This window comes from Molossus molossus, unplaced genomic scaffold, assembly GCF_014108415.1.
Source record: "Molossus molossus isolate mMolMol1 unplaced genomic scaffold, mMolMol1.p scaffold_m16_p_11, whole genome shotgun sequence".
Classification (NCBI taxonomy): Eukaryota; Metazoa; Chordata; class Mammalia; order Chiroptera; family Molossidae; genus Molossus; species Molossus molossus.
In genome coordinates, this window is record NW_023425346.1 from 23,392,454 (window position 1) to 23,536,632 (window position 144,179).

At 37.9% G+C, this 144,179-nt stretch overlaps 1 pseudogene; it reads left to right on the forward strand.

Moving 5' to 3' along the window:
- Positions 1–20,357: 20,357 nt before the first annotated feature.
- On the forward strand, positions 20,358–105,046 carry LOC118625593 (annotated as a pseudogene).
- The last annotated feature ends 39,133 nt before the right edge of the window (positions 105,047–144,179 follow it).

The window sequence follows — 144,179 nt, forward strand, 5'->3', positions numbered from 1 at the left end:
CGAAGACTGTAATAACCAAAGTGTCTCTCACAGAGGATCATAACCCATTCAATGCATGAATGTGTAAGACCAAATTTTATGTTTTTTAAATACTTCACAGCTCAACTCCAATGCCTTTTACCTTGGTCATAGGATCTGCCTTTTGCATAAGAGAAAAACCCTAATATTGAGATCCTACTGCGTGACTGACAGCTTACAAGTCTGACTACACTTAATTCTCAAAAGAACCCTAAAAATAAGGAGTTACTACTTCTGTTTGAAAGATAATAATCGTCCACTAATTCAGAAGAGGCTCACTCAAGATACCCAAATAAGAAGCAGAACTAAGATTCAAAATCAAAGGTTGTAATCTTTTTCACTGTGCCACTAAAACGTGTGCCTTCGGCTACCCACAGAGTGATGGAAGTAGCCACGCAGAGTTAGAATAAACCAACCACTCATATTAAATTGAGAAAGAGTGACGATATTGAGCAGGAGTTAAACATGACTCTTATTTTTTCTTATTCCCTTTAGATCGGCTTGCTAAAAGACCAGACTTTGTGTATTATAGACCTCTGTGTTGTTATGGAACCCGTTTCGTACAGGCTTCAATCTGCTATTTACACACAATTTAATTTGTATGTTCAAGATCTGCTCCCCAGAGACTCTCTCCCTCTCCTTTCCTTTTCCCACAGGACTCGTCATTGCTCCGGCACCTCCACACGGTGCTTCTCCAGCCAGGACTCAGAGACTTTAAATGACTGTATTTACTTGAAGAGTAACTTGAGTGCCTATAAAAACAGCATGTGTTCCCAAGGCACATCTGTTCTCTCTCAGAGTTTTATATCATCACTTTGCCAGAGGTTTCACCTGCTACTTCAAGGGGGCTTAGTGGGCTCTGATTCACAGGCTTCTCATCTGCACCGAGTATAATGAGCTTAATATGTCAGACTTACTGATATATTTATGATTGTATGATCTTTGGCAATTTCTAGACTCCTCTGATCCTGAAGGTCTTTATCTGTGAAAAGGAAACAGTAATCTCTTTTTCCTTCTTTTTTTTTTTGCAACATTTTTTTAATTTCTTTACTTTGCAAAATTTTTTCCTTCCCTTTGGTTTCTAATAGTGTCCTTCCCTGGTATTCTTAGTTACACATCCGATTAGGGACACATTTATTTCTATTTACATTTGTACCCAAATCCGTGTACTATATTGTTTTCTCATGTTCTGTCTGTTTCCTCTGTTTGGGACTCTTAATGACTTGAAGTATTAAAAATGAAAAAAAATAAATAATTTTGGTAGAATATGTATATTTGCATCAGATTTTGAGAAACTACTCCACCTCGCCTTAACTTGTGCTTTTCTAGTGAATATCTTGGCAGAGCTTTGGTTAAATTTAACAACTGCGTTACCACCTTAACATGTACAGCTTGGAATAAGGAATAGCTGAGATCAAACGAGTTCTAAAACCTGTGTGTACTGGGGTCAGGTTTGGTCTGCTAGACTCCTAAAGTCTAGAACAGTCTGCTAGGCTTTTCCAGCTGTTAGTGCTGCCACCTGAAGCATGTCACCTCCAAGCCTATGGCAGCAGGGGGATCTTAACTCTACCTGCCAAGAAGTGACACATCAAATCTGTTCACAGTTCATTGGCCAGAAGTAATAACATGGCTCTAATCTAATTGTAAGGAAATTCAGTGAGTACCAAATCTCTATTTCTCCTCAATAACGGAGTAGCAATTCCTCTATTTGCCATCTGGATCCTACTGCTTCGAGGAGGCAAAAATCCCAGACTGGCAATTCTGTATCTTACGGAGTTGTAGAGCTAACAATAAAATCCCAACAAAGAAATTTATAACTAGAACACAATATTGGCAGAAGTTAATCTATTTCAGAACAAGAAGAGTACACACATATAAATGAACTTATGTTGAACGACAACAAACATATTTACTTCTTTCTTGGTGAGTATGCAGAGAAGTATCCATGGTTTTTATAATTGTGTATATGGGATTTGTTTTCTTTTAGTAAATAATAACTCTCAGTAATTCATTAACCTCCATGGACTCTCAGCTGTAACTGAGTAACAGTATTCCTAAGGATGAGCAGTTTTGGTTACTGGAGAAATATCTTGCTTGCATGCTTTCTACAGACACTAAACATTTGTTAAGGTAGAATTTTAAAGTCACAGGAACATATTTCTAAAATTTAAGACTGTGGGGCTTCAACTTGGAACAACATCTAGACACCAAACTGGGCTTTTCTTTGCTGCTTCTGCAACTTTAAAATAAAAGCCACTGATAAATGGTCTCTAAACACTGGAATCTTCTAAAATACACAGATTTGATGATTGCTGCAAAATAACTGAACAGCATTTGAAAGGGAAAGGAAAAAAAAAGAAAATTGGCATATGTTTGTTTGATCTCTTTGATGATAGCCACTGATTTGAATTTTTAATGCAGAGGGTTTTTGTTGTTGTTGTTGTTGTTGTTGTTGTTTTGCCATTGTCATGTTGCACCCAAGGAAATCACAATGAAAGTGAGAAATGAAGCAAATTCTGCATAATTACAGAAAACAGCCCAGATAATATGCATGTTGATGATAATATCTTTATATAGTATGAATAAGGAATCATTGTGCATCTATCTTTTAAGGCCAAAAAAATTATGAGTAAGATTATTTTGCATGTTTTTACTAATGATGTAATTTTTCCCCTTTTTTTATTTTCAATTTTTATTAATTTATTTTTGTTACAAATGTTTCTCCTTTTTCCCCCCAGACCCCCTCCTCCCCATCCCACCCCCATCCCCCAGCATTGTTGTCTATGTCCGTTGGTTATGCGGACATGCATGCAAGTTCTTTGGTTTATCTCATATTATTTTTAAGTTGCAGTTGAATTTTTCTTCTAGTTATAAAAAAGAGTATGCCCTAGCTGGTGTGCACAGTGGTTAGAGCTTTGGCCCTCGCACTGACGGGTTGCGGGCTTGATTCCCAGTTAAGGGTATGTACCTGAGTCACAGGTTCCATCCCCAGCCCTGTTTGGGGCACATGCAGGAGGCAAACAATCGATGTGTCTCTCTCACATTGATGTTTCTCTCTTTCTCTCTCACTCTCTTCCACTCTCTCTTAAAAGAAAAAAATCTTTGGAAAAAATATCCTCAGGTGAGGATTAACAATAACAAATAAAGTGTATGTATACTCCAGAATATTTTTAAAATAAAGGAAAGCAGTAACAAATAAATCCTACAGTTAAATATTTCAAAAACAAACCATGATTTGGTTTGTTTATTTCTGTCTTATTCCTGAGACTATATGAATTATGTCAAAATTTATATCATAACATATATGTCTGATATATGATACATGGTTCTAAAAGCATAAGTGTTAATGGCTATCTGGTACACACAAACACACACATATATATATACACGATGGTTTTAACAGTCCTTATTTTGGATGTTTGAGCTTTATCTAAAAATTTTGCTGTTATAACAATTTACTGAACATCTAAATGCATGCCTTTATTCATTTACCCTGTTTGCTTCTTGAGCTAGATTGCTGTCCTGAGATATTTTTGCCTTCTTCACAAGTGTTGCCAAGTGGCCATGGCATTCTATAAAACAGTCAAAATTATGTTTTTGTTATTTTTATTAATGAAATATATACATTGTCCACAGAATTGTACTGGCATTGAGAAGTGAAGGTTTTCATTCACAACGAAGAGTATGTGGAGAAAAACGTCTCACTGAATGGAGAAATGTAGGCTATTTCACCGTCTGAAGGCAGAGGCAGCCTGGAGCAGGAGGAGCAGAGAGCAGAGAACATGCACACTGGAGAGTGGCAGGTGCTTCTAGGATGATTACATATTCCTTCGAGAAGAAAACTGTGAATTAATTTGACAAAAGAGTGAGAAGAAAACTTGTATATAGGATGGGGGACCAATTCACATTTTTAGAAAGAAAATAACAAAGATTGTTTTGAAGAATAAAAGTGGATATTGCAGAAGTGTTTAGATTTATAATATGTTTGAAGTATAGAGCTTAAGAAGTCTTTTAAAAGAAATCTGATTTTTTGGGGGGGTCTTAGGATTGATTAATGAAACCACCCAACCAATACTGGTTGAGGAAAGAGCAGAAAATTGGGGAACACAAAATATTACACCAGAACTGTAAATGTGTTTAATCATTCATTCCAATTTTATGCTGTAGCAATTTTTTAGTGAGGCACTGGGCTAAGCAACCCAGATACAGAGATTAACAAGAGGTAGTTCCCATGTTGTGAGGACTAAGAAATATGGGGGAAGACAAGTAATCATTTACAAAGTTTGCATTATAATGAGACATTACAAATACATAATATGGTATAATAATAGAGGTCTCAGATGAAGCATATCAGAGAAGGTGACATACTTTGTGAGCAAACATCAGAGTTGATGCAGGTGACCTTACAGAGGTCACTTGAAAAGTGTAGAGGGGTCTGTCAAGAGGGAAGTTTTCCAGCGGGCAGTCCACCCAGCGGGAAAGAAAGTCATGCCAGATTCAATTTGGAAAATCTTACAAGAAGTTTGTGTTTGATCAAGTTGTGTCTGAAATTCAGTGAAAAGTTTGAGCAGGGAATGAATGAGACACTGTGGTCTTGTCTCATGTTTCCCAAAGGTACTACTTCACACATGATCATAGGCAAGTAGCTTATCTAAGCTCTTACACTGGAATTAGTTTGTAAAGACAGTATCCCTTGGTTTTGTGCCTTAATGTATTTATTTCCTCAATTTAGAGAGGAATATTTTAACTGATAAAATGGATGTACAGCCCTCCAAATAGCTTGGCTTAGATGATAATGGCACATGTGTAATGAAAACCTATGCAGCTATAAAAAACTTAATGTGCGTGTGTGTGTGTGTAACACATTGTGCATCTTCCTTTTTCATTTTAGACATAACATACCTTGAAATATCAACATATGTATATAAGAGGACTGTGTGTATGTAGATAGATATAGATATACTAGATCTTAAGTTAAAAAACAAGGTTGAATAGTCATTTGTATATAATCCATTTGTGTGAAAAAAGGAAAGTCAAAAAATATATATAGTTTGTTATATTATTTCTTAATATATACAAAATTTTCATTTCTAAAAAAATACATGGGAAACTACCAATATTAGTTACCCTTGAGATACAGCAACAAAGAATCAGAATTTGGGAACTGAGAGCCACTTACTGTTAACATTTCATACTTTTGTACTGTATTTCATACTTTGAACATATAAAGATATTTACACTTAGAAAGTGTTTTACTTCATCATCATTATTATGTCGTATTTAGATTGGAGGCATGTACATATGATACTTTAAATTCACTTGTTAATATTCTGGATGTGCTTGAGAATAACGTGCATGTCAGTGTTTTAGCAATAGGGTTTATATATGTCTATTCGACTAAACTTACCACGTTATCCAAATTTTCTATACTTCTACTCATTTTTTAAAATTCTTCAATCTATTAGTTTATGAGGGGTATGTTAAAATATCACCGTATGCTAGCTAATTCATCAGCTCTATTAATTCTCTCCATTTTTACTTCATATGACTAAGACATATTTTTGAATATTGCACATACAATATAAATCATCTTGACGATTTTCTTTTTTATCATTATTAAGTGAGACTATTTTCTTGCCATTTTTAGCTTAAAGTTTATAGTTGGCTCAATAAGGCCAAGTTTTACCATGGACATGCAGCAGTAAGAATTCTCATAAATTGCTGGTGGGAATGTAAATATTACAACCACCTTGGTAAATTATATTTTTAAATATACCAACTGAAATGGAATATATGCATTCTCTGTGGTCCCGCAATTCTTCTCCTAGATGTGTCTTCAACATTCGCATGTCTACTAGACAATGTATATAAAAATATTCCTGGTGACATTTTAAAAAATATCTTCAAGTGGAAACATTCCGAATATCCATCAACAGTAAATAAGGTATACAAACTATAGTAAATTTATATAACAAAGATTATAGAGCAATAAAAATGAATGCAACCACACAGATAAAAATTACAAACTTAATATTGAGTAAAATAAATAAAGCTTAAAAATGTCTTACAAGCAGTACTGAGCCATACAGGTAGAGCGAGAACAGTGTTTAACATTCCGAACAAAGGAAGGGTAGGTGAGAAGGTCATGAGCGGGCCTCTTTGAAAAGTTGGCAGTTAGTTTTCCTTTGAGCTTGCTCATAGTTATACAGCTTTTGTTTAATAGTAATTACTATACAGGTATGTATATCTATGTTTTGTGTACTTTTTTATATATTTGTAATACTCACTAATGAAAAAGTAAAGGTAATTTTCAAGAAATAGAAATATGTAAATTCTTCTAAAAGTATAAAATATATTTTTCTCACTAGCCTAGCCAGCTTGATAATGAGAAAATAATAGAACATTTCCTTAGTCAGAAAAAAAGAAAAGTAAGCCCCAGCACTAGGATCAAGATAAGACCTTTACTGAGGTATTAAATTGGCAAGACATCAATAGCTTTCTACATATCATGCAGAAGATAAAATGAAAGAAAAGTCACCATTTACTCTAACAACAGCATTAAAAATCAAGCTCCTAGAAATACAGTAAATGAGAAAAATGAGTTACATATATGTAATATTTAATGCACTATTCAAGGTCACAAAATAATTCCTGAACAAATGGAAATAAATACAATATTCTTAGATAAGAAGATTCACCATCATAAAGGTGTCAGTTTTCCTTAAGTCATTTTATGTTTAATGAGATGTCAGTAAGATGTTCTTTTGGTTTTTTCAACTACATAGTTTATATGGAAAAATAAACTAATTAAAAAACAATAACAACAAAACCTTAGGAAACTCTGAAGTAGAAGAGATATAAGAAAAAGTCTGCACCTTGCAGATATTGGGCATATGCATTAAAGCTTCAAAATTAAAATATTGTGTATATTTTTATTAAACAGCAAAATCAGTGTAAAAAATAGCAATTCCAAAAAGAACAATATTTGTATGGCTATTTGCTACAATATAAAAGTGCCATCTCTGTCCGGCCAGTGTGGCTCAGTGGTTGAGTGTCAACCCATGTACCAAGAGGTCTCTGGTTCGATTCCCAGTCAGGGCACATGCCCAGGTTGTGGGCCCAATCCCCAGTGGGGGCATGCAGGAGGCAGTCAATCAATGTTCTTTTTCATCAATGTTTCTGTCTCTCTCACTCTCCCTCCCTCTCTCTCTCTCTAAAATCAATAAAGAATAAAAAAAATTAAAATAAATAAAAGTGCCCTCTCAAGTCAGGTAGAAAATTGTGGCTTTTATTTATAGATAGCATCCAGACAACTGGAATAGCCATTTGAAAACTAATTTTGGTCTATGCCTCATATTATTCAGAAGGATAAGCTCCAAATAGGTGAAAATTTTAAATGTAAAAATAATAAATCTTATCAAATACTGAAAGAAAATGTGGAAAATTCCTAGATGATGATGATGATGATACAGAGGGGGAGGAGTTCTAACTATGCCTCATAATCCAGAAAGCTTAACAGAAAAATCAATAAATTTACCGAGACCATGGTTCTCTTCAACAATGAAAAAAATGAATGTTATCATAATTGTATTTTAAACCCATCAGAAAACATATCTAGAAAAATGGATAGCTAAATACATTGAAATTGAACTTGTTAATAGAGATGACAATGGCCAGCCACTTTCTTGGCTGGGGGTATTTGTCAGTTCTAGGCATGTGCTGAGGACTAGACATGACCTAAGTAGAGGAACTCTGCTAGGAAAAAGAAGCAGGGGGATGTGTGACGACTGTGAAAGCTGGCATGACAGACAACCAAGAGGAGCCCCAAATGCACACCTGGCTTTCTCCATGAGAAATTTGCCGGGATCTGTGGGAGGGCGGAAAGTTGCAGGGCTAGGCCTGCAACATCTAAAATGTCAGAGTAGAATCTCTTGTGCTCTTGTGGTGTTTGGGAATCAAAGCTCACTAAAAGAGAATAACTGTTTCAAATACACGAAGTCCCTCTCTAACACATGTGCCAGATTCCGTGCTGTTCCAGATGACAACCAAGAAGCTAAGCTCTAAACGTCCAAGGGCAGAACTGAATCTTTTGGAAACATTCATGGCCAATGAGTCAGAGACCATTGCACTCAACAAAAACCCAGGATGATAGTGGCAGACAAAAAGGGGAAAACCTGAGCAGACAGAATCTTGTTAGAAGTGCAACCCAACCCATGCTCAATTTCTGTGTATCACCTTATTTGTCTGACAGAAAATAGAGAATTCCTTTCTTGTGAAAAATAACAGTACTGCAGGATCTCCAATTCTTTTGACACACATATCTGGCATAGAATAAAAAGAAAAAAGAAAACGTGGAGGCAAGAAATTATTAATTGTCAAGAGAAAAAGTAAACCATACAAATAATCAGTGACAACTATATTCCTAGGCACTCCCAGCTAAAGACTGAGCCCACCAGAGTTACTGAACTGGCCCATTGCTGTCTAGGGAAGGATTCTTCCAATGGATAAATCTTAGTTGATGATTTACCATCACCATACCCAGTGCTTTTTCTGGACTGTGTTGCAATCTGGGGCTTTTCCTACCTGATTGTATTGATCTGCTCAAGTTGTTATAACAGAATATCATCTACTGGGTGGGTTAAACAACAGGAATTTATTTCTCACAGTTCTGGAGGCTAGAAAGTTGAAGATAAAGGAACCAACCAATTTGGTGCCCTAGTGAGGGCTCCCTTCCTGGCTTGCACATGAACACCTTCTTATTGTATCCTCACGTAATAGAGAGAGGAAACTCTGGCCTCTCTTCCACTTACATAAGAACATTCATTTCATTATTGGGGACTAGACCTAATTACCTAGTGTCCCTCCTAATAAACTTGCACATTGCATTTCATCATGGTATTTATTGCTCAGAGGCTCAAAATATTACTGATAGTATAATAAATGTTAAAACTATCACTATGCTTATTCAGAGCCCAGTGTAAATGGGCCAAGAATGTCAAGCTCATTTTAAAACTACTTAAGAAAATGTAAAATAATGAGCAAATATGCTATCAAAAAAACAAACAAACAAACATTTTAAGCTGGTCTTCTTCTTATTTATAACATATTTGGTATTTCTGATTCTCAAGATTATTATTTTCCTCTATGGCTTATAAATCTGAAACTTTTTGCAATAGACTTGAGGACCAGACCTTCAGAAATGAGCTGTTGAGGGCAAGCAATGCAGTGAGCAGTCTACTCAGATCATATTTGGCAGAATCCAATTCCCACTACAATATAATTGAATAGCTCTAACCTGCCTGACTAAAATTCCCTTGGAGCTTAACTCTACAATGTTCATTTTCTTCCACCATCTGTTGAGAGCAACACATCATCGGTCTCTTATGCTACCAGCATGCAATCTAGTGATTACTGCCTTACAGAACTGCATAGAAACACTTCCAGAGACCTAGCCTTGATCTCAGGAGATGACACAGAAAAGGGGATGCAGACACACCAGTCATTCATTATTATAGTATCTGAACAACTGCACTAGACTTCCTAACCCCTTAGTTCTTCACAGTCACACTTTGTGAATTGTGGATGTATGTAACCAATAGTCAGTGTTGTAGGCAAGGTAACACACAGGCTCATATTGTCAACTCAGACACAAATCAGAAATATATAGTAAATTTTATTTTTAAAAAATGCAAAATATTGGCTACACAGAGGCTCATGCAAGGCAGAAAAGAAGGCTGGAATTTCAAAGGTAGTTTCCCCCAGGACCTCCCGACTTGTGTCAAACATGTGCTTCAGACCCAGGAAAGATGTCTCTATGCGACAGCCATGGAATTCCTGAGAGCGAGCAGCATTTAAAGACAGTAGAGGTTCCATAACATCCTCCTTGGAGCCATGCCTGTGTTCTAGTTATCAAAGACAATCTGTAACCAGAGAGGTCCCGTTAAAGGTATTTCCCACATAAATCTCTTCCTCCTAACACATATCATTAGACTTAGTCAATTGCCTTTCATTTTTGTCCCCTGGGATGGGGGAAGGGAGTGTTCTCACGTGACACATCTCTAAAGGGAATGAATGGACCAAGGTTAACTGTCTTGACTCCATCCTCCTAGTAAGTAAAAGATGTAAGAATGGGGGAAAAGGAATAAATAAATGCAAAGGAAATGTCTGATAGAAAATGAGGACTAGATCTCTGAGGACTATAAAGGAAAGAAAGCAGTGAATTCACTGGCAATCAGAGGCAAGGTGGTTTATTCAAAAGACTTGGAATTCACAGTTAGCATCTGGTATCCACTCCATTTTTTTAAAATTTTTTTTCATGCTATTTAAACTTTCTGGGCTCAAGTTTCCTCAACAGTAATGTGTGATGATATTTTCCACAGAAATGCTATTAGGGTCTGGACGTGGCAAATTATATGAGGGAGACTGATGCCTGTTAGGAGTGAATTAAGTGTTATGTTTTCTTATTTTACTTTTAAAAATAAAAGATAATATTTTGCAATTTTTCCTTTTTGTGATACATAGCATAAACATCCCAAATATCTACCACTTATTTTTGTATGCTTTACCCATTCTCAAAATAGATTTTATATTCCTTTGGGGGAAATGCAGGTGGTCTTACTGACTACAGAAGTTTGAAGAATGACGAGGTCAGATGTCAACTCTATTGCAGACTATTTCTGTAAAACTAAGTCAGGTTAATATCATGCCTTTAACTAATGTTACCACTCTGAAAACTAGGACATCATTCAGCAATCACAATTTATAAATTAGGGTTCAGGGGGAAGGCCAAATAATAAATAAGCTTTATTCCAGCTCCTGACCCTTCTGTACAGATAATAGCGATATTTGTGTCACTTGACAATACATGCTAGAGCTATATCTAAGAAGGCTCTTCTCTCAGGATATGCAACTTCCCTGGCTAAATAACAGTCTGATTCTTCTTGAATGATATGAAAAGGAATCTCACTCGCTATCACTGATTGACAGGAGTCAGAAGCGAATGCCACTCAGGGCATTGTGGCAAGGTCTCCAACCTGACAATTGTTCTCATGCCTCAGGGAACAATAAAGGGTGGTGCATAAGGCTTATATCAAATTGTTACTATTTTCCAGAGACATGCTTACTAGGCTGGGTCATTTTGAAAAGCAAATAGTCTCTCTAGGTATGTGCATTTTTATGGGCATACACATTTATTTTGAATCTTGTAACAATGCTCATTGAATTAAATTTTGTATCAGCCTGATAGGGGTATCCTCAGGAAAATACGGAAACTCACAATATGCACTGCACCCTCTCTCTAAGGTCTCCACGGTTTCCAGCTCAGAGGTGCACGACACTGCGGTTCACTTTCCGTCTACAACAGAGTTTGTCTTTGAGCCAGTCCTGCCACCGGTAATTTCACCCTAATTTCCAGCTACCGTGGATTTGAAATCATTTCTTTGCCTTAATAGATTTTAAATATATATATATATATTTTAATGAAAATTCTCTTATGGCAGGAACCACACAAAAAATTAAAAGCTTATAATTTATTTTTTTTGTGTTAGAATCCTTGCATACTCTACTGACCTCAAATTATTGGTTTCCCATTAAGTTATGCTCTTCTGATGAGTGTAACATCAGACTATTTATTGATTAACTGGTAAATGAATATCATGATGAGGAAGTCATGTCTTCAAAAAAAAACAAGGGTAGGATATGTTAACAACTAGAGCCCTGGCAGGTTTAGCTCAGCAGTTCGAGTGTCGGCCCACAGACCGTGAAGATTCGCAGGTTCGATTCCAGATCAAAGCCCCATACCTGGGTTGTAGGTTCAATCCTGTAGGATCCATGTGTGTGTGTCTCTCTCTCCCCCTCCCTTCCACTCTATATAAAAAAATCAATGGAAAATAGCCTCAGGTGAGGATTAATAACAACAAAACTTGAGCCCCATGATTTTGTTTTTTTTTTTTCATTTTTGTTATTTTTTTAATTAATAGCTATTATTTTTAGAGAAGTTTTATCTTCATAAAAAATTGACCAAATAGGTAGTTCCCATATTTCCTCTCCCCTCACATGGTTTCTTTTTGCTACAATTGATAAACCAATATTAATACATTATTATTGATTAAAGTCCATAAAGTTTATTAGCATTCACTCTGTCTTATACAATGCCACGGGCTTTGACCAATGCATAGTGTCACATCTATCCTACAGTGTCACGCAGAGTAGTTTCTCTACCCTACAAATCCTCTTTACCTATTCTTCCCCACAGCCCTTCCCCAAACCCTTGAAAAACACTGATCTCTACTGTCTCTATAGTTTTGCCTTTTCCAAAATATTATAAAAGTGGAATCATATAGTATGTAGTATTTTTACTGGCTTCTTTCACTGACTTAGCAAAATACGTTCAAGTTTTCTCCATGTCTTTTCATAGATGGCCTAACAGATCATTTATTTTTATTGCTGAATAATATGCCATTATATGAATGTACCGCAGTTTATTTGCCCTTTGGGAAAAAACATCTTGGTTGCTTACAACTTTTAGAATCTATAAATAAAGCTGCTATAAACATCCACGTACAGGCATTTGTGTGCCAAAACTCTGACTCATTTGGTAAATATCAAGGAATATGTTGCTGGATCATATTGTTTAATTCTATAAGAAACTGACAAACTCATCGGAAGTGGCTGCTCCAATTGTATTCCCCACAACAAAGAATATAGTTTCCATTAACCCACATCTTCGTCAACATTTTTATTGTCAGATATTTTACTTACTTATTTATCAGTTTTCAAAGGTGCGTAGTGGTATCTCAATGCTGTTTAAGTTGCAGTTCCCAAATGACAAATGCTGTTGAGCATCTTTGAACATAGTTATTTGTTATCTGTATATATTCTTTGGTTACATATCATATGCTCAATTTAATTCAGGTATTTGTTTCTTTTAATTTTAAGCTTTATATGTGTATTTTAATATTTTTCAATTTTAAGATTTATATGTGTATTTTTAAGATTTATATGTGTATTTTGGGTATAAGTTCTTTATTAAAAATATGTTTTGCAAATATTTCCCCCCAGTCTTTGGCTTATCTTTTCCTTGTCTGAACCATGACTTTTGCTGAACAGAAGTTTTAATTTTAATAAAAAGCAATTTATCTATTACTTCATTTATGGATCATGCTTTATTTTATTTGTTGTATCTAAAAAGTCATGGTCAAACCTAATTTTACCTAGAATTTTCCCTGTTATCTTGTAAAATTTCTATAGTTTGTGTTTTACATTTAGGTCTACAATCTATTTTTAGTTTTTGTTTTTTGAAGAAAATTAAGTTCTACGTCTAGATTCATTTTTCTGTGTGTGAAGATGACCAATTTTTCCAGCAGTATTTGAAAAAAAAAGGAGAATATCCTTTTTCTATTAAATTGTCTTTGCTTCTTTGACAAAGATCAGTTGACTTTTTTGTGTGTGGGTCTATATCTGAGCTCTCTATTCTGTTCCACTTATTTATTTGTTTATTCTTTTGCCAATACCACATTATCTTGATTACTTCAAGATTGGCTTGATTAGCTTCACAGTAAACCTTAACTTCAAGTTATTCAGCTTACATTGGCAATTTTGGATCTTTTGCCTTCTTCACATGAACTTTAGAATTAATCAATATCAACAATATAATTTGGTGGGATTTGGAATAAAATTGCATTGAACCTATAAATCAAGCTGGGAAGAGTTGATGTATTGACAATATCAAGACTTCCTATTCATGAACATGAAATATCTCTCCATTTATCTAGTTATTTGATTTCTTTTATTAGAGTGTTGTAGTTTTTATCATATAGATCTTAAACATGTTTTGTTAGACTTATAACTAAATATTTTATTTTGGGGGTGCTAATGTAAATGGTAACATGTTTTTTATTTCAGTTTCTACTTATTTATTGATGATATATAAGAAATGATTGAGCCCTTGCCGGTTAGAGCGCCTGCCTGTGGTCAAGAGAGATTGGGTTCAGTTCCCGCTAAGGGCACGTACCTCAGTTGCAGTTTGTCCCCAGCCCTGGTTGGTCATGCGGGTGGCAACCACTCGATGTGTCCCTTTCACGTCAATGTTTCTCTCTCTCTCTCCCTCTTCCTCTCTATCCCGCCCACTCTGTCTGAACAAAAAATGGAAAAATGTCCTCGGTTGAAGATTAAAAAAAAAAGAAAGAAAGTGATTGACTTTTGTATAACTTTGGATCTTATAACATTGCTATACTCACCTACTAGTATCTGGAGTTTTTTGTTAATTCTTTAGAATTTTCTACATAGATAATCATGTTGACTGTGAAAAAAGACAGGTTTATTTCCTTCTCAATCTGTATGTCTTTTATTTCTTTTTCTTGCTTATTGCATTTGCTATAATATTCAATGTTGAATAAGAGTATAAGAAGGTACATCTTTGTCTTGTTTCTAAACTCGGGGGGAAAGCATCTAGTATCTCACTACTCAGTAAAATATTAGCTATAGATTTTTTAGAGCTATTCTTTATGAAGTTGAGAAAGTTTTCCTCAATGTCTAGTTTGTCGAGAGTTCTTACTAGATATGGGTGTTGGATTTTGTCAAGTGCTTTTTCTACCTCTAATGATATAATTTTCTTTAGTCTGTTCATATGATGATTTATGCTAGTTGATTTTCAAATGTTGAACCGACCTTGTATACATGAGATAATCCCACTTGTTCATGGTCTATAATTCCTTTTATACATTGTTGAATATGCTGTCCATTATGTTGGTAAAGAATTTTGTACCTATGTTCATGAGAAATATTAGATTTCCTGTCTTTAGATTTCCTTTATGGTATGTCTTTATCTTCTTGTGATAATAAGATAATGTTGGTTTCATAAAATGAGTTAGAAAGTATTCCCTCTAGTTGATTATTTAGTTTCCCTAATAAACATGGTCCTATTCAGATTGTCTGTTTCTTTTTGCTTGAGTTTTGGTAGATCGCGTCTTTCATGAAATAGAACTATTTTATTCAAGTTGTCAAATTTAGGGTATAAATTTTCATAATATTCCTTTATTGTTTTTTTAATATCTATAAGATCAGCAGTGATGGCTCCTCTTTTATTTCTGCTATTAGAAATTTGTGTCTTTTCTTTCTTTCTTTGTTAGATACTCATTTTATCTCCTGATTTTCTTTTTTAATTCTCACTTGAGGAGATATATATATATATTAGAGGGAAAATGAGAGAGGGAAACATTGATGTGAGAGAGAAATGTCAATCAGTTGCCTCCCCTCCACACCCCAACTAGGGCATTCAACCTACAACCAAGGCATGTGCCCTAACTCGGAATCGAATCTGCCACCTTGTGATGTACAAGAGGATGCTCCAAACAACTGGGCCACCTGGCCAGCTTTCTTCTGGCTTTTTTTCTTTTTCTTTTTAAGTACAGTTATATATATTTTTTCCACTTTTGAGAGAAAGAAATGCATGTTGTGAAAGAGTATAATTACTTTTTTCTTTGTTGGTAAACAATGTGAATAATAGATGGGACAAAATTAATCACTGCTACCAAGCCCAGACGTGCACTCTGTGGAAATTAGGAGAATGATATTAGCTATCAGATTTTTAATGGCCTACTTACTCTGTACCCAAAACAATAAACAGCATGTCATTTTCTTTCTTATAAATTCCAACAAGTACCCAAGGTGGGGGTGAACTTACTTTACAGAGAAAATGCATACTCAGATAAGTTAGATAATATCTCCTAGATTAAAAAAGAACAAGAGTGGTGAGGCAGCATTTTGAATCCATGGGTTTCAAATTCCAAAATCTCTCGTCTGTCAACACTTTTCTGTTTCTTGGGATGATTCAATCTCTATTTTCTAAGCTTTGAGAAAAAACAACAACAACAACAACAACAACAACAAACACATAAAAGCAGCATAACTCTTGTCCTTGAAAATAATATAAAATAGATGCACTATTATAGACACTGGAAAATAGCTACTTGTCTATTCCTGTTATTGCAATATTTCCTCTTACTTCTACAGCTAGTTTTGGTGAAAGAGAAAAAATATATGTGTCAGTAAATTCTGAATACATTTACAAAGCTTATTTGAAATGATAAATTATTATCACTAAAACATGGCATATGTCATAAAGAAATCAATAGATACATTTTATTGATAAAATATATTGATAATATGTCTAGAATTCTGTTCTACTTGTTGCATTTGATGTTACTAATGAAGCCAGTGGTTGTAAAATGGTCACAGAGAGGGGACCAGGTATCAGAAGATCATTCTTTTTACTGATGTTTCTTTTATTGTTACTATTATTGCTACTACTATTATTTTGGCTTGTGACAACTACAATATTAGTAACTATTAGATGCATCCATTTAAATCACTTGTAGAAATAAAACATTTTCAGTAGACATGGTTTGGTTTGGGTGTGCTTTTTTTTTTTTTAGCAAAAGCCTCTTAGATAAATTTGAAGAAGAGATACAAATTTAGCACAAAGGTTATGGGATCAAAAAGATACCTGATAATAACAAAATGTTTATGGTTAAATTTTATATGTTTAAATATTTGCATAAAATAGAAGTGACTTACTTAAGCTGTTTATATCCAATTCTATTCATTTCCCTCCTGTAGAATGATGACAACAGTGATCTTGAGGGCATCAGGTTCATAGTCTGAGATACAGAATGAATGTTTTATTCAAAGCTATTTTCCATCACCATGCTTGTCAAGAATGCTTCCCAAAGAAGGCTAACAGAAATTGGCACTGGGAGATAGGTAGAGAGAACCAGAAAAGAGAGAGAGAGGAAATAGGAAGAAAAAATGATCAAACTGAACAGCTTTGAAAACTGTGCTTGCTGAGAGAGTGGCATCAAATATCTTATCTGATTCTTACTAAGCTTCCCTTGAACACAGTGAGAGTGGCTGGTGGGTGGATGAGAGAGCCTGAGCAGACTTTGACTAACAGGTTGGGAGAGGAAAACGTTTCTTGAAGGAGGTATTGTAATCTCTACATCATTTACCACTCCGACTATGTCTTTATTTGACTTTTCAACTCTGATAAAAAGTTTGTAACTTCTGTATTGTCACTAGAAAAAACCCATGGCATCTTGTAATTCCCAATTTACATAGCTGATTTCATGTTTTCAACAGTGGGTCAGGCTCTGACAATTGTGACTTTTCTGCTTCAGAAAACTGGAAAGACATCGTGGTGGTAAACTGATGGGCAGTGTTAGGACCTCGAGGGTCATGGGATCACATTGTTCTGCACCCACACACATGGAGCTCATGTCAAGGGTGGGACTCCCACGTTTAGGATCTCTGGAAACGAATGCTTCTCAGCATTAGACTGATCTAATCATTTTTAAGTAAAAAGAGCTTAACATTTTCAATGCCTAAGGGTTCAGCCAGAATAGTAAACTCAAAATCTCTAAGCTGGGGCCTAGGCATTGGCACCAACACACACACAAGTATATATACTTATATACATATATATATATATATACATATATATATATATATATAAACTTGTTTCCTTTTATTTATTTATTTACTTTTAATCCTCACCCGAGGATGTTTTTTTTTTTCCAGTTTTTGTTCAGATAGAGTGGGAGGGAGAGAGAGGATGAGAGAGAGAGAGAGAGAGAGAGACATCGATGTGAAAGGGACACACCGAGTGGCTGCCACCTGCACAACCCAACCAGGGATGAGGACAAACTGCAACTGAGGCACGTGCCCCCAACGGGAACCGAACCCGGGTCTCTCTGGACCACAGGCCGACATTCTAACCGCTGAGCCAAACCGGCCAGGGAGAAACTTGTTTGCTTTTAATATGTAAGAAAGGTCTCAAAGACTTGTTTCAAGTCATTAGCAAGGAAATGATACGAGTTTGGTGTGAGCTGATAGAAACTAGCAGCTGGTCTCAGGGTTTATCATACTGGCTGAGATCTTCCTACTCTCAGGTGCTATCAGGAGTCCATATGCTGTTGCTTGGGATGATTCAACCAGAAATTGAATTTAGACCTACTTCTGGATTTAGACCTACAGGTTATCTCCAAAGAGGAAAGGAACCAGACATTCAAATCAGCTTTCAGAGCAGGTATAATCTGCATTTCTAATGTGATCACATCTACATAGTCAGTATTCTTCTACACTCTAGAACAGGGGTCCACAAATTATAGCCCTAGGCCTAATCTGGCCTGCTGTCTCTTTTTACATGGCCTATGAGCCAAGAACAGTGTTTACATTTTTAGTTTTACATTATATGTATACATTATATACATAAATATGTTTTCTTTTTTAATTTTTTTAATCCCCACCCCCGAGGACATTTTTCCATTTATCTTCAGATAGAGTGGGAGGGAGGGAGAGAGAGAGAGAAACATTGATGTGAGAGAGACACAGCAACTGGTTGCCTCCAGCAGGACCCCAACCAGGTCTGGGGATGAACCAAAACCTAGGTACGTGCGTGCCTTTGACCAGAATCGAACCTGCGACTCTTTGGTCCACGGGCCAATGCTCTAACAGCTGAGCCAAACTGACCAGGGCTTTAGTGTTTATATTTTTTAAAAAGGATCACAAGACCCTGGCCAGTATGGCTCAGCTGTTAGAATGTCAGTCCATGAACCAAAAAGTCACGGGTTCAATTCCAGCCAAGGACATATACCTCGGTGGCAGTTCGTCCTCAGTCATGTAGGAGGTAACCAGTCTATCATATTAATATTTCTTTCTTGCTCTCTCTACCCCTCCCACTTTATCTAATGATAAATAGAAAAATATCCTTGGGTGAGGAATAAAAAAAAAGGATAAAAAGAAGAATGTTTAATAACATAGAAAAATTCAACTTCCACAAAGTTGGAGCCCAGCCATGCTTATTTGTTTGTATACTGCCTAGGGCTGTTTTCACACTTCAAGGTAGAGTTGAGTAGTTGCTATAGAGACTGTATAGCTCATAAAATCTAAAATATTTACCACTTAGCCCTTCTATTAGTGTCCTAGTGCTGTATAACAAATTATCACAAACCTGAAACAACAGAAATCTATTCTCTCGCTGTACTAGAGGCTAAAAGTTCAAAATCAAGGTCAGGTCAGAGCTAGGTTGCCTCCAGCGGCTGTAAGATTCCGTTCTCCACCTCCTCCAGCTGCTGGTGGCTCCAGGTGTCTTTGGCTGTTACTGCACCACTCCAGCGTCCGCTTCGGTCTTCCCATGGGCTGTCCTCTGGGTGCTTTCCCCCTCTGAGTCAGACACTCGTCACCGGATTTAGGGCTTACTCTGATCGTTCAAGATGATCTCCGCTGGGAACTCTTATTTACATCTGAAACACCAGTTTTCCAAATAAAATCAGGTTCGGTCTTCAGTTCTACTTAGCTTTTCCGGGATAGTTTTTAACCCACTTAAGTTATTACAGGAAGTTTGTGCTGGTCTAGAATTTTAACTCAAGTTATGGGAAAATGAGAATGTAGGAAAGAGGGAAAGTAGGTTCTGAGAACTCATATTTTGCCAGACTGGACTTCTATTTTATCTGAAAGGGATAGAGACGCCTGTTGGTAGCTGGGAAATCTCTGCATACCATTAAGAGGATGCTATTACAAAAATAGGGTTTAATTCCACTCATGATGAATTCCGTATTTTCAACAACTATTTCTTGGAAGTATGCCATATGTCAGTGAATTGACAGTTCATCTAGAAACTTGCCTATAAAAGTAAACTTGGTTTTAAAAACACTAGAAAATGCAGTCAATACTACAGTAAGTAGAAACTGTATCTAAGTAACCAATTTGGCTCAATTTAGACAACCCACTAACAGCCACATCCTCTTTTTTATTGCTCTTTCTATGACTTATTAAAATTGATTTTTTGCCAAAAAAAAAAAAAAAAAGTAGAGAAAAGTTGAAGAAAATATGATTAAGTCTCTAAGAACACTCAGAGAGTGTCCCATTGACTTTCTAGGAACGTGAAGTTGGGGTAATATCAGAATCTGGTGATATGCCTTCCTCTTGTATACTGAGTGTATCACTTTTTTCTTTTTTTGGGGGGGCGGTAAAAGTAAATGTTATTATTTATTATATGTTTTCATATTTTCTCTTAATATGTAGAGTCTGTTATGCCCCCGCCATCAATAAGATAGTAACTGAGCAGCTCTTTTTGTCCCTTATTTCCTGCCCAGACACACTGACTGTTGGGTTACAATTATAACACTTCAAAGGGAGCAAGAGCTCAGCCTGGATCCGTGGTCACACTTGGGCATTTGTCTAGACATAAGCCAGGAACCCTGCAGGGGAAGAAATGCAAAAGAAAGCATTGGGCTAAAATCTTCTGGCTGGACAGACCTGGCTCTGAGGTTTCTGCACCCAGGATGACTTCAATGACCAGATCAGAGGCTATAGAAGTGCTAGAAGAAAGACCAGTAATATCTAAGACTCCTGATCATCAACTGAAATCAGATTCCAACCCTGTGGAAGGATGTAATAAATTGTCTGCCTCCCTGGAGATCACTCAAGGCATTTCAAAGGAAAAAAATCATGTTGGCTCTCTTCTAGCCCTAAAAAAAGAGGGTATGTTGTCATCTCAACCATGAGAAATGACTTCAGTCCAGGTCCCTTCATTTGTCCCTCCAAGAATAGTCTTCCCATATTCAAGACAGAGGAAATCCTGGCAGTAAGCATGTATGAAAGAAATAAACTGTTGGAAGCCACCGCCTGCCTTCTTCAGGACATCACAGCGCTCAGATTCATCAGCGTCAACCCAGCAGAAGCAAATGCTTGGCTCTCTCCTGCTTCCCAGTGTCCAGCTCTCTGTTCAGAAACTTGGACCTTTCCTAAAAGGACAGTGAGGGCTTCCATCTCGAAAGTTTTCAAACCAAAGCAACTTCTCTTTCTGAAGAATTAAAACATTTTGCAGACAGACTGGAAAGTAATGGGACTCTACAGAAATGTTTTGAAGATTCAAAAGGGGAAGCATCAGATTCATCTCTGGAAACACCCGTGGCTGAGATGAAGGACTACATAACAAAGTATCCTTAGAATGTCAGACATTGGCATCAGCTCCTGCTGTGCTACCAGGAGGCTGAAGAGATCATGTTCAGAGGATCGACTGAAACAAGAATTGCTGAAGTTGAAGTGGAATCTACAGCATATCGTGGGTCTTCCCAGAGTGAAGACCTTGATACAAAGCCTGTCTACCAGAAAATATTACAGAGCCAGCACAAAGTCTTTGAATGCAAGGATCAGTGAAGCAGTTGCATGAACTTTATGGACAAAAGTACCCAGTGCCTCCAGAAGGTGTCAGCACAGCTCGCAAAGAGAAGTGTGCAACACTTAGATCTCACCAGCTCCTAACCTGTGCAAGCTTCAGTTAGGAAACTTGCCTACTGAGCATCGCTTAACTCTTGTCAGTGACCTGATGTGTCTGTTCTGCCACAAGGTGCTCCAGCACATGGCGATTGCATGGCAATCTGAGCTGCTGATATCTACTCGGTTGCCTATGAGGGTAACTTGCTGACAACACTTATGTATCTAAAATAATGTTGTATAGACCTTTTTTACCAAGAATGTGCAAAATACTTTAAGTTTCTCTTTTGGAATGATCTTCAGAACTAGTACTTAGTCTTTTAAATATCCTTTGTGATCACAAAGCTTCATCTGGTGTAGATGTTTTGAAATTTTGAAATATCCAAAGTCATACAGGATCAAATCCAGTGAAACATTTTAGGGGTCAAGTTGGGTTCTGATTGTAAAGGAATGAGACTAATAACTAAAGTTTTCGGCACTGTGTGAATACATATATCACTTCACAAGATATCCAAATTGAAGGAAATACCACTCATTCCCTACGTCCTGGTGCCCATAGCATGCTTCAGCTTTTAATATTGAGTCAACATCCTAAATCCTGGATTCAAGGCAAAAGGGGCTAAGTATTCCTTTTCATTGTTCTCTGCATTTGTTAATAATCTGTATTACAAAACTGTACATAATTAAAAGCTTAAAAAACAAACAAACAAACAAAAAACAGCCTTGGGTTAAAAGGAGGGTCTGAAGCAGCATCCAGGATTCAAGACAAAGTAATCAAGGAGTTTGGATGTCTGTTTCCTCCATGGATCTGTGATTAAGACATCCAGACCCTAGATTTCAGAAACAGCATCAGGAAATGCCCATTGTAAAGGAAACTAGTAATAATGAATATGAAACAGAGCTGATTTTCCTCTATAGAAATATTTTATCACACAGGGAAAAAAACAACAATTTAATCCAAGAGATAGATTTTTTGTACCTGGTAAGATCTGAGTAATACTTGAAGCGTAATCAGTGGCTTTATAATTTGTTATTGAAAGGATGGTAATTTAATGTAATTATGTAATAGTAAATATAAAAATGTGTATATAGGTATGTAAATAAGTATATACATATGAAAATTATATGTAAATATATGCATACTTATATATACAACATATATAAATAACTTTATAGATATAACTATTTAATATATAAGTATATATGCAGATACAGTCAATACATATAACTATAAAATTGACTGGATGAAAGAAAATTATAGCCTTACTGTTTAGAGTTTGTTTGGGTGAGGGGGTCAATAAAGTACTAATGTCCAATGAAATCTATGGAATCACGTAGGCATCCAAAGCACAGAGGGTCCTAACCAACTGGCATGACAAGTCTCAAATGTTCTATTGTTGTTCTGGAGCTATCACTTTAACAGGACCTTTGGTTGTGAAAATAAAAGCAACTATATACTGTTTACTTGGCTAAGAACTAAGTGCAATGAAGAAATCTACAATAAGATGTTATAACTGTGATATGGTATTCTACATAGAACTATAAAGTGGCCTAATTTTAGTGAAATTATACTCATTTAAGTTCAATAATTATTTCTTCTAGATCTAAATTTATTCCTTTATCTGTCCAAACTTTTTTTTTTTCCCCCACAAGGTAGATACCCTAGATTTTTATTTTTATTTAAGCATTTGTTGCAAGGCATTCAGAAGCTGGAATCATGGTTTTAGGGACATGCAGGCCTGGTCTTTAGACCTCCTGATGAAGAAAAGAATGTGAAAAGCAAATGGAGCAGCCAGGTTGCGTTGCTACCGGGACTGTAGTGCAAGTATCTCTGTCCTGGTTTCACTTAAAGGAAAATTACCTAGATTTCCAAAATGTACCTTGTTTCCCATGTGGGGGCCAAGCCACACCCTAATGGTGAAGGTGTGACTTCATTTAAATGAGGATTATTTCTGTCATTCTTTTTTTTTTTTTAAATCTTTATTGTTGAATATATTACAGACGTTCCTCATTTTTCCCCCATTAACCCCCTCCTCCCACTCCCGCCCCCCTCCCGCCTTTTCCCACACTACTGTCTGTGTCCATTGGTTATGCATATAAGTTCTTTTGTTTATTTCTTCCCACCCCACTACCCCCTTCCTTTTGAGGTTTCTCAGTCAATTTGTACTTATTAATCCCTTCACCTTTTTCACCCATTCCCCCAACTCCCCTCCCATCTGGCAACCAACAAAGTGTTCTCTGTGTCTATGTGAATGTTTCTGTTCTGCCTGTTCATTTTGTTTGTAGATTCCATTGTCGATAGATATGTATTCATTGCCATTTTGTTTGTTCATATATTTTATCTTTTTCTTCAAAAAGACCCTTCATCATTTCATATAATAATAGTTTGGTGGTGATGCACTCCTTTAACTTTTTCTTGTCTGGGGAAGTCTTTATATGGCCGTTGATTCTAAATGACACCTTTGCAGGATAGAGTAATCTTGGTTGTAGGTTCTTGCTTTTTATCACTCTGAATATTTCTTGCCACTCCCTTCTGGCCTGCAAAGTTTCTTTTGAGAAATCAGCTGACAGCCTTATGGGAACTCCCTTGTAGGTAACTAACTGCTTGTCTCTTGCTGCTTTTAAGATTCTCTCTTTGTCTTGAACCTTTTGTATTTTGATGATGATGTGTCTTGGTGTGGGCCTCTTGGGGTTCACCTTGTTCGGGACTCTCTGTGCTTCCTAGACTTGTATGTCTGTCTCCTTCACTAAGTTAGGAAAGTTTTCTGCCATTATTATTTCAAACAGGTTTTCAATTTCTTGTTCTTGCTCTTCTCCTTCTGGGACCACCAAGATGTGAATGTTGGCACACTTGAAGTTGTCTCAGAGGCTCCTTACACTATCCTCATTTTTTTTGGATTCTTTTTTCTTTTTGCTGTTCTAATTGGGCATTTTTTGCTCCCTTATATTCCAAATCGATGGTTTGCTTCTTGGATTTATGTACTCTACTATTGAATGTGTGTAAATTATTCTTTATTTCAGTTAATGCCTTCTTCATTTCTGACTGTGCATCCATCATTTCTGACTGGTCCTTTTTTATGCTCTTGAGGCCCTCACTAAGTTCACTGAGCTTCTCACTAAGTTCATTGAGCATCCTTATAAGCAGTATTTTAAACTCAGCATCTGTTAGGTTGCTTATCTCCATTTCGCTTAGTTCTTTTCTTGGGGTTTTGTTCTGTTCTTTCATTTGGCACCCCTCGAGCTGCCTCCCCTCCAAGCTTAGAGGGAGAGAGTCCGATAAGTCCGTGCAGGGCCCTTTAAGGAGCTGCCTGGGGCTTCAGCCACATCAGCTTCCCTGAGTCTCAGTTCCTGCTGGTTTTTCCAGCCAGAAGTGATGGGGATTCTCTTCCTGGCACTGGAACCCTGAGCAGGGCATCTGGTGTGGGATGGGGACCCCTCAGTCCTCAGAGAGAACCTTCCCAGCGGAGGTGTCCTCCGGATTTTTATCCACCACACATGGGTGTGGGACCAGCCCGTCGTGCCCCCGCCCCTCTTACCACTCTCGATGCAGCTTCTTCTTTAATTCCGTAGTTGTAGGATTTCCATTCAGCTTGATTTCAGGCAGTTTTGAATGATGGTTTTCCGTAGTTTAGTTGTAACTTTGATGTGGTTGTGGGAGGACGCGATACCGTGTTTACCTACCCACCAATGACAGAAGTTCCTATTTCTGTCATTCTTGACTAGGAAAGTAGGTGCAAGCCAGACTGAGATTAAAAAAAAAAAAAAAAAAAAGAGGTTGTTTTTCCACCTAGCATCTGGGAAAAGTTGAGCCTCATTCTGAGGCATGGAGGTTCTGGGAGAATTTTCAGAGGTTAGAGTGACTGGCCCCGCCACATTGAGACAGATTGAGAAGGCAACGATATAATTGAGAGTCAAATCAAGGAAGGAAGACTTTTCAGTTACTAGAAGAATTGAGGGAGACAAAGAATAGGCCAAGCTAAACATGGAATGAAATGTTTGTTGAACAGGTAGCGTGAAGCAAGGGGATAAGGGCTACTGGAAACCGTGACATCTGAGAGCTCGTGGTAAGAGACAGATGATAAAAAAGCACAGCCTTGGTTTATATGGGATCTCTTTGGTATTCTTTAAGAAATGCCTGTAAAAATATAAATGATGATTAAAAAGTTTCAGTTGTTGGTTGGGTTATCAATGTGTAACTATAGAGGGACATATGATCTATGTTTATGTTCAAATAACTCAGGACCAATAATGGTTTGAATACCTGTAGCATTTAATTGGTTAACTTGCTTGCTAGTTAGTAGCAGCCTTAACTGGAGACAGCACAGCTTTCTCTTTATCTGGGTAGAGAATTATTTGACTTTACTATATTATAGGAAGGCAAGATGAAGGAAGGAATATAATGGGTGGAACTTTCTAGGGGGCTGTGTAAAGTTGATGAGATTCATTTGGGGAGTGATGTCTTTTGATACTGGTAGAAAGAGTGGCTTGGGGCCCTCACACATGGTATGGGATGAGAGATGATGGACAGACAAAGGCATTGCAATGTGATGCGCCTGCCAAATAAATGTCATCATATAAAGCTAAAGTGGACTTTTTCTGGAAGCCAGAAAAAGACAATTTTGTTACAGGTTGACATCAGGGAAAAGGGATGGGTCTGGGTTAAACTGAAATATTCTTCTTGGGTTTAGGAGCATACACAAAGGGACTAATAAAGAATTAAGTTTAAGAATTTATGATTACTTGTTGGACATAAAATTAGTCTGGGTTATAAAATCAAGGGATCAATTCAAGATTATCTAAACTACTGAAAGGTTAAATAACTTAGGGACACATAAAGAACAATTTAGTTCCCACAGGAGGAACTAAGCATAGGACATCATTAGTCCAAGGAACAGGAAAGCATCGGCTTTCTCTTGAAGACTGAATGAATACTAGAGCAACTAAACGAACTGGCTAAGTGTTCGAAGGAATAAATCAGTACTCTAACTGTTAATGACTGCATATATGGGCAGTGAGTAATTATTGTCTAAGAAAGAAAGAAATAGAAAATGCAAAAGTGAATAGATTAGGGGGTATACGGTACAAAGTAGTTTTGTTTTTAAAATAATAGACTGACCCATTGAGATCTGGACACTTCTTGTCAATATCAGAAAGAAGCTTCTGAATCAATAAAAATGTTTCCTTCTCTTGAACATGAGCCAAAAAGTTGCAACAGTTGGCAGGGGAACTGTTTATTTAAAAAAAGGAGTCTGGGGAATCGGGGACATGTGTTTGTTTGTTTTTTTTTTTTTGTAGAAAATGCTATTGCCCGTGTACAGTGCTTTCCCCAGAGGGATCCAGAGACCTCAGCAAATCAACCACACAAGTTCCCTCCCCCATAATTTTTATAAAGCTGAACTTGGATTGACTCAAACAACTTTTTCACTTAAAAGAAAAATATATAATAAAGCTTCAAACTAGAAGCTCATAACTTGAGGATAGGTAGCCGTGAGTTGGAGAAGAATTTATGGACTGATCATAATAAAACATATCTAACATTTACTAATTATATATGACAGACAATTTGTTAAGCACTCTATATGTATTTTGTTACTTAACTTTCATTTAAAACTTGTAAATAAGTAATAGCAGTATTCGTACTTTATAGGAAAAGAAACATATACAGAGCAGTAAAATTCCTTTGGCCAAGTACAAGTTACTATTATTTGTAGTACTAATTTTATCACACAGTTATTAAACACGTATTATATGCCAATAACCATCCTAAGGATTCCTCATACAATAGTTCATTTAATTATCATTTGTCCCTATCTCTGTAATAATATTATTCTCCTGTTAAAGATGATAGTGCAAATGGCTGACTTGTGCTCTAAATCCAATTAGCAGGCCCTAGAGCCATATACAGAAATTTTGGATCAGGCTGCTCATGTATCTTTATCCCATAAGCCTACCAGAGAAAGACACTCTCAAAGCTCTGTTTTCCAGTCAATTTACCTGATCATAAAGTTGAGGCTTCTTCTATGTTAGTGCCCATTGAAGAGGTTTTGATACAGAAAGGAATGATGGAACCAAACCTTTGAGTTAGTTATTATTCTTAACATCTGATTAACTTTCATAGATATTATGAAAAGAATGACAATGTAGGTGAAAATAATTGATTTATATCTTAAAAGATACCCTGTTAATATAAAATATGATCACTGACCTTTTCCAAGGTTATCATACACAATGTAAAATTTTTAAAAATATAGTTTATAAAATACGATAAATTTATTTTCCTTAATAGGTAAGAATTTGTGGTATTCAGATTTCAGTTTGCATTTCTTCATAAAATTTTCACCAATCCCCAAGCATATAAGAGAAATAAGAAAAATGTGATGAATTTTACATGAAGTTCAAAGTATCAAAATTAAACTAAATTTTGTTAGACCCTTTCTTATTTTATGGTGTTAAAATGCTTTTCTTTCAAAAAGTGCATACACACATACACAGATAGAATTTTTAGATTATAGTCTCTAGATTTTTCTTAGTTTTCTTGATGAAATCCAAAGACTTGATTAGAATTCACTAAGGTAGCCTATCTCTCTATCTTTAGATAACCGTGGAATAAATTGTTCACTGTACTTAAATAATGACATATTCTAAATTATGTTTGGAAAGTAACTATAACAATCAAAATTAATTTAAAATATATTGATATGCAAAAATATATATTTTTATATAAAATGGTAAAATCTACGGTTAGTCATTCATCAGTTGACATGCATTAACCTTCATGAAGACCCATGTTATCCACAGCAGTATCCTAGAACTCATTCCTACCTCCAAGCTTCCCGTTAAAAATCATTTTGAGAACTACTAAGTTCCAGCATTATGACGGTGGGATTGAGAAAGAATTCACAGCTATTTGGAGTCCAAAGTCTACTGGATGGGTGAATCTTACAGATAATTACAATTTGGTTTGGCTCAGCATTTAGAACACTGGCCTGCAACCAAAGAGTCGCAGGTTCAATTCCAGTCAAGGGCATGTGCCTTGGTTGTGGTTCATTCCCGGTCCTGGTCAGGGTCATGCAGGAGGCAACCAGTCAATGCGTCGCTCTCACGTTGATGTTTCTTTTTCTCTCCCTCCCATTCCATCTGAAGATACATGGGAGAATATCTTCAGGTGAGGATTAAAAATAAATAAATAATAATAATTACAGTACAGGTCATCCTAAAAGTATAAACAAAGAACTGATGCTGAAATAATTTATAATTATATAATTAAATTGATGAAAAGGAAAAGGATCCTATTAGAAAATAGAAAGTATATGCTATGTCCAACATGAGGCACAAAATAAAGTCTAATGTTGGGCATAAAATTCCCTATAGTGCAGTAGTTCTCAACCTATGGGTCACAACCCCTTTAGGGGTAGAAGGACCCTTTCACAGAGGTCACCTAAGACATAACAGTAGCAAACTTACAGTTTTAAAGTAGCAACAAAAATAATTCTATGGTTGGGGGTCACCACAACATGAGGAACTGTATTAAAGGGTCACAGCATTAAGAAGGTTGAGAACCACATATAACGGTGACTTCCTTCCTTCCTTCCTTCCTTCCTTCCTTCCTTCCTTCCTTCCTTCCTTCCTTCCTTTCTTTCTTTCTTTCTTTCTTTCTTGTTTATTAATCTTTATATTATGGATGTCCCTCTTTTTTCCCCATTTACACCCTCCTCCCTGCCTTCACCTCCCACTGCCTTAACCATCCTTCCTTCCTTCCTTCCTTCCTTCCTTCCTTCCTTCCTTCCTTCCTTCCTTCCTTCCTTTCTTTCTTTCTTTCTTTCTTTCTTTCTTTCTTTCTTTCTTTCTTTCTTTCTTTCTTTCTTTCTTTCTTTCTTGTTTATTTATCTTTATATTATGGATGTCCCTCTTTTTTCCCCATTTACACCCTCCTCCCTGCCTTCACCTCCCACTGCCTTAACCATACTGTTGTCTAAGTCCATTGGTTGTGCATATATGCATATCAGTTCTTTCATTTATCTCTTTCCTCCCTCCCACCCCACTTCCCTCTGAGGTTTCTCAGTCTGTTCCCTACTTCCATGTCTCTGGATCTATTTTACTCATCACCTTATTTTGTTCATTATATTCCACAAATAAGTGAGATCATGTGATACTTGTCTTTCTCTGACTGGCTTATTTCGCTTAACATAATACTCTCCAGGACCTTCCATGTTATCTCAAAGGGTAAAATATCTTTCTTTCTTACAGTTGCATAGTACTCCATTGTATAAATGTGCCACTGCTTTTTTATCCACTCATCTACTGATGGCCACTTGAGCTGTTTCCAGATCTCAGCTACTGTAAATAGTGCTGCTGTGAACATAGGGATACGTAGATTCTTTCTGATTGATGTTTCAGGTTTCTTAGGATATACTCCTAGAAGTGGGATCACTGGGTCAAATGGCAGTTCCATAGTGTTGCATTTATTGGTTCTAGGAAAAAGAAATGCTATGAGCCGAAAGGACTGTAGTAGATGCAGGCACAGATATGTACACTCAGGCATCACAGTGCCTTTAAGGTGTTTTGAAGTTAAACTTCAGGAACAATAGATTTTAGTTAGTTAATAAGTTAGTTAGCATAAATCTTTTAAAATGAACAACTACCCACTTAGTTTTTCAACAGATTAATCAGTATCTGAACTTTAATAGATTCGCTTCTCTGAGACTTCCATTCTTATTGAGAGGGTCAAATGTTGGTGCAGATTCAAAAAAATCATTAATTATTATTCCTAACTTTTGATCAACACTCGTAAAATTCTATCCATAAGTGAAATTTTCCTAGGCTTTACCAGGATTCTGAAGATTTCTGCAGAAGGCACTCTATAGAATTTGTTCTCCTTATTTAAATCAAAATCTTAACTTTTTCTAACACCAGAGAAGCAGTCTAATGAAAATTCAGACACAAGGCAAAAGATGCTTTACTCAAAATGTTCTCTCCTCTTTTTTGGGGCAACTGGTCAATATGTTTATAGTCCTTGATAAAAATCTATTTTTCTACCATCTCCTCCCAGATGTGAGTGACACTGATCTCATATCATTGGGTCAGATTTATCAACACACTAACAAGTTCCCCTGTTTATTGTTTATCTAAGAATGAGTTACTATAGGAACAGTGGTAGGTCTGTGAATAGCCCAGTGAAAACATTTCACTTTAACCAGGAATCTTAGCATTTCATTCCTGAGAACACGTTTGCTTAAAAATCTGACATTTCCAAAAGCAAACATTTAAAAATTCATTTAAAAGCTGTGTTGTTATAAATATTTCTCACCCTAGCTGTTTTTTCTCAGTGGTTAGAACACATCAGCCTACAAATGGAAGAGTGTCAGGCTCGATTCCTGGTCAAGGGCACGTACCTGGGTTGCAGATTCAATCCCAGCCCCAGTCAGGGTCATTCAGGAGGCAACCAATCAATGTGTCTCCTTCACATCGCTCGCGCTCTCTCTCTCTCTCTCTCTCTCTCCCTCCCCACTTTGCACTCTCTCTAAAATAATCAATGGGAAAATATCCTTGGGTGAAGATCAACTCTCTCTATATATACACATATTTCTCAACATAAAAAAAAACTGATTAGGAAGTCTACAAAATACTGATTGACATATAGCTTACTCATTTAGATATTCTACTACACATTTAATTTGACAGGAAAGGAAAATGAATTTATCTATGGACAATCTATAAAGGTGGACTCAATTACAGACAATAATAATTTTTTTTTTCAGAACCAATGACTAATATAAAAAAGAATAAGCAATGTAGCCAGTAGTTTTGTTTGCACATGCTAACTGGCTTGATCACAAGGCATACTCACCTCAAATACTTGAGGCCTCTATCTACTATCTACATCTGGATAAGTGTCATCTAGGGCCTCTTTCATTTATAACATTCTACTTTCTAGTAAGTCTTTTACCACCCCCTCCCCAAGAATATCTATACCTAGAATAATTAATCTACAGAGCTATTCAATAGCAGCAATACACTACACAATGTATTGTTTCCAAATGATCACATTATTCAAAAGGTTAGCAATAAAGTAAAAAGCTGATTCAGGCCATTAAATATTTTATTTAAATTACATCAAACAAATGTTTTTTGCTAATATACATCTCAACAATAATTTTTGCATTTTGTGTCAGCATTGACAATGTTACAAGTACAAGAGTGTATCAGAGTCCATTAAGTTTCAACACCTTCTGATCCTTCTTTTCCCTGCATGGATGTCTGTTTGGCTAGCAAACGTGATAGACATTTCATTTTGCTCTCTGTTGAAACCCAACTACCTTACAGAGTATTTGACCCATAGGTGTTATCAATTAACGTTAGCTAAATGGATGAATAAATAAATGTTCCCCTTAGGTAGGAGGAACTAAAGAAATAAATGGAATAGAAATAAATTTCAGTGCCCACTTCTGTGGTGCCAGGTGTTATGTTGCACCCTGTCTCTCTCACCTGTTCTGCACAACGCTTCAAGAACTAGGATGAGGGAAGAGTAAAATAAAATGCTTAATTGTTAGCAATCAGAATTCAACATTTCATTTTTAATAGAGTAAAAACAGAGAACATTTTATTCTCATTTCTAATTTTTTTACCTTTAATTTAGAAAGTCGTCTTTACCGTGAATAAAAATTCTTTCAATGACTATTAAAACCTTATTTATAACTACCGTCACCATTTTACTAATTTGCGTACCATGTGAATGCCAAAAGTAATGATCAATACTTTGTCAGGAAAAAAAAATGTTTCATGAATTTGCAGAGGTTGTAATCTTTAAAGGTAATGATGACATAGAAAGCCGTAGAGGAGTTGATAAAAAGAAAATTGAATTATAATTATTGATTATCTTCTTTTGCTTCTTTGTTTAAGAATGAAAAAGGAAAGGAAAATGACAAAAGGGTCTTTCTTGCCCCTAATCTCAACTAAACATACACCTTCAAGTGTTTTCCTTGAGTGTTGCAAAATGAACTAAGGTGTTTTGATTCTTGAGCCCAGAAGGCTCCATTCTGATGTAAATTGATTTCTATTGTTTCTCCTAAGGAGAATGTAACTCCAGAGCAGTTACATGATTTAATTAATGAGTATGAATCAAATGTATTCAGAGTTTACTGGAGAACTGAGAATTCTAACAACAGGCTATTTGAAATGATTCTTTACATTGCTTGTGGCTCTGAAGGCAAGATCTGCCACCCTGCTGGAGACCTGTGCAAAAAATAACATGCAAACTAGTTTTCCCAGATTTACAGAGTGAGATCAACAGTGCTAGAGAAATCAATTTTTTAATGACCCAAGATTAAGCTTGATTTTCTCTGAGCCTGTATTACAGGTCCCTCCAAATGTACATGAAACTGGTTCGATATTCTTACCTCTGGCTCTGAATTAATAAAAATCATATTGGATTCTACAAAATCCTGTGAAGGCCAACTAGTTAAGTATGCATTAATCTATCCTTAAAATTTTTCATATCTATTATGGTAAGAAGAATACTACATCTATCTTTCACCATGGTGGTTTCAGTTCATTTCAGTTCAGCAAACATCCTGTAGTACCTTTGCTAAGCAGGCAGGATTCAAAGACAAGGCACAGTCCTATTTCTTCCAAGAGCTTGTATTACCTATAATGCTACTTATTTCAACAGCTCCTTAAAACATACTCATCAGGGAAAGCTACTGATCGGTAGTTTAATTCATGTTTGTACTGCATTATTTTTCACTGGGATCAACCTCATTGCATTTTCATTTTAGTTAAAGTGTAAACTCCATCAGGACTGCTTACTCACAGTTTCCTGCTCAGTACTTAGTGAGGTTCTGACAAATACTCAGTTTCAACGCACATGCGTTCAACAAATGTCTTTTGTGGAATGAGAGAGGATTCCTTCTCCAGGTGTTACCCTTCCCGAGGAGGAAAAACCAAATCATTCTTAAAATACAGATGATTATGCCTTCGTTTAAAATTTTAGTGTGTTTTAAAGCAACAATATAACTCTTTTAAAAATTCACGTATATTTTTATTTGTGTAAGATTCTTCTATTCCATTGTGTAAAATATGTTTGTTTGGTTTCTTTCCCCTCCACTTGTTTGATGTGAACTGATATGTATAGATTATCCACCCTGACAGTACTTTCCAGTGCTTATGTGTGTAATAGATAGAAGAAATTTTATATTGTTATGTTGGAATAGCTTTTAAAATGTCATTGAAAGCTCAGAAGCAGCCTGGGCCTGTGTGGCTTAGTTGATTGGGCCTTGTCCAGTGCACTGAGGGGTTGCTAGTCCAATTCTTGCTCAGGGCACACACCAGGAACTTCAGGTAGGGGGTGTGCCAGACGCAGCCAATCCCTATTCTGCTCTCACAGTGATGTTCTCCCTCTCTCTCCCCCTCTCCCTTCCTCTTTCTCTTTCTTTCAAAAATTAACCTTAAAAAACGTTCAGAAACAGAAACACTCAATGAGTCTGCTTGGCCAACATGATAAGTGATGACTTTGTACTACTTAGCATGAATTAAAGCATTAATTCCAACAGCTTTGTTGTAACCATAGTTTATCACAAATCCCCAGTGTTCAATTTTTTAGCATTTGCCAAATGTGCTGTCTATACACATGGTAATGATTCACTTTGCATATTCAAATGTTTCGGCTTTCTATTGCATTTTATAATTAAAACAGTAACAAAATGATTGTGGTTTCTGTTGGAAGTGTCACTATATGTGTCATGTTTCTTTAAGGACCTTTGTACTTCTGATGGGGGTTGGCCTTCTCTGTGAATACACATCTACTGATTATTACAGGGATACAAAAGATGAACCAGCATGGCTTTGGTACCTATGGATTTTTTTTTAATCTATTGGATGAATACACATTTTTTAAATTTTATTCAGGATAAAACATAGCTTTTTATGTTGTTCAAGATAGTCTTCAAATGGGTTATACAACTTCCACTTAAAATTTACCCAAAGCAATAAATTTGATCAGAATAAAAAATTTGCTTAAAAGTAGTCAAAATCATTTAAATGAAACCTCATAATCTCAGGGAAGTAGACTTAAGCTACTATTCTAATGTTCTAAGTGAATTTATAACTACCTGTCTTTCAGGGGCAACTTCCTTCACCTTTGCTATTTCTCACCATCGTTTAACTAATGCACTTGGAATTCGAATAAATGATGCTTAGGATATCTGCAGCAAGCAGATTTACCCCAAATCTTCTCTAATCAGATTATTTAATTTATTAGCCAGGCTGATAAATTACTACATGTTATAATGAGAAAATGAAAAATGCAAAGCCTAACCAGAGAGTCACCATTATCAACAGATGGAACCTATATATGTTTTTCAAGAAAACATACTAAGCTACACTTTGTTTTATTAAACAATCCAAATATTATTTTTCTTACACTATGCTATTCAAACTATTTTATTGCAAAACTTCCACCTTTTTGAAATAGTTTGCGTATACTTAGAAAGCAAAAATAAATGAGCAAAATGACTATATTTTCTTCTCTCTAAAAACATTTTACAATAAAACTAAAAAATATTTCTTACTCTGTAAATATATCAGTTCTTTTGCAGGTTTATTGGTTTGTATAAATTTGCCTCAATGTAGCACACTTTCCATCAGCCGTGTAAAGAGAATCTCTCTCATCCCATGCAGTAAACATACACATGAAGGCATATGTGTAAGGGTGGATATAAGGAATGTGCCTGGAGCCAGCCATGCTATTCACATTAGTGAAGTGCCTGGAAAAGTCACCAAAGTAAAGTTGCTGAGAGAAAAATAGAACTCAGAGCCTATGACTCTTTTTTTTTTTTTTTTTTTTTATCCTCACCCGATGAGTGGGAGGGAGAGAGGAACAGAGAGAGAGAGAAAAACATCATGTGAAAGGAACACATCAAGTGGCTGCCACCCGTACGACTGACCAGGGCCGGGGACAAACTGCAACCGAGGCACGTGCCCTTAGCGGGAACCGAACCCGGGTCTCTCTGAACCGCAGGCCGACGCTCTAACTGCTGAGCCAAACCGGCCAGGGCACCTATGACTCTTTAAATCAATGTGCTAATGAGTTTTATACCGACTCAGAGCAATGAGCTTTGTTCTCTTTCAGAAAATATCTTGGAGCACAGCCCACCTCAAGCCAACTCTTGCTAAAATGTAACAAAGAGAAAAGATAAACAGGCTAGGTTCATCCACTGGAAATTATTCCTACAGAAAAAAAAAAAAAGTCAAATAACTTATTTAAGATAAACATTTGTAACTTTTATGAAGAACATTTATGAAAGAGAAATTGCCCAAATTTTCTTTCTTTTTTATCTTCACCCGCGGACATTTTTTCCATTTTTTGTTCAGATAAAGTGGGAGGGAGAGAAATATAGATGTGAAAGGGACATGTGAGTGGTTGCCACCCACACGACACCAACCAGGGCCAGGGACAAGATACGTGCCCTTAGCGGGAACCAAACTCAGGTCTCTCTGGACCGCAGGCTGACACTCTAACCACTGAGCCAAACCTGCCAGGGCCCAAATTTTCTACTTTGATAAGATATTTTGTTGGTAAAATAATGAATCAGAAATAAAGGTGAAAAGTACCTAGTATGATTAAATGAAACACAATGGCTTTGATACAAGGAATGGAAAAGTTGACACAGAAAGATTTCAAATTCTCCATTTTTAACAATGAAAGGAGTAAATTAGGTGGTCATAAAGCTTTCTTGTAATTTTAAGGTTCCATAAATTATGTAAGTTATTAAAGAAGCATAATTACAAAGGTCACAGAAACTACAAAGTTATCAGTAATTTATAGGAGCATCTGACTTTTTTTCTGCATTATATTCTGGTATATAATGTAGATGGTAGTAGATCAAGAGGGATTTTGGGGAAGCTGAAAGAAAAAAAATGGCTTCAAAGCTGATAAATCAATGAATTAAGTGATAGAAAACATATCAGTCCCCAAGGTCCATGTTAATTAAATCCTTGTATTTAAAAATCCCATGATATAATTACAGGTTGCAATAAAAAAAAAATATTGGGCCCCCCAATTTTTAAAAAAAAAATGCAAATGCCACCTGCCCTCACCAACCAATTATGCAGACAGGCAGAGACATTTTCCCCCCACAGTAGCTTTGTGAACGGGTGCCATGAACAATCACATATAATCTCATTCTCATGCTCACATTCTAATCCGTGTTACTACTCACAGAAACAGCTTCCTAGAGGAGGAAGAGGAATATAGAATCTTTAGGGAAAATGAAAGTATGTAGATTTTCTTTTGAAAAGAGTCCATTGCTACCTTTCTCTATCTCTCACTGCGCCATATTATTTAGTGAATGTCAACTCCACGCCAGGATGTGAGCTCTTCAGATGACCCACTTAAAGTCAGCTTGCACTTCGTCAGTTCAAAATCAAAGACTCATGAGGCTGAGCGAGGACTCCGGAGGTCGTTTATCTTAGACCCCTGTGTGGAGGAGTCACTGTTCCAACCCATCCTAGACTGAGGTTGGGACAAGGAGTCCTTTCCAAAGGACCCCAGGGTGCTATAGAAACTTGCTGCTGACTCAGTTTTCTGCATTCTCCTTCGCAGCCAGGGCCCAATCAAAGTTCCTGAGAGGTGGAAAAAGGCCACCGCACGTTTAGATGTTCTGCCTTTCAAATGTACTCGAAATGAGTTCCTGACAATGAGCAGCCATCTAAAACTTCCTAGGCTAGCTGAAAACTACAGGCTTAACTGTTCGTTTAAAGAACTAAATTCCCCTTAACATTCAGAGTCTTCTTTCTTCTCCTTATATCCTGTCAGTCTCTTACCAGTCTTCCATCACATGTTGGGCATTTAGTGAAGCCTAAACATCATTTAGTCGTTTATTTCTCCTAGAGGTCGGGTTGGTTGTGCATTGAGTGAGTTGTTTGTGGGTTTGACATAAATAAAAGTCACAGGGGCACTAAAGTGTACTTTATTTAAATATTTTAAAGAATTAAAATTATACAATATATATACCTTTTCTCTGATTCATGTATAAGAGAAAGTGGGTCAAATATTGGCAAGTGACATCTTTTTTTGATTATCATGTAGATTCATGCTTGGAACCTTGAATTTAGAAAACTTATGATGACAAGGTCATGGGTAGACTTTAAATTTAGATTGTGCCTAAATTAACTTGGTCCCAATCCCCTATGTTAACCATAAATTTCTTAGATATACTCCAGTCTCCTAGTAACTAGGAGTGTGATATCACTTTTTGGTCACTGATATGTGCACTTTAAATAATTACTTTTCTGGATTATACACTTATATATTCATATATATGCATATACATCACAGACTGACTCTATCTCCAAATTCAGATACTCAAGTCACAGTCATCAACAGATATCATGGATCTCAAGAGGAGCAAGAAAAAGATTCATTAATAATTATTTGTCAATCCAATCAGACCAGGGACAAAATAATTAAAAGTGTTTTCTTAGAGGACAACAGCTTCTTCTTTATTTTTGCACTTGAAAATAAATATATTTCTCTAATTTAAAGATAATGGCAATGATAATATGTGTTAAACCAGATAGATAGACCAAATATGAGGGGATTCTTCCAGCTGTGTCTGTGTGGCACAGACAGGCAACACTCCCCTACTAATAAATTGTGAGAAGAAGGAATATATGACTGTATGAAAAACATTTGGGATTTGCCTAATATAGGAATAGATTCAATAAAATGTAAATTTTATCACATTCTCTTGGAAGTCAAGTCAGAATACCTCCCTAGAAGCAAAGACTCAGGAATCATACACTCAAGAGAATGCAAGGGGTCTATTTAACCTGACTTTCTGAAGTGTTGGTGCTTATGTATAGCTTACTGGTTTTCAATTTCTAAAGATCTTTAAAGATTTAGTACATTATAAAGGTGACTTTCAAATAAGTAGATAAAAGGTGAAATAAATGGTCTTTAATTCCCTAAGATAGATAGATAGATAGATAGATGATAATGATAGATAGATAGATAGATAGATAGATGATAGATAGATAGATGATGATGATGATAGATAGATAGATAGATAGATAGATAGATGATAGATAGATAGATAGATAGATAGATAGATAGATAGATTATTTTGTATTACACACCTTAAGAGTCAGTAAACAATTTTTTTCTTTAAAGAGACAAATAGCAAATACTTTTGGCTATGCAGGTTTCCGTCACTCTACTCAAGTCTGCTGACGCGGTGTGAAAGCAGCCATAGACAGTTCATAAACTAACAGGCATTGCTGAATTTGGCTTACTGTGAACCACATTTGGTTCACGGGTTGAAGTTTCCCAACCCCTTCATTAGACTACAACAATGTCAAAAACTATCAAAGATGTAAACATAAAATAATAAAACTACTAGAAAAAATGAGAGAAAATCTTATAATATTAATATCAAGTATATTTAAGAATCATTCCAAACCCAGAAATCAAAAAGAAAAGAATAATAAACTTGATCACATATAATTAAAGAAAACAATAAACACGACAAAGCACACACAAAACAGGAGAACAGATACACTAGAAAAATATATTTATTTGCAAAGTATATGACAGATTATAAACTGATAGCTTTTCTGTATAAAAAGTCCTCCTGGATAAAGATAAGAGCCAGAAGAAGAGGAAACAGTGCACAGAAAATAGATATATACGAATTTTAAACGAATGACCCATATGCTTAGCCTCATTACTGGAGGAAAAGGTCAAAGTAAAATGACCACGAATTATCATTTTTCATTTCCAAGATTGACAAAGAGCATAAAGTTTGATAATACATTATATTCAGAAGGGTGTGTTCAAACTGGATCTCTTAAACATTGTTGGTGTTGATATAAAGCAATATATTTTCTATAGAGGGCAATAAATCTTATATTTAACCTTTTATGAAAAGGTTTCAAAATGATGGACAGTTGATGTATATACTTCCTCACTACCATTTTAGAACTTGTTTTGATTGACGTTTAAAATGTATTTGATAAAATCTAAGAAAGCAATTAAAATCTTACGTGAATTCATGCACAAAGCAAATGCAGGCATTCGATTTATCTTCACTTACGTCCCCATAATTCATTACAATTTCACGAAGAAAAACGTTTTTAAAGTATGGCCCACCTGTCACTTGGACTTGAAAGGCAGTCTTAGGTGAACTCTCTGACCTCACTTACAGGCAGGGGCATGTTGCCTCCACTGCACTAGGATCAGTTAATTCATGAAGAACTTCTCATTTTCATAGCATTCTGACTACGAATGCTCCAAAGGCATGTTTCTATATTTGAATTTCTTCTGCTTTTCCAATTTTTTTCAACAATCCTATAAGTTTGGATCATCCTTCTTGTGACTCACCACCTATGAAAAGCCCCACCTAACCTCTGTAACTCACGGCCTTCCAAGTTTGTGCACTTCCCTCAGCCTTGCTCTCCTCACACTGTTGGGTGAATCGCGACGTGAAAAAAATACCTTCAGAATCTGTAGACACTGAAAACTCGAGAGGGTTGGAGCTAAATGTAAAGCCTTTTGAAATTCGTATTTAAAATGTGGGATCCACCCAGCCAGTGTGGCTCAGTGGTTGAGCGTCGACCCATGCACCAAGAGGTCGCTGGTTGGATTCCAGGTCAGGGCACATGCCCAGGTTGTGGGCCTGATCCCCAGTGGGGGTCATGCAGGAGGTGGACAATTAATGTTCTCTCTCATCAATGTTTCTGTCTCTCTCTCCCTCTCTCTAAAATCAATAGAGAAAAAATACTTTTAAAAAACATAATAACTTAAAAAATATATATATGTGGGATCCTGTCGGGCAATCAAGCCTCCATTGACACTTTTAGCACTACCTGATCGGGTAAGATACAGGATTCAGAAACAACTCAGACAGATGTGTGGCAGCTGGATTTCACAACAAAGATTGCAGGCAGAGAGTTTAACTAGAGTTCTATGACAATAGCCCTCATGAAAGGAAAGAAGAACATGAAAACAGGAGTTAAAAAAAAGAAACTATTAAAATTGTTCCTAAGGCCACGAGAGTGTTTGGGGAGGAATGTCTATGTGAGGGTTATTTTGCCTACTCATTCTAATATCCGCCATAAAACAACTGACTTATTGCTGATAGGTGACAATATTCACTTTCTGGAGGACTTTGAGCAAAGACATGTTTCCTAGCCAGTTTGAATAGTGGCTTTCATTTGCTAAGCAGCAACACCCTTTTCTGTGATAAAAAATTGTAAGTGTTAATGCCACATGCTTTTCTACAGAGTACAATATTCCTGCAAATTCATAGATCACCACATATTTCAGGTAGGTTTTAAAATCTTATCATTTGAAATTAGAGTTTTTATTAAATCTTTTAAGGAAGGTATAACAAACTGCATAAATGCTGCTAGAAGCATGTGAGACCTTTGTAGTCTTAGAGAGTAAACTGTTTTCAGCAAATAATAAAATAAAACCTTTCATCTGTATGAGATGTGTTCCATGAACACAGACATTTGGTTGGATAGCACATTGCTGGCATTTTTCACTTTATTAAGAACAGACTCCAGCAAGCAGCCCACTTCTCTTCCTTGATTTGCCTAAGACAAAAACACAGTCTGAACATAGGCACAATTCATTTTTTTTCCAACTTTGTAAAATGTCCAGATGCAAGAGAATAGTGCGTTTCTTATCCCTAAAGATGCTGCATGCTTGGCAGGATTCATGCAGAAATAGTTCAAGCACTAATTAGCAGATTGGTCTTGACAATCTATAAATTTCTGTAATTCTTTGTTCTAAATATAATAGTCAGTCTGACCAATCAGAGCCATCATGACAGAGAAGTGATAGGTCAGGACTCTGGGCTGACTCCTACGTTTGAATCTAAGTCCATCACTTAAGATTTAGCTGACTGTGGACAAGTTATTTAATCTCTTAATGCCTCAATTTTCTCATTGTAAATTGCAGATGGCAATATTCCTTACTTCACTTGGTGCTTTGTGAGTATTCAGTGAGTAAATAAATATAAAGTTCTTAAATATGTCATAGCACATAGTAAACACTTCACGTAGCGATTATTATTTTCAGTTCTTCCACATGGGGACAGAATTGGCTCAGGTCATTGGGCAAGATTGCTGACTTTTGAGGTGAATTTCTAATTCGGATCACCTAAAAAGTTCATCTTATTAGGACATCTTTGTTAAAACTCGCTTCTAGGAATAAATAAAGGCAGGTTTATAAGGCAAGCGTCACCTTGAGGAGAAAAAGTATCTGCTTCGGGAACAATGATGTCCATATCTTCTAAGATGTTTTTCAGCCTACTACACAAGAGCTTTTGCTCTTGTTTTGTTACATGAGCCCCAAAGAAAACATTTTCCTTGTGTTGCATGCCACCAGTTCAAACCATAGGAGGATTGTGACTGCTGAGGAAAGTGCATTAGACATGTTGCAAAGACTCAAACTAATAGGATTACGTAGAGAGAGCAGAAAACAAATTATATTTTGGCCCTTTTCTTCACATAATTCACCATTATAAGTTCATTCCTTTCTTGAAAAATGTCTATAAATTTTGGCCTTCTCATTTGGTCAGAAGGAAAAAGAAACTTCTACTACAATATCCTTTTTTAGGTCAAATGGCACTATAAAGAATTGAGAGAAGTTTAGGAAATAATTTAATAATCAACAGAAAAGGAAAGTTCTGCAAAGAGCATCTGTAGGACTCCCTGAAGATCACTCAAGGGACCGCACTTGCCTGACATATAGTTTTTCTTTAGAAGAGTTCTCATTTTCCAATAAGATTGGTATTCATTATCCCATGAACTTTGCTACTGTTCTGTCTCTGTAACTTTAAGTACACTTCTTTTTTAGGGCATGAGTTTTCCAGTTAACTTTGAATAGCCATGCTAGTTGAGAAAGAAGAGGAGACTATGGAAAATGAATTATCTTCAAATCTCCTTTCAAATAATAAGGTATCCTTCCACCTGGGCAGTGCTGTGGCTAGCCCATGCAATAACTTTAAGGGAATTAAATATGGAAACTTTTCAGGCAGGTGCACCCCAGCAGCAAGGCAAATGGCAGAGAAAGCAAAACTACCACTTGCCTCTTGGGCAATACTGGGCAGTGCACAGTCTATACAACCACATGTGGCATCTTGAACTTGGAAGAAAATAAAATTTTACTTGAAAATTCTACTTTGTAAATTAACTGTAGGGACAAAAAAAAAATGTGCGGCTGGGAAACAAATTATTTTAATTTAATCAACAAAATTAAAAATATATAAAATGATTGAATGATATAGCAGCCATAATCCTACCATCTTCTCATAATTGTATCTGTTTTGTATATTATATTTATCGTACTTATTATGTACACATTCCACCACAGTACATATATTTAATTTATTTTCCTCAATGTTATCCAGAAATACTACGTTTCATAAATATTTCTAATTATTCTTTTGATTAATTAGTACGTTCTATGTTAAGGAAATAATTTGAGGTATTTCATGATTTGATTCTTTGTTAGTGTTTATAACCTCATTTCTCAGCAATCACCTTTTACACTGTGATCTCAAAATTATTGGTAATTTAGTATAATTATCAAGTTTTGGCTCTTTGAAATATTACATTCATTATTCTCCTTATCTGGGAAATTTTTTATCACTTTGTACCTCTGATCTCCATATTTTTCTAGCTAATTCTACTCATTCACCACATCCTCGCTTATAGGTTTCCTATGGCAGATTCTGAAAATTACTCAATAGCCAAACCCTACTTGGTCTTACTTAAATTAAGAGTTGAAGCCCCTTGATTTCAGAAAGAATATGGTCTCTCCATCAATGCCAGGGTATGAATCATTATGAGATTAAGTTAATCATGGAAACCACAGGCCCTCATGTCAGAGCTTCATATTATCATATTCTCACTGGTCATCATTCTGGCAAATACTTAGTGTCATCCCTGATAAAAATGTATAACTACTTGAGCAGAAAACCTATGGTCCAATTCCACCTTTTTTTGTTTTTGTTTTTGTTTTTTCCTTGAATCTGATGGCACAGACTTGCAGCAATCATCCTTACTCAGGACTGAAACCCAGAATGCTGAAGATGGCAGAACAGAAACCAGAATGACAATGACATATTTGATGGTATCACTGGGTCCTTGATATTACTGAATTTTTCTTCCAAACCTGCTATTGTCTACCTCTTGTCTTATTTTGTAATTGATTAAGTATATTTATTTTTTTAATGTTTTTTTTTTTTTTTAAATTGATTTTTAGAGAGAAAGGAAGGGAGAGGGAAAGAGATAGAAACATTGATGAGAGAGAACATCGATTGGCTGCCTCCTGCATGCCCCCTACTGGGGATCGGGCGCACAACCTGGGCATGTGCCCTGACTGGGAATCAAACCAGCAACCTCTTGGTGTATGGTTCGATGTTCAGTTACTGAGCCACAATGGCCGGGCTTAAGTATATTTATTTTAAATCATTGTTTATCTAATAATTAAATATATTTATTTGTAAATCACTGCAAATCAGACACTTTTTTTTACTTATAACTCCATTCTAATCTGTTTGCTTAATTTGAATAACATTCTCTGGACTCCTAGGGATGATGACATTCCTACGTGATTCAATGGCAAAGGTTCATTCTTTACCAAGAAGTTACTAGAGAATATTAAAATCTTCTATTCACTTAAATAAATAAAATACTATTCCCTATAAGAAGTATGTCTACCATTTCCAATATTTTACCCTTGGCACCTAACCTAGTACCCAGGCCATGATAAATACTAAATAAAATATTGATGAGAGAGAAGGTTGAATAATTTTGTTATTTCCTCTAATTTGTATTATTATAAATCATTTTTATAATAACAATTATATACTTATCACCCTAGGACAAAATTTTAACATTAGAATTGTTATATAAAAGATTATATACATTTTGAACATCCTTTTTTTTTTTTCTTATAATCCTCATCAATATGTTTTTATTGATTTTAGAGAGAGAGGAAGGGTGAGAAAAGGAAACATTAATGTGAGAGAGAAACATTGATTGGTTACCTCCCCTACTCGCCTCGACTGGGATAGAACCCACAATCTTTTGGTGTACAGGATGATGCTCCAACCCACTGAGCAACCTGGCCATTTTTGTACATATGTATTGTAAGAATCTTATTTTGACATCACTCACTACTCACAGATGTGCCAAATTCAAAACAAAGGGCACAGTCCTCCATGTTACCAAGTCCACCCAAGACTTAACATCATTCACAAGTTTGGGAGTCATCGGGGCTGCCCACAATTCAAACTGACTGGCTACAAATTTGTTTTTTTTCTGCCCACTGCACATGAAATAATTTTCCTCACAGTACTCTGTCCAGCTCTATACTTACCATTAGTTTTGTTATGGGAGAAGGATACGAAGCAGAAACACACACAGGGCATATATGGGACTGGGAGAAGGTTCCAAATGCAGAGCTTCCATGTCCTAATGCGTATGTTCCCCTCCTAGCATAGAAGTGCAGCAATATGTGCATTAAATATTGCCAAGGTACTCACACTAGCTTTGGTGTCCAGGGATTTTCCTGAGGCTTCGTTTGGTAGGCACGATTGATTGTTGTCCACATAGTTGAACTCAATCTCTAGCCCCAGCCCCCCAAGGCTGATTTGACGTGGCCTAATCTCTCAACTCTCTAATTACATGGTTGGTATTTCTGAAGTGGCCAGTCCCTACAGTGGGTCATTTATTTAGGATAAACTATTAGTTTGGATCTAAGGAGCTTAACACAGCCATCTTATTAGTCCAAGCTACCAGTCATGGTCCAAGAGGCCCACCACTGGTAAAAAAGTCATTCCAAGGGTTTAGAAATTACTTCCCAGGAGCCAGGACTAAGGCCAGACCTCTCTGGGTAAAGTCAATTCTTCACTACACATCTGTGTACGGGTCTTTTTCATTATTATTTAACAGATGCTGTGCTCTTGTAAGTTACAATTTTCACTCTGCTAGTAATAGAAAAACATTAAACAACTTATCAAAAGAGTATTCCGAATAGAGCAATAGAAGACATGGTAAATCTGGATAACCTACAAGTTGGATCATGAGCCTGTAACCATTTCTCTTTGTCTAATGGCATGTCAATTAATAGACCTCCCGTCTATGATCAAAAACATTGCATATACCTATGGGTGAGAGAACAGCTTCACTGTGCTGAAAGAGGGAATGTGTCCAGTTTGAGGCCAGGAAGTCACAATGCACAAAGAGCTTCTTGGCTTATCCTCACAGCTTGACCTCAGAGCACAGAGTTGGGGTCCAGAACTGTGAGTGTCTCTTTCCAGCTGGCTGAAAGTTTAAAAGTGCATCATCCTGGAATGGGCTAGTCCAACCATGCTAAAGCCTTGCTATTGGGACAGTCAACAAGGACATTAGAATTTGGATACCCTGACATGGTATAAAGAGAGAAAGCACAGCCATCTGGCTCTACAGCAGGTCTTAGTGGCTTTAATTGACCCTTCCCTCGTCTTATCTGTTTTTCTATTAATAAGCCCACAACTGACATTTCAACTGGTATAATGTAGACTGAATGTCTGAGAACTCACTGCCCCAGATACTAGAATGAGGATTTACAAGTGTTTAGCTCTTCATAGAAGTATATTTTGTTTCTAATTAGACACATATATTTTATAGTCAGTATTCCTCACATCAGAATAATAGAGAAAAAATATTAATAGATTTCTTAATCTAAAAGATTGATAAGGATAGCTTGAAAAAGTGATAAAGACCAAGAACTTGTCAGAAAAACTAGTTTCTAGATATTACTCTGAACATCTTTAATCCCCAGATTTATCAGTTGTAAAGTAGAAACAAGAATGGGCCATACCTCAAAAGATAGTTATAAGAATTTTTAGGTTATACAGATAAATTTTTTAGGTTCATATCTGATTCATAGTAAATGTACAATAAATAATGGCTGTGCCCTGGCCAGTTTGGCTCAGCAGTTGAAGCGTCGGCCTGTGGACCAGAGAGTCCCGGGTTTGGTTCCTGCTGGGCACATGTACCAAAAAATAATAATAATAGCTGTTATTATGAGATGCATAACATTTTTAATGGCTAACTTTCAGATATGGAAAGATAATGATAACCTTTACTGCAGTTTTTTTGACTCTATGAAATTTCTACCAATTAGCAATCAAAATAAAGTTCATAGATCTTCAATCAACTTCTAAAATATAAATCTAGCCACCTTGGTGAAAGTAGAAAGATTATCATATTAAACAAATATAGAAAAAGAATGTTTTCAAGCTTGTCAACATCCCTTTAGTTTTATCATCATTAGATCAAAAAATTAATATAAAGACTGAGATAGACTACCAGTATCACAGACATTATGAAAGCACTTGCCTCCTTTATACTATATAGTAATTAGCTCTGTTAATAAGTTATTTATCTTGGTCCTTCTGTATACTTAGACTCCTGGAAATAAGTTGCTTTTATCAGGAAGGGATAGTGCTATTTTTTATTCTGCTAGTTCAGACATAAGTGTGTGTATTCCCCTATGATATTTTCACAAGGATAGGTATCTGAAGTTACCCACATACCCACAACTGATGCATTACATTGATGACAAGATGAGCTTGGCTGAGCATGAAACAAGTGAAAGGATAGACTTTCAGCTTTGCAATCACCTGAAGGGCTGCAGGGTAACTAATGGGCCATTAACCTAATTAACCAATGGTGGGACAACCAACATTGAAGTCCTTGGACATGAGTGAACAGAGCTGTTTGCAGTCATTCGCAAAGATAATTTAAGGTTGTTCCACCAAACAAGTAATAATAAAAAATGACTACTTAGATGACTTCAAAAGGATCCTGTTTTGATATATTCTCACCTGTAGCAATAATAATAGAATCTGTCAGAAGCTTGCTGCAGAGACAGTGACCAGGAAGGCTGCTATCTTATTAGGATAGGTTTAGGAACAGTTAGACATTCCTCTTGGTCCTTACTCATTAATTAATAATATCAATAGCTAATATGGACGCACTTAGACACTTCCCAAAGTGGAACAGCTCAAAGAATGTTGGGTTTCACCCAGGCTGGTGTGGCTCAGTTGGTTAGAGTGTTGCCCTGTACATCAAAGGGTGGCCGGCTCCATTCCCGGTCAGGGCACATGCCCAGGTTGTGGGTTCTATCTCTAGTTAGGCATGTGTGGGAGGCAGCCAATCCATCTCTCTCTCTCTCTCTCTTTCCCTTCCGTTCTCTAAAAATCAATGTAAATTTTTTAAATGAGTGGGCTTCTGGAGGAAAGCACTGTCACAACCTACTCTGCTACGTCTTCTAAGAGGAAAATAATGGCCTCACATTGGGCTCTGATGAGGTCTGAGAGATTGAATATATCATTGTAGAGACCAAATCGGAGCTGGAAATTGCAGCCAACCATCATCTCTCACATACCCTTTCATGAACATGTTGTCTGTGCTGACATTTGCACGCACACTACAAAGCTCATTGAGACGAGTTGTGACAGAGGCCATATGAATCACATCATCTAAAATACTCTCTTGCTCTTCATAGAACATTTTTTCAACTCCTAGTCTGAATGATGCAAACCCGTTACAGACTGTAAGAAGGACCTATAGAAACTTCATTTTGTATGTCAGGAAAACTACCAAAATGAGATTATAGAGAAGAGATGGGTATATGCACAGATTGGGCACCATGGGAAGCTTTGAAGGAAATGACTGTAGATGCAGTATGCCCTAGTTTCCCACTCTTGTTTTTAATTAATTCCCTATGTGACTTCTTATGGAATAATGAACATTCTATAGCCAATGCTTCATACGCATCAATATACTATATTAATTAAAATGTGTAAACATTTTAGTAATAAGATTATTCTATACTTACATAGTAAAATCAATCATAACACATATGAACTAGGTCTAACTATTACAAAATAAACTGTATTTTAAGAGCTATAGAAGCTATTGCTAAAAATTGAATAATGAAGGGAAATAAAATTAAGAGTCTTGGAAATGCAGAGCTCTTAGTGAAAAAATAAACTAAAAATATAATATTTTTAATTTCCAAGTTATTTCAAACATTGACAAAAATATAAAGAGTAGCCAAGCCATGCTTCTATACTCTTATACATCATTTTCTTAAGGTCTATTTATTAATACAATAGCATATTCCAGTAACAGATTAATTTCCATGCATGATTTTATACTTTACTATATATGTACATATCCATTAATAATATATAGTTTTTTTGTTTTATTATAGTTTATATAGTTTTTTATTTTTTGTTTTAAAATTATGTAAATTTTGTCATGTTTTGTTCTTTAAAAATGTAATCTTAAATGTGATTTGTTGAACTCCATCCACATTGATAGATATAGTTCTAGTTTATTCATTTAATCTTTTGCATGGTCTATTGTCATATGACTTATACTAATAATAATAGCTCACAATTATTATATGCTCACTATGTATCTGACTATACTCTGAAATTTATAGTAATCATTTAATCTTCTCAACAAAAACATGAGGCTGGTACAAATTTTGCCTCCATTTTATAAATGAAGAAGCTAAAGCATAGAGCTACATTTTGGCCCAGAGTTGAGGAGCTGGACTTGAAACACTGGCAATGACTCCAAAAATCATCTCTAATGACTATGCCAAACTGCCTGCCTTAAGCAGAGTTCAATTTTTTGTTCTGCTGCTGGTGGAAATTTAGGTTGATGATAATATTTGCTATTACATAAAATACTGTCATTAACATGTTAGAGCATGTCTTCTTTTGTTAGTGTGAAAATTTCTCTATGTATATAATCGTGAAATTGTTGAGTTATATGGTATTTGTGTCTTCAGCCTTATTAGATACTGACAAATATGCTCTCCAAGGTGGTTGCATACATCTAAAATCTTATTAAAATATATGCAAATATACTTGGTATTTATAGATTTAAAAAGATTATTCTGAATCTGATGGATTGAAAGTGATACCTTCAGGCTTTTAAAATAGTTATTCTTTTGGGACTTCCAGTCAAGATGGCAGCATAGGTAAACATGGTCCTGGTCTCCTTCCACAACCACATCATAATTGCGACTAAACTGCAGAACAACCATCATTCATAACTGCCTGATACCAAGCTGAATGGAAGTCCTACAACTATGTAATTAAAAAAGCAGTCACATCAAGACTGGTAGGAGGGGCAGAGGTACAGACAAGCTGGTCCCACATCCATGCGCGGTGGATAAAAATCAGGAGGATACCTAGGCTGTGAAGGTCCTCCCTGAGGAGTAAAGGATCCCTGTCCCACCAGGCTCCCAGCTCAGGGTTCCAGTGCCAGGAAGAGAAGTCCTTATCACTTCTGACTGGAAAAACCAGCGGAAACTGAGGTTAAGGGAGACTGAGGCTGCGGGAGCCCCAGGCAACTCCTCTTAAAGGGCCTGTGCATACTCTTACTCAGACTCATTCCTTCTGGGCTCCAGTGTTGGAGAGACAACTTGAAAGGCACCAGAGACATACGGGGAAGAACTGAGTTGTTTGGCATTGGGGATAGAGCTGGAGGGTCAGCTTTCTCCTTGACAGATGTGCTGGAGGAGGCCATTGTTCCTTTGGTAAGCCCTTCCCTGGGGCAGCAGAAGGGCACCATACCTGGGACTCCAGCAACCAGGCTCACACTGTTTGCCCAGCCCTGGTGATTCCCTGAGGCCCTGCCTCACCCAACTTTCAGGCCCACCCAAGCTGTTTCCAGCGGCTTTACCATAGGATTGGCCTGTCTTGGATCCTGCTCCAGAGTTTCCTAAAATCTCTCAAACAAGTTATAGCATCTGGTTTCAGCAAGCCCTGTACCTCTCGTTAAGTGTCTCCAGGCCTGGCAGCACTAGAAGCAGCCAGCCTTAGTTCACAACTTGGCTTTTCCTGGGTACCTCCAAGCCCAGCACAAGAAGCAGCCATCTGCAGATCATTTTGTAGCTTATGCCAATGGCTCCAAGTAGAACACAGGCAGTGGCTGACCTTGCCCCAGAGCCAACACACCCAGTGGACAGCTTCAGAGTACATTGAAGCACCACAACCCAATTGTCTCTGCAAGTGACATATTCAATGAGTGGGCTCAGTGGGTACCAGAGCCCTGTTGAAGTAAGTCTTGCTATGTGTGGTGGGCCCCTACAGTTGGTCCTCCAAGGTAGTCAGAAGCCAGTGGTCAGTGGGCACAGCCAGTCCTTGCAGTTGATCATCCTGAGTAAATCCCTCCCACTGATGTGCCAACAGCAATCAAGACTCAATTACAACAGAGGGTGTACAGTCCACACTAGCAGTGCACCTCAAGGGCCCAGCCAGGGTGATCAGGGAGGCTGTGCCACTGGACCCTACAGGACAACTACAATAGTAGACCACCCTAGGAAGCCTAGGAGACATAGCAACCCTACCTAATACATAGAGACAAACAGAGGGAAACAACCAAAATGAGGAGAAAAAGAAACATGGTCCAAATAAAAGAATAGAACAAAATTACAGGAAAAAAATAAACAAAATGGAGATAACCAATCAATCAATGCAGAGTTCAAAACAGTAGTTCTAAAGATGCTCAAGGAACTTAGTGAGAACATCAACAACATAAAAAAGAACCAGTCAGAAATGAAAGATGCACTAACTGAAATAAAAAATAATTTACACAGATTCAATAGTAGAGTAGGTGAAGCCAAGAAGCAAACCATCAATTTGGAATATAAGGAAGCAAAAAACACCCAATCAGAACAGCAAAAGGAAAAAAGAATTAAAAAAAAGGATAGTGTAAGGAGCCTCTGGGACAACTTCAAGTGTACCAACATTCACATCATGGGGGTTCCAGAAGGAGAAGAGAGAGCAAGAAATTGAAAATCTATTTGAAAAAAAGAATGACAGAAAACTTCCCTAACATGGTGAAGAAAACAAACATAAAAGTCCAGGAAGCACAGAGAGTCCCAAACAAGATGAACCCAAAGAGGTCCACACCAAGCCACAGCATCATCAAAATGCCAAAGGTTAAAGATAAAGAGAGAATCTTAAAAGCAGCAAGAGAAAAGCAGTTAGTTACCTACAAAGGAGCTCCCATAAGACTGTCAGTTGATTTCTCAAAAAAAAAACCTATACAGGCAAGAAAGGAATGGCAAGAGATATTCAAAGTGATGAAAAGAAAAGATCTGCAACCAAGATTACTCTATCCTGCAAAGCTATCATTTAGAATTGATGGCCATATAAAGAGTTTCACAGACAAGAAAAAGCTGAAGGAGTTCATCACCACCAAACCAGTATTATATGAAATGATGAAGGGTCTTCTTGAAGGTGACAAAAATATGAACAATAAAATGGCAATAAAAACATATCTGTCAACAATGGAATCTACAAACAAAATGAACCAGCAGAACAGAAACAGACTCATAGATACAGAGAACTTTTAGTTGCCTGCCAGATGGGAGGGAGCTGAGGGATGGGTGAAAAAGATGAAGGAATTAAGAAGTACAAATTGGTTGTTTGACTGATGAACCTCAAAGGGGAGGGAGGAGGGAGAGCAGAAAGAGACAAACCAAAGCACTTGTATGCATATATGCATAACCAGTGGACACAGGCAATAGTGTAGGGAAGGCAGAAAGGAGATGGGATTAGGGAGGAGGGGATCAATAGGGGGAAAAAGAGGGATGTCTGAAATACATTTGACAACAAAGATATGTTAAAAAAAATAATAATAAATAAATAAATAAAATAAAATGGTTATTCCTTTAATTACTAGTGAATTTGAGCAACACTTCGTATGTTTATTGATAACTGATATTTCTACTTATAAGAATTATTTGGTCTCTTCATTTGCCTATGTTCCTATTGTTTTTTCTTAATATGACTAAACTGTAAGGCTTTAAAGTTACTTTGTAAACACTATTTTTAGATTTGTCAAATTATAAATTTATTTTCTAATCTGTTATTTAATTTTAGTTTTATTGTGTGTTTAGTTCAACGGAACTTCTGAATTTCAGTTTAGTCAAACTCATCCGCTTTTATGGCTATGTTTATGTGTTTTATTTTACTCGTAAGTTCTTTCTTCCAATGATAAAATATTATTTTGTATTTTATTCTAAAGTTTTAAAGTAATATTTTTTTTCACAGTTAGATTCATCCCTCTGTGTTTGATTTTTAAGGATGTTTTGTGATATAGTTCCAATTACTTTGTTAAAAAAAAAAGTGTTAAAATCACTTATCCAGTAACACTAAATGATGAAACCATCTTTTACACATTCATTTCTAACCCTACCTAATTGTTTATGTAGATATGATGAATTAACAGATTTATTTTTAAGCTCTTGCTTTTACTGCATTACTTCATCTTTTTTTAAGGTGGAAACATAAAATATTTATGATTACATACTATTAAAATTACATTGAAAATATTTCATTAAATTAACAACTGTGGTTTTGAGGTTTTGAACATTGTTAATTAATTAATATTAAAAAAATTGTTTCTCTAGTAAATATCAAAAATCGTTATTCTTTAAGGGCATGTCTACATAACAGTAAAATTTTATTTCAGTAAAAATGCCAATGGAAATTTTTCTGGGTACACATTTCTTAACAAGAACACTATTCACTTACATGGAGGCTTTTATTTCTTTGTTTCTCAGACTCAATCTCTATCACCAGAAAGTCTGATTCAACAGGCTTGGGCAAAGATATGGCTTCAGAAATGAGTTGGAAGGAATGCCTGTGAATCTGAATTTTTATTAAGTTTCTCTAAAGATTCTGATATTTATCAATTTTTACTCACATAAGACAAGCATCCCCACATTTTACTACTTTTCCTCATGAAATGTCTTTCTGTATTCTTAAGCTCTGATATGTCATACATATTTTATGAAATATTACTTGGATATCAACTACAGTGTCATTGAATTTGTAGAGTAATTATATATAGACTCTTGCCATCCATGATTATTGTATAGCTCAAGATTTGATTATTCTTATTATGATTTCTATAGAGTTTTGCTTTTTTATCACTCTTTTATGGTCTTGCAAGATATTGTTGTTACATTTATATCCAGTACTATATAACTTTGTTGTTATTTTAAATAATATTTTAAAATTAAAATTTACAAACTTGGAGGTGTGCCATTCTGACATACCTTTAAGAATGAAACTGTTGAGCCCTGGCCAGTTTTACTCAGTGGTTAGAGCATTGGCCTGCAGACCAGAGTCCCAGGTTCAGTTCCCACTAAGGGCATGTACCTCGGTTGCAGTTTGTTCCCGGTCCCAGCTGGGTTCGTATGGGTGGCAACCTCTCGATGTGTCTCTCACATCCATGTTTCTCTCTCTCTCTCTTTCTCCCTCTCTCCCTCCTACTCTATCTGAAGATAAATGCAAAAATGTCCTCAAGTGAGGATTAAAAAAAAAAAAAAGAATGAAACTTGAAAAGAGCTCAGTCAGATATCAGCCTTCAGTTGTTGCATCTTTGGTATGTACTGCAGTATGAGAGTCAAATACACGTGCTCCCTAGGCAGCTTCCCATCAAGGACTAGTCATGGTAGATATATTAGGACCTGGTTTTGTTTGCTTTACACAATACTCTTAACCCTTGATCAACACGGAGGTTAGAGGAACTGACTTAGTCAGTGAAAAATTCATGTGTAACTTTTGACTCCCCCTAATTTTTTTTTTTTTTTTTTAGTTATCTTTATTACTGTGAAATAAGGCAGCCCCAGGATGAGGGCTGGAGAGCTGAGACACAGTCCCCCCGAGCCTCTCTAACAATTGCAGAATAACATGGGCACCACAGGGTCTGGCATAATCTGGGTTACTATCTTTTGCTTAATGGTCAATGTACCATGTTCCTTCTTTCCTTTTATACACATTAAAAAATAATAATAAACCACAGCAATCATGAATTCAGAATTTGGTCAAACATATTTCAGAAGAACCAAGAAACATTTAGCAATGGAACCTGTTGGGTGCTGCAGCAAGTTTGGGGCTGAGCAGGAAAACCAGCTTCTTGTAAGTAAAGTGTACAAAGGAGTTTTGTTTTGTTTGTTTCTTTTGAGTGGTGTTGAGTACAGAGTATGATGAAGTGATAGAGCATCCATCTTTCATGAGAAGATTGAAATTGTGAATATATAAGACAGGGTTGGGAATCTTAACATTTATCTTGGGCCTTGGGTAAGGAAAATCTTTCTAAACCTCATTTATTTAGAAAACTCAACAGTACCCACCTTTATAAGATTATTATAAGGAAAACTAAAAAACCATAAAGTGCCTAGAATATCATTTAGTAAATGGTCATTATTATTATGATTAAAGAGTCCATATAGCCCTGGCCAGTTAGAGTGTCAGTCTGCAGACTGAAGAGTCGTGGCTTTGATTCTAGTCAAGGGCACATATCTCAGTTGCGGTTCGTCCCGGACCTGGTTGGGGTCATGCGGGAGGCAACCAGTCGATGCGTCTCTCTCACATCGATGTTTTTCTTTCTCTCTCTCCTTCCCCTTCCTACTCTATCTAAAGATAAATGGAAAAATATCCTCAGGTAAGGATTTAAAAAAGAGTCCATATATCAGTAGCTTGGAGATACACTATCTTTACTAGTAAATATAAGGGCTTAAATATATAGGAACTTATTTTCTCCTTGTCTGATCCAATAGAGCAGGCCCTTGATAATATGACCTTCTTGCTTAAATTTTGGGACTCCCCCAAAATGTAACTATTAATAGACGCTGTTGACCGGAAGCCTTACCAATATCATAAGCAGTCAATTAACACCTGTTTTGTATATTACATGTATTATATACTGTATTCTTGCAATAAAGCAAGAGAAAAGAAGGTGTTATTAAGAAAATTGTAAAAAAAAATACATTAACAGTACTGTATAGCATTTTCCCATACAGTAACTTCACATCAACTGTTTACAAGATAGAAACAATCCATGCATCAGTGGATCCTCACAGTCCAAACCCCTGCTGTTCAATGGCCAGCTGCAGTCCTCTGCAGGTGGTCTTTGGCCGGGAGCACTCTGGTGAGCTAGCTGCCCAAGGCTTTTATCGAGCTGCATCACAGTTTGAGGCTCTTCTTAAGTTTTTAAAGAAACAATATATTTCATAAAGATAAGATTTAATTTAAAATATTGACATAAGCTTATAATCTGAAAAGTTCCCATTCTGCTACTTAAATAATTGGTGACCATTTTTTAAAATCACTTCTCTCATCTGAATGCATGATATACTGTGCTTTTCCCTACCCCAAGATTTAATTTATTGTGTTAGTTTTTACCATGGAATGAAGCTTTCATGAACCATGATCAACAAGCATCTGAGATGAACCAAAGAACTTATATGCATGTATGCATAACCAATGGACATAGACAACAATGCTGGGGTGGGGTGGAGGGAATGGGATGGGGAGGAGGGTGTCTAGGCGGGATAAAGGAGAAGTATCTGTAACAAAAATAGATTAATAAAAATTGGGGGGAACAAAAAGTATCTGATTATATTACCATGTCAAGCCCGACTTACCTTTCCCAACCTGCAACACATTTTTATCTCAAATAAGAACAAACATAATCTACCAGAGTTCTTATTGTTACTAAAACATAAGCAACTTACAGAAAAATATATGATATTATTAAAAGTCATTCATGTATTTTCATATTCTCAAATATAAAAAAAAATAATATAAATTAATTAAGCCAGGTGATAAGAACGGCACACCAAAAATTTAACTTACATCCAGGTTACTAACACAAATGTTTGTTACCATTTATGACTTTACTTCATTTATGGTGCACTCACACAAGTTTTAAAGTTAAAATGAGCCTTTGAAACCAAGAAAATGGCCCAGGCTTTCCACCTAAAAAGATATTGGAGAGATATTTCAGTAAAATATATAGTTATTTTTCCTAGGCTATTTTATTTAAAGGATGCACTTTCAACTCTGCCTCCCACATTTGTCTTTGATGTTAATGCAACAAGCAATTCAAGATTTGCATAAAAACCAGCTGCCGATACCGGACTCCATCATCTTCTTGCTTTCTATATCTTTCAAGAAGCAAATATAATTAATACAGCTCTTGTTTAGGTTATCCAGTTTGAGTGGGAGGTCTACAGAAATAGTAAAACAAAGAAAAAATTGGGGATTGCTTGGTCAGGACTCATAGATAAATGCAGCACCTTATCAACAACAACAAAAAAATAGTTTCTGTGTTCCTTTTGTTAGTTTCAAGCCCTGAAACCAGAAAGCCAATAGTGCTTGACCATACAGCAATAGCAAGAAAAGTGTGTGTTGTTTTAAGGGCTTTTCAATTTTAAAGGACATTTTTAATTAGCAGAAACATGACCAAAGGATTTTTTTTTAAAAAGCAATGTTTTATAGACTTAATGCAAAATCCATCCAATAATCTGGCAGATGTGTTTTGAATACTCATCACACAAATGCTCAAAATGGCTTTTTAAAATAGAATGCCCAGCCAGAATGCAAACACCTATTCTCCTTTGTGTTTAGTCATTATGAACCTTTGTAACTAGAAATCCTTAAATAAGAGACCAGGGCAAGTGCTTCAACAGATGATATGTATCATATATGTCATGGGGGAGAGAGAAGGAGGAGACAGAAAGAAGAAACATAAGGAAGGAAGGAAGGAAGGAAGGAAGGAAGGAAGGAAGGAAGGAAGGAAGGAAGGGAGGGAGGGAGGGAGGGAGGGAGGGAGGGAGGGAGGGAGGGAAGACAGGAGGGAGGAAGAGAGGGAGGGAGGAAGGAAAGAGAAGAGAGAGAGAGAGAAAAAAGAAAAGAAAAGAAAAGAAAAGAAAAGAAAAGAAAAGAAAAGAAAAGAAAAGAAAAGAAAAAGAAAAGAAACAAGAAGAATCTCTTTTTCCACTTACTAAAGGTAATTCTAAGTCACCAACACTTCTTGGGAAGCAAAAATTGTCAGACTTGGCCCTGGCCAGTTTGGCTCAGCGGTTAGAGCGTCAGCCTGCGGACCGGAGAGTCCAGGTTCAGTTCCTGCTAAGGGCATGCACCTAAGTTGCAGTTTGTCCCCGGCCCTGGTTGGTGTAGCGTGGGTGGCAACCAGTCAATGTGTCACTCTCACATCGATGTTTCTCTCTCTCTCTTCCTCCCTCTCTCCCTCCCACTCTATCTGAAGATAAAGAAAAAAAATTACCAGACTTGAGACATCTCGGTTCACTTCACCATAATGTTGACCACTCTTTCTTGCTTGCTAGCAATTGCAGACACAATTGTACTACATGTTTGTCAATAACAGAATGAACAGAGGCAGTTTAAGGGACAGTCACTTTCTATAGAAACTCACAAAATGAATTGGAGTTGATCTACACAAGGAAATGGATTGGCATTGCTAATTTCACATCACCTGCAAAGCATTGGCTCCCAATTCCCTGTCTTAGAGCCCCAGGTTCTCTATGGAGACAGAAGTAGGTCTTGGGGGGACCAGATTGCTTTGCCTAACAAAGGGGACACCAGTGCTGCAATAAACAGCCTTCACTGGCTGGTAAATATTCACCTCTGGTGTAAGTGACAGTAGTTGAGATTAGCATGTTTTTTTTTTAGCAAACCCATAAAGGTGAAAATGTAACCCCAATAGGAAATAGGGCAAAGATCATAACTAAAATAAAATCTTTCAACAGTCAGGAGTTAGAAGAGAAAGGCAATGATTTTACAATGTAATCTCTTCTGATATGCTCCCAAATAAACATAATGGGAGCAGAAATTGATTTTAAACCTGTGTGGATAATAACACTGGAAAAGGAAATCTTCTCTCAGGTAATTTGTTGCCAGATGCTCACATTTTTAAGTGGTGTGGCCAATGCTACAGAATTTGCTACTGTAACCTGACTGATGCTTCCATGGCTTACATAAAATGATTCGTTTATCGGGATAGATGGGAGATGCTAACTACTTTTCCCAATCTGTTTTAATATTAAATTTTCATTCTTGGTAGTATGTTATTTCATGAATGCCTTTGGGAATAATAGCCATTTAATTTTTGTGTGATATATGATTAAGGTCTAACCTTAAACATGTTATTGTTCTATTTTTGAACCTTAATAAAATCAAATTTTTAATAATATTTATTTTTCCTGGGCACATTTTCACCTTTTTTTTTTTCCTAATTAACATGTCATATATAGCATTTACCTTAAATTAATATGTAAGAAAAAGCATACTTTTTCACAATTACATTTTTAATGGTGCATATAAAGTTTGACTTTGAAACTATTGCATATTTAGAAGGTTACAAAAAAGTTTCAGCCCTGGCCAGTTTGGCTCAGCAGTTAGAGACCTGGGTTTGGTTCCCGCTAAGGGCATGTACCTCAGTTGCAGTTTGGCCCTGGCCCCAGTTGGGTCGTGTGGGTGGCAGCCACTCGATGTGTCCCTTTCACATCTATGTCTCTCTCTCTCTCTTTCTCTCTCTCTCTTCTTCTCTCTCCCTCCCACTCTATCTAAATAAAAAAAGTTTCAAATACTTAATCATTACAATTCTTTCATCTTGTACTTTAAAAATCAGCTGGTTTACCTGAGGATATTCTCCATTTTTCTAGATAGCAAAATGATGGAGACAACGTCAACCTATTTTTTTTTTAAGTTTTCTTTTCTTTATTGATTTTAAAGAGAAAGGAAACAAGAGGGAAAGAAAGATAGAAACATCGATGAAAGAGAAACATCAATTGGCTGCCTCCTGCATGCCCCCCACTAGGGATCAGGTCTACAATCGGGGCCCAGACCAGGAATCGAACCGGCAACCTCTTGGTGCATGGGTTGATGCTCAACTACTGAGCCACACTGGCCGGACCAACCTACTACTTTTAAGCACAGCTCCACAAATAATATTTTACATTTTACATTGGCTTTATTTCCATCATATTAAAAATGTTTATTATTATAACTATATCATCATGTTCACATCTAATGCCACTGTCGTCCCTTGTGTTCACTGTTCTCCCTTGTTTTACCCAAGTTTGTTACTCCATACATTTTTTTCTTCATTTTTTATCATTGTTTTCTCATTTTATTTTCAATCACATTCATCATCATGTAAATATACTGTTATTTCTCCTTTAAAACAGTTTTTTCAGACTCCACTTTCTCTACCAACGACTTTCCCATCACCCTGCTTCCCTCTATAGCAAAACATTTAGAAACAGGTATTTTTATCTCCTCACACATTCTCACAAACCAAGTCCAACCATGTTTTCTTTCTGATCAGCTCTATTAAAAATTCTGTCACCAGTGTTACCTTCAAAGAGATTAAAGCCAATTTACTTGACCTGTAGGTAGCATTTGAGATAGTGACCATACTCTTCACCTTTACGTACTTTCCAGCATTTCTTACAAGACTCCACTTCTCCTGGTAGTTATCCTACTTACATTATAACTTCATCTCAGTCTCCTTTGCTGGTTCTTCCTCTCCTCAGCCTCTACATTGGAGTTCAAACTCTCGGACTTGGGTCTTCTTCTCTTTTTTATGTATACTCATCCTCCTGTAACTTTCATCCATTCTCATCACTTTAAAAATGTATATATCCCAAAGGCATAAAATTATGTCTCCCACCCACTGTGTTCCGTGAGATTACAGACCTATAAATCTGCTTGTCTGCTTGAAATCTCTACAGGATGTCTCACTGATATCTAAAACTCAACGTACTTCAAAACACATTATCAATTATTTCTTCTCAAACCTTCCCCAACACAGCTCCCCCTGTCATTTTTCTTGTACTTATGCCAACACAGTGGAGTCACCTTTGAATCCTTATTTTCTCTCACAACCTATACTCAATATGTCTGGAAATCTGTTGTCCCTATCTTCAAAATATGTCTGAACTCTGTATACTTCTCATCACCTCCATTCTACCATCAAAATTTATTCCCAAGCCTTAGCTGGTGTGGCTCAGTTGGTTGAGCACAGTCCTATGCATCAAATAGTTGTGGGTTTGATCCCTGGTTGGGGTGAGTGTAGGAAGCAACCAATCAATGTTTCTTTCTCTCTCTCTCTCAAATAAAAAATAATTATTATTATTCCCAGGATTGCAATAATAGCCTCTTGATTACAGTACTTACATTTTTGTCCATTAGATCTATTCTAGACACAAGTGCCAGAGTTTGTTAGAAAACAGTTTCAGAATTATCACCTGTTGGAACAAAGGGTGATGGGGGGACGGGGGAGCATCTTTGAACAAAGGAAAACATTGGGTTTTGATAGTCTCAAAAAAAGTCATTTAATCCCACAAGACTCTCTGAAATTTCAGTGGTCCTTATAAGTTACCCCAAGGTAGTAGTGAGTGGCAGAGCCTTTACTTTTCATTAACTTACTCATTTAATGTAGGCTGCCCTCAGAGTGAGACTTTACCCAAAGTCAGAATGAGACTTTGGATAAGGAGGCTCCCTTCAGCTAAGGGCAAATATAGGGAAGTTTGACAGCTCACCACCATTTTGGCAGCAGCACTGTCGGCAACTACAGAATAAGTCCTTCAGTTGTGAAGGAACATGTGGTTGGAACATCACAGTATCTACTACACAACCCATTGAAAATCACTGGCCTTAAGAACATTGTTAAGAGAGTAAGTAGGTGGAATTTGTCTACATTGTAAATTGAGAATAGAATATTGCTAGGATGGCCCTCTGACAAAATATAAATTCCATCCCTTCCTTATGAATGTCAACTACACTGTGTTTACAAAAATTGTGAATTCTAAGGTACTTTCAAATGGGATATGTGATTAATGGGTCAAGAGAGAGTGGGTCTTTTCAGGGGTCAACTATGTGATATGTATTTAACTTCAGTAGCTTCAAGAAAGTTCCCTTATGACAAGATATCTTTCTATATTCCGTCTCTCTGTATGAAATCATTTCCAAAATGAGACCTTAATTTATTTAATATGTATATATATTTTGGTTGTTTAAAAACATACGCATCTTAACAAAGAAAATTCATTGAACCTTTCGGTCCTTACAACTCATTTTTTCTAAACCATCAATATTCACTAAACCATTGATCTTGTATGTACTAGATGCTGTGTGAGGTTGTGAGCATACTGAGATGAATAAAGCACTAAACACATATAATTTTTAAAAACTCTAAAATTTGTTAATGAAAAAATGTAAATATACATATTTCAACACAGCTTGATACATACATTGACAGAGATTTGCTCAATGTCCTGGTCAATGGTCACCAGATAGATGTCATGAAGGACAAGTAGGGTTAATCAGTTGAAGACTAAAAGTGGAGTTAATATTTCAGACAAAAGAAAAAAAAAAAAGCTGTGTCTGTAATGTTAAGAAAAAGCTGTGTCTACAAATGTTAGAGGTCAGAAAGAACAGAAAACACTGGAAATTGTAAGGAATCGATAGGCCTGGGGCAGAGAGCTTGAGGGAAGCAAGCTGTGGTGAGAAGGAGGTTGGAACCATAGGCAGGGAGAACAAAATTCTTCTTATAAAATTATTTTTCCAAATTACAATTTTTTCAGTCAGAAAGTATCCCTTCTGAAAAGAAAAGTAAGTTGGAACTTGAAGGTCAGATAACATGGAAAACGTATTTCTTTATTAATGATTTATAACATATGAAAGCAAGAGGATTTTCTCTTCTCTCATTCTCAAGCTATCTATAAAAAGTGGTATTTAATCTGTGTGTGTGTGTAACTGTAGACTATACAGAGAATCCAGGGAGATATAAAGCTTTTTCCCCTGTAAAAATGCCACTATGCATACACATAAAATTTTGTATACTTAATTTCAAGGTGTTTTTAGGTTTCCTGAAGCTCATCCAAGGCTGCTTTAGGAGAATGAATTAAGAATTCCTGTTTTGATACTTACAGATCAATTTGGTAACAATAGAACTATTCTGCCCACCTCATCCCCCACCCAAAGTATACAGTAATGATTTTTGTTGTCAGTTATTTTATTTGGTGATTCCCAAAAATCATGATGTACATCAACTTGGCTTCTGGGCAGGACCAGATGTTTATCACCCTGGTCACAAAAACCTTTATCTATGAGTGTATATAACCTTTCAGGGAGTAGTGCCTTTCCTTATGCCTGCTCTAAATCACTCAGGTGATATTATAACCCTGTTTCCTCCTATTTATTCCTCACTGGATTTGGAAGCAAATGTGAACACCGCTTAAAGAGTCATTTACCTATTGTAAGTGTAGGTGATTAAAACGGGAGTCTCATCATTTACATCCATGAGCTGTCACAATAATTTGGGGGAGTAGATTTAATCACTGTCACTGAGGAAACTCAATTAAATAATTATACCTACTCTTCAATTTCTCTTCAGTTGACTCTAGAAACAGCTAACCTTCTGTTACAGAGCACAATAGAAATCTTTTGTTCTAGTGAGAAGGTTGAAAGGTTTTTTCTTTGCCTTCATTGACTTCTCCTCCGCCACTTCCACATACCTTTCAGTGTGTGTTTAATTTACAACAGCAGATGCATAGTCATTTGATTAATATTTTTATGAACAAACTATGATGTATAACTGTGAAACTTCTAGAGAACATAAAAGTAAATACATTTTCCATACATCTTTTCAAAATTAGAAAAAATATATAAATTCCTTGTCAAATATTTTAATCACTAAAAAGTGGGTCTACAGCGATAGAAATGAAAAGCTACTTAAGAAGGCTCTTCCAACACTTAGAAAGAGACACTAAAACAAAAAACAAAAAAAAAAATCCCATTTATCATTGCAACAAAAAAAAAATAAGATATTTACGGATAAACTTAACTACGAGGTAAAAGACCTGTTCTCAAAAAACTACAGGACATTGATAAAAGAAATAGAGGAAGATATAAAAAGGTGGAAGCATATACCATGTACATGGATTGGAAGAATCAACATCATTAAAATGTCATACTACACAAAGCTATCTACAAATTCAATGCAATCTCTATTAAAATACCAATGGTATATTCCACAGACCTAGAACAAATACGCCAAAAGCTTATATAGAACCAAAAAAGACACCAAATAGTCACAGCAATCTTGAAAAAGAAGAACAAAGATTGAGGGAATCACAATTCCAGGTATCAAGTTATAGCACAAAGCCAATGCAATCAAAACAGCTTGGTACTGGCACAAGAACAGGCATATAATTCAATGGAACAGAAAAGAGAACCCAGAAATTGACCCAAGACATTGTGCTCAGTTAATATTTGACCAAGGTAGCAAGAGCATACACTGGAGTAGAGACAGTCTCTTCAATGAATGGTGCTGGGAAAAGTGGACGGGTACATGTAAAGAAATGAAACTAGGCCACCAACTTACACCATACACAAGAATAAATTCAAAATGGATAAAATACTTAAATGTGACTCATGAAACCATAAAAATTCTAGAAGAAAATGTAGGCAGCAAAATCTCAAACATCACATGTAGCAGAATTTTCACCAATGCATCGCCTAGGACAAGAGAAACAAAGGAAAAAATATTAAATGGAACTACATTAAACTAAAAAGTTTCTGCCCAATGAGTGAAACCAGCATCAGAATGAAAAGAAAACCCACTCTATGGGAGAATACATTTGCCCAAAATACATCAGATAAGGGGTTAATATCCAAAATATATAAAGTTCTCATATAACTCAACAAAAGGAAGACAAAGAACCCAAATTAAAAATGGGCAGAGGACCTGAATAGACAATTCTCTAAGCAAGACATGCAAATGGCCAGGAGATATATGAAAAAATGCTCAATGTCACTAATCATCAGAGAGATGCAAATTAAAATGACTATGAGGTATCACCTCACACCTTCCAGAATGGCTACAACCAACAAATAATCACACAAATGCTGGTGAAGGTGTGGAGAAAGGAAACTCTAGTACACTGCTGGTGGGAATGCAGACTGGTGCAGCCACTATGGAAAACAATCTGGTGTTTCATCAAAAAATTACAAATGGAACTGCCATTGGTCCCAATGATCCCACCTCTACAAATATATCCTAAGAAGCCCAAAACACCAACCAGAAAGAATATATGCACCCGTAAGTTCATAGCGGCACTATTTACAATAGCTAAGATCTGGAAACAGCCCAAGTGTCCATCAGTAAATGAGCGGATAATAAAACTGTGGTACATATGCATAATGTAATACTATGTAGCTGTAAGAAAGAAAGATCTCTTACCCTTTTAAATGACATGGAGGGAACTGGAGAGTAATATGCTAAGTGAGATAAGCAATTCAGACCAAGAGAAGTATCATGATCTCACTCACTTACCTGTGGAATATAATGAACAAAATAAGCTGATGAACAAAATAGATCCAGAGACATAGAAGCAGTGATCCAGAGGTGTGGAAGTAGGGAACAGACACAAACCTCAGAGGGATGGGGGTTGGAGGGCAGGAAGAGATAAACCAAAGAACTGATATGCATATATACATAACCAATGGCCACAGCAAGTGTGGTGAAGGCAGGGTGTGGAGGAGGAGTGGGGAGGAGAGTGTCAATGGGGAAATAAAGGAGGGACATCTGTATTATTTTCTCCAATAAAGATAAAAACCAAAATCAAAAAGAAGGCTCTTCCACCTACAAATGATCCAATATATTCCTGAGAGAAAGGTAAGCTCAGAAGATTTTGGAAATGCAGCAGGTATGTTTTGACAATCATGTTTGAAATCCTCAGGGGTTATTGGGAAGAGAGTTTGTTGGTGGACTTTGCTTTAAAGAAAACACCCATTAGCTGAAATATCAATAAGGATAATTTACCTATCTCATTTTATTAGTTTGAGTCAAGTATCTGTGAGAAAAGTTGCCCATATTCTGTGACTGATTGTAAGGTCTGTTGAAAGCCTTCTCAGCCCAAACTATCTTTATCATAAGTCATACCTTCCACGTACTAGAGACATTGTGTTTAGTTAAAAACAATCTTCAGAAATTACTAGGAAATTGTACTAGGTATACCTACTCATTAACCACATTAAAATTAATTTATTAGATTTATAAGTTTCATTCAGCAAAATTCTGAGAGCATATGACCCACAAGAAGTCAAGAATACTTCTACCTGAACAAAAACCAAATGTGAGTTTTCTGATCTCTAAGGACATTTTCAATAGGAAGGTACAACAAGAAGTAAAGAAAAACTTGGCTAATACCCTTCACAAAAAAGTTCTCTTACTGAACCAGACCTTTGGCCCATTCATTGTTGTATTTTATGATTCCATGGTAATTGACAACCAGGGACCTACAGTCATGTTTCTCACCCTCTTGGAGCTTACAGTGGCTTCCGACTGATGCAATCACCCCTTATTGTATGCAATAACCAGCATATCACAATTCTGACTCGTTTCAAACTGTTCACCTACATTAGCCATCCCATGTTAAGTTAAACTTCAAACCCAGAAATAATATACAATTTGACCGCAGGTTTCAGACCATATATCACCTTTATGTTATAAAAAATTCCAAATTCATTCATAATCTTAAAAAGTCTACCAAATCAGTGAATTAGATATTAGTAAATTCATAACTTAGGTATGAAAAATTAAAATTTGTTTTTATATAAATTAATAATTTAAGCTTATATTCCTCTGGCAAAGTGGAATCTTAAGCACAGGCAATTTTGAATTATTTTTCCCCCTTAGGGTCTTGTCTTCTGAGTGATAAAGACTTGCAAGACACCAAAACATTGATTAGATGGGAAGTTGCTTACGAGACAGTGTATTAAGCTAAAATACGCCTTCATTCATCCAGCGTCAGCCCCTCTTTTGTGAATTACATGTCTGTTTTAGAGCATAAGAGTCATTTTCCAGCTCACATGTCCTTCAAGGGCACAGGAATCTTCGTGAGGAGACCTCTGGCCCTAGAATCCAGGTCTCGCTGAACAGCCATGGTCTCCTGAGAGGTGCGGCTTTTCTCTGGACTCTAAGTGAAAAGTGAAGCAAAATTCCCCACTGACCGTGGCATCTCATGTCTGTTTTGAAATTACCTTTTTCCCCTCCAGAGTCCTGACTTATTCTTCCACTATACATGATTGAAAAATTTATATGAAAACTAGTTTTTAAACATTGGACGCTGGCAGAACCAAGCTGGTGATTTCTAAGAGAAGGGAAACAAACAAGGCCCAGTCCAAAAATCCCAACTTTTCTATTATTATTCATAATGTAAAAGTAATTTCTTTTACCTCCTTTAACCTTTGGTTTATTTACTTGTAAGATAGGGATACTAGAATTTACCTCATCAGATTGCTTTAAGTATTTAATGAAATAATTTTTTAAAAAACTTACTTTGGTGACCATCATATAAAAAACTTCGTTTGGTGCCTAGCACAAAGTAAAGTTTAATGAACACTATCATTTATATCATTATTTTAGTAATAATAATAATTATTATTACTTATTATTTGTATACATCTTTGTTCAGTGTTGCTATATGTCAGGACTATCTAGAGATGGGTTCCTTATATAGCAATAGTAACTCTTCAAACTACCCTTACTTAGATAGCTCTTACATTTGCATTTTAAAGTTGTTTTTAATGAGCTAAATTGGAAAAACTTCTCTCTGATAAACTAAAAGTGTTAAAATATTTCAATTTTAATATCATCTGAATTTGTTGATCTTAAATGTATAATGATAAAGTTAAATAATAAAATCATAAAGCTTAAAAGAACTTTGAATAACTTTTAATCTATTACATTATCTTCATGCAGGACATATCATGGAAAAACATCACTTCCCAGACAAAATATAATCAAATGTATATTTAAATGCCTGTAGAAGAGAAAATGCACAGTCTCCCTTAACAGCCATTCAAGGGTTTGACAAACAACATCTAATCTCAGGAGCCTCTGCTGCAGTTTAAAGGTTTGTTTCCACCCCTGAAAGACAAGGAAAAGCAGTTTCTTCTCTGAATGTAAGAAAGTACAAAAGCAAAAGGTATTGCTCCCATTATTAAGCATACTTTCTAAATTCTACCTAAACATTTGCAACTAATAGCAGTTATTTTAAGACCTATAGTTTGAATAATTAACTTTAATAGTAGTGAGTGTTAGCACTTTTCAATTTCTTAGCTGTGAAATTTAGTGAATCATTCACTGCATGTAACCATACATTTACATCCTTTATTTTCCAGACTTTTCTAGAAATCAATTTCTTACTTTAATTATTTTTTTCCTGAATTATCTTTAATACAATTAAAGTAGATACTGCTCTTCTCTTCAATGTGACATTTTCCATCTTATTTACTTGACTCAAAAAGATACTGGTTTTTCATATAACTAGAGATATGTTGGAAGAAAAAGCAACTAGACCATTACATATACAATAATCTAATGATCTGTCATACATTCTTTATGGAATCCACTTACACAAAGCATAATTACAGAGACAATGAATCTAATTAAAAAGAATTTTGTTGAAAAAAGTAAAGGACCCAAGATTGAGATATATACCTAATCTTATGAACTGTCTGACCTCATTAACCTTTCCTAATCTCAATGTACTTATCTACAAAAGCATATATGTTTCACTATATATGTGCAACCTATTAATAAGATTTTAAGATGAATTTCAATTTGGACAACAAATATGAAACATTGACAACTATGTTCTTCACTATTATTCTTATTACTATGTAAGTACTCGTTTTTTTGTTTTTTACTGATATTTTAGAGAGATGAAGGGAGAGAGAGAGAGAAACATTGATCAACTGCCTCCTGCACGTGCCCTGACCAGGGATCAAACCTGCAACCTGGGTATGTGCCCTGACAAGGAATTGAACCCACCACCTTTTGGTGTATGGCATGACGTTTCAACCAACTGAGCCACACTGGCTAGGGCAAGTACTCTAGTCTTACCATATCAAAGATATATAGTATATACAAAAAAAAAAAAATCATCTTTATTAAAATTTAAATAATAGCTCATTCTAATAGCAAAGATTAAAAAATACTTCTGACAATTTTATCAAATGATCTGGAAGATGCTTATACTAGTTAAGATGTTTTCCTCTGCAATAACAGGACACATAAATCAAAATGGCTTAAACCATATGAAAATTCATTACCTCACAGAAGTCTCAGAGAAATGCTGGGTAGTCTTGCTCTGTCATGTTGTTACTATTCGTGGAGCAATAAGCTTACTGTCAGAACAACAATGCTGTGTAGGACATTGTCAAATGCAAAGAGAAAACATTGTTTTTGCCAGCAACGTTTTATTCCATCTGTTGACATATATTTTGTTACATACTTGGTGTGAATCCAATTACTGGCGGTCAATGAGATCTCCATGATTAGTTGAGCTGGGCTTTCCAATACAATAGCCAGCAGCCACATACATCTATTTAAACTTAAATTCATATTAATTAAAATTAAAAATTCAGTTTTGTCATCTTACTAGTCACATTTCAAGTACTTAGTTGCCCATGAGGCTAATGGCTACTACAGGGTGGGGCAAAAGGAGGTTTACAGTTGTGAGTACTCAAAACAGAGTTTATTTTTTATTGCTATTTATTAATTACTGTATTGTTTCCCATATGAACAACTATAAGCCTACTTTTGCCCCACCCTGTAGACTGGAATGGAGCATTTCCGTGGTCACAGTTACTCCTAGTAAACAGTACTGAACCTTTAGAACAGTCAGAATTTACCTCTTAACTAGATCAGGGGTCGTCTTATTTGAAAGCTGGATATTTGAACAAATTGCATTTCTATAGAGCGAGGAATACATGGAGATTGGATTGGAGTACACAACATACTGTATCTGTTACATCATGTCTTGAGGAGCATAGACTGTCACATCACACAAACCTTATTCCAAGCACTGCGTATTTTATATACCTCTCTTGCACCACATTTTAGCCGGCAAAGGGAAAAGTGGAAGGGATATTTACAAAATAGTATCTGTGAACTTGAGTTAGTCCTATAAATTGGACATAAGACAACTACTTAAAACTAAAACTAAAATGGTACCCGAGAAGATAGCACAGAAAATATATGAATGAGTTACACCCCTCTCCATGGCAAAAGAAATGTGTCCATATTTTAATTTCTGCAACAAATGTCTTTTGCTTTCATAGTGCCAGATATCAAATGGAAACATATTTTGTATTTAGGAAGTACAGCCTATTGTTTAAAACCAGTGGTCTGCATTATCTATAGGAAGAAATTTATGAGTCCAGTGAGAAACTGAATTCCTACATAGTTTACTCCCATGTCTTCAAGGCAAATTAACTATCTAACTTGAAGATATGTGACTCCCAATCATTCCAGTTCATGTGTAGCAGCCTCTAACTCCCTTTGTTTCCCCATTACCCCCTTCTCCACCAAATGGAAGACGTCACCTAGAACACTGAAATAGCCCCCACATTCTGTTCAAACTGCTCAAATAATTAAAAACTCCAAGATGAAGAATAACTGCTGGGAATTATTAAGACTTTCTCCACAAATTCTGATCATGTCAAAGTTATGAAAAATTGAACCTCTGAGAGAAAATGTTCGGATGCTTTCCAGTGGCTGAGATAAAGGATGTTCTCTCTTACACAGGAAAGAACAGCCGGGCAGATACGCCTCACAGGTCACAAGGGACTAAGGCAATTTACTCCGGTTGTGTTTTTATCAACAGTCCTTCATCTATAATCCCTGACCTCGGAGAAGGTTTTGGTGTGGTGTCTTCACTCTCTCCCCAGCTCCAAGGCCGCGCTCTGCTCTGTTTGCTGTGTCTGAAATAGCTGAGTGCTTTCATCCTAAATCATGCTTTGGTTTCAGGACCTTCTAAGTATCTAATTAGCTCCATCTTTTATCTCCCATTTCAGTGGCTTGCGACCTTTGGCCTCGTTGTTTCTGACGTTCCCTGCACCCTCCAACCGACCCAGAAGGGCAAAGCTGGCTTCTGATCTCCGAGTGGGACAGGCCTGGCCTCACCGCCCTCCGCTTAGTTCTGTGCAAAAGAAGTCTAGTTTCTAGAGAAGTATCAACCATTTTTTAAACAGTGAATTTAAGCTTTTCATTTATTCAGTGCCTTTCTTTTATGCTTTATAACAAATTGACATTTAAAAAATAAATTTAAAGGATTGAGGGTATATTAGAGGTGAGAAGAATAAATATCTCATATATGTGACAGCATAAATTGGTCTCTCCTTTTCTTAAAAAATTTTTTTCTTTATTGATTTTTAGAGAGAGATAGAAACATTGATGAGAAAGAACACTGATTGACTACCTTCTTCATGCTCCCAACTGGGAATTGGGCTCACAACCTGGGCATGTGCCCTATCTGGGAATCAAACTGGCAACCTCTTGGTGCACGGGTTGATGCTCAACCACTGAGCCACACTGGCTGGGCTGATCTCTCCTTTTAATTTATGTCATCTGATGGATATTTTAACCTTTGAATTTAGGCCCTTGCTGGTTTGTCTCAGCAGTTAAAGCATCGGCTTGCGGACCAGAGAGTCCTGGGTTCGGTTCCCACTAAGGGCACATACCTCGGCTGCAGATTGTCCCTGGCCCCGGCTGGGGTCTTGTGGGTGGCAGCCAGTCGATGTGTCTCTCTCACCTGGATGTTTCTCTCTCTCTCTCTTCCTCTCTCTCTCCCTCCTGCTCTATCTGAAGATCAATGCAAAAATGTCCTTGAGTGAGGATAAAAAAAAAAAGGAAAAAAGAAACTTTAATTTAGGTTGAAATCACTGAAATCCATTTATGATTTCCATTTTTTTTGGTAACTGTCTTCAACACAGAATGGCACTCAAACTACATATTTTACCCATTTGATGAATCTAGATGTTGTGTTTTATAAGTATTATATTCTTTTAATTCCTAAATTAAACCTTAAATCTCATTTTTAAATTTAAATATCGGCTCATAAATCTAAATATTTAAGATTGCCTCAACTGGTCATATTCATTCAATATTAGGAATTGTCCTCCTAATCCCCTTCAACTGTGGTCAAAACCTCAGTTGGTGTATGATGTAGCATACAGGAGAACGTGGCTGGGACAGCTTGAACACAGAGGGGCAGGACACTAACTCTGAGCCCCACATTCCTGGTGAATTTGGTCATTGTCTGTTTCCTCATTTATAAGACTAGAATGTTTGTCAAGATGATCTCAATTTTACTTTCATTTTCAAAATTCTATGGCTCAACAACAAAAATGCAAGCAATCCAATGAAAAAACATGGGCAAAGAACCTGAACAGGCGCTTCTCCATGGAAGATACACACATGGATAATAAGTAGATAAAAATATTTTCAACATTGTTAGTCATTAGGTAAATGCAAACCAAAAGCACACTGAGATACCACTCACAGCCTCTAAGATGATTATCATTTAAAAACAAAACAAAACAGGAAAATCATGTGGTGGTTAGGAGGTGGAAAAATGGGAACCCTCATATAATGCTGGTGGCGAAGTACAATGGTTCATCCTCACTGGAAAACAGTTTAGTGGTTCCACAATACGCTGAACATATAATTATCATATGAGCCAGCAATTCAATATTAGGTATTTATCCAAGACCACTGAAAACAGGTACTCAAACAAAAACTGATACACAAATATTTATCAGAGCTCTATTCACAAAGACATAAGATGGAAACAAGTGATGGGTGAGTGGGTAAACAAAACGTGTCCATCCGCACAATGAAATCTTATTTAGCCATAAAAAGGGATGAAGTACTGATACGTGCTTCAACATGGATGAACCTGGGTAACAGTATGCTAGGTAAAAGAAGCCAATCACAAAAGGCCTTGTACAGGGTGGGGCAAAAGAATTGTACAGTTTTTTGTATGGAAAATAATACAATGATTAATAAATAATACAAGAATAAACTTGGTATTTTATGCACTGACAACTGTAAACCTACTTTTGCCCACCCCTGTAGTGTGTAATTCCATTTATATGAAATATCTACATAGACAAATCCTTAAGGAAAGAAAGTAGATTCGTAGTTGTCATGGGCTGGGGGTGGGGAGTGGGGGTAGCTGCTAATGGGTATGGGGTTTTCCTCAGCAATGATAAAAGGTTCTGAAACTAGATAGTGGTGCTGCTTGTACACATTGTACATGTATTAGATGACACTGAATTGAACACTTTAAAATACACCACTTCTATGTTATTTGTATTTTAACACCACGAAACAAATTATAGCTCAATTCATGCAAAGTAGAAATACACATTTCTACTCACGGAAGAAGACCTACCGCGTGTGGAAAGAGAAATTCCTTCCTAATCAGACACTGGCAGCAGGTGAAAAGAGAATCTTTTTGTTTATATGGTTTTATGAGTTAGAGAAACTGCGTTTTGAGGCATAATAAAAAACGGAGCTCTGGGTTATTAATTTTCAAAACAGGCGTGAACTGCTGATCTTCAGTAAGCCAAGTCTCTCTCTTTCATCCACGTTCTGCTTTGTGAAATCGCCTCCTCTCTCTTTTTCCCTCTTTCTCTTTCACTGGCATCATCTCTGTTGCAGTATATGCTGGCCTTTCATATGGCTTCGTACAAATATAACTTCCTCTCGGTTATTGTGGTTTTGTGTGGCGGTGGGTTAGTTTATGGCCAGTGGTTCTCACACACACCTGGGCTCCCTCACTGCATTCTTACGTTTGTAAAAATTATCACATGTACAGTGCTGGGTAATGATGCAAGTCGCTGAGCTAAATTTTCAATTTTTCATCTACTTTAATAAGTAACACAAAGGTATAGAGATTTAATCATTATAGCCCCAGTGACAAACTGGGATATGAAAGAAGTATTTCTCTTTTATTTCTTAAATTCTGATTCAGAGCTCCCTGCTTGCCTATTGTGGTCAATTTAATTTAGTCATTTCTGGGTTTCATTTCTGTATAATGCAGTAATTGATTTCTCATTCAATTCAGATAAGTAGTGAAGTATTATTCTCATTTAAAAAAAAAATGTTTTTTCCCTTGTCTCTCTCTGTTCTTATTTCTGTGTTGTTTTACATTTCTGGTGGTCTCTGCCTCCCTTCTTGAATGCTGTCCCCACTGGTTTATCTTGTGTCTGCTTGGCCCCGGTGATACCTATTTATGAATGACAGGTACTATGGATCAGAGGGTCTGGGCTTGGGGGAAGCTCCCTGGGGGTGTACTCTGCCCTGAGAAGCAGCTTGATCTCTCTGAGCTCCTACTAGGATCCAGCCCACATTTTTTGACAATACATTTCCCTGATGGAGCCACAGCTGACAAATGGACTCTTTTTCTCAATAACCTTAGCATTTCACTTAAGGCCACAAAGGCTGTGGCATTCACAGGGCCATCCCCAGTTCTGCCAGCCAGGCTAGGCTCCACCTGCTGTTCCCGCACACTGTCCCTGGAACACGCTTCTGTGTTACCGCCTTTCTAGAAGCCCAGACCTGAAGCCAGGCACAATGCCACCTTCTCTTATTTCTCCTCACACTTCAGAGGAACTCAAGGGCGATTACACTACACTCTAATGTGAAGGGGCATATATGTGACTCAGTCTGAATGAGCAGGACTTGCACAGAGGATGGTTATCCCCACCCAGCTCCATCTAAATAAAAGTGCTCAGAGTGTTCCTTCTTTTCTTCCCTCCTTCCTTCCCTCCCTCCTTCCTTCCCTCTCTCTCCCCATCCTTCCCTCCCTCCCTCCCTCCTTCCCTTCCTTCCTTCCCTCCCTCCCTCCTTCCCTTCCTTCTTTTTTTCCTCCCTCCCTCCCTTCCTTCTTTCTCTCCTTCCTTTGTTTTTAAGAAACATGGAAAATTTAAGCACATAAAAGAAGAAAAATAGATTAGTTAGCAGAATTGCACATTCACTTAAGTACGTTCAGCTATATAAAGAAATGCATGTTAATTTCCATAGCTATCAAACGTTTATCACATGCTTCCACCCAACTGAGCTAGGAGGAAAAAATATTTCTAATCCAGTAAAATTAGTGTGACTCATATTTAAAGTCTTTTTAGGTAAATGTTCAGGCAAGTGCCGAGTAAAATTTTAGAATTTACTCCAATCTCCTGGTCTATCCTAGGTGATATCCGTGTGCATGGACCAGGGTGTAGCTCAAAGGCTTGGGTTTTGGGAAACAAAAGTCTCTCATCCTCGTAGTGTCCTCCCTACCTTCATCCCCACCCTTCTTTGGGCTCCTCCTTGATGCCTGGATCTCTCTCCCGCATGGTGACTGGCCTTCCCTCTGAAGTACTGGCTGCTGCTGTGTGAGAGGACTTGGCCTCCCGCCCTGCAAGCCCTCTGCTGACATCGTCTGCTGAGTCTGCGGCTAGGAAACAGTCCGTCCTTTCTTGCCTTCGTCAGGGTGCTGGCAGCCCTCCTCGACAAACGGAGCACATGTTGGTTCTCACTGTGTGTGGAACCTACTGAGGTCACAGTGTGAGTCCCCTTCTGTCCCAGGCCCAGGTATAGGCAAAGAAATACCCCACAGTCGCAGGTGAGACCTGCCGCATCCCACCACCATCGACAGTCATTGCAAGGCAGCACCCAATGAGAACAATTTCTCCCTCTGAGTTTTTTTCTACTCAGATATTCTTAGGGACGTTTGGGGTATCCTACGATGCTGACCCATGAAGAGTAATTGGGCAGAGCTCTTAAGGTCTTAGCATTGCCCTAAATAAAAGGAATTTGTCTGCACTCCACATACCTGCCTGCCTGCCTCCCACACTGTCTACATCCCATTAATCCACCAGAGCTGTGGGTGGTGCTCGGTATGTGAAATCTGAACCAGCACCCCCACACAAAGAGCAGGGAGAGATGGGAGAAAAAGGCAGACCTCTCCAGATTGGTCAGTTGCAGGTTTAATAAGCAAGGAAACTTGCTTACAAGGCTTTTCTTGGGCAGTGGAAAAGAAATAGTTTTCTGCAGCCCCTGTCGAATCTTAAGAGTTTATGTGAAGGCTTGAACAAGGGTCACAAATATAGGAGGCCTTAACTGCATTCCATCAGTACCCGGTCTAGACAGTTTCAACACCACAGTTCTGCTTCAAGTCTACCCCTGGAGCAGCTTCCGGGAGCAGAGAAGTTAAGAGAAGAAACATCCCAAAGCACAGGGGAGGGAATGGGGAGCCTCCACCTGCCAGGGTCCATCTCTTGGGTGAAGCCAGTGGTCACATCTTCTTAGGACTTTCCTGTTAGGATATTATTTCATTTATCTTCTTCGGATGCTCCTTTGTTGAAACTCAACAATCACATTCTCTAGATGTTTCCTTGATATACTACATGGATAGATAAATAATTATCTCTGGAAACAACCTTGCTTTCAAACTGTTTATCTTGCAACAGTCTCAAAAATACTCTATTAGGTGCCAAAACTTGAATATTAACTCTTTGGGATTTTAAGCCTAGCCTTCATCTGCCCCCATGTCCATGCCCACACGGGCATAGACACTGCTAAGAAGTGTCTTAGCAGTGCCGGGACACGGGCACAGGCACACAAGACTGCCAGGTGGCCTTCAGTGTAATGCGGACCACGGATCAGAGTGCGCAAGCTGACTCAGGGAACCTCACTCCCTAGGGTCAGTCATCTTTATTAAACTACCTCTGTATTATTGATTAGCATAGTTCACACTCCAAAAGGATAGAGGTTAACTCATGCAAAACTGGTATGAATGCAATTGTTTCTTTCTTTATTTATTTGTTTTTGTTACAGATGTTTTTCATTTTCCCCCCACTGACACCCTCTTCCCCTTCCCTCCCGCCCCATCCCCAGCCTTGTTGTCTAAGTTCACTGGTCATGCATACATGCATGTAAGTTCTGTGGTTTATCTCTTCCCCTACCCCCACCCACAATTGTTTCTTGACTGAGAACAATACAGCTGACTCCTGTTCAAGATCTGGAAATGATATCTATCCAGATCAAGTAAAATCTTTAACACCTTTGTTTACAAACTTTTAAAAATTGTGCAGTGGAAATAAATTACGCACACCTATTCCTCACTTAATAAATTTAATTAATTTCAAAAAACATTGCTTGTAAGTGAAAAAAATCAAATTAAAATAATAATAAAATTATATATATATGTATATTGATTTTAATAGGGAAATTATGGTACTAACCCAAGATGCACAATATTTAAAAACAGAAAATGCATCAATTGAATTATACCAAACAACATGAAAGTAAATAAACAGCAGTATAAATAAATATTGTTTATAATTAGATTCCCTTGAATGAAGGTTTATTGTGCTACTAGGAAGAAAAAGGTCAATTTAGGGTTATTGATGAAAGATAATGGAGAAATACTAAAAAAAGTCATTCTTTTAAAAACGTATCTTTACACTTTTGGGGTGCATGTTTATCTTTCTCTCAAATTGCACTTACAAATAAGTTATAGAACATAAAAACACTTTAGAACAAAACATAGGCTAAACTTTAGAGTTTTTTGAAATATGTAGAAATAGCACTGAAGAATTCTAGAAAACACTGACTTTTCATCATTCTTGTTTGGCACAAAATTCAAAGTAAAATATTTTGTTTCATACACACATACTACACAGGTTCAACTTTATTCTTTATGATAGTTTCTAGGTCAAAGTTTTGTTCAGTAAATTGGTGAGTGCATTTCTGCTTCAAGCTAACATATCAAAATATTATTTCCTTTAGAGTATCTGTGGAGTATATTTGGGGGAGAGAGTATAAAGAAAGGTTTCAATCTGAAAACAAAAGTAGTCCTTATCCCTAAAGTTGTATAAGTTTTTCTATAATTGTTCTGGTAAAAGACATTGAAATAGAATATCATGTGTGGCTGGAAACTGAGTAAGACTAGATATTGATATAGATGATAAACAGATGTAGATGTAAATACGGTATTGGTATTGTAAAAAATGTAAATAATTGCCTGTCTGGTATGGCTTAGTGGTTGAATGTTCACCCATGTACCAAGTTGTGGGCCCAATCCCCAGTGGGGGGGCATGCAGGAGGCAGACAATTGATGTTTTCTCTCATTGATGTTTCTCTCTCTCTCCCTCTCCCTTCTTCTCTCTCTAAAATCAATAAAAGAAAAAACATTTTTTTAAAAGAGAAATTTAAATATTTATCTATCTGTCTGTCTGTCTACCTATTTATTTAACAATATGAATAACTTGGTTTTGAAAAATTCCAAAAACATATTTGGGTTATTTTCTGTTCACTGCAACACATATTTTTACCTTCAAAATAATCTAAACTAACTGAGATAAAATAAACCAGAGATCCCAACACTGGCTTGTCTGGGTTTGTGGAAATTATTTTGGCCCATTCCCCTGGAATAAAGCCCCCAAATTCTTTGTATTTACACTCACTCAGATTCCAGTTAAATCAAACCAACTTTAGCCCTGGCCGGTTTGGCTTAGCGATTAGAGCGTTGGCCCATGGACCAGAGAGTCCCGGGTTCGATTCCCCCTGAGGGCACGTACCTCCATTGTAGTTTGTTCCCAGCCCCAGTTGGGGTCGTGTGGGTGGCAACCACTTGATGTGTCTCTCACATTGATGTTTCTCTCTCTCTCTCTTTCTCCCTTTCTCCCTCCTGCTCTATTTGAAGATACATGCCAAAATGTCCCCGGGGCGGGGGGGGGGGGGGGATAAAAAATAAAATAAAATAAATCAAAACAACTTTAACAGTGGAAGAGAATATGAAAAATAGATTAATGCTGGGGTAGGACATAGCTACAGAAAGCATCTAAGATGTTGAGTTCAACTACAGATAATCAAAAAGCAAGAGGACATTTTGCAGTTTAAATTCAATAGTATTCATAAAATGGTTATTCATTATTTATAAAATTATTTCATCTGAAGGTGGTTTGATTGAAAGCATCTCCTCCTTCTGGTGAAGTCGTGACCTGCAGCACTCTGAGCCGGATGTGGGTGTGCATACCCATTACGGACCATGACACCACTTTCTCCGCATTCCTGTGTTCTAAGCCTCTTGCTTTGACACGAGTTCTGTTTATTACTACAAATATTTTTGTATGATTAATTGTTCTTTAGCTTGCTTTGAACTTCATTTTGACTTTCATTTGATACCTGCCTATTACTGATTACCATGACTGCAAGAAGATGGGTTGAACACACATGACAGCCTGTCTCCCTCGTGTTCCTGATTATACATGTTTATATATATAAAATTCCTGATATATATATAATTATATATATATATAATTTCTTTTAAAGACGGTAAGTCCAAAATCTAATTTAAAAAAAGAAAGAGAGAAAGAAAGTAAGGAGCAAGCTCATTGGTCCACCAACCATGAGAATGAGAATCCTTGGACGTTCAAAATGGCTGAAGGAGAATTGAAGAAGACAATGACTACTGAGAATGCCTGAAGGACATTATTGTTGAAAAAAAAGCAGAATCGGCACCAAAATGGGCCACACCTGGAAGTGTGTGTGGTGACTAGGAGCAGAGATGGCTCAAAGACCAGAAATGAAATACTTTGGCGGGTATATTTGTTACAAGTGTCTTCACCCTTGACCATTAACTCTCACCTTGCTGTGGTCCAGGCAGCGGGCTTGAGAAGGTCTAGAGGCAGAGGGTGCTAGAGTTTGATTTAGGTACCCAGAGCATGAAACTAATGTTTTTAAAAATTAGTCTATCCTGGCCAGTTTGGCTCAGTGAATGAAGCATCATCCCATGGACTGAAAGGTCTTGGTTCAATTCTTGGTTCACGTGCCTGGATTTTAGGCTCCATCCCCAGAAGGGGGCATGCAGGAGGCAGCCAATCAGTGTTTCTCTTTCACATTGATGTTTCTCTCTTTCTCTTCCTCTCTTTTTAAAAATCAATAAAAAATTAAAGAAAAGAAAAAAAGTCTAGCAGCCCTGGCTGGGGACGCTCAGTAGTTAAGAGCATAGGCCTGTGGACCAAAGGGTTTCGGGTTCGATTCCAGGTCAAGGATACGTACCTGTGTTGCAGGTTTCATCTCCTCAATCAGGGCCCTGTGGGAGGCAACCTATTGTTGTGTCTCTCTCACACTGATGTTTCTCTCTCTCTTTCTCTCTCTCCCTCCCCCTCCCTTCCAATCTTTCTAAAAATAAAATAAATAAATAATCAGTGGGAAAATATCCTAGGATGAGGATTAACAACAAACAACAAAAATTTAGCCAAGCATACATTATATGTGCAGACTTTAGGTCTATATGCCCGAAAAAGTTCATATTCTTAGATAGCATAGGGAGTTTAGTTCTATTCAACCCTTTTGCTCTAAACATTGAATAAAGACAGACAAAATATAAAACAGAGAAAACAAAACGTGGCCCAGAAGTGCAAAACAGTGGGCAATAATAAACCTCTCCTTTCTCTTTCTCTCTTTTTCTGTTCCCGGTCTGAAATCTGGCTGTGGCAGAATAAAGACCTAAAGCTTATTTTGTTTCTGTTTAGAAATGTTTGTTTTATTAAATTTACTATTATCATTTATAGCGGCAATTTGCAACCTTTTCATCTTATAGCACACATCAACTAATTACTAATATTCTGTGACACATCAAAAAATATTAAAAAATATATATTACATTTTTGCTGATCTAACAAAAAATAGGTATAATTTTGATTCATCACACTAAACATCTATTGCTTTGTTGGCTGTTGTCATTTTTTTTAACAATCTAAAGGGAAAGAGGTCAGTGCCCTGACTAGATAGGTACTGCATGTTTTAAAAATTCTTATGCCACACCGGTTGAAAATCGCTGATTTACAGTGATATAGATGGTAGGTATACTTTTCTATTTAAATATTGCTTACCTTTTACTTTTGTGAAACCATTTTGAGCCACTGCAATGTCTTTCGCTCTGAGCCAGACCTGAGAATCAGGAATATTTAAAGTTAGTTAACTCTTTTGATCCCCAACTCTTCTCACTTTAGAAAAAAAGTTCTATAATTGGTTTTCTTTCTTTAAAATACTTTTTGTTATTGATTTTGAGGCAGAGGAAAGGAGAGGGAAAGAGATGAAAACATCGATGACAGAGAACATTGACTGGCTGCCTCCTGCATGCCCCCCACTGGGGACCAGGCCCACAATCCGGGCATGTGTCCTGACCAGGAATCAAACCAGCGACTTCTAGGTACATGGGCCGACGCTCAACCAGTGAGCCACACAGGCAGGGCAGGTTTTCTTCACTGAGATGTTGCTAAGAGCCACAGTAGTTAATCTAAAGTGTTAATCACCAGGCCCAACCTGATTCCCAAACAATCATTATTTAGATAAGTCCTCAATGTATTCTCGGCAAATAGGGCTTCTTATTTTCCCCAGAATGTTCTAAAAATACATGGACTGCTGTGAAATGCTATTCTAGACATTTTAAACAGATGTGCTGAAATAACTATTATAAACCATTGATTTGTGATAAGTGGGCTTTCAAACTTAGCACAGACAAAAAGCAAATGTATGAGACTACTTTCCCTATTTAAGCTCACATGGGCATGCTGCACAACTTCAAATCACCCATACAAGATGAAACTGGCATTAGCTTTAGAAATCAATTAGTCCAATTCTTCAATTAACAAATACACTGGAATTTAGTGTAATTAAACGATATATGGAGCTCCATAGTCAGTGGTAGAATCAAAACTAAAACCAAGCCCTGGCTGGTATGGGTCAATGGTTAGAGCACCGATCTGCACCCCAAAAGGTCTCGGGTTCAATTCCTGTACGTACCTGGGTTGCAGGTTTGATCCAGGCCCTGTTCCAGGTGTGTGCAGGAGACAACTAATCAATGTGTCTCTCTTACATGGATGTTTCTCTCTCTCTCTCTGCCCCCCTTCTCCACTCTCTCTAAAAATCAATGGCAGTAAGGATTAACAACAACGACGAAAAAAACTAAAACCAAGATTTCCTCACTCTCAATCCAGTATTTTCTCACTACATTGCACTAAATAGCCAAAAGGTGACTGATGAGCTGTAATTATATAATCAATCTACGCTGGTCTGAAAACACCATTTCAATATTTTATTGAAATGCCAACTGAAACCAAAGGGCACAAAATGAAACTTAAAAATACTGAAGTGAGCCCTGGCTGGTGTGGCTCAGTTAGTTGAAGTGTCATCCCAGACACCAAAATGTTTCGGGTTTCATTCCCAGTCAGGGCACATATCCGGGGTTTGGGTTCCATTCCCAGAAATGATGAGTGTGGGAGGCATCTTATCAATATTTCTCTTGCTCTCCCTTTCTGTCTCTAAAATCATTTAAAACCACATTGAAAGAAATTAGTGTTCATTATATTATGCAGTTAATAAATAATTCTAAGAAGTATACTTAGATATTACTAAGTAATTTATCCTCCCCAAAGATACGAATTTCGCGTGTTATATTTTGTTTAATAGGAAAAATTGTGGCAAGTAGATATGTATGAGCATATTTTTCTGAAGTGATGATTAAAACAGTACAGAGCCTACCAAAAAATATACCGATGGCCAGGAGTTTTAATTTCAAAGGATTATCGACTTTGACTCAGTTTCTTGCAGGAAAACCTTGGAGAAGGGGTATCCAAGAGGAAAATGATATAAATGAAACATAAATGGGAATCCAAGAGGTTAAGGAGAAATAAAATGGAATACTATGCAACTGTAAAAAAAAAGAAGGCTCTCTTAACCTTTGATGCAGCATGGAGGGACCTGGAGAGTACTTATTGTGCTAAGTGAAATAAGCCAGTCAGAGAAAAACAAGTATCACATGATCTCACTTACACATGGACTCTAATGAACAAAATAAACTGACGAACAAAATAGATCCAAAAACAAGGAAGTAGGGAACAGATTGACAAATGCCAGAGGAAATGGGGGAGGGGGAACAGGAAGAGATAAACCAAAGAATGTATGAGCATCTATGCATAACCTATGGATACAGTGGGTAGAGGCTTGGGGAGGACAGGATTGGGGTGGGGTGGGGGTCAATGAGGAAGAAGGGTGGGGGGGGCATTTGTAATACTTTCAACAATAAAAATAAAGTTTTAATAAAATTACAAAGTAACTGAAAGAAGTGGTGGAACTTTCCTTTCTTTAAAATTTGTTTCAGGCTGTCCACGTTAATGACAGTTGGCAATTTAGGAGTGTCTGTTGATTTTACCAGATCAAATCTTACTGTTCCTCTTTTTTCTCTCAATCTTACTATTTTTAATGAGCTGTGTTTGATGTTGAGTCTTTTGTGAGTCTACAGAGGACAAAGAGAAGCTGTCACCCCAAAGCTTAACTATCAGGACAGGAAAACAAAGGCTGTCACCACCAACATGACTTTTATTTATTCTGGAAAATTGTTTCCCAGAAAGATAAAGGTGTAAATTAGTAAATAACTTTACTGTTGATTCATAAACTTTCCCAAGTCCAATTTTCTGAAAGGAGTATGCTCAACCGGCCTCTTTCTAGAACTATAGTTTATTTCAGTAGACAGTCTTCATCTCAGGCAATATTTTGCTCAATTGAGCAAAGAGACCCCTTACCTGAAAACTGGAAATGAAGGAACCCTTTGGTAAGACCCTCACTTTCCTTTGTCCATAGAACCTAAACCATTATATAAAGAACTGTGCCCATTCCCAATCTGATTCTCCCACCAAACACTTTGACTTCAACCAATAAAGCCTTAAACCCTAGAAATAACTGTTCCCCACCTACTCCCTTTAAGAAGTCAGTGTCTTTCAAGCTGATGTGCTCCCTTACTGTTACAAATGAATCAACTGAACTTTCTTTGACCAACAGGTGACACTGGTGTTCTGTTTGTGAAGTTGGCAGCTGACATTACTAACAGCAAAGAGCACTTATTATTTAGCAGATAGATAAATCATACAGTTCTTCATTACATTTGTGTTTATTTTCCAATGTAGCACTTATTTGAAAGACAAGAGGTTATGGAAAGGACCTGTTTGTGCCAGACAAGTCCATTTAACCAGCGTTTTCTGTTATTTTTCCTGGTGGGCCTTCCATAGGCACCGGTCAATGAAGCTGCTGAGCTCTTCCCCTCTGCTGCAGGCTGTGAGACAGGGCAGCTTTGCTGGCTCACTCCTCCTCCACCCTCACCTTCTTAGGACTACTGTTACCAGACTCAGGGGGCTCACTGTTCAGGATGTTCTACTCAAGAATGAGATGGGGTGGTCATTGGGTAACTTTATTTACTTGCAACAAGTAAAGGAGACAGAGGATTCTCATCCCCAAGGTCAGTCTCTCTAGGGAGGCTGAACCACTATATATTTGGTAATTTCCATGTTGATTTCTTCTCTGCAGGTAGCTAACCTTACCTGGTTCAAGCTCACCTGCTTGCAGTGCCTCTGTAAAATTCTGTGCTCCATTTGAGCAATTAACAAGCGTGGCTTTGAGAAGAACCTCCAGGGCCTTGAGACCCTGTCCTCTCTGAAACTGCCTCTGGCAAATTTAGCTGTTGACTCAGCTTCCCTGAGAACTTTCAACTCAGCTAACTTCCTTGCTCCCCTTGAGGGCATGAGAGGTCTTGCGGACATCACAGGAGAAACTGGGAGCTCTACTGAAGCCCTGCCCTGCTTCACAGAGCTGTGAGCTGACTTCCACCCAACATGACCTCCTCCAGGTGGCTGCTGAGGAGCCCTGGGAGGGGCATCTCTATCCCCAGTTCCAACTGTGAGTGCACGTGGGGGAGGGTAATCTCCTCACCAGGAACTTCCTCGTGCCTACAAAACAAGTACTATACTTTGAGGCAGAGAGGGGAGACAGTGGCACATTTCTGATCACTGCCTCCCCTGTACTCATCCCCACAATTCTGCAGGATCAGAAAGGGCAGACTCGGGGCTGGTTTCATGGTCATGTGACATGCGCAGTTTCTAAGGCCCCACACTTTCTCTGTTGTCACTGTCTTGATATTCTCAATAATTTTTGACAAGGGAACCTGAATTTTCATTCTGTAAACTGCAAAGCTGGCCCTGGGCTGCTTCTTCACCTGCTTTTCTAGACACCGTGCCCCTTATTCAGAGCCCTGGAATCCAGGGTTAAATGTAAGTAACACATTCTCTAAAATCCTCTTTCAGCAATCTTGCCTTTATTGCTACAAAATACTGTCTGTCTTGCTGAAGAAACAAAAAATCCAGTTTCAGGTAACGAAATTTGAACAACTCTCCCTTTTGGCATCTCTTTTTAATAATCTTTACCTCCGTTCCAGCTTCTCCAAGGCAGAAAAAAATCTTGGGCTATTTACATGGAAATTGAAAGAGAAAATCATAGTAGTATAGTTTTTATTTTACACACTTGTTTAAAAAATAAAATAATTGATTTAAATATTGGCCTTAAATACGACAAAGTTTCATCTTTTATAACAAATACATATGAATAAAAGTAAGATAAATACTACAAGACAAAAACTCATGGAAATATATATAAATAGCCAATTAACATGTAAAATAGAAATCAAGTGTGTTAAAATGAAAGACATGCAAATTAATACAATAAGTCATTTGATTTGCAAATCAATTGTAAAATAATTTTAAAATAAAAAATTTCTTTAAGACGGTCAAAATCCATTTTTCATTCATTTCTGGCAGCAGAACCAACTACAATATATGTAACCTAAACCTTTATTACTTATACACTTTATCCAGTAATCTCACTTGAATAAATCTACCATAATGATAGGTAGTGTCAAATAGTTATGTATAGAAGCCCTGGCCAGGTAGCACAGTTGCTTAAAGCATCGTCCTGATATGCCAAGGTCTTGGGTTTAATCCCCACTCAGGGCACATACAAGATACAACCAATGGATGCATAAATAAGTGGCACAACAAATTGATCTCTCTCTCTCTCTCTCTCTCTCTCTCTCTCTCTCTCTCGCTTTCCCCCATCCTTCTTCTCTCTCCCTAAAAATTTATAATTAACAATAAAAAGAGTTATATATATGTAAGTATTCACAAGGTAATCTATAGTGCAGAGAGTGTGACTCTAGACATTGCAGTAATCAGAGATACAGTCCACAATTTATATGTAAATATGTTCACTGTAGTGTTATTAATAATGATAATTTCTACCTTTGTTTATAATTCTTTTTAAATGTACATATATATTTTTAATATCTATGGAATGAAAAACAGATTTACATAGAAATATAAAAAAAATCTCTAATACAACCTTGCCAAAATTATAATTTCAGTAAAATATTTCCAGATATCCTGCTTTATAGTCTACTTTGTTTCAGTTTTATCTTGAGAATGAAACCTTTTTTTTTTTTTTAGTAGTATCTGTGGTTGTTTCATTCTTACATTTTCACATGGTAAAAAATTAGTAATTGTAAAATACAAGAAAATCCTCAATTAATTATACAAACTCGAACAGCCAAAATTGGATAGCTTAATATGTTTGTTCATTATTTAATTTACGTGTACTAAAGATTCAATTCAGCATGTGAGAGGTGTTCTAGGCAGAGTAGCACATATTTCATGACAGTTTGGATTTTTAAAATGAAATATATTTGTTAAGGACCACCTGTGGTAAAAAGAACCCAAAAGTACCCCAAAGTACACAACATAAATTTTGAAATAGGAGAATTATAAATACTTTATGGGAAATCCTTTCAATTCTTTGGACTATTGGAAGAGCTATTTCAGGTGGAGAACATTTCAGTTTATGGGCTTTCTGGACAACATATACAATCTTGGCTATTTTAAGAGCAGTTGTCCTTTGGGGAAGAAAATACTTTCCCTTGACCCTCATAGAATTCTTGGCTGGTTCTGAAAATTAAATTGACCAAGACAGATTAACAGGGGAAAGCATATACATTTACTTAACACACTTATTTTATACACATTTATTTAACACAGTTAACATTATGTGGCATGGGAGGCCTCATAAGTAAATTAAGACCCAAAGAAACTACTAGACCTGCCTGAGCATTTTTTATACTAGGTTTAATAAAGAGTGTGTAGTCCTATAGAAATATGACAGAGAGTGAGAGGTAAGTGTAGTTAACGGGAAAATTTGGCAAGCCAGTTTGTTAAGACTTTTCTTGGTGCCTCTTTGTCTTCAGAGATAAGGATGCCCCTCTCCTCTCAGTAAGGGGAAGGCACCACTCACCTGAAGGTTTGAGGACATGTTTTAGGGAACTGTTGAATCAAGAGTAGGCAACTGTTGAATAAAGAGTCTCCAGGTCTGGGCAGTTCTTACCAAATACATTCTTGCTGAATGTTAAGATGTAACACTACTCTGCAGATGTAGTAATAAACAGGATGAGCCTGATAGGAACCCTACCTGATAAGTGTAGCCAAGTGCAAAGAAGAAATCAACATGTAATTGACTAAATAGTGTATATTAGCAATGGCTAAGCCTCCCTTCCCTTCCAGGAGACAGAGTTTCAGGTGTGAGTTCCCTGTCTTCTTTACTTGCTGCAAGTAAATAAAACTACCTCATTACAACCAAGTCTCATTTTGAATGAACACCCCAAATGAGCCCTTTAAGTTCAGGAATAGGATAAGGGCAAGGGAAGGATCAGCATGATCTTCTTTTACTGTTTGCTCAAATTCCTTTAGCAATATTCAACGTATTTTAAAAGTTTCCACATTTTAGGGTAGTGTCTTCTGAACCACACCAGGGCTGTTGTCCCATTGATGTGTGGCCCTGAAGGCTCAAGTTCATGGAGGAGACAACATCCCTACAGACATCATGTTCTACAACATCCCTGCTGAAACCCAGAGTCCTGATTATTGTGTGGTTTTATTTAACACGCAGCCCTGGCAGTCAATCCAGCTTCTTCACAGCAGACCCTAAGGCCTTGTTCTATCCTTTGTGTGTATTAACTCCCTGAGGCAGCAAGAAATGATGGCCAGGCCCTCACTAATGGTCACAAGGTATGGGTTTTTTCTTTAAGCTAAAGACATCATCTTGTGCTCTGGCCAGTGTGACTCAGTTGGCTGGGTGTCATTTCTTGCACTGAAAGTTGCTGGTTTGCTCCCCGGTCAGAACACATGCCTGGGTTGCAGGTTAGATCCCTGGTAGGGGGTGTGCAAGAGGCAGCCAATCAATGCTCCACTCTGTTTCTCCCTCCCTCCCTCTCTCTCTAAACAAAACAAAAAAACAAAACAAAACAAAACAAAAAGATATCATCTTGACCTAAATTGTGTTTCAGCTCCTGAGCCCTAAAGCAGAACTACCTCCTGGCCACATACCCATGAAACCAGACTGAGGGAAGCCAAACTGACCTCAAGACATAAAATTATTATTTATTGCTCTTACCTCACTCTTGACCAGTCAGTTTCACTCACAACTCCAAACACCTTATTTCTGATGACTTATGATTTTTGCTGTAAAAAGCCTCTTGTCTGTCAACCATTTGAGATCCAGGTGTTTTGGAGCCTGAGCTCACAGTTCTCTGGATGGGTGCCAATCCTGATAAACTAGTCATTTTCTCCATAGCAAACTCTTACTTGTACATTTTTTTTTTTATCCTCACCCGAGGACATTTTTCCATCTTTTGTTCAGATAGAGTGGGAGGGAGAGAGAGGAAGAGAGAGAGAGAGAGAAACATCGACGTGAAGGGACACATTGAGTGGCTGCCACCGCACGACTGACCAGGGCCGGGGACAAACTGCAACCGAGGTACGTGCCCTTAGCGGGAACCGAACCCGGGTCTCTCTGTACCGAAGACCGACGCTCCAACCGCTGAGCCAAACCGGCCAGGGCGATTTTTTAATGTTTATTTTCTTAGTCTGTGTGCATGGGCAGATGGACTCTTGTTTAGCTTGGTAACAGTTTTTCACCTTTTCGAGCAAAGTTACAGATTCGGTTTGAGATGGAGCTGACTTTCCTATCATTCGACCCATCGTGCCAGATTTAAGGCAAATCTGTCTCTATGGTCTGGCAAAATAAATTTATACTACTTTGTATTACTAACGTGCACTAATAACTCTTGATACAGACAAGAAGACAAAAAAGAAATACGTTTTAAAATTTTGGAAGTTTTCCTTGGCATCTCTATTTCCAGATCAACATAAATGCCAAGCTCTTATATATCCCTTTAATAGTTCCCTTTATGACCAATATTGTCAACTTTCTAAAAATATTTATTAGTTCTGATCTCTTGTAAACTCCTTACCAGCATAGAATTTGTCTGATATTTTGATTTTTTTCTTGGTATTTAATAGTGAGAGGCACATACACTCTGCTCAGTAAATACATATTAAATAAACAAATAGATATTTGTTGAGCAAATAAGTAGTTAAGCTCCGGGCTGGAAACTTCTGGAAATCTGCTTAAGGCCAAACTCCACAGTCTAAGGTTTGCCAGGATCCAGTCGTGAGTGTGCCATAATTAACCTGGTGCTCCACGTGTTACATTTCAGCCATGCCGAGTACCCTTGGCAGTTACCTCGTTATCAAAACCAACCGTACACTTGCAGACTTTTCCTTTCACATATTCTTAGAGCTGACAAAAGAATGTAATAGAAAATAATTGTTTGAAAAACGTGAGTTGTATGGAAATGTAGAGAAGGGAAAACTTTTCCTTTACCCTCTTAAACTTCTTTTATCCCTGGTATGTGAACTAATTTGACAAAAAAACAACAACAACAGATTAACAGGAGAAACATACACACACACACATTTTATTTAATGTTAATATTTTTTGTGTGTACAGGAATTCACAAAAAAGAAATGAGAAGCCGAAAGAAGTGGTTAGACTAGGGGGCTTATATATCATTTTAACAAAAGGATATAAACTGTGGTGAGATGACTGGGAAATGCATGGTAAATAAGGGTGTTTTTATTTTATTTTATTTTTTTATCCTCACCCGAGGACATTTTTCCATTTTTTGTACAGATAGAGTGGGAGGGAGAGAGAGGAAGAGAGAGAGAGAGAAAAACATCGACGTGAAAGGGACACATCGAGTGGCTGCCACCCGAACAACCAACCAGGGCCAGGGACAAACTGCAACCGGTACATGCCCTTAGCGGGAACCGAACCCGGGTCTCTCTGGACCGCAGGCCGATGCTCTAACTGCTGAGCCAAACCTGCCAGGGCAATAAGGGTGTTTTTAGTAAAGTTGGTTTATGCAGACCCACCTCAGTGCTGTCTCCAGTCTTTCTGGTGTGAGAAGAGCAACATCTTCACAGGTGGAAATTTGTGTTGCATTCCCAAAGGAAAATGTGTGCCTTACTTTTAGACAGAAAAGGAGAGGGCAGGCTTTTTTTCTATGTCTACTATTTCTCACTTGTCTGCAGCTTAAAATAATCCTTATGTCAAAGTGGCATATTTTGGAGTGGCTTATTCTGACCCTCTTCAGAAATGTTCCTTTTTGAACAGTCTAGCATGTGATCACGTGCTGGTGTTATATTTTCCCTAGATTAGTCTCAGTCCCACATCCTTCGAAAGAAATTATAATTACAAGGACCCATTCTGGTTTAGATACCAAAATCTCTCGTTTATCTCTTTACTATACCTATAAACCACAATCCAAGAGAAAACAATAGATCTTAGCTATTTCTAAAGGCAGTTTTCAAAAAGATCTGTGGATCGAACTTATATGCATGCATGCATGAACAATGGACATGGACAAGAAAGCTGGGGACAGGGCGGGGAGGGCGGGGGAGGGGATCAGTAGGGGAAAAGGGAGAAACATCTGTAACAAAAATAAATACATTAATTAAATTAAAAAAAATAAAAAAATCTGTGGATCAACACAGATTGAGAAAAAAAATATGTAAATCACTTTCATAGACATATGAAGTGAGAAATGATTTGAAAAGAGGAAAATAAAATTATACCTCTAAGCTATATTGGTTTATTTTTCTCCAAGACATACTATCTCAGTATGCTGCATTTATTTCTTGAAAATTAAATTTCTTATAAGTAGAATGTCTTTCTTGGCTTTCTTCAGCTGGCCTTTGATATTTGCATATAACTGTCATTCCAGTGAATATGGGTTTTGATTGGCAATTAATCAGTGTCAGGACACCTTCCATTGTGGAAAGTAATTCACATGCAGATACTTCCTTAACTTTCTTTATTGATTCCGAAGGAAACCTATGAAGCATCTGGATTTTTGATATACTTCTGTCTCAGCTGAAGTGATGTTTTCATTGAAGAGATGCAAAACACCTGGGGTGTTCACATTTAATTGAAGCTTGTTTTTTGAAAGAACAGAAATAGATTTGTACTTTGTCATAATCCATTTCCCAGAAGATACAGTTACTCCACAGAAATCAGACAATTAAACTGTTACCTCATTTGATTTTTAGCCAAGTGATCAGAATGCTCATTATCTAAGGAATACTAATGCAATTGTAATGAACACACTGGAAATCTGAATAAATGCTATCTTGTGATAGCTGTATATTCCATTGAACAAAAACATATATTGCAAACAATTTTACTTTTACTCTTGTTGTTAGCATAGGTAGCTAGATATTAATAAAGGAAAGGAGCAACGGGAATCAGACATTATTAAGCCTAATCTACCAGGGAGCTGAGAGCGACAATGAGCCTAAGTCTGAAGTTACAGCTTCAGACACCCAAGGGGATCCCAGCACTGCGCCACCTCCCTCCGGGGATTAGCACACCTCCCTTCCCCGTGTAAGGCGGAAGGGCCAGTTTCCCAGTCTCCCCAGGGTAAAACCTGTCCACGCTCCCAGACCATGGTGAAGAGGAACATAAAATAAAGCGGGAATCCAGCTGCAGCTCACATGCCCAGTAGAAGTCAAGATGGTGCTGGAAGAGGAGCTTCTAATACAAGGCACACACAGTAGGGATCGAGTTGGTGGCCACACAGGCCTATCTGTCTAGCCTGAGAAAAGGATCAGATTGGATAAGGAACACAGAACCCGGAAGATCTAGGAAATGAACTGGTTAGGAGGAGGACCCAGCAGAAGCCCATGAAGGAACCAAGTTTAACAAAGCTCCCTACCCCCCCCCCCCCCCCCGAGTAACAGAGTGGCAATGCTATGCCAGCTGGTGTGCAGCTGAGAACAGAGACTGTGCTAGCCAGACAGGGACAAAGTCTGAACTGCACTAAGCTTTGGCAGGGCACAGAATTTCTAGACACTGACCCTATTTCTGGGCCTGATAAAGACAAGGCTGGACTTTTTCGATAGTGGGATCGACAGAAGTGAGACCCCAGGAACCTGGGGGCAGCCTTCCATTTCTATGACTATGAATCTAACTACCATGCCTCATCTCCCACGAATGGGTACTTGGAAACGCTTTTCTTGTGACCCTGTGAAAGGACCCCATATCCATCAGCAACAACTTCAGTCTGTAATACATAAAGACAGGTTTGCCCAGAATAATCTTGTCTCATTAATTTAGAGGATTATAAATTAAACTTTCCTAGTACATTACTACTGGCTGAGTGCAGAAAACAGGATGGAGTCTCGGTGTCTCCTACCATTTCAGAGAAGAGTCTTTCATGTTTTAAATTTCAAAAATAATAAATAACTACATTTCTTTTTCTTCTTGTATCTTCCTAGTCCATGACATGAAGTAGGGGTTACAGAACTGGAGCATCTTTATAAACAAATATTTAAACACATTCTGTCCATGCAATATAATTTGTTTTATTTTTATTGCTGATGAGAACTTAAAATATGTATTGAAGATATTAAGGTTAAATTATGACATAGATTTATCAAATGAATATATTTCACAATTTTATTTAACACAATAATTTTGAGGGAACCAGCAAGATGTAAAAACTGCTTCAAAATGGACTTCAAAGGACACACGTGTATAGAGAAATCAAACACGTGGATGTGCAACTGTGTGCAGATGTAGCCAATAAGCATAGAACAGTGATCAATTGTGTCTTCACTGGACAAAATTAATTGTATTTCTAACAGAAATAACGTATTCTGCATACAGGGAAGACACTGAACTCTACGGCTTTCCGAATGATACCTTGCTTATTTACACTATCTGAGTCAACCACTGCAAGGAAACCCTGGTTTTGTTTTTCTGCCAATGGACCAAGACCTGCTCTACTTGGACACCACATTCATGTCAAACAGATTGCATTGGGGACCTGGTGGGAACTTCCACCATAAAATGCGTTTTCCCCCTTTGTCTCTGGTACACAGCATAGTTGCCACCTGAATCTCTGTGTTCCCAGGCTACAGCTCCTTTTTGCTTTTTAAAAATACTTTATAACAGTCTAAAATTATTTTTGTTTCCATTACAAAGTGGTAAAATAGATTAAAAACCAGGAAAGACTAAAATTATTTGAGTGTTCTGAACAAGATACCAGTAATCAATTTTGCCTATTTCACATTCTTTTACAGTTTTTATTGACATTTATCATTGTGAAGTCTTAATTCAAAAAAAAGGTTAATATTGCATTGCACTATGATGCAGTAGAATTAATGAAATAAGAACCACAATCACAATAAGCCTCTCTTTAAAAATTATTTATCAAATGTGAGTACTTGCTATCAATGTACATGACAAGCAACTTCAATTAACCTTTATCAAGGTTAATTTTAATCTTATATCCCATGTCACATGACCACTTATGTAAGTGCTTCATCTTCCTTGGTAATAATTTTTAACATAAAATCACAATAATGTGAGTTGGGTTCATTGAAAAATAGAAACAGGAGGGAAACGTGGGACTCCATAAGCATATAAACTAATTAATTTGGGGTTATATAATGTGATTTATATATAGTCGAGTTTACATGTAAACTTGTGAATTCCCCCTGAAATTTTGCAAGGTGGCAGACTTGGTATATTTGCCTGAACTCATATTTCAGGGCCAATATCTAATTCTTAATGTGATCCACAATTCTTAGAAGGTTAAAAACTACTTTAGAAGAAAATTATTCTGACCTACTTGTCTGCCTGATGTTTCATTCAATCTTTTAGACTATTTATAGCAGGGGAGACAGCTGGGCTATCACAGAAACTCAAGTATGCTGGAACCACACGCAGATTTGGCGGAAAATCACCCTGAGAGCTCACTTTGATTGTCTGGACACTGAGCCATTTGGGAACTGAATGGGACTTAAGTTTTGCCACCCCAAAATGGCCTTTTGGAATATTGGTTTTAAGCTGAGTATTAAGAAATAAAGACTCAGAAAAAAACCTTTGATCATCTCCCTTTTCTTCCTAAGGGAATTCAGTGAAAGGCCTGATGTAGGAGGGGACTCTTAGCATATTCACTTTAGCATTTCACCTTAGTTTATTTGAATTAAATCTGGTAGACGAGAAGGATCCATGCATAAAACTGCCCCACTGTCTCTGTGTTGCCTGACTGGAATTTGTCTGCTACGTGTTCTCTCTGCCTCATTTCCCTATACATTGCCTACTTCCCCTTCAAGCTGCACGTCATGTAGAGACCCCTGGCATGATGCCAACCTGAGTGATTATAGGCTATCAGATGCCTTGTGCCTTCTTGTTAAAACTCAGCTGCCAAGTTCCTCAATAAAGCCTTTTCTATTTCTCAACCTATGCCATAAGATATTGTGGAATTGTTGCCTAGCCCTAGGGAAATACAGTTGGTGAGGCTAAAGGGACAAGATTTTGTCAGAGGTGCTGATCAAAAAGAGATCAGACGTATACTCCTATCACTGTTATAGTACAAAAGTATTCTCTGATTTCCTGATGTGTATGAGCTTGCTGAGAAGAGAAAAAAAAAAAAAAAAAAGTGAGCTTTGAGGATTCAGAGATGTATAAACAAGGATGGTGACCGTGGTGTTGGCAAGGATGTGGAAAACAGGGAACCTCCTGCACAGTGGTGGGATTGCAAATTGGTACATCCACTATGTAAACAGTATATAAACTATCATATGACCCAGCAATTCCACTGCTGGGTATTTATCTGAAGAAATTCAAAAGATATATGCAGCCCTTTGTTTATTGCCACATTATTTGCAATAGCCAAGGTATGGAAGCAATCTAATTGATAGATGATTGGATAAAAAAGATGTGGTATGTATATACAATGGAATATTACTTAACCATAAAAAAAGATTGACAACATTGATGGACCTAGAAGGTGTTATGTTAAGTAAAATAAATCAGACAAAGAAAGAAAAATAGCATATGATTTCACTTATATGTGGAATTAAAAAAGTATATATACTAACAAGAAAAACAGAAACAATTCATAGAGAACAAATCCCTGGTTGCCAGATGGGAGAGGGGCTGGAGGGCTGGGTGGAAAAGAAGAAGGGATGAAAAGTACAAATTGGCTATTATGAAATAGTCATGAGGATATAAAGTATAGCATTGGAAATATTGTCAATAATATTGTAATTACTATGTATGGTGTCAGGTGGGTACTAGGCTTAATGGAGTGGCAAATTTGTAAGTTATATAAATGTGTAATCTATGATGTATACCTGAAACTGATATAATATTGTATCTCGCCTATAATTGAAAATTTAAATAAATAAAATCAAAGTATGATTAACTAAGTGGCAGGAGGAACTCGAGGTTCCTTAGGACATTATATACTATTAAGAAAACAAGTATGAAAAAAAGTATAATAAAATAAATTTTTTAAAAAGAGAGATATGGACAAAAGGACTCCGACTGAAATGCATTTAGAGAGGAGGCTATTATGGAATGTCATTTGAATGCTATACCCCTGACTCAACCTATATGGCAGCATACTCATACCATGGGTAAGAAAGGGCTGTTCATAAAACAAAACAGAGTTTTACTCATGCTTTGGGACCTTAGTAACTCTGATTTGGTGCCCTTATAACAAGAATGGATCATAATGTGATAGACATTTCTGTACCTGAACTAGAAAATTAAGCACAGGTTGTCTGGAGCTTTGGAAGGCATATGCCTCAGATGGATAACATTAGTGAAAAGAGCAGATTGATGGAGATCAGTCACACAGTGAAAATAAGTACTAGGGAGCTTTGAGCCCTCACCAGAACAGCCCAGGAGCAGTGAGGGGAGCAAGTATCTGGACCACATTAAGCAGCAGAACATCAGTAGTTCAAGGTAGACATGTCGGGGATTTCAAGGGCAATGGCTTAATTTGATTTGCCTATTCAGAAATGTTTGCATGCATTGATATATAAACATATATTTGTCATAAAAATACTTATTACAATATAAATGATAATCCATAATAGCTCTTTTCCTTCTTGGATGTGTCCTGGATATCTTTCCAAATCACTATCTGTGCATCTTCAGACTCACAGAGCTTTCATTTAAAGCCTGGGTTTGCAACATACTGAGCACACCTCACTCTGGGCTCTGCACTGTGGTTCCCTGGGTCGGGAGGTTCTTTCTCCACCTACATAATTATATCACTCCTGACGCAAACCTTTTCTGTGTTCTCACCATGCCTTCTCGTTTTTCTCTGCCCCCTCCCCTCATCACTCTTTATCCATTGGCTCTATTTCATTTTCTTGATGGCACTTAACTACTATCTACTTTGACTTTACATATTTTTCTATGTGTTATCTACTTTTCTTACGGAAATATGAGCACCAGGAAAATAAGACATTGTCAATTTTGTAGTTTTTTATTACCACCATATTTCCCAAGTCCTACTATGATGTAAGTTCTAGATAAATACTATTGAAAAGATATACGCATAAAGTATTTCATTTAGAGGAAAAAAATGGCGGCGGAGTGAACAGAAGCTAAACAGACCGTCTCCCAGAACCAAACTGGAATTACAACTATAAAACAGACAAACTGATGGGAAAAAGCAACAGAAAAGCAGCTTCCGAGGACCATACAACAAGGGACACTGGCTAGATCCTGGTAGGCTTGAGAAGGCGTGAGATCAGGGGCTGGGAGCCCACGGTCAGCAGCTCGGCAGCAGCCTCAGCTGGGAGCAGCGCCCTCGGGTTACACTTGCAGGCAGCTGCACAGCGCAACCGGGACAGAGGCTGAAACAGCCACAGCCACTCACCTTGGGCTCCGGCAGAGGGAGGGCAGAATGGACTGGAACTGTGTCGGGACCCTCGGGATTTAGAGGGCATTCAGAGTTTTTGCTGAGTGCAGCCACGCAGGATGGTGGGCATATTGCTCCTTCCCAGGGATCTGGGGAGAAGCAGCAGCCCCTCCCTCGGAGATCCAACCCCACCCTGTGGGCCATTGAAGTAAAAATTGAGGCTCATTAACAACCAGCATCTGCCCCACCCTCGGGAAATCCCCTTGTGCTGAGCACCTGAGGGAGCTTTTCAATCAACTGACAACCCAAAACTCATCAAGTAACCTCGACTGCTAGCCTCCAGGCAAAAAGCTAGAGGATAACAGTACCTTTCCTGGGCTGGCAACTTTAACCAGGAAAGTAAGACTTCACAGTGGTGTTCAACGTGGGTCCTCCCTCGCTCATCTAAACACAGGAGAGGGAGCCACAAACAGCAGAACACCAACACCCACAGGGAAAACTTGACAGGCTCCAAAGCCCACAGTGATAGCTAAAATGGTGAAACACAGAAACAGAAGCCAAATGAAAGAGCAAGAGACCACCACTGAAGATGAGATCAATGTGGAGCAATTAGGCATGTTAACAGAGCTAGAATTCAGAGCCATGATCTTGAGGAAGCTGAACAGCATGAGTGAGGACATAGAGACACTGAAAATAAGCCAACTAGAAATTAAAAACCATCAAGAAGAGATAAAAAATGACATATCAGAAATGAAAAACACATTGGAAGGTTTAAAAAGCAGAGTAGAGGAAGCTGAGGACCGGATCAGTGAATTAGAAGACAGGGTAGAAAAAATCAACCAATCAGAAAAACAAAAGGAAAAAAAAATTAAAAACAGGAAGACAGCTTAAGAGAACCGTGGGACAACTGGAAACGTAATAATATTCGCATCATAGGAGTCCCCGAAGAAGAAGAAAATGAGCAAGGGATAGAGAATATATTTAAAAAAATAGTGACAGAAAACTTTCCTAATTTGGTAAAGGAAGAAGGCATTCAAGTTCAAGAAGCACAGAGAGTCCCAAGTAAGAAAAACCCAAACAGGCCCACACCAAGACACATAGTAATTAAAATGCCACAAATTAAAGACAAAGACAGAATCTTAAAAGCAACAAGAGATAAGCAACAGGTTACCTACAAAGGAAACCCCATAAGGCTCTCAGCTGACTTCTCACAAGAAACACTACAGGCCAGAAGAGAATGGCATGAAGTAATCAAAGTCATGAAAAACAAGAATCTGAATCCAAGACTATACCCAGCGAGGCTATCATTCAAAATAGAAGATCAAATAAAGAGCTTCCCAGACAAAAAAAGGCTAAGGGAATACATTAGCACCAAACCAGCACTGCAAGAAATGTTAAAAGGACTGCTGTAATTAGCAGTAGAAATGGGAAGAAAAATAGAACCACTCTAAACAAAAATGGCAATAAATAAGTACATATCAATAATCACCTTAAACGTAAATGGATTGAATTCTCCCATAAAAAGACAGAGTTGATTGGATAAGAAAGCATGACTCATTATATGTTGTTTCAAGAGACCCACCTCACAACAAAAGACTCACATAGGTTAAAAGTGAAGGGATGGAAAAAAATTTTCCAAGCAAATGGAAAGCAAAAAAAAGCTGGGGTAGCAATTCTCATATCTGATAAAATAGATTTCAAAATGAAGACCATAACTAGAGACAAAGAAGGACACTACATAATATTGAAAGGATCTATCCAACAGGAAGACATAACCTTGATAATCATATATGCACCCAATATAGGAGCACCAAAATATATTAAAAATCCACTGGAGGACTTCCAAGGAGAAATCGACAACAATACAAACATAGCAGGGGACTTCAACACCTCGTTTACAACACTGGATAGATCCTCTAGGCAAAAAATTAGCAAGGAAACAGACACTCTAAATGAAGCACTAGACCAAATGGATTTAATAGATATCTACAGAGAATTACACCCCAAAACTACAGAATACACATTCTTCTCAAGTGCACATGGGACATTCTCAAAGATAGACCACATGATAGGACACAAACTAAATCTCTACAAGTTCAAGAAGATTGAAATCATATCAAGCATCTTCTCAGATCACAATGGCATGAAACTAGAAATCAATTGCAACAAGAACAGGCGAAGACATTTCAACACATGGAGGCTAAATAGCATGTTATCAAACAATGAATGGGTCACCGAGGAGATCAAGGAAGAAATTAAAAACTTCCTAGAAACCAATGAAAATGAACACACAACAACACAAAATCTATGGCATGCAGCGAAAGTAGTTCTGAGAAGGAAGTTCATAGCACTACAGGCCTACCTCAAAAAACAAGAAAAATTTCTAATTGACTGTCTAACCTCACAACTGAAAGAATTAGAAAGCAAACAAAAAGAAAACCCCAGAGCAAGTAGAAGGAAGGAAATAATAAAGATCAGAGCAGAAATAAATGACATAGAGACCAAAAAAAACAGTTCAAAGGATCAATGAAACAAAGAGCTGGTTTTTCGAAAAGATAAACAAGATTGATGGACCCTTAGCTAGACTCACCAAGAAACAAAGAGAGAGAACCCAAATACACAAAATCAGAAATGAAAGAGGAGAAGTAACAACCAACACCACGGAAATACAAAAGATCATTAACAACTACTATGAACAACTATATGGCAACAAATTGAACAATCTAAGCGAAATGGACAAATTTCTAGAAACACAGTCTCCCAAAACTGGACCAGGAAAACATAGAAAACTTGAACAGACCAATAACAACTAAGGAAAATGAAGAGGTAATCAAGACTCTCCCAGCAAACAAAAGCCCAGGCCCAGGTGGCTTCACGGGGGAGTTTTACTGAACATTCAAAAAAGAACTAACACCCATTCTACTAAAACTATTTCAAAAAATTCAAGAAGAAGGAAGACTTCCAAACACGTTTTATGAGGCCAGCATAATTCTAATTCCAAAACCATAAAAAGACACTACGAAGAAAGAAAACTACAGGCCAATATCCCTGATGAACATAGACTCCACAATCCTGACAAAATATTAGCAAATCGGATCCAGAAATACATCAAAAAAATTATTCACCATGACCAAGTGGGATTCATTCCAGGAATGCAAGGCTGGTACAATATTCGCAAATCAATAAACGTGATACACCACATAAACAAAATGAAGAATAAAAACCACATGATCATATCAATAGATGCTGAAAAAGCATTCGACAAAATCCAGCATCCATTTCTGATAAAAACGCTCAGCAATGTAGGAATAGAGGGATCATATCTCGACATAATAAAGGCCATATATGAAAGACCTACAGCCAACATCATACTCAATGGACAGAAACTAAAAACATTTCCATTAAGAACAGGAACAAGACAGGGATGTCCACTTTCGCCACTCTTATTTAACATTGTACTGGAAGTCTTAGCCACAGCAATCAGACATGAAGAAAAAATAAAAGGGATCCAAATTGGAAAGGAGGAAGTGAAACTGTCCTTATTTGCAGATGACATGATATTATACATAGAAAACCCTAAAGACTCCATCAAAAATTTACTAGACTTAATAAATGAATTTGGCAAAGTAGCAGGATACAAAATTAACGTCAAGAAATCGACGGCATTCTTGTACACCAATGATGAACTCACAGAAAGAGAAACTGAAAAAGCAATCCCATTTACCATCGCTCAAAAAAAATTAAGATACCTAGGAATAAACTTAGTTAAAGAAGTAAAGGACCTATTTGCAGAAAACTACAGGTCATTGAAAAAAGAAATAGAGGAAGATATAAAAAAGTGGAAGCACATACCCTGTTCATGGATTGAAAGAATTAACATCATTAAAATGTCCATACTACCTAAAGCAATGTATAGATTCAATGCAATCCCCATCAAAATACCAACAACATATTTCAGAGAACTAGAACAAGTACTTCAAAAGTTCATATGGAACCAAAAAAGTCCCCGAATTGCCACAGCAATTTTGAAGAAGAAAAACAAAGTAGGTGGGATCACAATTCCAGATATCAGGTTATACTACAAAGCGACTATAACCAAAACAGCCTGGTACTGGCACAAGAGCAGGCATATAGACCAGTGGAACAGAACTGAAAACCCAGAAATGGACCCAAGGCAATACGCTCAATTAATATTTGACAAAGGTGGCAAGAGCATACAGTGGAGTAAAGACAGCCTCTTTAATAAATGGTGTTGGGAAAATTGGACAGCTACATGCAAAAAAATGATGCTAGACCATCAACTTACACCATACACAAGAATAAACTCAAAATGGATAAAAGATTTAAATGTGACCTGTGAATCCATAAAAATTCTAGAAGAAAATGTAGGCAACAAAATTTCGGACATCATACAGAGCAGAATTTTCACTGATACATCACCTAAGGCAATAGAAACAAAGGAAAAAATAAACACATGAGACTTCATCAAACTCAAAAGCTTTTGCACAGCAAAAGAAACAACCATTAAAATGGAAAGGCAACCCACTGTATGGGAGCACATCATTGCCAATGTTGTATCAGATAAGGGGTTAATTTCCAATATATATAGAGTGCTCATACATCTCAACAAAAGGAAGACAAAGAACCCAATTAAAAACTGGGCAGAGGAGCTGAATAGACACCTCTCCAAACAGGACATACAAATTGCCAAGAGACATATGAAGAAATGCTCAACATCCCTAATCATCAGAGAGATGCAAATTAAAACAACAATGAGGTATCACCTCACACCTGTCAGAATGGCTGCCATCAACAAATCATCAAACAACAAGTGTTGGCGAGGATGTGGAGAAAAGGGGACTCTAGTACACTGCTGGTGGGAATGCAGACTGGTGCAGCCGCTGTGGAAAACAATATGGTGTTACCTCAAAAAATTAAAAATTGAACTTCCATTTGACCCAGTGATCCCACTTCTAGAAATATACCCTAAGAAGCCTGAAAACCAATCAGGAAGAATATATGTACCCCCATGTTCATAGCAGCACTATTTACAATAGCTAAGATCTGGAAACAGCCCAAGTGTCCATCAGTAGACAAATGGATAAAAAAGCAGTGGTACATATACACAATGGAGTACTATGTAGCGGTAAGAAAGAAAGATCTCTTATCCTTTGAGACGACATGGAGGGACCTGGAAAGTATTATCCTAAGCTAAAGAAGCCAAGCAGAAAAAGACAAATACCACATGATCTCACTTATATACAGAATATAATGAACATAACAGTCTGAGGAATACAGTAGACCCAGAAACATGGAAGTAGGGCACAGACTGACATCCCTCAGAAGAGGGGATGGGGGGTGGAGGGGTGGGAAGAGATAAACCACAGAACTTATATGCATGTATGCATGATCAATGGCCATGGACAACTAAGCCGGGGACGGGGTGGGGGTGGGTTGGGGAGGGGGGTGCCAATGGGGTAAAAAAGGTAAAATATCTGTAACAAAAAAATAAATAAATAAATTTATTAAATAAATAAATAAATAAATATGTATAGTCACTTAGGTGAATGAAAATAAATATATTTTCTAATTTTTTATTTACATAGAGATTTTATATTACTAGTTATTAAATATTTTGAAGATCATCATGATAAGAAATGTTGTTCCAACAAGTCATACTCCATTAATTTAATGAGAACTCAATTTAGGAGATAAAGCATTTTATCTGCTTGAGAGATTATTTTCCTTTTGAGACTTAAAAAAACTAAGCATCCACTGTTTCTTCAGTTTTTTTTTTATCTTTTCAAAGCTCTGGTAGTTTTCCTTACAAGTCAGCACCCACCTGACAGGAAGTTATATTATCAAATCGGCTTGAAAGGCCTCATATTTGGCCACCAGTTATTTGTATAATCTCTTTTAAAAGTAAACTGGTAACCTAATTTTTGTTCTGTGTGAAACCTTAGGACATAGCACCTAAGCAACGTAGAATAAAGTAACTTGAAAACATAAAATATATATATCAGAATGAACTGAAAATTTTAGTCATTTAAATTGTCTTTTTAACTTCTCTTTGGCATATTTCTTTTTATCCTCACCTGAGGACATTTTTTTGCATTTATCTTCAGATAGAACGGGAGGGAGAAAGGGAGCAAGAGAGAGAGAGAAACATCGATGTGAGAGAGACACATCGACTGGTCACCACCCACACGACCCCAACCGGCGCTGGGAACAAACTGCAACCGAGGTACATGCCCTTAGCGGAAACTGAACCCAGGATTACCTGGTCCACAGGCCGATGCTCTAACTGCTGAATCAAATTAGCCAGGGCTCTTTGGCATATTTAAAAAATACTGTTATTGACATTTACAGAGAGAGGAAGGGAGGGAGAAAGAGAAACACTGATGTGAGAGTGGAACATTGATGGAATTGAATTAGCAACTTTTTGGTACATGGGATGATGCCCAACCAACTGAGCCACACTGGCCCACGCTCTTTTTGGAATATTTTGATAAATGATCCTTATGGCCTTCCATTTTCTCAGACCAGTAAAAAGTAACAAACAAAAAAACCCCATCCCTGTGCCATATGTTATTGTATTCTCTCTCTGCTATTTTAGGAAAAGGATATTTAAATGTAGTATTAAAGAAAAAATTAATAGGAGAGAAACTAAATGTTTTCAGATATGTTTTCAGATTATACTATAAAACCTATAATTTCTATATAACCTTATATTATTTTCAATCTACCTATAAAGTATTTCAGAAATACAGACTTTAAATGATAATTCAATAATAGAATTGTTCACAAACTAGTAGTATCTAAAATTTCTCAGCAGAACCTTGAATTACTACAATACAATTTTAGAGAAGTTAAAACATGTATGTAGAATAGGACTTCACTAAATAAAAACCATTTCACTGCCAAAAAAAAAAAAAAGTCTTTCATTTACTGATGATCAAAAATGTGACTTTCTTATAAGCAACTTTGTCCTTCATTCATAAAAACTGAGCAGAGTTCTCAATGAATCTCTCAAACCTGTACAACACAGACTATAGTTAAACCACTGTGGATGAGTAAACTGAAGCTCAGAGTTCGGAAGTGATAAGAAATTGATTTTATCCCAAGACTTTAGAACTCTTTCTGCAAAACTACACCATGCCACTTTCTTAATACGGATAGCATGGGTTGAACTGAAGATGATTAATATTGCTGGTAATGTTATTATTGTTATTGTCTTGTTCGTTTTGTTGGTTTTTTTTAAACATTTTTAAATGTTTTTTTCTAATTGATTTTTTTTTAGAGAAACATCAATGAGAGAGAAACACTGATCAGCCACCCCCTGCACACTACCTACTGTGGATTGAGCCCTGAACAGGAATCCAATAGATAGAGGAAGTAGACCATCATTTTAATTGAGCCACTGTTTTAGAAATGACATGACCCTTTTCGCTTCCTGCGTCTGTAAGTTGCTTACCAAAAGAATGCCTTGCCCAGCCCGCTATGAAGCTAGGCACGCCCTACAACTTGGGGCCCAGAATTTGGACACTGCCTCCTCTGGGTCTGCATGCGTGACCAAAGGAACCATTTCGCTTCCTCCAGTGTTCAGTCTGAGTCTTTTCCACTACATTTTTGTTCCATGACCGGAAATTGACTCACACGAGCAGGTGATTGCCACCGGTGAGGTGTCTCCACGGGCGCTCCCTGGAGCCCCGTGATGGAGGAAAGCTCACATCCTGGTCATTTTGGCTCTCTGCCCATTCCGTTTTTTGCTGCCAGCTGCTGGCGAGGTTCATGCTCCACCCGGGCTGCCAGGGGAAACAAACCAGCTTCAAGGACTGCACAACTTCAGGACCTCTGAGTGCCCCAGGGACCAGGAGCCTGAGTACAGGCCCACCCTTGAGAGAATGGAAGGAGAGACTGATCACCTTCCAGGTCTTCCGGCTACCAGGTAGGGCAAGTCCTAATGGGAGGGAATGTTTAAAGTCGTTTGAATGTCAGTGGGTGAATGAGTGTGAATGTCTGTGTGGCTCCACTGGTGCAAGCCTACGGAGTCTGAGTGGCCCCAACCTGCAGTACCGTGGTGACCTCATATGGTTCAGGGCAGTATCGGGTTCTGGGAGACACAGTCCCTCCCTGTGAACCTGATCTGAGTCAGGGGTTTGTACTGACCTGCCAAGCTAAGAGGCACCTAAATCCCCATGAGGGGAGTGGCCAGGCGGGCGAACAAAAATCCCCACCCCTTGTCTGTCTGTGCCGTTATGGGAGGAGAAGTCATGGGAGGATGTCCATCAATAGTACTTTGATTGGTTCCAGGGCCAGGATCTGAACATGACCCTGAACCAATTGGAAACCTTCTGTTCAGCCAAATGGCCTAGTTTGGGGGTGGGCAGGCCCCCTGAGGGAACCTTCAATCTAGGAATTATATGGGCAGTACATCTGATAGTAACAAGGAGGCCAGGACACCCAGACCAGTCCATCTACATAGGTAGATGGCAAGAACTAGCTCAGGACATGCCAAAGTGGCTCCAACACTGTGCTGGGCAGAAGCCAAAATTGGCAGGGGTAGCTGAAGCAAAGAGAAAGACCTCATACTTATGCTGCTGTTGCCAAAAGCAGTCTGTCTCTGCCCACATCCTCATGGCTCAGTCTAAGGAAGCACATTGACCCCCCCCCAATTTCAAAGGCGACCCAGAAGAAGAATCACTTGTCAACTTACTCCACCCTCCATATGCGCCCAAGACAGTCCCCCGGGCCCCCAAAATTGACACTCCACCAACATCTGTCTTGCAAGAACCAGCCCCAGAAGGGCCCCGGGCTTCCATGGTCTCAACAAACCACCAGCAATGGCAGCCACTCCAGATGCCTCTCAGGGAGACCCAGGCCCCGCCACATATTGGGCCAGATGGTACCGAGCAGCCAGGACAGACCATCGTTTATTATCAACCCTTCACCACCACCGATCTCCTAAACTGGAAGCACCATACTCCATCCTACTCAGAGAAATTCCAGGCCCTCATTGACCTTATGGAGTCCATCATGCAGACACAACGTCCCACCTAGTATGACTGCCGATAGTTACTCCTCACGCTGTTCAACACTGAGGAGTGAAGGCGCATTCTCTAGGAAGCCCACCCATATCTGGAAACCATGGCACCCGTGGGCACTTTAGACCCAGTCCAATGGGCAAGAGCAGCAGCACCTGAGGCCCAGCCTGACTGGGACCACCACTCAGAAGAAGGAAGGGCCGCACTCCAGAGACACAGGGATGCCCTTCTCGGTGGAATCCGGGCGGGGCCGACGGCCTACGAACATGTCAAAGGTAGCTAATGTGACTCAGTGGCCTGTGACTGCCCTGGGGATTTTTACGAATGTCTGTGTGAAGCCTATTGGGTATACACCCCATTCGATCCTGAAGGGCCAGACAACCAGAGAATGATCAACATGGCGTTCATCTCCCAGTCAGCCTCGGACATCAGGAAGAAGCTTCAGAAACTCGAGGGCTTTGTCGGGATGAACATAAGCCAACTAATAGAGATTGCCAACAGGTATACAATGACAGAGAGGAGGCAGCTGAGCAGGAGTCTCGTAAAAGAATGGAGAGAAAGGCAGTCCTCCCAGCAGCCGCGCTGGGAAAGGCCAGCGGCCAGAAGGAACAAACAAGCCTACACACTGGAGTGTGGAACCAGACCAATGTGAATACTGCAAAGAAGGGGGACACTGGAAAAGGGAATGTCCCAATCGAAAGAATAAAAGGCAAGCCGATAGGCAATCAGGACCTGAGACCCAGGTGCCTACCATCCTCAGCCTGGCAGGCCTAGACTTGGACTAGGAGAGACTGGGCTCCCTACACCTCAGCCCCCACAAGCCCATAATCCAAATGACAGTAGGGGGCCAAACCCTCCTTTTTATGGTTGATACTGGGGCAGAACATTCAGTAGTAACAACCAAGGTTGCATCTCCTTCAGGGCGCAAGATCTCTATAATTGGTGCCACCGGACAGCCTAGTAGCCCCAAACAGTTGTGTGAAACCCGAACTGTAGAATTCGGGGGCCACGAGGTAAAGCATGAATTCCTGTAGATGTCGGAGTGCCCGGTTCTGCTCCTGGGACGCTACCTGATTTGTAAGCTAGGAGCCCAACAGGAGAGGCTCACCTACAAGTTGGCACCCCACACCTCATAGCAGTCTTAGTTCCCCGGGAAGAAGAATATCGACTATATAAGGAAGCGGAGGAAGGCCAACGGGAGCCCACAGAGGGAAGGGGGATTGACCTTCGAAAGAGATACCCAGAGGTCTGGGCAGAAGACAACCTGCCAGGATTGGCAGGGAACCATCCACCTGTAATTATAGAAGCCGAGAGCTGGACCAAAGCAGATCTGCCAGTACCTCATCCCCAGGAAGGCCCGGCTGGGCATCGCAGAGGTCATCCAGAGCATCTGAGGGAAGGTTTACTTGTCCCAGGCCAGTCCCCCTGGAACACTCCCCTGCTGCCCGTGAAGAAGCCAGATGGGAGCGGACACAGGCCGGTGCAGACCTGCGAGCAGTGAACCAGGCAACAATCGCACTGCACCCCGTGGTACCGAACCCATACATGCTCCTTAGCCAGCTCCCGCCGTAGGCGGCCTGCTTCACCTGTTTGGGCATGAAGGACACCTTTTTTCTGCTTCTGACTTGCGAAGTAGAGCCAACCACTCTTTGCTTTCAAATGGGAAGCCCCCCACACTGTGGTAAAGACCCAACTGACCTGGACCAGATTGCCTCAAGGATTTAAGAATCTGCCCACTCTCTTCAGAGAGGCCCTGGCCAGAGACTCAAAACTGTTTACTGATACAGGAATGGACCTGGTGCTGCTGCCATATGTAGATGATCTCCTACTAGCCCCCCCACATTGGACCGGTGCTGGGAGGGCACCTGCAGCTCCTTCAACTGCTAACAGAGGCAGGTACCGGGCCTCCTGGAAGAAAGCACAGACATGCCAGGCCCAGGTACAATACCTGGGATTCCTCACTTCCCAAGGGACACGGGTCCTGGGCCAGGAAAGGAAGCAGGTCATGATGGCCCTACCAACTCCAGCCACACAGAGGGAACTTCAAGAGTTCCTAGGGGTGACTGGGTTCTGCCGAATCTGGATACCGGCATATGCAGCATTAGCCAAACCACTTTACCAAGTGCTAAAAGGCCCAGACACAGCACCCCTCTTATGGGAAGCTGAACAGGAGAAAGCCTTCCAGGCTACAAAAGATCATCTTGGGGGTGCGCCGACCCCAGGGCTGCCAGACCCCAGTCAACCTTTCAACAACTACACGCACGAAGAGGAGAAAATAGCACAGGGGTCCTTACACAACCAATGGGACCATGGCAAAGGCCGGTTGCACACCTGTCTAAGCAACTGGACAATGTGGCAGCAGGCTGGCCGCCCTGCCTGAGGGCCACAGCTGCAGCTGTCACTCTCTTCCAGGAGGCAGACAAACTAACACTTGGGTAAGAGATCAACATATTTGTTCCCCACACGGTATCTAGCCTCCTGGCTGGACAGGGACACAAATGGCTCTCCAACCCGAGACTGACACAGTACCAGGGACTTCTCCATGAGAATCCCCGAGTGAAAGTCGGCACTGTCCGGCGAATAAACCCGGCTGTGTTCCTCCCTGCTGAGCTGGGAGAACCAGACCACAACTGCCCCGAGACAGCTGCGGAGGTCAGGCCAGCCAACCAGACCTGCGGGACCAGCCTCTGGACAAGCCAGACCTAACGCTCTACACCGATGGGAGCAGTTACATGACCAAGGGGAAACAAATGGCGGGGTACGCTGTCGTGGGCAATGAGAAAATAATTGAAGCAAAGCCCCTGCCAGCCAGCTGGTCCACCCAAAGGGCAGAACTCTGGGCATTAATTAGGGCACTCGAAATAGCAGAAGGGAAAAGGGTCAATATTTACACAGACTCTCGGTATGCCTTCTCCACCATACACATCCATGAGGCAATCAACCAACAGCCAAGGGGAAAGAAATTAAAAACAAGGCAGAGATACTTCGACTGCTAGAAGCAGTCTGGGCCCCTCGGGGAGTAGCAGTAATGCATTGCAGGGGCCACCAGGAGGAAGAGACAGAAGTAGCCCAAGGGAACAGAAGGGAGATCAGGCAGAAAATGGAAATTGCCGGATGAACGGCTCTACATACCCCAAGGCCAGGCCAGCAATCATGTCAGGCAATGCCATGCCCTCCACACCTGGGGAAAACATCCCTAGAGGCCTCACTCGGGAGGTGTTACTACTTCCCTAACGTGTCTGGACTATGTGCAGCGGCAGCGGCTCAATGACTGGCCTGTGCCAGGAACAATGCAGCAGTTCACCTGAAAAGGCTTCCCGAATACAACACAGGGGGCAACAGCCTTTGAGGACCTGCAGATTGACTTTACTGAGATCAAGCCAAGCTGGGGTACAAATATTTGCTTGTATTAGTCTGTATTTTCTCTGGATGGATAGAAGCATTCCCCACCAGAACAGAAAAGAGCAGAGAGGTAGTCAAGACCCTCCTCAGGGAAATTATCCCTCTCTTTGGGTTGCCTATGACCATTGACAGTGACAACGGGCCAGCGTTTGTTGCAAAAGTGCTGCAAGAACTAGCAGCACAACCAAAAATCACTTGGAAGCTACACACTGCCTATCGCCCTCAGAGCTCAGGAAAGGTAGAACGCATGAACCGAACTCTAAAAGAAACCCTTGCAAAGTTCCATCAGGAGACCCACCTGCCCTGGCCAGACCTGTTACCCTTAGCATTATTCAGAGTATGAAACGCCCCTAATGCCATAGGGTATACACCATTTGAGTTAGTCTATGGGAGGCCACCAGCCATACTACCCCTACCTAGAGGAGAGCTTTGGATTACAGGGGAAGCAGGGCAGACTGAGTACCTCCAGAAGCTAGGGGAGACACTTAGCCAGATACATCAGGCCGGATTAGGCTAAGAACCTTTACCGGGAGTGGGGCCAGCTTACTCACATAAGCCAGGAAACTATGGATGGATAAAAGGCTGAAAAAAGGAACCCTCCAACCCACATAGACCGGGCCCCACCTAGTCATACTAACAACCCCTACTGCGCTTAAAGTTGCAGGAATCACCTCCTGGATTCACTACAACTGGGCCAAGAGAGCAGCAGACCCAGCAGACTCCAGGACTGACAGGGACTCAGAGGATCAGCCACTGAGGTTGCCGACCCTGAGGCTGAAAAGGAAACCAAGTGCTGGCGGAGGCTCAGAGGAATGGACAATTGCCCAGGATGGAAGTTTTGTTATAATCTTAGGAATTGGACTGATGACTGTAGCCCCAACAGAATGGAACACCTGGGAGGGACTGTCTCTCAGGGGAACATATCTTGGGCTTGTCTGTGCTTTTGGATACTTAGTATGCTTTCTTAGCAGACTCTGCCCCAGTTCCAGCTCCTGTATGTGAATGTAGCGGGACTGCAGAAAGGATACAAGTGGCAGGAGGAACAGTATCCTATAAACTGCCTGTGATGTCCTTCACATATAACACTGACATGCCCCAGGACTGTATACAGCCACAGACATCCCACTGTGTCTGGAATAACCAGTTATACTGGACAGGGGTAGTGGCAGAACTATTGGACACTGGGGTCAAAATTGCCAGGATTATGGACCCCCGGGCAGACAGGTTTGTTGAAGTATCTACCGCCAGTTGAGCAATCTAAACCAGGAGGAATTTGAGGCAGTTAGAAAAAAAGCTGTAAAAGAGATTGCCAGATGGCTAAAGAAATGGAAGAAAAAGATAATATATAAGGGTGCCAACCTTACTACTTTCTGGGAGGCAATACAGAAAAACAGCCCCATAGTACAGGTTCAGGAACTAGTACGGACGATGTACTCAGCGTATCAGAATACTAGCAACTCCACTCGGGAATGCTGGGTTTGCCTACCAATCCAGGAGAAAGGGTTCCTTGGAATCCCTGTCCCATGTACCTGGAATCACACTAGGATGCCTCCTGGTCCCAATCAGAGCCTAATCCAAGGACCCATAACAACCGATGTGTTCCTGGACACTAGAGGATCAAATGTAACCTGCCTAGAGTCTGAAAAGGTCTCCCCAGAAGGAAACCCAGTAGGGTCTCCTAACCCAGAGCTTTGTACCAGTAACCTCGGTATCCCCAATTACAGCAGCTTCTGTACTGAGCCAGGATTATTCCTCCTGTGTGGATGAGAGGCCTATAGGTGGCTCCCCGCCAACTAGACCGGGAGATGTCTAGAGGTCTTCCTTACCCCTAGCCTCAACATCCAAACCCCCCAGGAAAATCGACTCTACTCCTACTCCGACTGAGCCAAAAGGGACTTAACCAAACCAAAAGTGGGGTAGGCATAGCAGTTGCAGCCAGAATTGGCATTGCAGCTGGGATAGGGACAGGAGTAGGGGGGCTAGGGTTCTCTGCCTCTACCTACTATAGGTTGTTGGCCCAACTTAATGCAGACATGACTACAGTAGCAGACTTCTTGACCACCATCCCACAACAGATTAATTCACTGGCAGAAGTAACTCTACAGAACCGCTGGGCTCTAGACCTGCTATCAGCAGAAAGAGGGGGAACTTGCATGCTCTTGGGGGAAGAATGCTGCTATTTCGTAAACCAGTCTGGAATCATAACACAAAAGGTCAAAGAACTCAGAGAAAACATAAAATGCAGAGCCAAAGAATTAGAAAATAGGAATTGGGGAATAGACCCACAGGGCTGGCTCCAATGGCTACTTCTACTAATTGGACCGACAGCCATCATTCTCCTAGGAGTAAGCCTCGGATCATGCATAATACGGACCATAGTCCAAACTTTAGAGTCCACTGTAACCAGGCGGGCCACGGCCAAAATATTGACCCTCCAAGAGTATCAGTACAGATATCAACTCCTACAGAGGTCTGAAGACCCAGATTATAGAGATCTGTGTCATGATGCAAGTAGCGGCAATAGCAGCTAATAGCATTAAGAGGGGGGAATGATAGAGGAAGTAGACTGCCATTTTAACTGAGCCACCGTTTTAGAAATGACATGACCCCTTTCGCTTCCTGCTTCTGTAAGCTGCTTACCACTTTCGCACCAAAAGAATGCCCCGCCCAGCCTTCTATAAAGCTAGGCATGTCCTGCAGCTCGGGGCCCAGAATTTGGAGACTGCCTCCTCTGGGTCCGCATGCGTGAATAAAGGAACCTCTCCGCTTCCTCCAGTGTTCGGTCAGAGCGTTTTTCGTTACACAACCAGACACCTCTAGGTATATGGAGGATACTCAACTAACTCAGCCACACTGGCCAGGGCCTTTGTCTTGATCTGGTCGTGACCACATAATGTTCCATCATGTGGATACACTATATTTTATTTAACAGGTTCTCTACTGTTGTATAGTTAAGCTACTTTCATTTTTTATAAATCATTACAAGCAATGTCTGAATGGAATCCTTGTATATCAGTGTATCTGAGAAAGTACACTTACAGAATAAATTTTCAAAAGTGTAATAAGCACATCAGGGATTTAAAATTTTATATATCTTCTCAATTTACTCATTCCACAGATTGCACTTTTACCCTTTGAGTCCTTAGAGAGTATCTTAAATATATTTATGCTCTCTTGTGCCCTTGTTTTTATCAGCACTATTTCATTTTACATTAGAAGTTTAAAAAGTACTTCTCAGAACTCACAAAGTCATAATCTCCTTGCAAAACCAAAACAAATTTATCCTGCCCATCTAATACAAAAAGTATATGACTTTGGTGTTTTCTTTAAGAAACGATTACATCTTTGCTTGGGCCACTTGATTTCGAAAGGAAGCTTTCATATTTACTTATATTTCAATTAAATGCTGCACTTGTCTTGGCCACTTGATCTTGAAATTGCTAAGTGATTATAAAGGTTCTAATAAATCATGAAGTATTCATACCAGTAAATATTTTGGGGGGCTTACCCTAACTTGTTCTGTGCAAAGAGACTTCTGGTCTCTTCATTAAACTGCCACAAATGTGCTCACTGACCTTACATTATTTTACAAACTATTTAGACAAAAACAGAAGAATTTAAACAATATATATCCCCCTATAGAACAAAGTTGACTCAAGAAATACACATGTTTTAAAGGCAGGGTATCCGAATCATGTTCGCAGTCTCTGGTCTCTCAAAGGGAGCAGCACAAGCCAATATAATCTTTTCTGGAGAACATATGCCCTGTCTACATAAGGAGATTACTAGACGCTTACATAAATAGCGAAAACATTTGAGAAATGGTTATGGCTTAAGATTACTATTAGCATTTCTAGATGGAATACAGTGCCTCTGAGGTACTAACTTGTATAGGCAAAATATTAACTGTAGCTACAATAATCTTAATTGTCATCACTTTTCCAGTGAACCTTTTCAAAAGATACTTGAGGAGGTTTGCCAACTTAAATCGTCCAATTATATGAAAAGCCTTGCAAAGTACCACTTGCAAAGAGCATGTGAATAAATAAAATGTAGATTTCATATATTTGCTTCTCCAACTTTTGTACAGGCAAACAAGAAATGTGTGTGTGTATGTATTTCTTTGTGAGAAATTGAAATGCAGAATGGTTTCATATAATGCTTCTGCTATCTATTATCAATGAGGTCTATTTTAATTGAAATAAGCACAAGATATTTTTTGACTGAAAGCCTTACATGAATGTTCAATGGAGTGCATGGAAAGGCTTGTGACAGCTCCAGGCAATTTCCTATCTGCATATGTGTGTCTATTTTTTTGCATGTTGGACAAGCTTAGTACAATATAGAGCTAAAAACAAGGAAGAAAACTCTTGCGTCTTCCTCTTCCTTTTCAGCCTCTGTCTGCTGTCCTCTTGGTTCAAGCCCTGATGACTTGACTAAATGAATTTGTTGGCCTCCTCTCTCTTCGGGGAACTACAAATGCCTTGGAGGTGACAGGGTCAGCTTGACCCCAGTGAAAAGTAAGCCAGTTCAGGAAGTAAAAACATGGGATTTTATCTGAGCCATAATCTAAAAGGAACACCTGTTACATTTTTATGTGCCCACATTTTATGTAAAGCATTATCAAGGATGGTTTTATGCATTAGTTTTCTGAGAGATTCATTGGATAAATTTATACACATTTCATTTTTATGACATATATTACTTTGATATTTCTGACACATATCACTTTGCTTTTTTTATTTTTTATCTCTGTGACTCTAAGGAACCTAAGGGAATACATCCTAAAAATGTAGAAAACAATGAGTTAAAATTTCATTTGCAAACCTAGATATTCAGCATCATATGTAATTAATTTGGAAATGTGTAGATACATAGTAGAAAACACCTACTATGTGAAAGATATTTTTGAATGTGCAGGGGTGGTGAGGGAGATGTAAAGCTTTAGAAGTTGGTGTCCCTGCCACAGAGAGCTCAGAGTTTAGTTAAAGGGATACTATGGAGTTACATAAAAACAAAATGCAAAGGAGTGTATAATTTGGCAGGAGACGAGAGAAGTGTAGACCATGAGTACTGTGGAAATTCACAGGATGGATATAATGCTTAGTAATTTGCAGCTGAAAAGCCCTTTGACTTCCTCATCTTCAACAAAATCATTTTTTTTTTATCTGTTTTATTTGTTTATGCTCCTGGCTAACATTTCCTCTAAAGGGAGAATTCTTTGGGTAAAATAAGTTTGAAAATTACTGTTTCCATAATGAAGTGGACCAGTGACAAAGCTCTGTAAAGCAGTTGGGTGATCTAACTAATGTGCACATGCTTGTTTTATGGTGCATCGTGTGGTGCTTTGGAAGCACTGATTCACTTTCTAGCCTGCCATGAATTTCAAGGAAAATAGAGATGCCGGTGTCTTTTCAGATTCTTCAGCCACCTGCCATTGCCTAAAGAATAAAACCCAAACTTTTAAACAAAGCACAAGCACAGTCCCCATGTGGTTCCAACTTCTCTTTCTCTATTCCACTTATTCAAATTGTAACCTAATACCTGGTACCACAACCTTACCCCCCCTGATGTCTGTTAAAGATCAGAACAGGCCTCCCCAAGGTGTGCCACTTTGGCTTGTGAATTCTTTTGAGCTGATGGCAATTGATGCCCTTCCGGTTCATGAGACATTTTTACCTCTCCCCTAAAGAGTTTAAATGTGGAGACTTGCCCATAATAAGAGTTATTATATATGGCTAAGTAAAGTTCTAATTACTGCACATCGGCTCTTATCATCCTGTGGAAGACCTTCTCTGAAGTCCCAAGCTGCCTTATCTCACCCTCAGCTCAAAATGTCATATGTACCTCAGTTTCTCTTTCTATCTCTGAACTGCTCATGTATGTGGGGTCTCTGATTGTCGTGTATGTGGGGTTTCCATACATAAGTATATAATTTAATTGGGTTATTTTCTCTAATAAATCTGCCTCATGTAGATTTAATCATTAGACCAGCCAAAAGAAGCTTGAAGAGCAAGTTTTATTCCTCCCCCACATTATTTTTAATTTCCATCTTTCAAATGAGAAAACTGAGGTTTAGGAAGATCATTCAACAGGAGACGAGAGGCTGTTATATTAACGTGGGTCCATCTGCTTCTAAGTGTGTGCTCTTTCCGGAAGGTTATTTGCCATGCGTCACTCACCTCTGCAACTCCAGCGCTAACTCCGTCATCCGTGTTCCATATGTACTTGTTAAGTGAATAACAAGCAGGAAATTAGATATAAAAGAGAAATATAGGATAAAAGTTCACCCTCAAGCTTACCACCTCATGACTGGAAACATGGGATAACATTTTCAAAACATTTCCTAATCTGTGTATGTCCTTTTGCAGAGAAGGGGTGCAGATTACCAGTCTTTGATGGGATCTGAAAATGGATTGTTCACTCAGAGGCAGATTATTAAATGTTGTGATAGCAATATTCTGAGAGTTTCTGGTACCTCTTCTGGAAAGGGAAATGCTACAGTGTCATAGCTTTCTAGAATATTCCATGGATGCTGTGGTCAGATGAGGGTAGGAGGAGAAGTAAAGAGAGTACATAATTCATGACTTCATCAAAATGTCCTATAGTGATTTATATTACTTTTATAGCTAACTGAGTACATTTTCTTTATTTTGAGGATAAGCTGAGGCAAACACCTTGTATTAATTTCTATATTGCTTACAACACCAACATACGACATGCCAGGATACACAACTCACATGTTTGACAATACTTCCAAATAGAGAAATTTTCATCCAGCCAAGTTACTTAAAACAAACAAACTCTCTTTAATTGACCTACTGGAATTTTAGGTAAATGTGTGACATGCTCATTCATCTCCCAGCTTCTCAAGCAGGGCTCAAGAAATGACTTTTATTTTGTCTGTGAACTCAGAATCACACAAGCCTTTGTAGAGAGCTAACTCATAGCCGCCACATTTAAAGAAAATGTATATGCACCATGTAAAACAATCTGCAAAGCGAACGGAAAGAGTTCTACCTTCTCCATAATAGCACTAATAAAATGAGAGCAATCTAGTCCTACTATAAAGAGGGACTGCGTTAGATATATGAAAAGTTTTCCTCTTCAAAAATTCATGTCTATGTACGTGTGTGTGTGTGTGTGTGTGTGTGTGTGTGGTTTTTCACAAAATTAGGGGCTTTTGAGGAAATGAAGGAGAATTTTATTAAATTCCATGTCTCTAAGACACAATGTGATAGGACATGATCTTTAATAAATTCACCTATATTCCTTCCACCTGACTTTAGGGGCAAAACACACACTTTAATTTTCCCCAAATTAATAAAACTTCCTCAAATCTCCCCTAATATCTCCTATTAACTATACCATGTCTGTGCATCTTTATCTTTAATAAGCAACTTGAGATAGAAGAGTTTTTGCTTTGCTATGAAAGTGAAAAAGTCATTTTATTCTTGGTGAAACCTTTGCTTCTGGTTGAGGGGCTGCTGCACCTCCAGAAAAAAGGCAAGCCCTCAAAGGGTTCTGAAAGCTACTGTGATATTTGAAGATAAAAAGGATGAGGGCATTGCTTGTGTTCTGTCCTGTAAACCGGAGGGGGAAAGTCTTTGAAGTTCAAATGAGAGAACCTTAAATTCCTTTATCTTTCTCCTTTTAAAATGCTGTCCATGAATTATTTTTATAAAAATGACATTACATTTTCTATACTGAATCACTGCTATTTTGCATGCAGACGAGATAAGTACACTCCATTTGAATGTCACTGTCTCATTACATTTATTTTTCATATCTTCACTGAAGCAGACTCTTTTATAGTTAAGTGGGACTCGTGGGTATCATTAATTATATTAGGGAATTAAAATAATCTAGACAATTCAATATCAAAGAAATATTTACTGGCTCAGCCATTAATTCATTATTAATCAGCCTTTTGTTTCATTTAGAAATGAAAAAACCTTAAAATTCTAGTTTCATGGTTCCTTATGGCTGCTATTAAGCATCAGAGAATATATATATGAAAGAAATTATATAGAACCTGAATTGCCCTAGGAGGTAAACCTATGTACTCACAGAGAATGCCCAGTCTTCTGCAAATTTCCACATGTATACTACCAATATTTCTGGAATTTCCTGGGAATGTCGTATTCATACTCCCAAACTTAGCTTGCTCCCCTTGGTCATGGAGTTACGACCCTCAGAGCTACTGGGACTCACTCGCAGTGTGCAGCTTTGCCACACTGCCCTGCTGGGCTGCCCCGTCTTCCCCGGCTCTTCCAGACCACAGCACTCAGGCAGATCTTTCCTGGGGACTGCTCAGACGCACCTACTTTGATTGACATTTTGAAACTAGAGACCTATTTTAATATGGTCAAATAGATTAAAAGGTAGAAAAGGTCATTTAATCTCTCTGTATCTATCATCCAGCAGGTAAAGGAAATATTACGAATACATTTTAATACCCCTGTGTAACTGACTGCTATACCATCACACTCCTTTCCCATAACATTAAAAAAAATTTTAATTGAATTTATTGGGGTGGCAATGGTTAATAAAAGTATATAGGTTTCACGTGTACAATTTTATAATACATTATCTTTATATTATAGTGTGTGTTTATCATCCTTTCCTTCTGGTAATCTTCCTACTGTGTTCTGCGTCTATGAGTTGTTCTTTTTGCTTAATCCCTTCACTTTTTTCACCCAGCCCCCAACATGTTTCCACTCTGACAGCTGTCAGTCTGTTCTCTGTATCTATGAGTCTGTTACTATTTTATTTGTTAATTTATTTTCTTCATTAGATTCCATATATAAGTGAAATCATGTGTTACTTGTCTTTCTCTGACTGGCTTATCTTCCCCATATAATTTAATTGCATTTATTTATATTTTCACTCTATGTATATATCATTAAACAATATATAATTTTGCATGATTTAAGAAAGCATACAAATTGTATAGTATAATTTACGTTTTCTTTATTTTGTTCAGCATTAATTTTTCACTATTAAATTTACTTACCTTTCACTATAGTTTGTTTTGAATAAACTATATAGTTTTTTGTTTTTGTTTTTTGTATAACCTACCATACTTATTAGAATCTAAACTAATTTAAACACTGTGTCATTGGCAAAAAGGTAGAGAATTAGAAGAATAAACAAAATAAGTAATATATATAAATCACCTGCTGTCATGCACTAAGTTACTAACTACAATATTACTGATAACTTGGTATATAAAAAGAATTGTAGCCCTGGCCGGTTTGGCTCAGCGGTTAGAGCGTCGGCCTGCGGTCTGAAGAGACCCGGGTTCGGTTCCCGCTAAGGGCACGTACCTTGGTTGCAGTTTGTCCCCGGCCCTGGTTGGTCGTGCGGGTGGCAGCCACTCGATGTGTCCCTTTCATGTCGATGTTTCTCTCTCTCTCTCTCCCTCCCACTCTATCTGTGCAAAAGTTGGAAAAATGTCCTCGGGTGAGGATAAAAAAAAAATTAAAAAAAAAAAAAAAAAAAGAATTGTAGCACATTTGGGAGAAAAAAGATGATAAAGATGAAAAAAACTGGTTATTCTCATGGAAAAAAATAAGATTTCTACCTCATAACATATATACTCAAAAATCAGTTTCAAGTGAAAACAACAACTTTAAAACTTTTAGCAGTGAATACATGATACACTTCTCATAACCTAGGGATTGCATGACGTCCTTGTCATGTGTCTGCCAGGCTGAAATGCATCTCCCAAAGTCGTGTTCTTCGTGTGCTTTCTATTAAAATAGGCATCAAGAGTGAGTCTCTGCCTGTCCAGAGGGAGGCAGCGCTGGGCCTGCAGCTGCTCTGTCTACCCTCGATTTTCTCTTCAGTTTCTCTGATTACTGGGCTAGATGGTGTGTTTCCCTCCGTGACTTAGAGCCCCAGGTTCTGTTGGATACTCAGTAGACTCCCAGTCACTGACATCACAGGCAACAAAATCAGTCCATCTTTTGGGGGTTCCAGCCCAGGATCGTAACATGCTAGCCTACTGTGATCGTCCCGTCCTGACTGCTGGACGTCACGTTCCAGCACTGAGCGCAGAGACAGTCAGTCTTCCTAGGCCACACGCAGCCCCGCTGCAGTCCTAACTGCATTACTCTCCCAGAGGTCCCTTAGCTCCAAGCACATTCTGTCGGACTTTGTGCAACACTTCACTGACGTGTGCTAACTCATCAGGGTTTTATAATGGTATAGAGATAGTCTATATGAACATATTTATACATTTTCTCCATTCTTGAAGCATGATTTTAATTTTTCTGTTTCAACTTGTTTAAAAGGTGAATTTTGAGTTTCAAATTATGGGTGTCTAAAAATATTATCACTTGTACATCCATATTTTCTAAGTCTACCTCAGTTTTTTAAATTTCATTTTCAACTTGTGATTCATTCTCTTTTATAAAAATGCATTTTCATAGCTTTTTAAAAGGAAACATACACATAAGTGGTAGAGTGCTTAAAAAGTCAGGTTTGTTACTTAGGAAATCAAATCTGCTGTTAGAATGTATCTGAAAAATTCTAAAGTCTAATGTAATTTTTAAAAAGAAGAGAAAATGAGAACTGTTCCAATTAGATTATTATCTCTTCCCATCTGTTGCAAATGAGGACTTCTTAAAATTTAAATTTCAAAATTTGAAGCTGAAAAGAAAACAGCATGATTAATCTCAGATTCCAGCATTCCTTTCTTCCAATGCTTATCAAAGTCTTTCTCCCTGGTTCCTACTGTACTCTTTCTACTGTAAGTTATGATGTAAATATCGATGCAAGCCAGATCTGTGCCCCATCTGTTTCTAATTCTGCAGGCTTTCAAACTTATCAAGCACATCAAATTTATTTTAATTGCTGGGGTGGGCCCTCCTCCCCCTCCCCCCAGACTTTATATATGCTCTTTCTTCTATCAGAAATATTGCTTCCATATTTCAGGACGGAGTTATGTCCAGCTTCTTCCTCATTTGTTTCTGTAACGCCACAACTACACCATGCCTGGCACTTAGCAAGCAGACCATGTAATCTTCATTGATCAGTTCATGATAGGATCTTCATGCTATTCTGCATTTCCCCTCTGATCAGCCACCCTCTCTTTCCAAGCCCTTCTCCAGTCAAACAGCATGAGTCTGTCTCCCTAATAAGCAACAAATATCTCATGAAACTATTTCTAGTTTTCCTATCTTTTTCATGTTCAATAAAGAAAGGTAGTGTCTTTATGCCCTTATAATAGTTATTTGTAAATCATTACTATTGTGATCAATGGCAACTCTATCAACCAGGCTTTCGATAGGAACTTGCTACTTAAATTGCATAATTTGAGTTTAATAAAGAGACTATTTGCAAAAGCATAGGCAGGATTTAAAAACACATAAGTCATACTACTATACTCTGGGGCAAGTAGCACTGTTAACACACCTAAGCAGGCATTGGGATTTTGGAACCTTGAAGAAAAGAGGTATGTGAAGAGGACCATCTTAAAAGAGCTATAACTTTTAGACTTAGGGAAGCAACCAGGCCTAGCCACCACATAAGAAATGAGTTGATGATAACATCTGACATTTTCTCCTTCCACTCTCTGATCTCCTGCTGAGGAGCCCCATTGGCTATATAATAAGGGTACGAGTGCTTTGTTAATATTGTCCATATAGATGAGCCTCAGTGTGCAGAGAACAGGACAAAGAAGCTTGAAGAATAGATCCAAAGGACAATGTAAATGCCCAGCAGAGTAATAAATTATTATTCATACAAATAAGAAAATGATGCATTTCTTTAATGTTTATAATTTTAAATACTCTCTATATACATTTAATCATAAAATTTTAATAAAATATCAATAATGCATTAAAAAGAGTTATCAAAAGATCATTGAAATCATGAATTGAAATTAATAAAATTATTTTGAATTAGGACTAAATTATAAAGCAATTCAGTCTTTAGCTGTATTTCTTTCAACTGAAATATTGTGTAATTTCTTTTTTTTTCTTTATTGATTTTAGAAAGAGAGAAGAAGGGAGAAGAGAGAGAGAGAGAGAGAGAGAGAGAAACACCAATGAAACAGAACATCAATTGGCTGCCTCCTGCATGTCCCCCACTGGGGATCAGGTCCACAACCTGGGCATGTGCCCTGACTGGGAATCCAACTGGTGACCTCTTAGTGCTTGGGTCGACGCTCAACCACTGAGCCACACTAGCTGAGCTCTGTAATTTCTTTTATACTGTGAAATGTCCATGGTATAAAGCTAATGTTCTGATGTGGCCCATGAGCTCTGAGTGTGTGTTCAGTCTGCTTGATATAACTGTGCTCTCAGTTTAATCTGTAACATGAAGAAATTGCTTTCTTAGTTCAAGTTCCAGTCTGTTACATGTGTAGGGTTATTCTGTCCTCCTACATACATTTTCTTTTTTTTTACCTTTTTATTTGTGACATTTCAATTAGATAAGTTGTGCATCCTTTTAGGCAGTGGTTTTCAGCTTTAGCATGCATTCGATCACCTGAAGGGCTTGCTATACATGGCTGGTACTTACCCCAGAGCTTCTGTGCCTGTCAGTCTGAGGTGGGCCCCAAATTTGCATTTAACACAGTTCTCTGATGTTGCTGATGCTGCTGAAGTGGGGACCATGCTTTTAAGACTCTAAAAACCATTATCTTTTAACATTATTCTTTTTTAATACCAATATATAATCCTAGAAGTTATATTTTTGAAAAACTATAGTTTCTTTTTTTATGTTTTATTTGGGTTACTATACACACACACACACACACACACACACACACACACACACTTTATGTGGGTTCAAAAAACACTTCGGGGATTTAATTATAATAAGAACTTTAGAAAAATGACATATTGTATTCAGGGATTTTAAATAAGTAATGGACTGTTGGAGGTGGATGACCCTTATATTTAGAATTATTATGACATTATTAATGTGCTTTTAGAACAGAGATTTGGTCTAACTTTGAATTCTAGGCTTTGGTACTTCTAATGTAACTGCAGTAGCACCTCAGCTAACTTATCACATTACTTAAATATACTCACACTGTTATATAAAAATATATAATATCTTCAGTGGGTCTAGTTTTGAATGTCAAAGGTAAGTGTTTTGGTCAGTAATATATTTAAAAGTGTATTTTTCATTGATAATATTAATAATATAACTTTCAAATCACGAATGTATAATTCTATTTTGAATTTAGAGTTATGAATTTAAGGACTGATTTTTAAATTAAAAATGAAAAGACAATTCTTGTTTATGCATTTTTTTTTGTTTGCTTGTTAAGGTATATTCATTAGAACACTGACCTTGTTCTAAACCCTTTTTACTTGATATAAATTCCCTGGTGTGTTTAGACAGGCCTCTGTGTCTTTCTTTTTTAAAAAACTTACCATGGTACTCAGAATAAACTCAGGATACATATATGTTTATATATTAATGAATAAAAGGAACATAAAATGTCATATATAATATAATAGAAATATGCACTGGTCACAGGAAAAAAAACGAAAGTGGAAATGGTTAACTCACCACTGTTCAATAGAAATTTCTACAATAATGGAAATGTTCTATTTTTACTCTAACCAATACAGTAGCCATTAGCCACATGTGGCTGTTAAATATATGAAATGTGGTTAGTGCATTTGAAATGAGAAACTAAATGTTTAATTTTAATTGATTTAAATTTAAATAACCACATGTGACTACTGTAATCCCTGCTTTTACTTTTTTTAAAAAAATATGATTTACTAATTTTTTTAGAGAAAGAGGAAGGAAGAGAGACATAGAAACATCTATGTGAGAGAGAAACATTGATCAGTTGCCTTCTGCACAACCCCTACTGGGGATTGAGCCTGAAACCTGGGCAGGTGCCCTCACCAGGAATCAAACCTGGACCTGTCAGTTCATGGGACGATGCTCAATCCACTGAGCCACATTGGCCAGATTGCTCTTACTTTTTGTGGTTTTAATAATTCACGGTCAACTTCCACCTGAAATAATAAAATTAAAAATTCCAAAAATAAAAATGTCACAAGTCTTACATTGCACTCCTTTTCGAGCAGTGTGGGGACATCTCTTGCAGTTCCACTCTGCCTCACCTGGACATCCGTTTGTCCAGTGTCTCCTCACCAGTTAGTCACTCAGTGTCTGTTCGGATTATCAGATGGACTGTCAAAGTATCAAAGTGCTTGTGTTCATGACCCCAAAGAGCAAATCGTAGTGATGCTGGCAATTCAGATATGCCAAAGGGAAGCCATAAAGTATATAAGAAAAACAGTATATGTAGGGTCCATCGCTATCCTTGGTTTCAGACACGTACTGAAGGCCTTTGGAATGCATTCCCCAAGGACTTTTTGTCTGTTCTGGACATCTTACATAAATAGTGTAATATGATATGTGTGTTTTGTGCATCCCTATTGTAGCTTGTATCAGAACTTTATTAAGTTCCATGAGCAAATAATATTCTATTGTATAGATATATACCACCTTTTACTTATTTATTCATCAATTGATGGACATTTGGGATATTTCTATTTTTTTGTCTCTTATGAGTAATACTGCTATGAACATTCATGCACAAGTGTTTGAATGGGCATATGGTTTTATTTCTCCTGAGGAGATACCTAGGAGCGGAATTGCTGGGTCATTGATAATTCTGTCTTTAACCTTGTGAGGAACTACCACACTATTTCCCAATATGCCTGCCTAAATGTGTGTGTGTGTGTGTGTGTGTGTGTGTGTGTTTAAACTTAAGCTTTACCAAGATCAATTTCTGTTTCCTCATGCTAAGTGAAATAAATCAGAAAGGACAAGAACAGTATGATCTCACTTATATGTGGGACATAAAAAAAAAAGTAACAAACAAAACAAACCCATAGACACAGACAACAGTATGGATTTACCAGAGGGGAAGAAAAATGGAAGGAGGGTCAAGAGGGCAAACTAGGTCAAACATATGGTGAAAGAAGGAGGCTAGACTATGAGTGGTGAGCGTACAATGAAATATACAGATGATGTACTATAAAACTGTACACCTAAGAAGTATATAATGCTATTAACCAATGCTATTTCAATAAATTAATTTTTTAAATTCTGTTTTAACTTTGAGCCTCAGCTTGAATGTAACTGAATCATAAAGCATCCTCTAATTTAGTTTCCTTTTCTTGTGCTCCCACGCATCCTACAATTATGTCATAAGAGCACATCGTGTTATATGCTAATTGGCCATTTATTTCTCTGACATCTCTGTGAGTGTTTTCTGCACTACTGATTGCCTAATGCCTAATGCATAGCAGGTACAAAATCAATATTTGTGGACGGAATCAAAGTGTTTGAGTTATAAGAAATTTTTGCTCTTATATGTCTCTGAAAATTTCTATTTTTTATTAATGAGTATGTATTACTTTATGCATTACCTTTATAATCAGAAAAAAGTTATAAAATTATAATTTACTTTTGATTACTTCTACTGAACATGTTTAATTATCCATCAGGTAAAAAAATTGCTTACTCTTTAAAATATATGATATCAACTATTTTCTTTAGCTTGAAAATAAATTGTTTACATAGCCTTTTTGGGTCGTAGCATTTTTGTGAGATGTATTTTTATATTCTAATTCTCTATAATAAAATTGATTTATGTTATATTAAAAAGATCCTCATTTTGAAATGCAGCATTCCATTGTTTTTACATTGAGTTCATGTTCAACAAGAAACCTCATAAATTGGATTTAGTTTCCAAGAACCACTGAAAATTTTCTAAGCGGAAGATGTGAATATTATCATCTTTGAAAAGGTAAATAGAACCTCATATACAATGGATACATTGTTGTTCTGGAACTTTATTTGATAAATCAGTCTCCGATAGCTGGGTTAACTCCAAATACACTAACAAAATTGAATTTTCACATCTGTAAAATTAAGAACCAGAGTATGTGTGGTGACAACTTCAAGATAAGGTCATCATATAGGACTCAGCCTGAAGCTGGCAGCCAGTCTTCCGTTATGACACAGCTATTGTGTTATCATGAACTTTAGTAATTATACAATGAGATTAAATATTAAAATATACACTGGCTCAGATAGTTTCAATGTTTTATAGTACAGAATGATGTATTTTGAACCAAGTGAATATCAGTGGGTGAGTCAGTATGAGACCGCTTCATGCAAAGTCCACTCCAGCACAAGATGGAGAGGGGCGAAGGCATGGAATTTGTAGCCACACTGTCCTCGCTCTGCATCTTAGCAGCTCTGGGAACTTGGATATATTATTCACCTCTCTATCCCAATTTCCTCATTTATAAAATGGGTACACAAGTACCTACTTCATAGGATTCATATAGGATTATATACTAATGCTTATACAATACGATGATTGCATGCATGAGAACATACTTGGCTCTATATAACTATTAACAAAGAGTACTGAATCTATTTTTTTTTGGCCAGGATTGGATGGTTTTAAATGTTTGACTCTGCATCTCTTATAACTTAATCTATAATGTAGACATTTTAATAATTTAGGTTATCACATCCTCAAGTGGTTCAAAATATTGGCAGTTTGCACACTTTTCAATGTCCTCTTTACTCACATTTTCAGTCAAATAGTCTAATGAGGCATATAAGTATACACTGAGAAACATTGATTTTTTTATGTACTATATTAACTAAATTTTCAAACATAGAGTTAGGGAAAAAAAAACTCTAAAAACTTAACCTTATTTGAACTTGAAAAAAAAATGCTTCATTACTTGTAGAAATTAATGTGCTAGACACACTCTCACATGTTTAGTGGAGGGAATATAATTAGAGACAATTTTAAAAGTACTTCTTTTTTTTGAATTTAACGTTGAAAGAACTGTAACTTCGGATTAAATATGAGCAGATGCTCGTAAAGTGAATGAAAAAGGTGCTTTAAAAATCACCACGGGGGAATTGAAGGATGTAGATTGTATGTGAGTTTATTCCGCACACGGATGGACTCAAGCAAAGGTTAACAAGGTTATTCTGCACACAGATGCCTCGGAGTGCTGCTCAACTCTTAAGAACAATTCAGAGCCTGTCCTGCACACAGGCTTGCTTCTCCTTGCCTGCAAACAGGAAGGACCAGTTGTTCTTAAGAGCAGCACTGACCTTTGAATGGGGGTTGATAAGAACCAACAGGGGTGATAATTAGATTAGTTATCTTGGAAGGAACTGGGACCATGGCGGCCTATCTCCTTGGCTATAAAAGTAAACTGCTACAGGACCTCGAGGCTGCAGTCTTGTCTGTCTTTGTGTGTGTTTGTGTTTTTTTGTTCATTTCACAGACCCTCACCGCAACAGAAGGAAATAACTTTCACATTAATAAGTTAAAGCTATCAGTGTAGAGTTCTGTCCATTTACCCCTGAGCTGTTATTACCAGTCTAGTGAAGGGAATAGTTATATTAAAAGCCAACTTTGAATTTTTTCTGTTTTTTCTATAAATACTATACATTGATCATTTTTTCAATCGTTCGTTCCTTGGTAGTTACTATTGCCTTTAAGGAGCAACAGAACTTAGTGCTTTGCAAAGAAGAAATGACAAAATGTAGGGCCACAAAGTCAAGGCAAAAAGAGACTGAGCTGTACCTGAGGATGTGTTGGATTTCCTTGACAGGAGAATGCCCTCTTTGGGCCCCTTTGTGCATGTCCTTTTCTGCCTCTACTCCAGTGATTTTCAACCTTAACTGCACATTAGAATCAATTGGGGAGCTTTTCAAAAATTCCAGTGCTCAGGCTGTTCCATGGGCCAATTAAATCAGAATCTCTAGACGAAGACCCAGGCATCAGTATTTTTAAAAATCCCCCAAGTGATTTCAATGTGCAGCCAAGGTAGAGAACCACTGTTCTAGAAGATCTCTTCCACCTCCCTTACAAAACACATTAGAGGTCATTTCCAAGACCAATCCGTTGCTCATTAGCAGTCGTGCCACATTGCTCACCCATGAAAGAGGGGAGAGATTGGCAATAACATTTTTTTCATTTGCTGTAACCCACAAACATTCCATCTCACCTGACATTTTAGAGATTTAAAAAACTCAGCACATTGGATTCTACTAGTATGCTAGATGATTCAGATTACTATTTTGTGGTCTGAACAACAGTGTTCATGCTCTACAAAATAATAACAATAGCAACAGTAGATACTTTGCATGTACTTTAAGGTTGCAGGGAGGAATTTTCACATAGGTAGTCTCACAAAGGCGTCACAACTCTGGGAAGTTGGTAGAGCATCTGCTATATTGCTACTCCCAGAGGTTCAGAAAAGAGAATATTAAGCTTCAAAATCCTTTCCAAGGTTATTCAGCTAATCAATGGACTTACTCATGGACTCAAATACCCACCTTTTCATTCTCTTTTAGTACACTTCATTCAGGCAGTTCTGCTCACATGGCTATTCTTATGATGGCCCAAAGATGAACATCTTGTGAAAGCCATTGGTCCGTTTTTCTATCCTCATCTTATATCTTCTCCCAGCATCACTCAACAGAGCTAATCATACCCTACCTTTTGAAACATGTTTTTCTTTCTTGGCTTTTATGATACCAGATTCTTCTGATATTCCTTCTATCCCAATAATTAATTTTTCTCAATCTTGCTATCTGGCTGGCTCTTCCTCCTCTGTCCAACCTCCAGGCGATGGAGCTCTCCTAGGCCTTGGTTCTCCATCTAAACTCTCTCCCTGGATGATCACATTAGTCTCATCACTTTTAAATACCATCTATAATGCCCTGGTAGGTTCGGCTCAGCAGTTAGAGGATGGGCCCTCAGACCAATGAGTCATGGGTTCGATTTAGGTCAAGGCACATACCTTGGTTGCGGTACAACCCCGACGAGGACCATGTGGGAGGTAGCCAGTCGATGTGTCCCTCTCACTTCGATGTTTCTCTCTCTCGCACCCTCCCTCACACTCTATCTGAAGATAAATGAAATAATGTTTTCAGGTGAGAATTTAAAAATTAAAATACCATTTATAAGATAATACAATACACATTCATGTATAGGTCCTGACTGATCATCATCTATTTACACAATTCTTCCTGAATGTCTACTAGACATTTTAAACTTCATCAATACCTAAGTAGTCTACTTGATTTTATCCTTATATCTGCTATGTGACTGCCAAGTCATCATTATTTCTACCTGGACTACAGCAGGAAGCTCTCAACTCTCTCTGCTTCTGCCCTCATCTCTTTATAGACCATTTACCTCTACAGAAGCCAGAGATATTTTTTAAATCACATTTTAGACCAGGGGTGGGGAACATCTGGCCAGTGGGCTATATAAGTCCTGTGAAATTATTTGATCTGGCTCTGCCAAAGCAACTGTAGGCAGGTCTTGAAATTTAATAAATCAACAAATATTTTTTTCATAGCAACATAAATTTATATTAAGTGAATCATAATAATATCGTAAATTTTAAAGTACAAGCAAGGAACATCCATTAAGGGATAGACAGGGCACACATGAGTACATGGCGTGACAGACATATATGCTTCTTGTTGGCTGCCCCTGGTCCGTCTGCCTGTATTACAGCAACTCAGAGGACAGTCAGTGCCAGGCAGGCTGGGAGCATACATGTTGTGAAAGTGTTAACACACTGTGACGAAACTACAGTGATCCGGTGATGATGAGATGAGATGCAATGAGATGATTCCTCAGTACGTTGATGACCTTATCTCCAATGACTAACGATAATATTGTCCACTTCTTTGTCTACACAGACACTAGATAACTTCAGTCCAAACTTTATCCACTTGTCCACGATCAACAATCCTTAAAAAAACTAAATCTCAGTTGAGGAGTAAGGAAATTAAGAAAGACCTCAAGAGTTGATACGAATGTTGGATATGTTCCAAATCTAAGATGCAGGATTAGAACAGCAATCAAAGCAAAATAATTGCGTCACTGGTGACACACACACTGGATAGTTAATAAAACCTAAGTGGTGTGATATCCTACGAATGACAACTACAAAGAAAAGTAAAGTTGATGCAGAGTGTTTATCTTTCCAAGAGAAATAGACAAATGGTTCTTTTTTTGTTGAAGTCAAAGGCAAACCTGTGTGCCTAGTTTGTGGTATGCATTAGCAGTAATGAAAACTTATCTGGAGCGTCATTACAGCTCAAAATATGCTAATCTCAATGAACTGGGAGGCCAAATGCATCTGGATAAAGTCAATGCTCTTCAGCGGAGTTTAGAATCACAACAAGCCACTTTCGCTAGGCCTCTTTGTGACAGAGACAACATTATTCAGACAAGTTATGTTGTGAGTGAGCTAACTGCAAAGAAGCTGAGGTCTCATGTAGAAGGAGAGATTGGAGAGTGCATGGTGGCTGCTGCAGAATTCTTAGCACCAGACAAAATAAAACCATTTCAGAGTGTGAGTTTGTCTCAGAGAACCATCTCAGATCAGGTTACTGACTTAGCACAAGATATTGAAAAATCACTGAAGGTTTCTGCAGGATATTTCCAATTTTTCTCTCTGGTTTGTGATGAGACAAAAGATATAACAAATACTGCTGAACTGGCCATTTTTGTTCATGAGACAACTGTAGAGTTTGACATGCGAAAGGAACTGTTGTCATTGGAAGCCATGCAAGGTACTACAAGAGGTGAGGACTTGTTTGAGAGACTTGTATTTTCAATGAAAAAATTTGAGCTAATATTTGAAAAGTTAAGTGGTCTTACTACAGTTGGAGCTCCAGCCATGGTTGGTTCACAAAAGGGGTTAATTGCATTTGTCAAGAAAGAACTGAATTGTCTGTCTTGATCCAAATGATTTAATTACATGTCACTTCATCATACACCAAGAAAGTCTCTGTGCACAGTTGTTGTGGCTCAGCAATGTGATGTCAACAGTAGTATCATGAATAAATTTTTTCAAAAGCAGAGGGTTTACCAGCCGCCAGTTTAAGGAGTTACTGAATGATCTTGACTCTGAGTAAGGTGATCTTGTTTATCACTGGGAAGTGTGGTGGTTGAATAGGGGGAAAATGCTCATGCGGGATGAAGTCAGGCAATTTATGGAGGTGAAGGGAAAACCTGTCAGGGAACTCAATGATAGCAAGTGGCTGTGTGATTTAGTGTTCATGGTGGACACTACCAAATACCTTACAGAGCTGAACGTCAAACTGTAGGGCCCCAACCAACTTCTCAGCTCCCTGCTTGCAAATGTGAAGTCATTTGAAGCTAAATTAAGGCTGTGGAAAGTGCAACTTGAAAGAATTAACAGTGCATTTCCCCACTCTGGAAGGACAAATGCCTTCTAAGACATTTGAATATGCTGGTGAATGTGTAAAACTAATTGAGGCATTTAATGAAAGATTCAAGGACATGAAAAGTAAACAAATAGAATTGAACATCTTTTACACCATTCACTGTGGAAACAGCTGATGTTCCTGATAATGTACACCACCAAATCATTCAGTTGCAAAGCAATGAAGAGCTGAAAGCTTATTACAACCTCCACTGCTTGAGTTCTATAAATGTTACTATAAACAATGATGAATTTCTCACTTTGAGGAGACATGAACTGAAATATGCATCTGTGTTTGGAAAGACTTACTGTCACGAGCAAGTCTTTTCAAAACTTACCATCGCAAAGAGTCAACTATGCTCCAGACTGACTGATGCAAACATAGAAAAGAGATTGAGAGTAGCAACAACATCAATACCAACTAACATCACCCATCTCACCACTGAGAAGCACCAGCCATCACATTAGGGGTGCGTTAATTAAATGTTTGACTAAATATAGCAGGCTAATTTTTTTTTTTTTTTAATCTTCACCCAAGGACATTTTTGCACTTATCTTCAGATAGAGTGGAAGGGAGAGAGGGAGGAAGAGAGAGAGAGAAACATCAAAGTGAGAGAGACACATCAAGTGGCTGCCATACACACGACCCCAACCAGGGCCGGGACAAACTGCAACCGAGGTATGTGCCCTTAGGGGGAACCTGGGCCTCTCTGGACCACAGGCCAATGCTCTAACCACTGAGCAAAACCAGCCAGGGCTAGCAGGCTAATTTTTAAGATGGTAAGTTTGTATGGCCTGTGGATTATGTCATATATATCCAAATGGCCCTTGGCAGAAAAAAGGTTCCGCACTTGTTTTAGACCATAGCACTTTCTTGCTTAATACACTCCAGTGACATCCAAATTCCTTACCATGAACTACAAAGCCATACATAATATGATTCTGCCTTCCTCTTTTATCCATTCATTCATCTCAAAAAAATATTTATTGCCTTAGCTGGTTTGGCTCAGAAGTTAGAGCATCAGTCCCCAGACCAAAGTGTTGTGGGTTGGATTCCTAGTCAAGGGCATGTACCTTGGTTGCAGGTTTGATTGATGTGTCTCTCTCATATTGATTATTTTTCTCTCTCTCCTTCCCTCCCTTTCACTCTATCTATAAAATCAATGGGAAAATATCCTCAGGTGAGGATTAACAAAAAAATTATTTTCTTAAGGATCCATCACGTATCTGCTCATGCAAAGCTGACATATTGATTGGAAGGAAACAACTAAAGGAAAGAGGGTGTGAGTCTGTGTGTAGTTGACTGTTCTTTTAAGATAGGATGGTCAGCCCTGGCTGATTTGGCTCAGCAGTTAGAGTATTGGCCCATGGGCCAAGGAGTTGCGCTTTTGATTCTGGTCAAGGACATGTACCTCGGTTGCGGTTTGGTCCCCAGCCCTGGTCAAGGTTGGGCGGGAGGCAACTAGTCAATCTGTCTCTCTTACATTGATCTCTCTCTCTCTCTCTCTCTCTCTCTCTCTCTCTCTCTCTCCCCCTCCCTGCTTCCTCCTACTCTTCCTGAAAATAAATGGTAAAACATGCTAGGGTGAGTATTAAAAAAATAAAATAAAAGATAGGATGGTATGGTCAAGGGAAAACCTCTCTGTCTCTGTCTCTGATAGGATGATGCTTAGCAAATTCTTAAATGAGATCCAGCTGGGATTGTCTAGAGAGAAAGGTAGTGCTGAAATACTTTAATACCCATACTTTGTCCATATCCTTCAGAGGTGTAGCTCTTTATCTGTACTTTAACATCTCAAGGACCTTGTGGTCTTTGTACAAAAGTCTGTCCTTTGCTTGGAGATTTCTGCCACCAGATGTTTGCATGTCTGTGTCCAGAGTGTCATCATTTGGATTTCAACCAAGCATCATCACCTCTTCCAGTGGCCTCTCCCTAACCACCCTATCTCCACATTCTCTGCTCATGTCAGTCTCTAGTCCGCATAGAGGTGTCTCATCAGCTATTTTTTTTTTAACTTAATTTATCACAATATGAAGTGCTTTGCTTTTCCCGGGGGGCAGGTATTATTATTATTATTATTTGTCAAGCTACTTCCATGAGAGCAGTAACTTTGATTTATTCACTGTTGTGTTCCAAGAACATAGAACAGTGACTGTAATTCAAATTTTTTTAATGGAAGACTGGACTTGAACCCTGATCTTCTGACCCCATGCTTTTCCACTATACCAAAGTAGTCAGTTATTATTATTATAAGTTTCCCAATATTTCAGAATCTCTACTTGATTTAGTTATTTTTAATTTTATTTGTATGAAATTCTCACTAGTACCATATTAGCAAGAAGAAAAATGGGTATTATCTTCAGAAAATATCAGTTAAAATGTATATATTATTCCCTTCTTTTATTCGCATGAATTGGCTTATCAGATTCCTAAAATGAAACAAATCTTAACGCCCTTAGAAGATGAGATCTGAGTGGGCAATTTTCTGAGTGGGAGATGGGAATAGTAAGTGCAGGGAGGCACAGAGCCTCTAAACAAATGCCAATCACCTGTCCCATGGCCGTCAACATCCCATAAAGCCTCCATCCGCGGCTTTAGGTTAGCCACCTAGAGCAGCGGTTCTCAACCTGTGGGTCGCGACCCCTTTGGGGGTCGAACAACCCTTTCACAGGAGTCACCTAAGGCCATCGGAAAACACATATTTCTGATGGCGATACATAACAGTAGCAAAATTACAGTTATGAAGTGGCAACAAAAATAATTTTATGGTTGGGGGTCACCACAACATGAGGAACTGTATTAAAGGGTTGTGGCATTAGGAAGGTTGAGAACCACTGACCTAGAGTGATCAGTTAAGCTGTCTAGTCAACTAGGTGAGCTTTATCCCAGGAAAAACAGTTGCTTCTCTTTACCCGGTGATTCATACCGTCGCCACATTAGCTCTCAGGAAGATTTTATAATATACCTGTGCAGCAGCTCACCTCCGGAGACCGCGGTACACTCAGTGCAGGGTGCAGCCAGGACAGGGTATTGAAAAATCCCCTCCAGGGATTTTAGTATGTAACCAAGACTAAAACACTGCTCTAGGAGGAAGCAGCCAACCCACAATGAAGTGACAAATAAGGGAAGTGGTGACTTAACCGAGTGTGTTTGCACAAAGTGCTGCTCTGAAAAGTGCTCTGAGGATTACAGACAACGCTTTTAAATTACCTCAGTAAAATCAGAATGGCAGAGAGGATGTATTGGGCATATCACAGGAAAGCATGGTACAGCTAGCATGACAGAGGTTTACACACCCTAATGCGATAAGAGAAATTCTGAGCTGCTTCTCTGCAAGAGAGTAATGCTTTTCTCTCCTTGAATCCTTTCCTCATGGCCCAGAGTTATGGCAAAGAAAAATAAAAGGAGCCCTGAAGGAGCCCCTGCAGGAAATTCATGGAGGAAAAGATCACACTTTATAAGTGCATGCTGAGTAGGTAGGAGTTACAGAATCTTGCCTGCACCTGATTTCTGCTATACTGCCGACATTTCTGATCTCAGGTGATAATTATTTAGCACATCAGCAAAATACTACTCTAATACAAAAAAATAGAACGTGTTAAGGTCCAACTATATAATGTAGTCTTGAAGTAGGTGCTTCACATACATTAACACATTTTATTCTCATAAAATTCTTCCAGGTAGGTATTTTTATCACCATTTTTCAAATGAAGAAATAGGCTGAGAAAAACGAAACAATGTGTTTAAGATCACACAGCTAATAAGTGATGGGTGGGGGTCCAGAGCCAAGTTTCCCGGATGACGAAGCCATGCCTTTGCCAGCAGGGCTCCTTGGCACTCCTAGGGTGAGTCTGATGCTAAGGCAGGTGCTGGACAAGGTCACAAAGGGGACGTTGTAACTACTGAAGGCTTCAAGTAAAGTTTCTAGATTGACAAAACGTTGCTGAAGTCACCAGTTCTCTTTTCTCTCTTCTCCCATCTGCCTCCAACTAAATCAACAGGTTGTCTCAGGGTATCTTTCTTGAGAATTCCATCGTGAGGATGAACAGCCTGCCATGGAAAGGGAATCCATTCATCTCAAAGCAACATACAGAGACCGTCATGGGTGTGGGTCTGTACAGGGAGTTAAGGAACAGAGATGGGTAATGGTGTTGAAATTCCCAACTACAGCCAGAGAAGGGGAGCTGGCTCGCCAAGGGCATCCTCATCCAAACGGGTGTCAAACCTCGAGTCTAATCTCCACAGAGAGAAACTTTGGCTGGGACACTGGGGAATTTATCTCTTTGGGTGTTGGGATTCTGGACTCCAGGTGGAGGAAAACTGTAACTGCAACTTCTAATATGAAGAGAATGAGACAATCAAAAATGAAAATGTGAGGATTGTCTAGAGCTTGGTAACACTTCGCTTTCCCATGCCTTTCCTGGAGCCACCGGAACAGAAATGTCAACGATTCCTTCTACTTCCTTCCTAGTCCTCAAAGCAAAGCCCACCAGTAGTCTGTAAATAATCCAAGAGTGTGTGAGAGCCAGTGGCAAAGGCTTTGGGAAAACCCACACGCACTAACGTTCTTCTAACTAGATTGTGTGCTTTTTGTGTGTGCAGTCAAGAATGAAAACATCATTATAATGTTATGTTTCCAGGCTTGGCCCATGCTCACCTTGGGATGAAGTTACACACGCAGATAGAAAATGAGTTGTAACGAGGTTTTTTCAGAGGATAAGAGGGTATATTTTGAAGTCCTTGATGAAATCCCACTGTAGCATATATATTCCTTATTACCCAGATTTATTCTGTAAAACTTACTTTCCACCATTTGTTACCATCCATCTGACAATTGTCAGTGGTCCTACACTGTGACTGCTTACTTGGTATAAAGCAGAAATGATGTTTTACAGCAGCTCTGTGAAGTGCCATTGAGAATTAAATTGCTTTCCTTTCTTCCTCATCACTGTGAATTGGGTGCAGATGAGAGATGGAAGATTGGCAGCTGGGGAGTCGCGAGCCCTCTGTTATCAGTGAGAGGCACAGGATACGGGCAGAGGCGACCCCAACTTTTCTCTCACAGCCATATGCCAGCTTTCAAATCTTGTAAAAAGAGCTCTGTGGGAGAGTGTGTCATTTGTGAAAGATAGCATTTCCAGATAGGCTTTCTTTGGGAAAAAAAAAAAAGTTTGGGATTTACAAAGCAGTTAGAAGGAAAAAGAAAGTTGGGGAAAAGATGTACAAAGGTGCTTTGTGGGTTCTTCTTTAGTTTGAAAACAATGTGAGCTCTACTCCCTTAATTTATTATTATTATTATTATTATTATTATTACTATTATTTTTGCTCCTTGCCATCATCTGTATGTCTGTTTGCTACACTGGTATTCTTTGCCCAGTCTCGTTGTGTGTGAACAGCTCAGTTCCTGTAAGAGACTCCTTATCAGTCATAGCCAGGTCCTGGGCTCCCTATACAAAGGGAAAAACCAGACCGTGTGGACTGTCTCCACAGGCTCTCACTTCTGTCCCTGCTCCCAGCCTCCGTCAGTGATTTAGTCCTCTCGTTGCCTTGCACCTGGCCTGCCTCACAGCCTAGCTGGCCTGCATCGTTTTCTGGACACACCTTCTAGCTCCCTTCTTGCATACAGCTTGGTCGCCAGGTTCATATCACTCTCTGAACAAGCTGGCCCAGGCTCAGAGAATTCTGAACAAATACCTCACAGGCAAAATTTGTCATTGGTTTCTTTCCATCCTGCCAGCAGCCTCCTCTTTCTTTTGTTTCCCATGGATTTCAAAGAGCTTCTAACCTGACCAGGGCTTCTCCATGAGGGTGTTCACCCAATGCCCCGTCAGAGCTTTGGTCAGACTGTTCTCAGCCTCCTGCTACCCTCGCGCTGCAGCACTTACCTCCCTCCTCTTGCCGTGAGTGCTGGCGGCAGATCCGTGTAGCGAGTGCCTGGAAGCATAGGCTTGCAAAATGCAGTATTTAATTAATGGTTTCATTATGATGATGAGTGTGCTAACTGACCCCATGCTTCTACGTTGTCTAAATTAAATGTGTCATCTTTCAGTGCAAACCGGCTGGTCCTGTGATCCCGATTTTTGTTTATGGTGCCACCATTTTCCAGGGTCCCAGCCCTAGGAGTCATGGACTCCTCTTCGATGTCTCCCTTGCTGCTGCATTAAATCTCTTTCCGAATCCTGTTGATGCTAATCCATCCTCAGTTTCCTATTCACACTATTATACCCCTTACTCCTTTGGATGAAATAATGAAAGAGTCTTCTAATTGGCCCTCCTGTCTGGTGACATTTCCCTTTTGAAGCCATTTTGTACCCTACTGCCTGATCAAGCTTCCTACTGCATTTGAGTTCCTGTTCTTCACTTACTTGTGGTCAGAGGCACAGGAATGAATTGCTTTAAGTTTCAGTTTCTTATCCATAAATTATGATAATCTCTCTCTCTCTCTCTCTCTCTATATATATATATATATATATATATATAGTGCTACATTGTCACAGAATACAGCACAAAGCTTTAGCCTGCTCTTACTAGATTTTTTTGTGCCTAAATTTTCATTGTCTTTTTTTCTTTATCTTTATTGTTGAAAGTATTACAGTTGTTCCTCCTTTTTTTCCCCACTGACCCCCTCCTCCCCACTCCCATCCCCTCCTGCCTGTGTCCATTGGTTATGCCTATATGCATATAAATTCTTTGGTTTATCTCTTCCCAATGCCCTGCTCCCCATCCCCTTTCTCTCTGAGGTTTGTTAGTCTGTTCCCTACTTCCATGTCTCTGGATCTATTTGATCATCAAATTTTTTGTTCATTATATTCTATAAGTGAGATGACGTAATGTTTGTTTTTCTCTGATTGGCTTATTTTGCTTAGTATAATACTCTCCAGGACCCTCCATGTCATCTCAAAGGGTAAGAGAACTCTCTTACAGCTGCATAGTATTCCATTGTGTATATGTACTACAGCTTTTTTGTCCACTCATCTACTGGTGGACATGGGCTGCTTCCAGAACTTAGCTATTGTAAATAGTGCTGCTATGAATGTAGGTGTACATATATTCTTTCTGATTAGTGTTTCAGGATTCTTAGGATATATTCCTAGAAGTGGGATCACTGAGCCACACCAGCTGGGCCTGTTTAATAATTTTGATACATGCATACAAAGATTAGTTTAGCTTATTCTCCAAATTCATACAAATAAAATTATCCAGTATTTACATGTTGAGTAAACAGTCTTTCATTAGTATATTTTTGAGATTCATCTATATGCTTTGTTTTTTCTTTTTTGCTGAATAGTATTAAATTGGATTAATGTATAGCAGTGTGTTTCTCTATTCTCCTACTAATAAACACCTGAGTTCTTTCCATTTTTAGCTACTCAGATATATAGCTGCTATGAACATTCTTATAAAAGTATTTTCTCTGTCTCGAGTAAATACCTATAAATAAAATTGGAATCTTATAGGGTAGATACATGATTAGGTTCATAGAAAACTGCCAGAACTTTTTCAAGGTGTTTTTTGCTTTCCTAAACAATGGGGAGGTTTGGTGACTATGCATCTTTGTCAACCTTTAGTGTTATAGGATTGTGTTCCTTTGTTTGCTTTGAAATTCTGGTGAATGTTGTTATTTCCATAATGACTCATGATGTTGAAACCATTTCAAGACCTTATTGGCCATTTGTGTATTTTTGTGTGTGTGAAATGAGTATTCAATTTTTTGCCAATATTTGAAATTTGGGCTCTTCTTTTTGTTACTGAGTTATAGGATATATATATCGATATAGATATAGTTATATATTATGGATTCAAATCCTGTATTAGATATACACTTTACAAATATTATTTCATATATGGATGCTTATTTATTTTCTAAGTATGCTTTTTGATAAACAGAATTTTTAGACATTTTTGAAATATAATTTAGTTTTGTTTTTCCCCCCCCTCTCTTTTATTGTTCTGACCTTCTGTGTCACTTCTGGAAAAACCTTGGTATACTTCCAAGTTGTGATGCTATCACCTTCTATTTTTGTGTTTTAAAATCTTAAAAATTTAATCAATGCCACCACAATAAATTTAATAAAAATATAAAATAAAATAAAATTTCAACTGTCAAAAAAGAAAGCTTAAAATTTATTTTAATACCAAAGTCTATGATTCATCTAAAATTAATTTTTTTATGGTAAGGTTGAAGTTATTTTATTTTTTTAATCTCAAGCTCTAAGTATTTCAACATAATGAATTAAATAGACCTTCATCCTTCATTCCTTCATTGAATTGCTTTAGGAACCTTGTTGAGAATTAGTTGAACATACAATTGAGGGATTATCTCTGAGTCCTCTTTTCAGCCCTATTGATCTGTTTGTCCGTCTTTATGCCAGAATCATTGTCTTGATTATAGTGGCATTAATTTGTCTTAAAGGCCTGTAACTTTATTTTTCACTCTATTTGTTGTATATTCTAATACAGACATTTACATTTTCTTTGTATTTTCACATAAATTTTTGAATATTTGTCTGTCTCTAAAAAAAAATCTGATGGGATTATCACCATTGCATTGAGCCTGTAGATCAATTCAAAGATAATTTACATCATAATAATATTCAGCCTTCCAACTTATAAACAGGTATGTTTCTCCATATATTTATATTTTATTTAATTTTTAATCAGTATTTTCATGTATGTAGTATACAGGTCTGTTTTTTATTGTTGTTAAATGTAATTTTAAGTATTTCATGTTTTTAAAGCTATTTTTTAAAAGTCAACATTATTGAATTACATATAACTAATTGTACCATTTAAAATTGTGCGGTTTGATAAGTATTTACTATATAATTTATCTATTGTTTTAAATGTATAAACTTAAATTTTAGAAAAGTTTTATATTTGCAGAAAAATCAAACAGATAATATAGAGAGCTCTCATACATACCCCCTTCACTCTGTGTACAGTTTTCCCTGTTATTAACATCTGAAATTAATGTGCTAAGTTCATTATAATTGGTGAACCAATATTGATACACTATTATTAACTAAATTTTATAGTGTACATTTGGGTTGACTCTTGATGTTGTACATTCCATGGGTGTTAGCAAATGTATAATGACATGTATCACCATTGCAATATCATACAGAAAGTATTTTACTACCCCAAGATTCCTTTACGCTCTTCTTTCTTTTCCTTCCTTCTTTCCTAAAACACCTCAAAACTACAGTCGTGCCCTGGTCCGTGTGACTCAGTTGGTTAGGTGCTGTCCCGTGCACCAAAATGTTGCTGCTTCAATCCCTGGTCAGGGCACATGCCCGGGTCCTGGGCTCGATTTCCGGTAGGGGCGTGCAGGAGGCAGCTGATTGATGCTTCGCTCTTACAGGGATGTTAATGAAAAAGAAAAAAAAAGGAAGAAAGGAAAAGACTACAGTTTTCTTTACAGCCCCTATAGTTTTTCATTTTCCAGACTGTCTCAGTCCTTTAGAGAGCCTTTTCTTTCCTGCAGGTGGAAGTCTGGCGGGTGCTGGAGTTGAGTGTTTACCTTCCCTAAGGATGGCTAAGTGCTGGGAAAATCTAACATGCCAGGAACTTTGGGAAATGGTTGTTTTTGAGGGCAAGCTTTTGTTAAGGTGAGCAGAAAGCTCTGACATATTTCAAAATGGTTACTCCTCTCCTTGCCCCCTCCCCCCGCCACCAGATGCACAACGGGGTTTTTCTTTGCCTTTTGCTCTGAAAACCTGGAGGGGCTCCTGGAGGTAAAACCAAGGAATGTTTTTTAACTTTCTAGCTTATTCACATTGAGCCCTCCAGCAATTCATTAGTTAAACATTCTGCTTTATCCCATACTGGTCCCAGCAGCAGAGTTCTGCTGGTGAGTTTAAATTCCAGTCTGGTGTACTGTGATTTCCTATGTTGGCTTGCCCTCCAATTTTGAAGACAGCAGTTTACCCTGTGACCTAAATGTGAGAAGAGTTCTCGATTTTTAGGTTGTCTAGCTTTTTTCTTGTTGTTGATAATTTCTAAGCTCCTTACATGTGAGATCAGAAATAAGAAGCTAACAAAACAATTTATACCTTTAAAAATATACATTTTTTCCAGTTTGTTTCATTGTAGTAGAATGATTGACTAAAATTACATTATCTGATATTAAAGTAGAAGTCTCCATTATTACCTACTTTAATTTCATTTCAACTCTATGAATTAATGCATTATTTTTCAATAGTTTCTATTAAATTAATACCCTGTTTCTATATCTGTGCTTATATTTCTTGCTAACTATCAGAACTCCTCTCTACTAACTAAGGTAAATAATTTTCACTTTGATGTTTTTAAATTCTACCCATCCTTTATAAGTTAGTTGAAATGGTGTCTCTTCCATGACCTATAGAAAGCATTAACTGTGTATATTAGTTTAATATAATTTCACATCCACATATTTATGACTTAAGTGAAGTTGTTTTAATCCACTTGTTTAGGACAAAGACAACAAAAATTATTGTTTTTAGCAGTACAGTTGTTTTGATAGGAGAATGAAATAAGATGTCAGGAGTCATCATCTATTGTGCATTGCCGAGCAGTCCTCCGCCAACTGCTGAGGGGCCCCGCTGGAGACTTACCGTGCGAATACGTGCTAAGCAAGGGGACATTTAGACTGTAAATATTGAAACTTTGTGAGGACTATTCAAGAGTTTCAGTTTGGTCAAGGACTCTTTGCTAACTTAAACACTCTCTTTGGGGCTTTAGCTTCTGTGTGGCCAAGGCAACTCTTTGGTTGGCAGTGGTGAAAAAATAAGCAGTGACCCCTTGAAAAGATCAGCCACCCCACCTCGCTGCCAATACCACCACCTTCGCTCCTTAGCAACATTTACAAGCAAAAAGGGACTTTTTTGTTTCTTCATTGGTAGCTGGAAATTAGCTCAAGGTTGGTTAAAATCTTCTTCCCCAAGTGCCCACTTGGATGAAAAGGTACATCTCATACTAAATTTGGACTTTATTCCTTTTGTCTCCCCTTACCTGGAACGATAGTGTGATTAATCTGTCATATTTTTAGAGTATATTATTTCTAAATTAAGAGATATCATTCTGTATGCTATTGGATTGTGGAATTGTTATAATTCCCACAGTGAACCTGTGCTAAAGAAATTGCTAGCAAAGTCAGAGTCAGTCTCTGAGTGTAACTTTGCCACCCAAAGCAAAAAAAATAAGGACTTTTCTTCTTAAATGATCTCAGTACTTTATTTGTACTTTTCTTATGGTCTATGTTGTATTTTCTTTTTTTTTTTTTTCTATCCTCACCTGAGGATATTTTTGCATTTATCTTCAGACAGAGTAGGAGGGAGAGAGAAAGAGAGAGAAACATCAATGTGAGAGAGACTGATTGATTGGTTGCCTCCTGCATGACCCTGACCAGGGCTGGGGACTAAACTGCAACCGAGGTACATGCCTTTGACCAGAATCAAATTCGAGACTCTTTGGTCCGCAGGCCAATGCTCAAACCACTGAGCCAAACCAGCCAGGGCCATATTGCATTTTTTCATACATTAGTTATTTATGTGCAGATGGATTACTTTGTAGATTATGAAAGCATATCTTTTCTCTGAATAATTTTTATTTACTTCCCAGAACCTAATTCGGTGCTTTACAGTTACTAAAATATATTTATTCAGACTTAACACTATATCCCATCTCTTAGAAGAACAAACCCTGATGAAGTCTAGCATTGATTTCAGTCCTAGATGATATAGTCAAGACTGAGAAAACATAACCCAGAAATCTCTTCCCATAATTTACTTATTAGAAGTTCATTTTCTTCTATGGTCTTAAATCCCAAAACCATGCCAGTTCTCATAAGTATGGTCACAAATTAAATTATATTTTATGTCAAGTAACTTTTTCCCAAAACCCTTCCATTTCTGTGTAAAGTGCCCACATTTAGCAATGTAGGAGTTAGTAGGGTCAGCAGAGTAGGAGGCAGAGAAAAGCAGACGAGACCAATAATTAGCTGTGTTTCCTGGTAGAGACGGTAGTGGGTGAAACACAGGTGCTATGAGAAAAAGGTCTCTCTGATTACCACACTGGGAAATTCTGTCATGTAAAACAAAGGAGCACGTGTTTTCAAATCTGCATTGGGAATTTAAAAAGATTAAGCTCTAGTTGGTTTAATTTTTTTTGCGCATAGAACCCATTTCTAAGATATAAGTTGTGGGACTCATGCTCAAATACATTTAGTGACATTAAGCATTCTCTCAGACCTTAGAAACTGGCTGCCTGCAAAATAGGATAAATGAGAGTGAGATGGTAAAAGGAAATCATTTTTTTCCTATATTAAAGCAAAGCTAAGCTTTCCCAGAAGGACAGGAAAGACTGAGTTGAAATGTAATAGTGAAAAAACTTTTCTCAAAATGGAAACATCTATTAGAACTTGCATTAGTCATACTTCTACTAGAATACCAAGTCTACTTTTGGTTTTCATACCTTAAAAGAGATTTTGAGAACTAGGAGAGGGTCAAGAAAAGTCACAAAAGTAATCAAAGAATTATAAGTCAAGAACTTTGAGAAAAAGTCAAAGATACCATATCACTTAATGTAAATAATTTAATTCCACAATTACGTATCAAGTGTGACTTTTCACTGTCCGTGATTATATTGTATCTAAGAGAGAATATACAAAATGAAGCAGCCTTAGCATTTAGAAAGATATGGTTTTGCAGGTCAACTGTTTACCTTATCTTTTCATTGGAATATTATTTCACTGATAGCTTGTAGTTAAGAGCACAGTATTGGCTTTAGATCTGTTTCATAGCTTATTTGCGTAAAATGTTATTAATTTTTGTGTGCCTTAGTTTTCTTTATAAAGTGAGAGACATAACAACATCTAAGTTAGTAAATTACATGAGTATTAATCTAATATATATACACATACACAGTCTCTGAATTGGCACATATTGAATGCTTAATAAAATATATATTTTTCTATATTAGATTGAAAGCAGCTCATATGAAATGCCATATTCTATCGGTCTACAAAGAAGTTGCTTTGCAACTACTCTGAAAAGCAAAATAGAAGCAATTAACTGGAATAAAGAGGAATTTTTTATTGGAAAAAGCCAATAAATTCATGACAATAATAGCCAATAGTTATTAAGCACTTACTATATCACATTTCTATTATACATGCTTTGCATATATTGACCCATTTAATCTACACAAAAACTCCATGAGGCACATGCTCCTATTATGCCTATTTTACATGTGAGGAAGAGAGACTTTAGTAGTGTAGTGTTTGCTACATCACACAGCTAAGAAGGGAGGAATTGGGATTTGAGCCCAGGGAGTTTTGATCCATTGATCTAGTGGTATGAATAGACAGGCATATATATTTATGAATTCTTTAATACTGACATAGATTCTTATCTAATGTACTTTAAATATGTCCATTTCTACTTTAAATTTTGTGCATATTAGTGTGGGGGAGAAAATTGACAAAGATCTTAAAATTCTTTCAATTTTAGTATACCAAACTATGTACCATTCGTAATACCACTTAGAAACCACCTAACATAAACATACACATGCACACAGTGTCTGTTCTTAGCCTATAGAAAATAAAACAAAATCTTCCTGTTCTACACCAAATGTGCATTTGGTCTTGGCCAGTTTGCTTTCTGTGTGTTGAGTATTGCTTTATCAATGCCAATAGTTTTGCAGTACATGGATGGTCACAGCATTCTGTATTCAGAATGCAAAATTGAAAGAAACTTCCACTAGAGTAGAGATCCCCTGACCATAATACATATCCTGTTTGATAGTTTGAACAATTCCGTAATTGATGCCAATATCAAAGATTTAGTCCATTTTTCAGGGAAATCCACTAATTTTTAAAATTAATCATTTCTGATGTGGAATGAATATATGCAAAATATTAAAAATTGTAAACTGGCTTAAACATATATAAAAAAAGAAGCCAAAAAGGTACTTAAATTCTGCATGCATACATAAATATTCTCTCCCCAAGATGTCAGGTCCAAAGATATAATAGAGAAAAACAGATGAAGTAGAACGCCATAGCAACATAAGCTTATCATTCCTGGAGCGATGCAGAGCTACAGTTTCCCTGAATTTGGCCCCGAATGACAAACAGAGAAAGGTGAGATAGGGAATATGAAACAGTCAAGGCTAAAGACTGAACATAACAACCTTTGCCTGATGCTAAAGAAGTCATTTTAAGTAGAAAATCTAGAGCCTGTGATTGACTGGTGGTCCACTAAACAAGAAAGGGAAATGGAAATGTTCTGTACTTTTGTTAGTGTGTTTATACGCATTTTTGCTCTTTTGACATTTGATGTGTATGGATGTACTTGAATATTAAGTTGATATTAATGTAAAAAGTGTGTGCATTTTCTTTCCTTTGCCTTCTCATAAATGATATGTGATTTAATCTATTGATTCTATGTGAATTATTTAATTTTTTCTTTTAATTGCTT